The 126,330-nt window shown below is 50.5% G+C and overlaps 3 protein-coding genes across 6 annotated transcripts; 2 read left to right on the top strand and 1 right to left on the bottom strand.

The window, feature by feature from the left end:
• Positions 1-17,297: 17,297 nt before the first annotated feature.
• On the top strand, positions 17,298-72,848 carry CASTOR2 (cytosolic arginine sensor for mTORC1 subunit 2). The gene is made up of 9 exons (XM_061209301.1): positions 17,298-17,507; positions 53,724-53,794; positions 63,282-63,475; positions 64,169-64,301; positions 64,848-64,971; positions 65,700-65,810; positions 66,286-66,368; positions 70,525-70,619; positions 70,705-72,848. The coding sequence occupies exons 1-9, from the start codon at positions 17,395-17,397 to the stop codon at positions 70,768-70,770; spliced, it is 990 nt and encodes a 329-aa protein (XP_061065284.1). The 5' UTR covers positions 17,298-17,394; the 3' UTR covers positions 70,771-72,848.
• On the top strand, positions 36,493-36,867 carry LOC133103409 (small ribosomal subunit protein eS26-like). Its single transcript, XM_061208798.1, has one exon. It carries the CDS (start codon positions 36,505-36,507, stop codon positions 36,865-36,867), a length of 363 nt encoding a protein of 120 aa, XP_061064781.1. The 5' UTR covers positions 36,493-36,504.
• Positions 72,849-76,743: 3,895 nt separating the features above from the next.
• RCC1L (RCC1 like) lies at positions 76,744-118,517 on the bottom strand. Of its 4 annotated transcripts, none has more exons than XM_061209297.1 (11): positions 118,153-118,517; positions 107,481-107,610; positions 103,700-103,828; positions 102,784-102,850; positions 102,189-102,240; positions 100,395-100,479; positions 97,683-97,864; positions 94,714-94,801; positions 93,705-93,878; positions 91,305-91,390; positions 76,744-76,984 (listed from the first exon to the last, which is right to left on the bottom strand). In XM_061209297.1, the coding sequence occupies exons 1-11, from the start codon at positions 118,465-118,467 to the stop codon at positions 76,877-76,879; spliced, it is 1,416 nt and encodes a 471-aa protein (XP_061065280.1). In that variant the 5' UTR covers positions 118,468-118,517; the 3' UTR covers positions 76,744-76,876. The 4 variants fall into 4 exon arrangements, with proteins under 4 accessions (XP_061065280.1, XP_061065283.1, XP_061065281.1 ...); XM_061209298.1 differs by lacking the exon at positions 76,744-76,984 and adding an exon at positions 84,988-85,155; XM_061209299.1 differs by lacking the exon at positions 76,744-76,984 and adding an exon at positions 88,065-88,368.
• Between the last annotated feature and the right edge of the window lie 7,813 nt (positions 118,518-126,330).

Below are 126,330 nucleotides of genomic sequence, written 5' to 3' on the forward strand. Positions count from 1 at the left end.
TATGTGATCAAACAAAGGAGCTAGGAAAAGGACACCAGACCAAACAAAAAGAAAGTACAAAGATGGAAATAACAAAAATAGGTCAGACATAATGAGCTAGAAAACAAAGAAGAAATAGAAAGGAATTTTTTTAAAAACTTATAGCAGAAATTGCCCTTGCTCCCCACTTTCCATTCTTGTTTTCCTACGATGTAATAGACTCTTTAGGAGGCGCGTGGCAACCCAGTAACCTTTGCAGCCCGATACAAAACATGGAAGTGGGCAAAAGTACTGGGTCATATCTGTAAACTGAAGTAGTTTGCTCTCCCTTCCCCTTTTTCTCTTCCAGCTGGCTGGGATGCAGGCATGAAGGCAGGTCATGATGAAGAGGGCAGAGCAAAAAGATAGAAAGAGCCTGGGCCCTCAATGAACTCCATAAAAGCTGGGACTTTATGTGAGATAGTGTGTTAGTTTGCTTGGGCTGCCATACTAAAATATCACAGTCTGGGTGGCTTGAACAACAGAAATTTATTGTCTCACAGTTCTGGAGGCTAGAAGTCCAAGACGAAGGTGTTGGCAGGGTTGGTTTTTTCTGAGGGCTCTCTCCTTGGCTTATAGATGGCCCACTTCTCTCTATATCTTCACGTGGTCTTTTCTCTGGGCACACTTATGTCTGGTGTCTCTCTAGGTGTACAAATTTCCTCTTCTTATAAGGACATCAGTCAGATTGAATTAGGGCCCATCCATCCTAATGGTGCCTCATTTTAACTTAATTACCTCTTTAAAGGTGCTATCTCCAAATACAGTCACATTCAAAGGGCTTCAACATGTGAATTTGCAGGGAGCAAGAGGGTGGGGTACACAATTCAGCACGTAACAGGTAATAATGCATGACTTGCTTAAGTCATTAATCATTTCAGGTTTCTGTTGTAGCAGTCAAATTTATATCCTGTCCAAATACAAAACCAAAAGCTGGTTCTTTGGGGGGGAAAATGATCAAAGAAAGACACCACTAGTTAGCCTATGCAAGAAGAAGGAGGAGGAGGACGAGGCGGGAGGAGGAGGAGGAGGAAGAGGGTATAAATAAGCAAATCAAGTAATGAAAAGAAAGATACTCATTCGAACAGTAACTACACTAGTAAATACGTCTAATCCATCCAGAAGTTGACCTCCACTAACCCAAGCTCGAAAAAGTTTAGAGGCAAATTCGTTGAAAATTCTGAGGACCAGAAAATATATGCTTTTTATAAAAACATTTCAAAGGACAGAAAGAATGAAAGCTACCTACTTCATTTTATGAAGCCAGTATAACCTTGATGGCAAAACCAGACAAGGATAATTTTTTAAAAGGCAATTACAGATCCATTATACACTTATGAACATGTATTTCAAAATCTTAAATAAAATATCAGCAAATTAAATTTAGCAGCTAATTTAATTTAATTTCAGTGAAATATATATATAAAATAGTTGCTGGCCAGGTGGGATTTCTCTCATGAATAATAAGTAAATCTATTAATGTAATATGCCACACTATAGAATTAAAAGAAAAAAAGAGCATATGATCATCTCAATATCTGCAGGAAAACCATTTGATAAAATTCTGTACTAATTCATACTATTTAAAAGATTTTTAAAACGCAATCTAGAAATAGAATATAATGTCATAGATGTGATAAAAAGAAATTGTTCAAAACTCACTGCATATATTATATTTAAGGGTAAAATTTCAGAGGCAATTCAATTAGACTCAAAGCAATAAAGGATGTCCTTTGTCATTGCTTCCTTTTAGCACTACACTAAAGTACCCAGCCAATGAAATAAGGCGAGTAAAAGAAATAAAAAGGCATTAAGTGAAAAGGAAAAGTATATCTAGAGAAAGCATAATTGTCTACACAGTGAATCCAAAAGAATCTATTCACAAACTTGCAATCAGCAAGATTGCTATACATGAGATTGACATATAAACATCAATAACATTCCTATGTACCACAAATAAGCAGAATATATTACTTTTAATTCTGTTTATCATATCAAAAAAATTAAAAAATTAAAACTATGATGTGCTTAAAATAAATGGAGCAGAAAGGTGTGCAAGAACCTAACGGTCTAAATTACAAAACATTATTGAAAGACTCAAAAGAGTATCTGGTAAGTAAAGAAATATATACCACAGACATGGACAGAAAGATTCAATATCATAAAGGTACCAATTCTACCTAAATTTATGTATTAAATATTATAGAATTTCAAAAACATCCAAAACTCTCTTTGGGAACTTGGCAAGATGCTTCTAAAATTTATAGAGAAGAGCAAAGGGCCAAGAATAGCCCCAGACAGATTTATTAGATAGAAAGATTTATTACATAATTAAGATGGTGTTGTAAGGATAGACCAATAAAATAGAATAGAGAGCCCAAAAGCCTATATAAATCAGCGGGGAAAGGGTGGACTCTTCAATAAATGGTGTAGGGTTATGTATAAAAAATAAAACTAGATCTCTACATCATACAAAAAGATCAATTCCAAGTGAACTAAAGACATACATGTGAAAAGCAAAACTTTTTAAAGTTTACAGGAAAATATCTTTTGACCTTGAGGTAGAGAAGGACTTCTTAGAAAGGGCACAAAAAGCATGAACCGAAAAAAAAAAAGACTAATAAATTTACAAATTTCTATCTACAGAAGGTACTATTAAAATTTTTAAAAGACAATCTGCAGACTGAGAAAATATCTGCTACCCAACAGGGATTACAATCAGGAAGAGGTTGGCGGGGTGGGGGTGGGGGGGGGGGGGAAACGGGTACAAATCAAGAAGAAAAAGATGTACAACACAGTAGGGGAAGAAAAAAAAAAAAGACAAAGAATATGAAGAGGCAATTTGCAGAAGAAAAAACCCAAATGACCAACAAACATAAATCAACCTCACTAGTAATCAGGGAAATTGCAAAATAAAACAACAATGAGATACCATTTTACATTCATCAGCTAAGCAGAAGTTAAAGTCTGATAATACAATTTTTGATGGAGATATAGAAGAAAGAAATTCTCAAACGCTGTTGGTAGAGTCAGTTGTATAAGCCCTTGGAGAGCAAAGTGAAGATGCTCACGGTTTTTGTCTCTATTCAATTTACTCTTTTCAGTAAACATCCAAGAGAGAAATCTCAGCACCTGTACTCCAGAATACATTTACAGGAATGTTTATTGCAACACTGCTTAAAACAGAAGGAAAAAAACAGACACAAAGGGACTTCCCTGGTGGCGCAGTGGTTTAGAATCCACCTGCCAATGCAGGGGACACGGGTTCGATCCCTGTATTGGGAAGATGCCACATGCGGCAGAGCAACTAAGCCCGTGCGCCACAACTACTGAGCCTGCACTCTAGAGCCTGCAAGCCACAACTACTGAGCCGGTGTGCTGGAACTACTGAAGCCCCCGAGCCTAGAGCCTGTGCTCCACAACAAGAGAAGCCACCGCGATGAGAAGCCCGCGCACAGCAACAAAGAGTAGCCCCCACTCGCCGCAACTAGAGAAAGACCGCACGCGGCAACAAAGACCTAACGCAGCCAAAAATAAATAAATAAATTTATTTATTAAAAAAAAAAAAGAAATGTCCACCAGAAGAAGAACGAATAGACAAATTAAGGTATAATGTATAACAGAATGTGATGTAGCAGTTAAAATGAATGAACAAGAGCTACATGTATCATTATTGCATACATAGTGTCAACTTGTATAAATCATTAATGGTAAGCAAAAAAAAAAAAAGCAAGCTGAGGAAGGATATGTGCAGTAAGATACTACTTATATAAAATGCTTTTTGGTTCAATACTTTTAGTACAGTTTATTTGCATACAGTAAATTTTACTCTTCTTAGTGTACAGTTCTGTGAGTTGTGGTAAGTGTGTGGTCACTATCACAATCAAAATATAGAACAGTTCTATCACCTCCCAAAATTCCTTGGTGCCCCTTGGTAGGCACCAAATCCCTTACCCTACTCCCAACCCTTGTAATCATATAGTGTGTAGCCTTTTGAGTTTGGTTTCATCCACTTAGCATAACATGTGTGAGGTTCATCCATGTTATTGAGTGTATCAACAGTTTTTTATTGCTGAATCATATTCCATTGTATGGATGTATCAATTTATTCATCCATTCCCCAATTACAGTGCATTTGGGTTGTTTCCAGGAAGGAAAATTATGAATAAATCTGCTGTAAACATATGTGGGCTGGTTTTTGTGGGAACACAAGTTTTTATTTCTGCTCGGTAAACAACTAGGAGTGGGATTGCTGGGTCATATGGTGAGCGTATGTTTACTTTTATAAGAAACTGCCAAACCATTTTCCAAGTTTTCTGTACAATTTTGTATGAGTTCTAGTTGCTCTGCATCTTCACCAGCACTTGGTATTGTCGTTTGTTTCTTTGTTTCTTTATTTGTTTATTAAATCATTGTAAGAGGTCTCTACTAGTAACTCATTTTGGTTTTAATTTGCATTTCTCTAATAGCTCAAGATGCTCAATATCTTTTCATGTGTTCATCTGCCATCCACATATCTTCTTGTCTGCAGGGTTTGTTCAATTTTTTGGACCATTTTTAATTGGGTTATTTGTTTTCTTATTGAGTTTTCAGGATTCTTTATATTCTGGATACAAGTTCTTTATCACATGTGTTTTGTAAATATTTTCTCCCAGTCTGTAGCTTGTCTTTTCATTTTCATAAGAATGTCTTTTGAAAATCAGATGTTTTTAATTTTGATGAAATCTAATTTAGCATATTTTTCTTTTACAGCTCATGGATATAGAAGCTATAACTAAGAAAATTTTGTCTAACCTGAAGTCACAAAGATTTTCTCCTATGTTTCCTCCTGGGGAGTATTTTAATTTTAGGTTTTACTTTTAGGTCTATGATCCATTTTGAGTTAATTTTTGTACAAGTTGTGATAGGTAATCAAGATTCTTTTTTTTTTTTTTTTGCTTGCTTGCTTTTTTTTTTCCATATGGGTGTCCAGTTGTTCCAGCACCATTTGTTGAAATGATTATCCTTTCTCCATTGAATTGCCTTTGCACTTTTGTCAAAAATCAACTGGCCATATATGTGTGGGTCTGTTTCCAGTTTATAATGTTTCAAAACGTGAAAAACAGGATAAATTTTTTTCAAAATATTTCAGCCATTCTAGTGGATGTGTAGTTGTCACTGGTGAGGTTCCCCTGGACACAAAGATAGAGTTTAGCATGCAGGACATTTATTAAGAAGTGCTCTTGAGATCAACACCTGTGGTCAGGAAGGAAGCAGGTGCAAGAAGAGGGAGAAAGTGAGCCTCCACTGACCCCAGAGGGAGCACTAAAGAGGGAATGGCCTGAGTTGGCCAAAATGGCTGGTGGGGTCACATATCCATGGAAGGTGGTCTGAGAGAGGCACTTTTGCATTCAATCACAGTAGGGGTATGCTTGGGGTTGTCTGTTTGTTTTTTGTTTTGTTTTGTTCATTTGGCCACGCCACATGGCTTGTGGGATCTTAGTTCCCCAACCAGGGGTTGAACCCAGGCCCTTGGCAGTGAGAAGGCAGAGTCCTAACCACTGGACTGCCAGGGAATTCCCACTTGGGGTTTTAATTTGCATCTCCTGGCTGCTAATGAGGTTGAGTGCCTTTTCATATGCTTATTAGCCATTTAAACGTATATCTTTTTTGAGGGGAATCTGTGAGAGGACGATGAAGTGGCTTATGGCCTTAGTGAGACACAAGGGGACCCCTCTGGAGCACCAGCCTCTGCACATAACACAGAGAAGCAGCCCTCAGGCTAGTGGAAAGGCAGACAGACGTGGATCCAAATCTCAGTCTTCCACTTCCTACCTGTATTCCCTGGGAGAGTGATTCAATTTCACTGAGCCTCAGTTTCCCCCTCATAAAATAACTGAGATTGTGACTAGGGGCGGATAAGAAGGAAGTGAAGGAGATGTCCCGGCTTTAATCTAAACTCTGGTCCTCCAGGATTTAAGGATGTCCAGTCAATTCCGGAGGACCAGTGAAGTTGCCCCCACGGGTCAGTTTGTGAGAGGTACCCAAGAGCTTCCCAGGAAGAGGCTCAGCCTGAGGGAAGGGAAATGTAATTCCCAAGTGGATGGAGCCAGATCAGTCTTTCAGGTTGGCCCTGGGCTCAGTCCCACGGCTCCAGGTCTGAGTCCCAGGGAAGGAGAATACAAAAGAAAACTGGAGGAATTCTGTATGCATTGTCCATTGCAGTGAAACAAACCATGCCAAACTTAGCGGCTTCAAACAACAACAAACATTTATTCTACTCATGAATCCATAGTTTGGGCAAGGCTCAGTGGGGACAGCCCATCTCTGCTACAGTCGGCATTAGCTAGGGTGGCTACTTAAGGCTGGACCATTCACTTTTTAAGATGGCATACTCACACGGCTGGAAGGTGGGTGTAAGCCATAGGCAGGGAACCTCAGTTCCTCTCCGAGTGGGCCTCTCCATGCACTGTTTGGGCTTCGTCATAGCATGGTGGCTGGGTCCCCTGAGCAAGCATCCCAAGCAAACCAGTGGAAGCTACAACACTCTTTACGACCCATTGTGTCACTTCTGCCACAGTCACAAATCCATCCGTGTCCGAGGAGAGGGAGCGTCAGAGTCACATTGTAGGAAGACCATGTGGGATGGGAGACATCGTTGCTTCCATTTTTGGGAGAATACAATCTGTGGCAAGCCCCTTCCCTAAGATATCTGCACAATACTGAGAGCTGACATGGCACATGTTGTAGGTGTATGACCATGGAGAGCAAGCCTGGAGGGACAAGTGGGGAGAGGAAACTCCCTTTTAGGCTCAGAGGCCTGGGCTGTGGCAGAACCAACCTTCATCCTAAAGAGGTCCTCAGCCTTCTGAGGAGCCGGGGCCACAGCAAGGGGGAAGGAGACAGCAGAAAGCTTGAGAGCAGCCATCCCAGCTTGAAAGTCAATCATAGGAGGAGGAAAATGGCAATAAGAAGTGATGGAAGAATGTTAGTGGGCACTAGTGAGACCCCCCCTAGGGCTCCTGGAAACTTTGAAACGCAAAGAGGTCCCATTCGAGCAGAAAGGAAATAAGCCAGAGGAATACTTTTTATTACCATTTTTATCCCCAGACTGGAGAAAGGTAATAGAAGAGACAATGTATATCAAGCACCCATCATATAGTTAGCACAAGATAGGACCTCAGCCAATGCTCTTCTGAACTGTCTGATCTGTTCCCCACCCATAATGAGCCTTGATTATTCTATAGGGGAGGAGGGATAAGCTTAAGGTTCTCTTGGAGGGCCTACCACCCAGTGGGTCCTGTGGTTGATCACCAGCAGATAACACCTATGCAGCTGATCCTAAGGTCCCCAAACCCCTTGTCAGGAGTGGGATCTGGCACTGCAGCATCAAGTGTCCAGGCCCATCCAAAGAGCTAGGCAGCTCCCTTCAGGGCCAGGACCATGGGGACCAAAACAGAGTCAGGGCCAAGAGCTAAGCTGGACCAGGCAAAGGATTTCCCCAGAGAGGATGAACACTGATCTAGTTTCCCATGGCTGCTGTCACAAATGACCACCAATTTGGTGGCTTAAAACAACAGAAATTTATTCTCGCACAGATCTGGAAGGCAGAAATCCAAAATCTGTATTACTGGGCAGAAATCAAGGTGTCATCAAGGCTGTGCTCCCTCCAGAAGCTCCAGGGGAGAATCCTGGTGGCTGGATGCTGATGGTGGCCAGCATTCCTTGGCTTGCAGGCACATCACTCCAATCTCTGCCTCTGTGTTCATGTCACCTTCTCCTGTCTGTGTCGAATATCCCTCTGTCTCTCTCTTGTAAAGATGCTGTGATTACGTTGGACCCACCTGGATAATCCAGGGTAAACTCCCCATCTCAAAAGCCTTAACTTAATCACATCTGCAAAGACCCCTTTTCCATATAAGGTACCATTTACAGGTTCCAGGGATTAGCACTAGGATATCTTTAAGGGCCATTATCAGCCACCACAAGTACAGACACAGGGTGAGTTTGGATGATGATCAGGAGGGAGGCTAAGGTCAGAGCAGGAGGAGCAGGGTGAGAGCTATGTGTACAGAGTGAGGGGAGGAGGGGACGTTGACGGGAATCCATCTGGGCTCTGAGTCCCAGGGAAGGAGACAAGAGCCGGTCAGGAAGCCAGCCCGAGATGAGGCCAACAGTGCAAGTCCTGGCTGGTCCCCCCAGGCCAGAGCAGGAAACAGAGGACAAATGCCAGAATCCTACTGTAAGGGGAGCGTGAGGTTGAGCTGGGGAAGGCCACTGGGGCAGGCGGGGAAAGAAGGGTAAACCATTCATCTATAATGACCTCTGGGCAAATTAGAAAATACATCCCTTTCTCATAATGCTTTACTTGCATCCTTGGAAAAGTATCATAACATACTGATATTGTAAGAGCAATCAACTTTACTGCTTTGTAGGGAGAGTATTGTAATCAACACAAATCTAACAAGGCTCCTTAGACGTACCCAGGGCTTGCACCATCATGTATGTGAGAACTAGGGTGGGTGAGGTCGAGGGGCTCCCAGGTCCAAACGAGAGGCTGGAGAAGGCTTGGGCAAGGTCCAGCATGGGCTCTGACGCTGCCCATGGCTAAGTTTTTACAGCCATCCATCCATCATCTATTTGTCTGAGTGGGCGAGATCCACTGAAATGGTCAGGATGGGATGGGCAGATAAGCAGGAGGTGAAGGCCTTGAAGGCTGTTTTATTTGGTGCTGATGGTGTGATTCCAGGGCGGAGCCATGGATGTGAACGTTCCCCAGGACCAGCAGCAAGAACGACTTCCTCTGAGGTCTCAGGGCTCGACTTCACTACCCAATGACAACTGCCATTTATTGAGCATCTACCCAGTGCCAGACACTGCCTTCTTAGCCATATCCTCCCTAATCATTACCACAACCCTGCGGCGCCAGTGTTATCATCCATCCCCATTCTACAGATGATGAAACCGAGGCTTCAAGAGAGTAAGTGACTGGCTTGGGGACACACAGGAAGAAAACTGCAAGACTGAGATTTACCCTGGGCTGCCTGGGGCTCCATGCCACCTCCCAACAGGAGATGGGCAGCTCCAGGCTGAGAAGGCCATGACGACACACCAGGTGCACTGGGCCTCCTGAGCCTGGGTCCAGCCTTCTGTCTCCTCAGGCCTGACCAGCTCACTCTGTCTGGGAGTTGAACAGTAAATTAAAGGGCTTCATTATCTCATTTGAGGGTGGAATAAAATACTTTGGAAAGGCTGGTACATTAAGTGCAATCAAGTTCTGAAAGGTTCTCTGTCACTGGAAGGAACGTCCTCTGATAAATTGCTCTTTTCACCGAGATGTGGCTAATATCTCATGAGCAATCCCAGCAGTCTCCACTGCAGATGTTTCTGCATCTTCACAAAGGATATTAAAGAGACCAGATTCCTTCCCAAAAGAGCAAATCACCTTTGCAATGTGCAAAAAGATGTCCTGGGTACAGCTCTCTCTCCTGTGACCTACTGAGAAGGAACTCTGGGGCTACTTTGGATCTAGGGTCACTCGGGACCCTCAGGCCACCCCTACTTGCCAGTCACCACATGTGCATCCTGAGTCACTCCACAAGCCTTGAACGAACACCACCCCGGGGAAGGCCACACATCATCCCAGCCCTGCCCTCCCTGAACTTACAATCCAAATTAGGCTGTGTGTTAGTTCCACAGGACTCAGCTGTCATTTTCCCAACAACCTATGGTCAACGGCTCACCACTTTCCTGGGAAGCAGCCATCCAGAAACTTGCATTTTAGTGATCACGAAATTGACGCACAATTTACCCCAAATCATACCTTCAGAATCTCAGACCTTGATGCTCTCCAGAATCAGTTCCCAGGACATTATAGAGCTGCAGTGAGGCCTGCCTTAGGCACAGGTGAAATAACATCAGCAACGCTTCACACCCATCAGGCTCTTCCCATCGGTCAGGCCTGTACTCAGCACCTACACATACCACCCCAAGTCCTTAAAACAACCCAATTTACAGATGAGGAAACTGAGGTACTGGGGTGTGAATGGTAGGGGTGTGGAGGCCCCTCAGCCTCTATTTTCCAGCATGTCAACCTTTTGGTTCTTAGAAGCTATGCAGTCTGGTCCTCAGTCACAGATTATAACAAAAGGTGGGGGGGGGGGGAGAAGGAGGGAAGCAGGGAGTAAGGAAGAATGAAAGAAGGAAGAAAAGGAAAGGGAAGGGAAAGGAAAGGAGAAAGGAAGAAAGAGAAAGAAAGAAAGAAAGAGAGAGACAGAGGGAGGGAGGGAGGGGAGGAGGGAGGGAGGAAGGAAGAAAGAAAAAGAAAGAAAGGAAGGAAGGGAAAGAAAGGAGAAAATACTGCTGAAAGGGCACAGGCTAAGGAGTAGAAGGAGAGGAGGCAGGAGGAGGGTATGAAAGGAAATAATCCAAGACAGAGAGAGAGAGAAGACAGACTCTGGTGCCTCTTGTCCTGCCCTAGCCCTGCCCAAGGATGTCACAAGAAAGGGGATGGGGCTCCCAGTGTCATCACGGTGCCTGATGTTCACTCATTGACTCAACCAGTGGGCCTTCCTTTAGTAGCACTGTGTTCTCAGCCCTGGTGCAGGCCCTTGGGAGACCCAAGAAAAGCTGTGTCCTCAGGTCCTCTCCTCCTGACCTTCCCCCAGCTTCAGTCTCCCCATGTGTAAAATGAGCATATGAATCCCTACCTCTCCAGGGAATCAGATGCAATGAGGCACACGCAGGCACCGAGGAGAAGCCCTAGACACACCCATTTCCTTACTTTCTTCCTTCACTGCAGGGAACCACAAGCCAGGAAGGAGTAGAATAGAAACCACAGAGGGGGCCTGCCCTTGAGGCCAGACTGCCAAAGAGCTGCCCATTCACGCATTAATTCATTAATTCATTCAACAAATATTTACTGAGCATCTACTGAGTGCCAGGAGCAGCGCTGGAGGCTTTCCCACAGGCGTTCTTTCATTTAATTCCCACACATACATGCCCTATGAGAGAGGCACCATTATGCCCATTTTGCAGATGAGGAAACCAAAGCAAAGAAAGATGTAATTTGCACAGCACTGAATGGGATAGAGGCCAAATTCAGACTAGGCCTGGTTCTCTAGGATGCAGTGTTGGTGTGTTGGTTGGTTGGTTGGTTGGTTGATTGGTTTCCCATACCGCACACTCTCTCCCTTGGTGGGGCTGAGTGACGCCTGGTGTCTAAGTGTGGATTTGCAGCACAGAGCCGGGACCTGGTGTCTGGGGGCTCCTGGCAAGGCTGGGCAGGCCTGGGAGCACCAAGGAAGGAAGAGCCTCTGCCTGAGACCAGGATGATGGCTGATGGGGATTAAGCTGTGACAGTTTACAGTAATTCAGCCCACTGTACTTTGGGGACCAGTAATCCTTTCCTGTGGGAGTGCAGGCGAGCGTGTGGGAGGGGCCATCTCTAGCAAAGAATCTGAGAAATCGCTTCTTCCTGCAGTCCTGTGGAAAAGTGTGGGAAAGGGAGGTGGTTGGGGCCTGGGGTCCCTCAGAATAGGCCAACAGGGCGTCCATTTCATCGGGCTCCTCCTCTGCTCAGAACTTTCAGTGACTCCCCACGGCCCTCAGTGTTGTTTGTCAAACCCAGGGAAAGATATTTGAGGTCAGCTTACCTAGGAACTAGAGAAGGATCCAGAAAGAATCAGAGCCCCAGAAAAAGATGCCCCTTAGTTCTCCTGGCTGTCTCCTCCCTCTCTTCTTTTTCCATTCCTATGCCATCTGAGCAGCCCATGCTGGTAAAACCCATGCTAGGCCTTAGCCAGGCAGAGCGAGAAGTCCTGCCGGTTCTTGGGCATTGTTTTCTTAGGTCCAGAGACCCCAGACTTAAGAAGAAAGGGGCTGCTGGCATCTACATTCCCACACACCACCCCACCACAGCAGGGTGATTGAGGCCTGGAGAGCTGATGAAGACCAGAGACCCAGGCTCCTCAAAGCAGGACAGGGCCTAGGCCTCAGCATCTTTACCAAGTGCCCCTGTGATTCTGACACCAGCCACAGTTTAAGAACCACTGCTCTAGAGCAGGGCTGCCTAATAAAAATATAATGCAAGCTATACGTGACTTTGAATTTTAAAAAGTAAAGAAAAAATAGATGGAATTAATTTTAATAATATATTCTATTTAACCCAATATCCAAAATACTATCATTTCAACATGTAATCAATATAAGAAATTTTTAATGAGATATTTTACTTTTTTTTTTTTCATATCAAGTCTTTGAAAGCCAGAATATATTTGACATTTATGGCACATCTCCATTCAGATGCTTAATTCTCATCCACAACACTTGATCTGTATTTGGATTTCATAGATTTCCATAACCAAGTTGTTTCAAAGTAGTGTCACCAACTCATCCCTGTTTACCCAAGTCCTGGTTTTAAAACTCACAGTTCCACATCCTGAAAGCTCAGTCCCAGGAAAACCAGGACAGTTGGCAGTTCTTTCCAAACATACTTGAATGCTTTCCAATAACTGAATTGAGTATCAGTTTTTAATTTTAAATTAATTAAAATGAAGTAAAATTAAAGTTTCTGTTTCTCATGGCATTAGCTCCATTTCAAATGCTCAATAGCCTTGTTTGGCCAATGACTACCATATTGGAGAGGGTGGGTCTAGGAGCCAGGAAGCCTCCTTCCCTTCACATTAAGACCATCTATGGAGGATCTGAGCTTGGTTTTCTTAAGAGATCCATGGTCGCTGAAAGAGTTACAGGTGGTAGGGCCACAGCATAGAACAGCTACACTGGCAACACGAGGAGGATGGAATGGACATTAGGAGGCCACTGTAACAATCTAGGACGTGGGAACATGATGGTCAAGGTGAAGAGACAGGCTGGATTACAGAGGTGTGCAGTAAACAAAATCATTAAGACTTGGTGACTGATTAGATGCGGGAGCGGTGGAAGCAAGAGGTATCAATTATCCTGACCAGGATAATCCCCTGGTCAGCTCTCCCCTGTCCCCCACCCCCTCATCACCACCACAAACCAGGTTGATTCTAGAATATTCCAAGAAGCTATTGCTATTTAAATGCAGTGGTTTAGAACAACAATAATTATTTTATTAGTATCTCTCATGAGAGGCTGATTGGGCTCAGCTGGGTGGTTCTTGCTCAGGGTCTCTCATTTGTGTCAGGTGAAGGCTTCTTCCCAGGTCTGGTGGTGATGCTGGCTGTCAGCTGAAACCTCAGCTGGGGCTGCTGGCTGGAATACTGCTATGGGCCAAACTGTGCCCACCACTCCTCAAAATTCATATGTTGAAGCCCTAACCCCCACTACCTCAGAATATGATTGTATTTGGCAATAGGGTCTTTAAAGAGGTAATTAAGTTAAAATGAGGTCATTAGGGTGGGCTCTAATCATTATTACTGGTGTCCTCATAAGAGGAGGCGATTAGGACACAGATACACACACAGAGGGAAGACCACGTGAGGACACAGGGAGAAGGTGGCCATCTACAAGCCAAGGAGAGGGGTTTCAGAAGGAACCAACCCTGCCAACACCTGGATCTTGAACTTCTAGCCCCCGGAATTGTGAGACAATAAGTTTCTGTTGTTTAATTCCCCAGTCTGTGTTACTTTGTTACACAGCCCTAACAAACCAAAACAAATTTCCACTTGTGATCTGTCCATGTGGCCCATGCTTCCTCAGAGCATGACAGAGGCGTTCAGAGAGTGAATGCCCCAAGAGGACCAGATGGAAACAGGATCAGCGGCTATGACCGAGTTTCAGAAGTCACAGGTGTCATTTCCTCTGTGGTCACAGGCCTGCTCAGATTCAAGAGGAGGGAACATTGACCCACCTCCTAATGGGTTGATGATCAATGTCACGTTGCCAGGAGAGCATGCAGAATAAAAAATCTTGTTGCCACCATCTTGGAAATCACAACATGCCATATCAGGCTGGTAACTTTAGGGATTGGCGATGATGTCATCAACCAAGACAGAGACTACAGGAGGAAGAGGAAAAGGGCTGGGGTGCGTTAGATGATGAGGTAAGGTGTGAATAGGTTGGGCTGGTCAAGCCTGTGAACATTTAGGTGGATGTCACCAACGACTAGGAAGTTAAATATGTGAGTCAGGGCCTCCGGAACATGTTCTGAGCTAGAACTGTCAATTTGCGGGCCCTCAAAATATTAGAAGCCAGAGACTGAGTCCACCCACAGAGTGAGAGAAGATGAGGGTTGAGGGAATGTATCAGCTAGGTATTTCTGCATAACAAACCATTCCAAATCTTAGTGGCTAAAAACAACTACAGTTGACCCTTGAGCAAGGAGGGGATTAGGAATGATGACCCTCCTTGCAGTTGAAAATCTGCTTATAATTTATAGATGGCCCTCCATATACGTGGCTCCTCCATATCCATGGCTCCACAACCACAGATGCAACCAATCATGGATCTTGCAGCACTCCATTATCCACTATCAAAAAAAACGGTGTATAAGTGGACCCGAGGAGTTTAAACCCACGTTGTTCAAGGGTCAGCTGTATTTATTATTCTTCTATAGGTTGGTTGGGTAGTTCCTCTTCTGGTTTCACCTGGCTCATTCATGGGGCTGCATTCATCTGGACAGTGAGCTAGAAGGTCCAAGACTCACATGTCTGGTTGACGCCAGCTGTCGGCAGGGGACAGGGCTCAGCTGGAACAGCTGGAACACTTGGACCTCTCTTTCCATGTTAACTTTCACTTGGGCTTCTTTACAGCATAGTGGCCTCAGGGGAGCATCCAAGTGGGCAAGTCTCAATGCACAAGACTTACCAAGTACATGTGCTACCAAGGTAAGACTTCATTGGCCAAAGAAATTCACATGGCCAAACCCAAAGTCAGTGTGGGATGGCTTACCAGGCGGCATGATTCACTGGCAGCCATTGCTGTAAAAATACACTATAGGAAGGAACACCAGGTGGGCCTCTGCTCATTTTAGGGTTGGGTGGAGGAGAAACCAAAGAGGGAAAACCAGAAGAACCAGGATAGGACCAGAAGAGTACAATGCTAAGGAATCAAGAGAGGAGTGAAATCCATGAGAACATGCCACGCCAGTACTTGCATGGCCTTGAGAGTGAATGTCTCACCCTAGCCCCAGCCTGAAACCATCCTCTGGATTTGGCAACCTAGAGGTCAGTTTGCTCAACATCCCAACATTCATTTCAGGTGTCAGTGTCACAGAAATCTTAAGCACCAAATATAGCTCAGTGAAAGCAATTCTATAAATCCAACCAACATGGTCTAAATTTGCAAACTTTACAATAGTCTGGCTTGATTAACTAGAAGGCCAAGTGTTTTCAAATGTTTTTGACCAAGACGCACAAAAAGAAATACCTTTGCATAAAGATCCAGTGCATGCACGCACAGAGACGCACACACATGCCTGCGTGCCCACACGTACATGTGTGGCCAAAACGAAAGTTTCCTGGAACACAGAAAAGATAATAGTAACCTACCCATACTATGTGCAAAGCTCTGTGTAATTTTCTATTCAATATTATTTATTTTTTAATGCTAGTCATGCCCTGCTAAATTGATTTCACCACCCACTCATGGGTCATGGCTTGCAGATTAAAAACTACTGACTTAGGCCATCCAAAGCAGAAGTCAGAAAACTGACCAAATCCTGCCTTTAGCCTTGTTTGTTTGGTTTCACCTGTTGGTTTTTTGGTTTTGGGGTTTTGTTTTAATAAATTTTATGCCTTCAGGTTGGCCACCCTTCTCCTGTACCATTTCCAACTGTCTGATACCCAACTGCTTCACACATCTTCACACTTGCCTGGCCCCTGAATGCATTTCTTTTTGGGCCTTCTAGGCCTCTAGATGCTAAAGGAATAGATGTATGCATTTATGCATTCCATGAATACTGAATGCATGTCTCTCACCTGCCAGCCACATTTCAGGCACTGGGAATACAGCAGAGAACAGACAAAAACCACTGCCTTCATGGAGCTGAGATGCTAGAAGAGGGAGACAGACAAGCAAAACAAAAAAGAATATTCTTTATTAGATGGTGATAAATTATTTAGTGAAAGTAAACCGGGAAGGGGGTCAACACGCTTTCAGAGCCACCAGATTGCAGGCTTCAAGGCCCTTTGTGGAAATGAGGTAGCCTGATGTGTCCCTACCTCACAGAGGTGGGCTGAGAGAGGAATGTGAGAGGGCATGACCAGAATCTTCCTCCAAGAGAGTTCCCAGACGGGCCCAGCAGGTAAACCTGACCCATCACGTCCCCAAATTACTCTGCCAACGAGCAGAGCACCAGTAACTTTAACCTAGAAAATTTCAAAATTCCAGTCAGCCATTAAGGGGGAGCCGTTGCGGGACGTAGTCACGGGCACACCGGCCCGGGGGTGGGAAGCCCTTCGGGTGTATTTCGGACTTTTCCCTAATTCTCAGTCCCCATCACCCTCTCTCCCGCCGGATAAACGGCCACCTCATTAGCTCTGCACACATGACCCTCTCGACCGGACTCCTGGTGACTGCGCCTGCCTTATCTCTCGCCTCTCCTCCCTCACATTTTCCGCTCCAACAAAGCCAAACACAGCACCGTGGGGGCTTTCACGCTTCTGTGCCTTTGGACACGCTGTTCCTTCTGCCTGGAAGACTGCTGGCCTCCAACCCCGCGCGTCCCCTCCCCCTCCTCAGCGAGCTCCCGTTCATCCCTCAGAACCCAGCCTGGATGTCCCCTCCTCCAGGAAACCCCCCAAGGCCCCATCTCTGTCCCCTGCACCCCTCTCTGTTTTGCTTCTCTGCACTGTAATTACCGGTTTCTCCAAATCTCTCCCCTCCCAGACTCAGGTCTCCTCCAGCGCGCGAGTTCTGTGGGCGACTCGCTTTGCGCCCAAAAGCGCCTAGTCCCGAGCTCTGAGGGACAGAGCTTGCACTCAGGCTCAGGCTGGCTCGAAAGGCCCCCGTTTCTGCCCTCCGCCTCCCCGTGGGCCTGCGGGGACCCGCGCTCCAGCATTTTCCCCCAGCGCATCGGGCGGGCCCCTAGGGCGGCCGCCCAGCCCCTGACATCAGCGGCCGCCGGCGCCCGGGCCGCGCGACTACAAGTCCCGGCACGCCCCGCGGCGGCCGCGCATGCCCAGCGGGCCGGCGTTTGAGTGGCAAGTTGTTTGTTACAGCGAACACCAGCTGCTCTCCGCGCCGGGCGCCGCGCGCTGCTGCTCCGCCAGCGCTGCCGCCCTCGCCCGCCGCCCGCGGCCCCTCGCGGCTTGGCGGGCCTCCCCTTTGTCCGCCCCGGCCCGCCCGGCGCCGAGCTCCCGGTCACCGGGCCGGCTGCCCGCGGCGCTTGGTGCCGGCTGGGCGTGCAGGGGGCGGGGGCCGCGGCTCGCCCCCCGCGGATGAGCTGCCGCGGAGCGCGGGCGGACGATGGAACTCCACATACTGGAGCACCGGCTGCAAGTTGCCAGCGTCGCCAAGGAGAGTATCCCGCTCTTCACCTACGGCCTGATCAAACTTGCCTTCTTGTCCTCCAAGACCAGGTGAGCGCGCGGGGACGCGGCGCCGGCCGGGGAGAGACAAAGAGGCGCACCCGGGCGGTTGTCCTCGCCGCCGCGGCTCGGAAAACAACTTCGAGCCCCGGGGAGCGCCCCCGCCCCGCCCCCGCCGCATCGCTCGTCTTGTGTTTGACAAAGCCACCCAAAATGCCCTCCAACGGGGTCCTTCCCCCCCGACCCTCCCTACAAGATGCACCCCTGCCGCTGTCTCCCCCACCCTAGCCCCCTCCCATCCTCTCCCCGAGATCCAGAGGGCCGGGGAGGCAGCTGTGACGAATCCGCTAATGAATGAATGAACGAACGAATGAATGAATGAAAAACAGGTGTGGAGACGCGGCAGTGTAAAAAACAAACTAACGCCCCCCCATCCCCCAATCCCTCCGTTGGGCCGGCCCCCGTCGCCTGGGCGGGGGAAGGGATTCTGCTGAGCGCGGCTACCCAGAGCAGAAAATCATAAAATCATTAGTGGGTGTTTATCTCAAGGTGCCTACGAGGATTGCGGACGGCGCGGGCGGCTGGGGGAGGGCAGAGGAGGGGGCTGCGGGTGAGGGTCGCTGTGGTTCTTTCTCCTCTGGGTCCGGGAAGGTTTGGGGGGGGGGCGGGGGGGCGGTTGCCGAACCGTGGAAGAGGGAGGAGCAGGCGTGTTTATGGCTCTGCCTTGAGGCTGGGCTTGGATGCTGCAGGAGGAAAAATAGTTGAAGGCCTTGGGAGGTTGAAAAAAAAAAAAAACAAGTTGGATTTTTCCCACTGCCGGTCAGGGTCTGACTTTTGTGAGCCCCGGTGGGTGCTTGGATTAGGGTGGTGTTTTTTTAAGGAGCCCTAGCCCAGTGGAGTGTGAGTGCAAGCTAGCCGCTGTAACTTAAATTCCTTGTTTGTCCACCATTGTGACTGTTAAAAGGGATGAAGTTGTTGCTGGCTGGGTTTTCCGGGCGTTGAGGCGGAGGTAGTTCTCCTTCTCTGCAAAATGAATGAATAAATTACAGGTCAAGGTTAATGTTAAAATGCCGGGCCCCTAGGCTACCCCCCCACCCCGCTTGGGTGCTGAGTTCAGGGGAGCTCCCAGGATGTGGGGAAATAATTCAGTCCGAGCCTCTTATCTGCCTGTTAAAGTTCTTCCCTGGAAATCTCACTTCGATGTGTGTGTGTGAGCGGGCAGCTCAGTCCCGCCATTGTTTGCGAGATGGAATGAGAGCCAGTGGCATCTTGTTTACTTTCTTCTCTGGCTGCTTGCTGGGGTCTGGAGGGTTGGAATCCGCACCTTCTCTGGGCCCTGGCTCCTTTGATTGCAAAAGTAATTATTAAACAGGTCATTTGAAAACAAAAGCCAACAGCTCGGATTCTGAGCTTCCCCCTCGTCCTTGCCCCCCACCCCAGCCCCGTCTGGTTGTTGACACCCACCCATTCTGCATCTACCTGCCCTCTGCTCCCCACCCCCTAGCCTGTCTTGAGATTCCAAGGCTGGAGTTAAGAGAAAATGGCCTTGTTTTTCCAACCCTTGGCCGTCAGCCCCAGGCAGCCCCCTGGCTGATTTCTCGGCTACCATTCAAACCACCGGGATGATGACTCAGGCTGCTGCTGTGCAGGGCCTGGGTGCTGGGAGGAGGGGGCATTTGGGGGCTTCTTAGAAAGGCAGCAGAGGGCCACTCCCTCTGCCCCTTTCCCTTTACGGAGGGATTGGCTCTCTTCCGGCCCCCAGCCCAGGGTCCAGTTTGGAGGACTCATAGATAGGCCTGTCCTGGGGGTGAGCCCCTGCTGACCTGTCTGACCACAGAAACCGCACCCCTCAGTGGGTCCCGCTTCTCCCACTCTTGCAAGAGGCAGCTGGTCTGAGGCCCAGGTGACCAGTCCAGTCTCAAGATGACTCAGAGGTCAAAGGTCATCTCCATGTCTGCAGGGTCCGGCCCTAGAAGGTGCTGAGCACATTTGTCAAATGGCCAAAGGCCTGCCTCCCCAGCACTCTGGGCCAGGACACTGGCTTCAGGTTGTGACTAGCCCCCTCACTGCCTGTGTGACCATGGCAAGGTCCCTTTCCTTCTCTGGCTCTGACTTTGTCCATCTGTAATGAAGACAGCACCACTTGGCCCCCTAGGTTTCACAGAGCTGTTGTGTGTGTGTAGCATGGAATGATTGTGGGAATTGGCTTTTCTGCAAGTATAAGGGGTAGCGGGGTGTGGATATATTATTTAAGCAATATTCAATGATCAGTCATCTAGGTAGAACTTTTGGTCCTTTTTCTGATTCTTCCATCAGTACCTGCCCCCAAGTGGTGGCCCCATAGCCCTGTCATTTTTGTCACTGTGCCTTGTTTACAAGTTTTCAGTCACTCCCTGTATGGGTGAATCCTCGGCATAGCATTTGAGACCCTTTGGGATCTGAAGCCAGAATTCTCATCTTTAGTCACTCTCTGGCAAATACTGTGTGACCCACAATTTACTTCCCTTCACACCTCCCTGCTTTAGTTCTGTCTCTCTCTCTCTCCCTGGGACCTCCTCCTCCCACCCCCCAGCAGTAAATTCCTATTCAACCCTCAAGATCTAGTGCTATCACCCAAAACTTTCATGAACCCCTCTTCCCTCCACCCCCAGCAGACTTAGTCACTTCCTCCCTCTCATGTCTACCTGGGTGGAGGCTTGGGGAGGGATGTGGCATCAGTAGGTGCCCACTCCGTGTGCGGGTGCAGCTAGGTTCAAGAGATGCTGAGATACCCTGCCTCCTCCTCTTTGAAGCCCAGAGCCTGGTGGGAAAGGAAGAAGAGGCGATCACAATACAGCAGGGAAGGGAGTACCTAGGGGCTAGCAGAAGGATCTGGGGGACTGCCTGAGGGAGCCTGGGAGGCTTCCTGCAGGAGGTGGCACTGTATCTTAGGGCTTTAAAATAGGAATTAGCCAGATCCTGGTTCAGTATCCTGCATATGCCACGGTACAACTCTGTGAATTAGGTGGAATGAAGGAATCTGCAATGAAGGAATCTGAGGCTCAAATGTTAAGTGACTCATTCAAGGTCATGCTGTAAGTGGTAGAGCCCAGATTTGAATCAGCATCTTTCTGGCTCAAGCTTAGAGATTTGCTATTACAGGTTCAATGACACCCATATTCAACAGTTATGTCCAGCCCTTGTATTTGCAGCGTACTGTTCTAAAGCTTTAGGAGCACGGGATGGAACCTGTAGATCTTTCTGCATCCCTTCCGCCCTGCCTCTGTGGGCCTTATCTTCTGCCAGGAATGCGTGTCCCTCATCACTTCCCATCTAGACTTTCTACTTCCTCCTCTTAACCTTTCATCACTTCTCAACTTTTTTCCGTAACAGTATATCGTTTGCTTGTCTTATTCTCCCACCACCTAGATTATAAACCTTACTTTCAGGAAGCTTTTTGTGCATCTTTTTATCTTTTCCTTCTCCCCCCACCCCACTTCCAGTACCAGAGATAATAGAGCTACCACTGATTTTACCATCTGTTCCAAAGAGATGAAGACACTGGGTTTGGAAAAGTAAAGTGGCCTGCTCAAGGTCACACAGCTGGGAAGAAACAGGATTGGGATTTGAACCAGGTCCTTTCTCTGCTGTGCTTAGCACACTGCTTTGTAGGCACTTAGTAACTGCCTATCTGATGGATGTCTGACTCGTGCAGAGTGACCCAGATTCCAGCCAGAGTCTTTTCTGAGTGCCTTGGGGGCTGGACGAGGCTCGGCAGGCTGAATCACACCTGGAGAAACAAGGCCCAGTGCCCCTGCCCCAACTCTCGGGGTAGCATCTGAGTGTGGCTGGAATAGGGGGCAGAAGGCAGGCTGAGTGCACTTATTCTAGGCACAAAACTGGAGGCGGAGATCCTGGCTTAGCAAAATCAAGGCTACCACAGAGCTTTGCCCTGTGATAGCCTGAGGTTCTGTAGCCTGGCCAAGGGCCCGCCGCAGCCCACCCCACCATTCCAGTCTCATCTCACATGGCTCCCAGCCACAAAGATTATTTGCGTGCATACACACACGCTATAGTGTCTCTAGCCTCAGGCCTTTGTCTGTCTGCCTGGAATGTTGCTCTTTGCCCTACCCTCCTTGCCCACCTGCTCCTTCTTTTAGATTCCATTTTAGCCTCACCTCCTCCAGGAAGTCTTCCCTGAGAGCACAGCTGAGCTCAGATCCTTCCTCTGGTATGATGGGCTTAATCTCAAAAAGATGTAATGTGACCAACCATGGAATATCAGCAGGCTCCTTTGGGCTGCAAATAAGCTGGCCCAAACAATAAGAAGTATGAACTTTGCGCGATGAGGTCATGAATCCGGCTGTTTGAGGGTTGGTAACTTAAAGGCTTGATGATGTCATCAAGGGCCCGGTCTTTCTCTTTGGCTCTGTGGAATGGCTGAGGCAGCTCCAGGCATTATGGGCAGTCACAGGACGGGGTGGCAAGGACTCAGGGAAGCGAAAGGGCTGTTGCCTCCCGGGGTCTATGAGAAAACCTTTCTGGGAACACGCCCCCTCATACGCAGACTCTCATCTCATTGGTCAGAACTAGGCACATGAGCATGCCTCCACCAGTCACAGTTACAGGAAATGAGACTATCACGAACTAATCAGGATCCACCACTGCAGCTGGGGTCGGCTGCCTGGAAGCTTGTGGCCACTGGGAGGTGGGGCTCCTTGGGGACCCCAATTTGCTGTCTGCAACCCCGGAAGGGAAAACTGGGAATAATTAGTAAGTGTACAGTAAAAACAACAATGACAACAATAATAGCTGACACTTGTAAAGCATTTACTACATTCCAGGCACTGTTCCAAGCACCATGTATCTGTTAGTTCATTTAATCCTCACAGCAACCCTCTAAAGTTGGAGCTGGATTGTCCCCATTTTTCAGATGAGAAAACTGAGGACCTTGAGTGCCCAAGGACACACAGAAGTGGCAGGGCTGGGATTTGAACCCAGGAAATGTGGTCGCAGAACCTGTCCTGAGACCACTCAGCCAGGTCTAAAATCACACCGGTTTGGACACCCACTCCCCAGGGGCCACTAAGCAGAGGTGTCACTGAGAGTCCATGGCAATGAAGCGGGGGCAGGGGCAAGATCATTATCCTGAAATGCAAGTTCAGGTGACAGGAAGCTGCAGCACCCTTTTTTTGCCTGTGAAATGCTTGTATCCAGAAGGTCCATCTCATTTGATTGGCAAGAAAAAGCACTGAAGTGATATGCAGTAAGCACGTGCTCACAGAAACCCACTGTGCCCACTTGGGCCAGACCCGCAGTCTGAAGGTCTCGGGTAGAGGCATTTACAGGAGAAAAGCTCAAAGTTGCAAAAAAGTCCATTCAGAGTCCACTGTTTTCTTGAGTGCATGGGGCTGAAGCCACTGTTTGATTGCATTAGGGAAAGACAGGCTGGCAGGGGAGTTAGGGCCTGGGACCCGGCACCTGGGGTGGAATCCCAGCACCCCTACATCCTGGCGGTGTGACCTTGGGCAAGATGCTTGACCTCTCTGTGTGCTCAGTTTCTAAAACAGGGATAGTTGGATCATGTCCACTGCCTAGGTCGTTGTGAGGACTTAGAGAGACAAACCATGACAAGCACTTCAAATAGAGCCTGGTCCACTGTAAACCCCAGTAAGCATTAGCTGAGAGAGAATATGCCCTTTAAGCTGGTCAGTGACAGTCTGTGGAGGCAGAGTTTGAAAAGCCCAGGGTTAGGAGATTTTTTTAAGGCTTCTTATGCGCATACAGTCACATTCTGATTTAGGAAGTGGAGAGTCTGTCACTGCCCTCCAGGTACCTCGCCAAGGACGCCAGGCATTTAGGGCTCTGAAAGGGGCAGCCAAAATGCTGTAGCATCCCACAGCTGCGAGCAAGTAAGGCTTCCTAGAAGAGGTGGCACTGTGCGCTGAGTGTGGGTGGAATAGGGAGATGTCAGGAGGTAGAGGTGCTGGGGATGAAAGAAGACAGGCCGGGCAGGGAGCAGGAGGGGGTGGGCACAGATGGAGGAGGTGGGGAGAGCACAGGGTGAGCCCCAGAGCCAATTCCCACGCCCGCCTGGGGTATCCATGACCTGTTGCTGCCCCAGAGAAAGGGGCTGGCTCAGCCTCAGCTCCCAAGCACCAGGTATGGAAAGCACAGAGTTGTCCTTGGCCTGCCCCACATCCAACTGCTTAGCGAGGTCCGCCCCCCTCACCCGAGCCCCCTGCTTCTGCCGGCGCCAATCCTCCTCATCTCCCCCCTGAATTATCCAAACAGCTTTGCCACCAGTGCCGTCTGCCTCCAGGACAATGCAAATGGTTAGCACAGCCAGAGCCCTCTGGGCAGGAGGAACCACAGGAGCAAAGGCCTGGAGGCTGGAAAGAGAAAGGTGTATGCAGAGTGCAGGCTGGGACTTGTGGCCCGTGTGACCACAGCTTGGGGTTGGTGCAAACTGGTATGTGTTGTTCATGCAGAAACCCTGCAACATGCACCTGCTGTGTGCAGGGCCCAGTGGAAGACACAAAAGGAGCTTTGGTCCAGTGGGAAGAAAAGGTGTGTTCTCTGCCAAAGGCAGAGGGTGAGAGGCCCAAAGACCCAGAAGGAGGGGACCCCTGGTACTGCGGGGGCTGCGTGGAGGCCCTGTGGCCTCACCAGAGGTGGTGCTGGGGTAGATGTCATGGTTCACTCTGAATCTCTGACTGTATCTCTGCCTTGCTCAAAACCGTTCTCAGACTGCCCCCTGATCCTTATCTGACATTGTGAATATTCTTTGGTCTGACTTCTGTCCTCTCTGGCTTTGCCCCATCTCTCCACCACACATGCCCTAGTTTTAGAGTAACTGTGGTAGTTTTTAAAAACCCCAAATTCTTTGACACTGTTCCCTTCAAAAGCTAGACCTCCCTTGCCTTTAAGTGTGGGGTCTGGATTAGTGACTTTCTTCTAATGAGCAGAAGGGAACAGAAGCAGCACCGCGAGGGTTCTGGGGCTAGGGCTTAAAAAGATAGCTTCTGCCTGGCACTGCTTTGCTCTGTCTCTCTCTTGCTCTGTGGGAAGCCGGCTGCCATGTTGTAAGGACACTCAAGCATCCCTGTGGAGAGGCCCACCGTGGAGTGGAACTGAGGCCTCCCACCAACAGCCAGCCTGTGAGTGAGTCACCTTGACCACAGATCCTCCTGCCCCAGGCAAGCCTTCCAATGACCGCAGCCCCAGCTAGCACCTGGGCTGCAACCTCATAAGAAACCCTCAGTCAGAAGTGCCCAGGTGTGCCATGCCCACATTCCTAGCCCATAGGAGCTGTGAGAGATACACAAGTTTGTTGTTTCAAGCGACTAGGTTTTCTGGTAATTTGTTATGCAATGGATAACTGATACGGTGACTATGTAATTTATCATCCAAATGGGGACACTTCTGAGAATAACAGGGAGCACTAAAAATAATTACCCTGGACAACAGGGCAAACCAGAATGTGTGATCGCCCTAGCCAGCTTTCATCCAGCCAGATAGCTCTTGAAGCCACCCTGGGGCTGGGTAAGTGGCTTTCTGGGATCACCTGTGCCTCAGGGTATAGGGTGGGAGAGCTGGTCCCCCTCTGTCCTCACGCCAGGTGCATGTCCAGGCCTCCTCAGGACCAGTGCTCCACGGCACTAACTCATCTTCTGTTGCAACGGACTGAGCTTGCACTTGCTGGCAAATGTTTTTCTTATAACAGACCTCCGGTCTGAGGAACCAGCCCTGAATAAACCAGCCTAGTCCCACCAGTGCTGGAGCAGTCAGATTCTGGTTGTCCAAGACCCAGTGCTGCACCTTGGCACAAGCCGACAGGCCTACCAGCATCACCCCCAGCTGCCAGTTCCCCCAAACCTTTAGCCACTCAGTTTGTGGTGAGTGTGTTAAATTACACCTTCTAAGGGGAAGCTCACCTCTGGATGCCTTACACTCTTCCTTGCCTTAATTATAATATATTGGACACACTCTGACCTCTGAGATCTAGGCTTACAAGCTTGGGGTCTTATCTGCCCACCCATGTTCATGGCAGCATCATTCACAATAGCCAAAAGGTGGGAACAACCCAAGTGCCCACAGACAAACACACGGATAAGCAAAATGTGGTCTGTACATATAATAAAGTATCATCCAGCCTTAAAAAGGAAGGAAATTGTGACACATGCTACAACATGGATGAGCCTTGAGGACATTATGCTAAGTGAAATAAGCCAGTCACAGAAAGACAAATAGTGTTTGATTCCACTTACATGAGGTACCTAGAGAAGTCAATTCATAGAGACAGAAAGTCGAGTGGTGGTTGCCAGGGGCTGGTGAGGGGGGGTGAGTGGGGACTTGTTATTCAGTGAGTATAGAGTTTCAGTTTTGCAAGATGAAGAGTTCTGGAGATCAGTTACAAAACAATACGAATGCACTTACTACTGAAGAGTAAACTTTAAAATGATCAAGATGATAAGTTTGATAGCATGTATGTTTTACGGAAATTTGGGGGACAAAAGAAAAAGGTAGTAGCCTGGCGAGTGTGCAGAACCAAAGGGCAGTGTGGTGGGTGAGTGGATGGCAGTGAGCCAGGGCAGCGTGGGCAGCAGAGTCAGACCGAGGGAAAGAGCTGGCACCCAGTGAGACAGCGGCTTGGAGCACGTCACGCATTAACTCACTTAATCCTCACAATAACCCTTAGCACGTAGGTACATTTACTGGCCCCGTTTTGCAGATGGGGGAACTGAGACACTGACTTTGCTCAAGATCACAAAACCAACAAGTGAAGAGTAGGGTTTTTTTTTTAATAACAGCTTTATTGAGATATAATTCATGTACCATACAATTCACCCTCTTCAAGTGTACAACTCAGTAGCTTCTTGTGTATTCAGAGTTGTGCAGCCATCACCAGTGTCTAATTCCAAAACTCGTCCATCGTCACCCCAAAAGAAACCATAAGCAGACATTTCCTAGCCCCTGGCAGCACTAATCTACTTTCTATCTCTAGGGATTTGCCTGTTCTGGACATTTCCTATCAATGGAATCATACAATATGTGGTTCTTTGTGACTGGCTTCTTTCACGGAGCATCATGTTTTCAAGGTTCATCTGTGTTGTAGCCTGTGTGTCAATACGTCATTCCTTTTTATGATAGAATAGTATTCCATTGTATTGGATAGACCACATTTTGTTTATTCATCCATTGATGTATATTTGGATTGTTTCCACATTTTTGTTATCATAAAGATCACTGCTGTGAACATCTGTGTACAAGTGTTGGTGTGAATGTGTGTTTTCATCTCTCTTGGGTAGATCCCTAGGGATGGAAATGCTGGGTCACATGGTAACTCTGTGTTTAACATTTTGAGGACCTGCCAGGCTGTTTCCCACAGCGGCTGCACCATTTGACATACCTAAGGAGCAGGGATTTGAACCCAAGGCCTCTGGCTGCAGAGTCCATGTTCGTAAACCACCCCACTAGCTTACTATGGGTAGGAGCCTGGAGTCCCATACCGGTTGGATGACCGCAGTCTGGGCTACTGAACCTCTGGGAGACTCGGTGTCTTTGTGGGCGAACAGGATTATGGGGAAGGGATAGCCCAGGTTAAGCACCTGGCCACAGCAGGCTTTGCCCATGGTCCTCCTGGTACAGCGCTCACTGGAACTTGGTGTCACCTAAGCGGGTGCATCAGTGGAGGCAAGGAAGTGTGACATGTAGGTTCCTGTAGCTCTTGGGGTCCTTGAAGGGCCTGGGCAGCTGTCAGTGGAGAGGGGGCTCCCCAGCTGACCCAGCCTAGGCTGTGGCCGCCTGATCTGAGCCTAGGCTGCCGGGAGGTATATAGTTCTGGCAGGAAGGGAGTGGCGGGCAGTCAAGTCAGGCCTCCCTCCTCCTACACAGGCCTCGGACCCTGGGCAGTACAAGGTGCATACGTTCAAGGTAGGGTTAGTTTTCCCTCCAAGGTGGGCCTCCTGAACGCTCCCCTGGACTTTCCTCTCCACCCTCAAGGCCTCTCCACCAGGCCTACCTTCCTTGAGCCCCTCCCCACCCCACGGTCTACTCCCTTTCTTGAGCAGGAAAGGCAGTGGGTGGAAATTTGTTCTCAAGGTTCAATCTTTTTCCTTCAGAGTTCAAAAGTCACTGAGGCAGTGACTGATAGGATGGATTTAGAACAAACAAAGCTTTTAGCCTCAGCGATCTTTCTTGAGAGCCTACTACGTGTCAGCCTGCAGTAGGGTTTTCCATCCTTTTCCCTCACCAGGCTCCATAGGAAGGAGGGCTCCCAGCCGACGGTGGAGTCAGCGGCTCATAACTCACCCCAATTCACACAGCAGACACCTAGCAGACTGGGGTTCAGGCCTGTGCTAAGGCCCATTTCTCAGGGGGCGTACACACTTGTAAGAGTCAAGAAAACGTGTTTTTAATCCAACATCCACCACTTACCAGCTCTGTGACCTTGGACAAGTTGTTGAGAGCCTCAAAGGAGGCTCAGTTTCCCCATCTTTAAAATAGGCACCATGCTATCGGGCTCTTTGGGTTCCACTGAAGATTAAGTGGGAAATTTTACATCAAGGGCTTAGGCATCCAACCCACAGTGAGCTGATCATTCATATTGAATTCAACGGATATTTTTTGAGGACCGAAGTGCCCTGGGCTGGACTGCACCCCTTGGCGAAGGGGTAGCGGTGGCCTCTGTCCCCACGGTGCTGATGGTCTGTTCTGCTTTGGAATTGTTGGAAGGGCTGAGCCGGTGGTTGCAGGATGGAATGACTAATTCTGATTTTTATTTGACTAGGGGTGTTTTTTTTTTTAATTGAGTGAGCTGTGGGGACTGACAGACTGGCCCAGGGGGCCGGGGATGGGGAGGCTAGCAGCAGAAGAGGAGTCTGCAGGCACGTGGGCCCAAGAACCTTTGTGGTTAGGCCGGCGGCCTGCTGTAAGGGCAGCTTGTCAGAACCAAGAGCGCTGGTGTCCTTTCAAAGGCATGAGCTCTCCGCTCCCAGCAAGGTCCTGGGAGCCCTTCTCAGATAGTGGCGATCGCAAGACCCCTCAGTGCCCACCTGTACTGCCGGCCTTGCTTGGGCACCAGCTGTGTTGTTAAAACGCCCCGTAAAAAATCAAACCATTGGAAGGTTGCCCTGAGTTAATGCCCCGAGGAGCGCTTGTTCTCAAAAGCCAGGACCCCTGAGTCCCCCTGCAGAATGAAGGTTCTTGCATCACCCCCACCCCTACCCCGCGCACACACCTCTGTCCCATGAGGGCAGGTGTCCTCCGCAGACTCGTCCCTTCACCCACCAAGGGCAGGGACCGGCCAAGGGGGATCCCCGTGGGAGCAGTTAGGTGCTTGTGAGGTCTGGAAGCCTGTGCCTCCAGCCTCTGAGGGCTTGTCTGCCACCCCAGGGGGAATCAAGCCCATGGGACAGTGGCTTGGGAAGGCAGAGGCTGCACCGTGGAGATGGTTCATTCTTGCTCTCTGGGGTTTCCTTACACCTAGCGTGGATTCTTGACCCTTGAGGCTTCCTTCATCTCCACTAGTTCCCAAGTGTGTCTCGACACCCATTCTGTGCCACATGCTGGCCCTTTGAGGACTTGGACACCAACCCTGGACTCGTTGTAGACAGCACGGTGGGGAAGACAGCTCTCCAAGATCTTGATTACACTAATCTGGTGAGAGGAAAGTCCTCAAGGCTCGGGGGAGCTCGAGGTACAGGAGAGGAAGTACAGTTGAGTCCAGGTGGGTCGGGGAGGGCTTCCAGGAGAGGTAGCATTGAGCCAGGCTTGAAGCATTGAGGTAGAGAAGGGACTTCCAAGAAGGAGGCACAGCATGTGCAAAAGCACAGAGCCCTGGCCAGTGTGGCCCATGGTGAGCTGGAGCAGCGTGGGAGCTGGAGGGGATGGCCCTGTTATGAGGAGAGGGTGGGCTCTGTCCAGCCTCCTCGGTCAGGATCTGGTCACTGGTGTAATCCCAGGGCCGAAGAAGGCTCGTGGGAGAGGGGAGGGCAGGGCAGGTAAGGAAGAGGACAACTGGGGGGAAAGGCCCAGAGAAATGGCCCAGTGGAAAAGGAAATGAGAGAGAATGTGGTGTGGGAAGTCTAGGCTAGTAAAATGCCACTTCTGGGTGTATACCCGAAAGGATTGGAAGCAGGGTCTCAAATATTTGTACACCCATGTTCACAGCAGCGTTAGTCACAACAACAAAAACATGGAAGCAACCCAAGTATCCATTGACTGATGAACTGATAAGCAAAATGTGGTGTATGCGTACAGTAGAATACTGTTCAGCCTTAAAAAGGAAGGAAATTCTGACACCTGCTACAACATGGATGAACCTTGGGGACTGAGTGGTATAAGCCAGTCACAAAGGATAAATACTGTACAAATTCATAGAGACAGAAAGTAGAATGGTGACACACAGGGGCTGGTGACTGAGTGGTATAAGCCAGTCACAAAGGATAAATACTGTACAAATTCATAGAGACAGAAAGTAGAATGGTGACACACAGGGGCTGGTGATGGGGAGAATGGGGAGTTATCATTTAATAGAGACAGAGTTTCAGTTTTACAAGACAAAAAGAGTTATGGGGACGGATGGTGGTGATGGTTGCACAACAATGTAAATGTAGTTAATACCACTGAGCTGTATACCTTAAAATCATTAAGATGGTAAATTTTATGTGTATTTAATATAATAAAATGCATACTGAACAACAGACAACAAATCCAGGCTAGTGAGAATGAGAAGAAAGTTGAGAGGTGGAGGTGTTGCAGGGTGTGGGGGTGTGTGTGGAGAAGATTGTCAGTGAGAGAGCATGAGTCTTGATGGATCTGAGTTTGAACCCTCACTGTGCCACCTGTATTAGTCAGCTTGAGCTGCAATAACAAAATACCACAGCCTGGGTGGCTTAAACAACAGAAGTTTATTTCTCAGTTTTGGAAGTTGGGAATCCAAGATCAGGATGCCAATAGATTCACTTCCTGGTGAGAGCTCTCTTCTTGGCTTGCAGATGGCCGCCTTCTCCCTGTGCCCTCACATGGTCTTTTCTCGGTGCATGTGCATTGACAGAGAAAGCAAGCGAGATCTCTCTCTTCCTCTCTTAGGGCACTAACCCCATCACGGGGCCCCATCCTCATGACCTCATCCAAACCTAATCACCTCCCAGAGTCCCCACCTCCAAATACCATCCCATCGGGGGTTAGGCCTTCAACATATGAATTTGTGGAGGACACAGACATTCAGTCCATATGCCACATTTGGAGTCATTTCACTTCAGTAAGTCTCAGTTTTCATATCTGGAAAGTGCTGCTGAGCCCCTGGGGTCCTGTTGGAGCCTCATGTGCTCTTGTGCATCCAATGCCTGGCCTCTAGGAGTTGCTCATCAAGCCTTGGCTGTCATCGGCTAGGCTTCCCTGAGCATCTGCCATTCTCCATAACCCCTAGATGTCCCCAGATGGTCTGGGGCTCTGGGAGATGCTCTTTTCCCCCCTTGCAGGCTGTGTTTTGGGCCTCTCTGACTGGGTCTGGTGCTGTGGTCTCTAAGCAGGAGGGTGAGCACAGACCAGGTCTCAGGAAGGCTTAGGTGGGCTGTTTGTCTTCACGTTGAGGCTGGAGATCTTGGGATTCCTTCCCCATTCTTTGTTTACCCACCCCTGAAGGACCCAGGCTTACTGGGGGGGGGGGGGGGCCGGCGGTGACCAAGCAGCTTCTAGCTGGTGAGAATGCAGAGTGCCAGGGTCTGCTTTAAGATTACAGGTCACCTGGCTTCTTAGGTGGGTCAGGGTCAGGCCCCCTCCCAAATAGAGGGTTGCAGGTGGGCAAGAGAGGCTGTACCCCAGCCTGGGAGAGGCAGGGAGCCCCATCATCCTTTGATTCTCCTCCATTCTGGCATCAGGCTATGTCTGGGCTGTCGCCTGGGTCCTGGGCAGGAAGGAGGAGAGGATTGTGACTGCCAGGGTCACAGCACAAGTCAACAGTAGGGCTGGGGTTTGATCCCCGGGATAGTCTGGCCCCCAACGCCATGCCCCTGGCCACGACACCCTCCTTCCTGCACCCTCTCAGTGCCCCCCGCTGGCACCCCACTCTTACCTGGCTCCCCTGCCTTGGCAGTCCACCTTGGCCCTATCGCCTCCTTGCCTCTGTTTTTTTTTCCCTTTGTTTTTAATTTTTGGATAGATAGCAAATTCACAATTTATTAGAATTCCAAAGTTACACAAAGGTGCCCAGTAAAAGCTTCCTCCCACCCTTGTTCTTCAGCCAACCAATTCCCGCCCCCACAGACAAGGAGATCAGTGGGGATCTCGGTGATATTTCCTGTGTGTGCGTGTGTATATATATATGTGTGTGTGTGTGTGTGTGTGTGTGTGTATGCAAATACGCATATGTAGTATTTTCTCTCTCTTTTTTTTTTTTTTAACATAAATTGGTATTAAACCATGCGCAGTATTCCCATCCTGCACCGTGGTATTCTTCAGCTGAAGTTCGTCTTAGTGGTGATTCACATCCTTCATTTTAACTGTTGCACAGTTTCCCAAGGACGAGGTGATCATCATATCTTTAAACTTACTCCGCAGGTGGACCTTTGTTCCCAACCTTTTTTGTCATTATTTACAATTAATGCCATAACATGTAACTTGGGGCACAGTCCTTATTTTGCATGCGTGAGAATATGCCTGCAGGCAAATGCCTAGAAGCAGAACCAGGGGTCAGAGCACGTGTGTTGGAAAAGTCCTCACGTAGTGCCTGCGGAAAGGGGTTCCCGTTGACATCCCTGTCTTGGGTGTCCTGGGCCTGCTTCCCACCACCTCACCACCCAGTGTGTCATCAGACAGCCTGGTAGGTGAAGGACCCCTCTATGTCACCTTCCATTCTGGGGGTGCGTGTTTATGCACATACATGACAGCCCTGAGGCATTTGCTTGTCTTCTTGTTTGGGGCCCTCTCTCACCATTCATCTTATTTCCCCCAGCCAGCTCACAGGCCCCCAGTGGGCTGTGGCAGGTCTTAAGCCTTTCACCTCCAGAGCACCCAGCCTCTAGTCGGCCCACCATAGTTAAAGCCCTGATTTTATTTGCTCTCATATCAGAGTATTTGCGCACCTCTGTGGCCAGCTCCCCCGCTGTCCCCCTCCATGTGCAGGTGAAGACATCTGTCTGCCAGGCCCTGGGGCCCAGGTAGCCACACCCACACTCAAGCATCCCCAGTGTGCCCAGCCCTTGAAGCTGAGTCCACACCTCCAGGGGCTGCCCCCTCACAGGTCCAGAGCTCTCTCACCTCCACAAATGTTGGAAACTGGCCCAGGTCCCAGCACCCCCAGGCCTTTCCACCTTCCTGCCAGATTTAGCTGATGGGGAGGCTCCAGGCTCTGGGAGCAGCTGGGCCTGAGCAGTGCCCTCCCTGGGGCTTCACAGCTGTCCCAGAGGTAAAGTGTGCCAGACCCCATAAAGATACCCACCCGCCCCAGGGCAGTGGGTAGGCAGTTTCTGGCCCCTGTTGCCCTCAGAGAGCTCTGGAAGAGCCTTCTTGCGGCTGCCAAAGATGCAGCAAGAAGCTCACCCACCTCCTGTGCAGGTGGAGGATGCTGGCACCACAGAGGCCCAGGCCTACCCGCTTACCAGTCACACGTAGCATGTTCTGCCCACTTAACTCACGGCCTTTGGTGGAGTGTTAGCCTTTCCAGGCCTCAGTTTCTTCATCTGCAAAATGGGGTGATAACACTGACTTAGCCAGCTCATCAGAAATTCCTTTTAACATCGTTATGTTCTGATTACTTTAACGCCACTGTCTCCCTTACTTTCTCTCCCTCCACAACTTTGGCAAATTGGATGTGGCCCTGGGATATAGGCCACAGCCAAGTGAGAATTTTAATAAAAGTGAAATATTTGGCCCAGAGCCCATGGAAGGCCCTTGGGGCCTGGCCCTTCTCGTTGTGGGGCAGGGCCACTAGACTGTCATTGAGCTGCTCCAGGCGGCTCAGAGAGGTAATGACAGGTACAAACCCAGCAAAAGAAAACGCCGCATCCCCCAGGAGATGTTGGGTAGTAAGGAGCTGACAGTGGGTACCTGTGTTGATTTTCGGCCCATCCTGACTCTGGGAAGTTGGTGCCACCATCAGCCAGGAGTGCAGGACAACGCGACAGCCTGGGCTGGGGCTTCCTTTGCAGGCATGTCTCAGCCATAGCTGGACCCCCAGGCCAGGCGCACTTTGGAAGCAGCAGGGGCTGACGACCCCTGTCCAGTTAGTAAGCATAGCTCTGCTGCTGACTGAGCCTGCCCCAGCCTGGGACAGCTAGGGAGAGTAGACCAACCAGAGGGTTCTTTGCCCCAGGGCAGGCAGGTGCAGGGCTGGAGGCTGGCCACAAAGGGGTCCCTTCCAGCCCTCTCCTGCCCCAGCCTAAGGTCTGCGACGGCACCATTTGGGTGTAAGCACTGCCCTCCCTGGTGGAGAATGTTAGCACACTGAATAGCTAGTTCTCGGGCACTCTGGGCTGGACCCAGCCTGACATCTTTAGTTCAGCTCTTTTATTTCATGGATTTGGAACTGAGTCCATAAAGGAGAGGACTTGCCAAGGCACGTGGCGGTCACACTGATCCCCCCAGATGCAGACAGGCCCTGGGGAGCTAGGCTGCGGCTCAGCTCAGAGCCCCTTCCCTTCAGCTTGGGAACCATTCTGTACCTTTTCTCATGGGCTTATGTTCATTTCAGCCCTTTTCCCATCATCTCTGGTCATTTGTCCAGTTGTTTCACGGGTCTCTTCTCAGTAGCTGGCAGTGTCTTTAAGGGTATTGTGGACTGAATGTTTGTGTCCCCCCAAAACTCATATGCTAAAGCCCTAACCCCTAGTGAGAATGTATTTGGAGATGGGCCTTTAGGAAGTAATTAAAGTTAAAAGAGGTCATAACGGTGGGGCCCGGATCCAATAGGATTAGTGTGCTTAGGAGAAGAGGCACCAGAGAGCTCGCTTGCTTTCTCTCCACATGTGCACAGAAGGAAGGCCAGGCAAGGATGCAGCCTTCATCAAGCCAGGAGGGAGCCCTCTCCAGAAACACTGCCAGCACTCTGTTCTACTTCCGTCCTCCAGAACTGTGAGAAAATAAACTTCTGTTGTTTAAGGCCCCCAGTGCTTTGTTCTGGCAGCCCTGGCTGTTGTTGCCCTATGTGTCCCCCATGCCACCCTAGCCCTCCTGGACCGCTGAGATTGAGGACCAGTGGAAAGAGCCCCGACGAGACTGTCCCAAAGCCTCAGTGTGCCCATCTTGGTAACAGGAGGGTGAAGAGAGAGGCAGGTAGGTCAGGTACTCATGGGCACAATAGCAGTTTTCCTGCCCTTTCTCCCTGGCTCAAGGTTGAGCTCATTAAAAGAGCTAAGTGTCGGGAATTCCGTGGTGGTCCAGTGGTTAGGACTGTGCGCTATCACCAGGTTCGATCCCTGGTCTGGGAACTAAGATCCTGCAAGCCGTGCAGCGTAACCGAAAAGAAAAAACCAAAAACAAACAAACAAATGAGCTAAATGTCAGTGCTAAACATTTTACCCCCTGAGCTAAGTGAACAACCGGGGGGCTTTTCCTGGGGGAAAGTAGTGGTAAACTCGAGACCCCGCCTCACGCCAGCAGCTAGTCCTTCACTCTTGAGGACCTCAGTGAGGTTCCGGACATCATGGAGACAGAGATGGAATCCGTACCTGGAATGGTCCCAGGGCCTGTGGCTTGGGGGGTTAACCACAGCCGAATGACCTGGAGCTGCAGGCCACAGAGGCAACATGGGCATTGTTTCAGGTGGAGGCTGCTTGCTAATGAATGAGTGATGGGTAGAAAAGTTCTAGAACTGTACTGTCCAAGTCGGTAGCCTCTAGTTCACATTTAATTAATATGAACTCTAGCTAAGTTCATATTAATTAAAATCAAGTAAGATTTTTTTAAAAATTCAATTCTTTAGCCACACTAGCCTCATTTCATAGCACTCAGTAGCCACACGTGGCTGGTGGCTAACCCAACTGGACAACGCAGGTGCAGACCATTTTCATCATTCCAGGAAGCTCTCCTGGATAGCACTGTTCTAGGTTTGTTTGGACTCAGTAGAGAGAATGCCAGGTTCGTTTCAACGATGGCTGTCCTGACTTAGGGTTGGGCGGAGTGGGGTCATACCTGGCCGTATGTGCCACCCTTTGCAGGCAGATGCTGGGGGTACCCCCCTTGGGCTCCTAGACAAAGCAGTCGGGTATGCTGTAGTGTGATGTGGTTGGACCTAGGCTGGCCTGGCCAGCAGGAATTGGCTCCATCCGGGGATTTCAGGGCTCCTTTCTGACATCCCAGCTGCTCCCACACTTAGCTCTGCTTCAACTTTCTGCTCCAGCACCACCACCTCCAGGGTGCCCTCCCTGAGCCCCAGACCCCCAGACCCCCAGCACTCCCCTGCTTGCCCTTCTCTGCTTATTCCCTGCATCCACCCCGCTTATGTAAACACATCATCACGTATGCATCCCCAGCTAACGCAGCGCTGGGCCCGTGGAACTGCGGTGGACAGGGCAGCGGATTGGCAAAGCTGGAGCCACAATCCTTCCGACGTAGGCCCTGTGTTCTGACTCTGGGAGTGACAAGGCGCCAGCCCAAAGCACAGGGAGATGCAGGGCATGCCCAGGGTCACCCAGCTTGCTAGGAGTCGAGGCTGAACAGGCCCAGCTGGAGGTGCTGAAGCCCAGTTGGAGCAGGGAGCAGCTGAGATGCCCAGAGCCGGCAGATGGTCACAGGCCATCTTCTGCTTCACCTGGTTTACATTTCACTTAACCTACTCCTGACCCCACCTCAGAGGCAGCCCAGGGAGCTCTAAGGGGTCCCAGGGGCCGTTAGCTTGGGACCCCACCTCCTCACTCCAGGCACCGATCCCATGAGTGGTCACACACACAGACACCCCTTCATCCGGGAAATAGACTGCCCCTAAATCCCAAGACATTTGAGAACTTCAGGGGGTCTAGGAAGGGAAAAATGAGGAATCTGTAGGCCAGACATGTTTTCTTTGGCCCACCCGGTGTGTTTTTTGAAAAGTACACCAACATTTAGCTCTCACCTCCTCGCTTCCAAGATGACCAAGAAAAGAAGGAATAATGGTTATGCCAAAAAGGGCCGCGGCCTCGTGCAGCCTATTCGCTGCACCAACTGTGCCCGACGCATGCCCGAGGATGAGGCCATTAAGAAGTTCGTCATTCGGAACATCGTAGAGGCCGCAGCCATCAGGGACATTTCCAAAGCGAGGGTTTTCTATGCCTATGTGCTTCCCAAGCTGTATGTGAAACTGCATTACTGCGTGAGTTGTGCCATTCACCGCAAGGTAGTCAGGAGTCGTTCTCGGGAAGCCCGGAAGGACCAAACACCTCCACCCCGATTTAGACCTGCTGGTGCTGCCCCACGACCTCCGCCAAAGCCCATGGGAGGAGCTAAGTCCTGAAAGACTGAAGAATACTGTCCCCTGGAAAGAAAATAAAGTGGAAATTATACTTAAAAAAAAAAAGTACACCAACATTTAAATATTGAGGGAGATCACCAAAATCTGGATTTCCAGCTTTTCTGGAAAAATTGGAAGATCTTGCAACCCAGGGCCCACATGTAACAGTCCATCGGAGCTGAGTGGCAGCTGCCCCTCTTTGGTAGGAAAGGAGCCGCCCGCCCCACCCCAGGCAGCCTGAGTCCCTTCCATACTCTGGTGTCCCCCACCGCCCCACCTCCACTGAGACCAGGTACCAGGCCCATTTGTCATCATGCTGTTACTGGCCTGTTTCTTGGGTACAGAAAAATATGTCTCTACTATTCTGCCCCAAAAGTGCTAGGAAGAAAAAGAGGCTGAGAGGGCCATGGGCTTCTTGGTACAAGTGAAGAATGTTCCTGGGTATGGAATATGCAAAGCGTGTCTGACTTCTGGTTCTCTTCACCTGAGTATCTTGCACACGTTTGAGCTGTAACCCCCTGTTAAGGCATTTCCAAGCTCTTCCTTGATGTCCTCCTCCCATCCTCCGTCCACCCCCTTTGGTTTCTTGTCCCTGAAACCCCTGCAGAAATACATGTGCGTCTGTGTCCGACTCCTTATCTTGGGGGGCTCGGCTGATACTGCTGACTTGGTAAAGATGGTAGCAGCTGAGCAGACCTCCTCTTGGGGCTCCTGACCATCCTCCCAGGCTCCCAGCTGGAGGGACACAGGGGCCAAGGGTCTGATATGGCCAGGCTCACGGGCTTCGGTTTCTGGGTCCTGCATCCCCTGGGCGGCCCCCCGGTGGTCCACAGTGAATGGAGTATGAAGCCAGCTCCCCCCACCTAAGAGAAGATGGGACTCAAGCAGATACAGAGAGGCAGGTGCAGAGATAGAACAGCGAGATTGCCAGTGAGATGTGGGAACTGCTCTCCATGCAGCCAAAGCGAGCTGCTTAAGACATAGACCCTCAAACATTTCGAAGCCTTCTTTTTCCTTTTTTTTTTTTAATGGACCTCAGGTGCACAGAATGCAATTACTCATCATCCTTGTTCTGTGACATACTTATCGATCCTAGCTTTCAAGTTACATTTGTTTATTGTTTGAATTAGAATACCCCCCACTGCGACCATGACATGATGGTAACTGCTGTCCACCCACACTTATCTTTCCCTTGACTTTTACAAACAGTTTTGTCCTGTGTATACACCTGACAAGGGTATCTGGCTGTGTGTTTTCTGGGGCTTTTTTCCACTCAACGATGTATTACAAAGTATAGATGATATTCCCTGTTTCCCTGGCTATACACAATTGGACCACAGCGCCGTAGAATATTTCTCTTCCGCGAGTTAGGGGTCTTTCCTTCTGGGGTCTGCTGTGTATGCTGCTTCCCCTGCCTGGATCTCATCCTCTCCGAGCCCTTCCCAGACACCCCATCCAAAGGAAACCCTCACAGCTGCTCTGTTTTAAAACCCCTCCTTGGGGACTTCCCTGGCGGTCCAGTGGTTAAGACTCAGAGCTTCCAATGCAGGGGGCGCAGGTTCGATCCCTGGTTGGGGAACTAAGATCCCACATGCCTCGGGGCACGGCCAAAAAGTTTAAAAAAAAAATTTTTTTTTTAAATAAATAAATAAAACACTTCCTTGTTCCACAGCCCTTCCCGCAGTCAAACTACGGTAATGCTTTGTGTGCTTGTTTTTGCCTGGCCCCATGTCAGCGGGGTCCTTCCCCATCTCAGCAGATGCTTGACCGCTGTGCTATAGGACCCACCCCATGGAGAGGGTGGGACTCAGGCGCGCTTGGGTGGGCCGAGGTGTGCAAAGGAGTTCTTGGGGGCAAACTTGAGCTGCTTTTGTGGAATTACGGGAATTTGGGGCAGAGGAAGCCAGCCAGGAAATCTTTTTTTAATAAGGATGTTTATAGCAGCTTTATTCATAATAGCCAAAAACTGGAAACAACCAAATGTCATCAACAAGAGAAGGGATAAATTAAAATATATTATAATACATTATAAATATATATAAACATACATATATATTCAGCAATAAAAGTGGCTACAAAACGACATAAAGTAAAACAGATGAATCTCAGAAACAATACACTGAACAAAAGAAGCCAGACACAAAATAGTACACACCGTATGATTTCATGGCTATGAGGCACACAAACCAGCAAATAATCTGTGATGATAGAAACTGGAACAGGGGTTGCCTCTGGGTGGTCTTAGAGATCCACAGGCAAGGGACAGAAAGCTTTCTGCAGTAATGGGAATGTTCAATATCTTTTTTTTTTTTTAATTGGAGTATAGTTGATTTACAATGTTGTGTTAGTTTCAGGTGTATGGCAAAGTGAATCAGTTATACATATATCCACTCTTTTTTTTTTTTTAGATTCTTTTCTCATATAGGCCATTACGGAGTATTGAGTAGAGTTCCCTGTGCTATACAGCAGGTTCCTATTAGTTATCTATTTTATATATAGTAGGGTGTATGTCATTCCCAATCTCCCAGTTTTTCTCTCTTGATTGGGGTGGTGGCTAAATGGGAGTATACAATTGTCAAAACTCGTCTAACGGTACACCTAAAATCTGCACATTTCATTATGGTAAATTATGCCATAGTTCAGAAAAAGGCTTTGAGTAAAAAAAAAAAAATTACCTGCGAGAAACTATGCTCCAAGCCCAGGTTGACCTCATTAAAAACATTTCTCACCTAAAGCGATGAGTGCCATTGAGGAGCTGCTTGGTCCTGGCCCAGTGAGGGGGGGGGGTGTCACCAAGGGGACTTTTTTTTTTTTGGCAACGCCACGTGGCATGCGGGATCTTAGTTCCCTGATCAGGGATCGAACCTGTGCCCCCTGCAGTGGAAGCGTGGAGTCTTAATCACTGGACTGCCAGAGAAGTCCCAGAAGGGATGTTGTAGAGTCCTTTTCCCCATCCATCTTCAGGTCACCTCCTCACTGCCTCTGCCCCCTCAAACCTTTGTTGTGAGGACCCTAGAGGTACACCCTGGCATGTGAGCCACGTAGAAAGGCAAGAACTTGAGCCTTTGGCCTCCACCCAGCCTGCCCTCTGGGATTTTTCTTCTCTGGTAGTGAAGTAGCAGCCACGTGGGGCGTGCACAGATCTTACGCGTGTGGCTCCGTGAATTCCCACAGACTGACCACACCTGGGGAACCAGCTCCCAGGAAAAACCCATAGAAAATGTTCCCAGGATCCTGGAAGTCTCCCCACTACCCCCTTCTGGTCACCACTCCCCTCTCCTGCCCGCTCACCCGACTTCTGTCGCCTCTGTGTGATTCTGCCCATTTTCGAAGCATTGTTGGTGCCCAAACTGGGACAGTCCAGGCAAACCAATAGGTCGTTCCCGTCCATCACCTCCCTGCTGGCATTGCGGTGAACGGGTATTATTGGAACCAGCTTAAACCCACGGCCCTGGGTCCTGACATTCCGGGGAGCAGTGGCGCTTTTGATTTAGGAAGCAGTGTGCTCCACGGGGTGTAACAGGTGTTCTCAGTCTTGTCTCGGAGGGTCCAGAAGTGCCATCCCCACGGCGGCCTGGGGGAGTCTGCAGGCATAAAGATAGCAGAGCCGGGTGTGAGGCAGCCCCAGGAGCAGCAAGCAGGGGCTCCGTAAATGGACACTGCCTTGCAGCTAGGCCCCCGCCCAGGGTGGTCCGCCCAGGGTGGTCCCCCCAGAACTTGGTGGTGGATGTGCCATGCTCAAGCCCCTGGTTAGGCAGCTTGCCAGCGACCTCTCCCGGCCAGGAAGGCCCAGGCATCCGGCAAGGGAGGCTGGCCCCCTGCCACTCTGGTTTTCCAACTTCAGCTGTACACCCACCCTCAGCAGGCCCCCGGGTACTTTTCAGGGTTCACCAGGTGATTGCAATGTGTAGCCAAGGTTGAGAACCAGTGCTTTAAGCAAACAGCTGAGGTTTATGCAGCGTTTTAGCCCGTAAGCCCTGTTCCCACTGTGCTAAGACGTGATGGTCCTACTGGGCTCCTTTCCTGCCACTTTCCCAGCTGGAGCAAATATCCCTGCGTCTCTGAAGGGCAGAATTAAGACTAGCTGGGTATCGGTTATTAAAGAGGCCACATTGATAGAGCTTTCTAGAAATAAGCTACCCCAGGTTGGAATGCATTGCCACGCAAAGTAGTGAGCTCCCCCTCCCCAGGGGTATGCAAATAGAGGCTCGGTCTCGGGATTCCCTTTCCAAAGGAGGCAGCACACAGTGGCCTTCCCAGCCTGATTCTGTACCTCCCTGTGCTCCACCTTCCTGTCTGGGTGATTCCAGGAAGATCTGCACCCCCCTGCCCTCCCCCCCCCCACCTGCCCGGCCCATTGCAGTTTTAATGGGAAACTTGTGGTAAATGATTCCACCAATTAAACCAACCCTCTCAAATCTCTTCCCTCTGCTAATTTATCAGGTTCGTAAGTCTGAAATCTCAGCGTGGATCTGCTGGACGAGTTTACCTGGAAATGGCCCTCCTCCTCTCCCCCCTCTGTCTCCCCCTCCGTCTCCCGGTTTAAGGTCCGCAGGGCTCTGAGCAGCCCGGGCTCCTTGCCCAGGATGCCCAGGAGAGGCCCCTGTGAGGGCCTCGCTCTGCTGGGTTCGGAATCCGAGAGTAAACAGATCGAGTGTCAGCCAGGCTGCCCATAACAGGCAGCCACAGGCACTGAAAATGAGAATAATTCTCGGAGATGACTCAGCCTTCGGCCCCAGGGTCAGGGCAGCCCCAGGCCTTGGCTCTGCCCTGGTGGTCGGCTGTCGGCCACGCCCAAGGGGAACAGCAGTGGGTTTTTGTTTTTTTTTTTTTGCTCCGTTGGGTCTTCGTTGCTGCACACGGGCTTTCTCTAGTTGCGGCGAGTGGGGGCTACTCTTCATTGTGGTGCGTGGGCTTCTCATTGGGGTGGCCTCGTTGTGGAGCACGGGCTCTAGGCCCGTGGGCTCTAGAGCACAGGCTCAGTAGTTGTGGCACATGGGTTTAGTTGCTCCGTGGCATGTGGTATCTTCCCAGCCCAGGGCTCGAACCCGTGTCCCCTGCACTGGCAGGCAGATTCTCAACCACTGCGCCACCAGGGAAGTCCCAGCAGTGGGTTTTTAGAGTCGACTGGTGTGTGGTTCCGTTTTGTCCCATCAGGATGAGGGCATGCGCAGCAGCCTCGGTTGTCTGCTGGGTCACTGTCTTCAGTTTCCTTATCTGTGAAATGGGCATCAACACTTCCTGTCTTAGCGGATGGATGTGAGAAATGAGTCTGAGACCAGTCCAGCCGGCACAGGCAGAGAAGTACGAGTCTGAGGCTTGGGGAGAAAGCCTGGGCCACGGTGGCTGGGACCCTGGGAGGGAGAGAATTGGCAGGGAGGGTGTAATGTGAGAAGAGCACTGGGGAGGCTTGGAAGAGAAGACACTGCAGGAAGCAAAAGGAGAGTGTCCATATTGGAAGACCCTGTTGTGGTCGGTATGAGTGTCCAGGCTGAGGCCTTGGCCCACCATGTAAGGTCCAGCCAAAAGGTCCAAAGACAGGAGGGCATGAGGGAAGAGGCCATCAGCTTTGACCGGTGGAGGTCACCGGTGAGCTGAGGGTTGAGGCAGGCCAGCGGCAGTGGCTGGAGGGCTGGTGATGGTGGGGGAGGGAAGAAGGTGATGGGCACGAGGGAGCCTTTTTTTAGGATGGAGGAAACTTGAGCCTGTTTGTCACCAAGACAAGGAAGCCAAGTATGAGATTCCTGAGGGAGAGGGGCCAGTGGGAACAGAGGCTTAAAGATAGGTTGCCACAGTGGTACTGTTTTTCTGAGGCCAGAGAAAGGGGATGAGATGGATGGAAAGGCAGAGATGTTTTGAGAGGGCGGCCTAAGTCTTAGGAACTTGGAAGTAGAGGTTGGAGTGCAGAGCGTGGGCACGGGGAGACGAGGGAGAGGGAGGGTTGAGCTGCTCCCAAGAGGGGTGGAGGGACAAGATCCAGGCCCTGGGGGATTTCCAAGCTGGAGGTCGGTGCTGATGGGGGGCCATCTAAGGATGGGGTCGGCCAAGGGGGCCACCCAGGACACCCTGCCCCCGAGCCAGCAGCAGACGGTACAGAATTGAAGGGGCCACAGGAGATGAGAGAGGCGCAGAGTGACCTGGGAGCTGAGGCATCTCAGAGTTGCCAGGCAACAGGATGGCAACTCCATCCAGGCAGTACCTCAGCGTGGTTCCAAAGTCTTATAATGGCGAATCTTCTAGGGACTGTTGGTTCCCAATTAGTAGTGTCAGGGGCTTGGTGGGGCGGGGCTGTGGGGACGAGGACCACAGATTGCTTTAGGGTCGGGTCTTTTGATTATTGTTTTCAGCCTGCTGACCGAAACCTGTTTGCATCCTTGGAGGGTGTGTGTCTGTGTGTGTGTGTCTGTGTGTGTGTGTGTGTATGTGTGTGTGTGTGTGTCTGTGTGTGTATGTGTGTGTGTGTGTGTGTGTGTGTCCTCAGCTGCAGTATGAGGAACAGGGGAGGTTGAATAAGCTTCCAGTTCCAGAGAAAACCAGGGGAACATCAGGGCCATTATCCAAATTGAAAGGAAAGAAAGAAACCAGTGCTGTTGGATCAGCCATTGGTGCCTGGTGCTTTTATCTACAGAGGGATGTCGACCTCGAACCCTGGCCCCGTGATCGGTGGGGTTATCCTCCTCTTTATGAGAGAGGACACAGGCTCAGGGGCTGCGTAAGTGTCTAAGGCCACCAGGGCTTACCAAAGGGGAAAGGTGAGGGGGAGGGATAAATTAGGAGTGTGCGATTAACATATACACACATATATATAAAACCAACAAGGACCTGCTGTATAGCACAGAGAACGATACTCAATATCTTGTAATAACCTATAATGGAAGAGAATGTAAAAAAAAAAAAGAATATATACATATATAGATGTATAATTGAATCACTTTTTTGTACACCTGAAACTAACACAACGTTGTAAATCAACTATACTCCAATATAAAATTTAAATTTTTTTTAAAATTTTTAAATGAAAAAAATAAAAAGACCATCGGGGCTGGTGCTGTAACTGAGACCCAGAGCATTTGCCCTTTATACACAGCACCATCAGACTATTAGAGACTGGACTGTGGGGACCAAGTTGGGGATCGAATATACATCTCTTGAGCCCAAGTGAGCCCCCAAATCACTGACCAGCCAAGACCAAATAGAATGACCCAAATGGGAGTGAGTTGTAGCCCTGGGACCAGTCCTGCCCGTTCATCCTAGGACTCTTGCCTGATTCTGGCTCCTGGACCCTTCTCAGACCACCTCCTCTGGATAGCTCTTTAGCTGCAGCATTTCCTGCACCTTTTTACAGCCTAGCAGCCTACCCTGGCTTCTGTTCCGTGGGTGGGTCCCTTCTGCCAGACCCCAGTCCCAATCGCCTGCAGCCCCTCATCCTTGCACCAGTGACCTCAGCTCAGGTTCATAACCCTCACCCATCGTGTGTCTTTGCACGGCTCACCTTTATTCATTTAACTAACTAGCTAATGTTAATAGTGTAATCAGCACATGCAAAGCCAGAGCAAAAGTAGGATGGAGACAATACCCTCCATGTAACCAGAGGTCTCCCCCGCCCATCCCCAAACCCCAGGTAATGTGTTCTTTATTCCCTGGCTTCCTTTATATGTAGTAACATTGCAATTCCATGGAGTCTTGAAGGTGTTGGGTTTTGTTGTTGTTGTTGTTGTTTCATTATGGCTGCTTTTAACTGTAAAAATACCATGCTGGACATAACAGTTGGGGACTTATTTTTCCATCTACTATTATATTTCTGGGACTAGAGTTTTGCAAGTCCCTGTAGAGTGTTCATTTTGACTGTTGGGTAATATTCTTCTGTCATCATTTTCCTCCTCATCCAGTGATGGGAATCTGGGTTGCAGCCAGGTGTTTGTTACCAAGGACGGGCTGTTATCAATTCTCTCGTCTGTGTCTCCGGTTACCCACGTTTAAGACAGTGGATAGCTTCCAGGGGAAGAGCTGAGTCATAGGGAATATGCCACAGGCCACACCTGCGCCCGGGCTGCCCCCCACCTTAGAGACCACACAGCACAGTGGTCCCAAGGTCATAGCTGCCTTAACCTAACTGAGCATCCGTTTTCCCGTCTATGAAATGGCAGTCATTAATTACACTCCATGTTCATTCAGTTAACACAGATGATGCACAGACCCTCTGTCCTGTTCAAGGCATGGGGGATCTGGATGAGATAGACTCAGCTGTCTCCCAGGAGCAGGTATCTCACCAGCAGAGATAGACCAGGAAGGGAATCATCTCAGCACCTCAGTGGATGTGATCATTCGCTGGGGAGGGGATGGGCAGGTGAGGGTGAGCATGCACTGGGACAGGGGGCTTTGGCCTGCCTGGGGGACCTGGGCTGGGTTCGTCGGCTGCTGCGCGAGACTTGACTGTCCTGCTGGTAAGGGTTGGGGTGGAGGCCATGAGGAATGGGGAGATCCGAAGTCAGGCAGAGACCCAGAGCCCACTGCAAGACCAAGCACTGCCTGGAAAGGAATGCTGCCTCGGACATCCACTCGGTCCCCGGGCCAGCGCACTTCATCAAGTGGCCACACGTGCTTGGGCGGGGTCTTGAGCACTTCCATGTTTGTTCCACACCTCCTTAAATCCTAAATGACCCTGCAGGAGAGGTATCTTCAAACCTCTCTCACAGATAAGGAACCTGGCGTGATTTGAGGACCAGTAAGTTGTTCCAGCCTCATCTTGGATAGGTGGCAAAAACCAGGACGCCCACTTGGGCCTTTTTCCATCTCAGTCCCTCCCAAGGAAGAAAGGGAACCACCAGCCAGCGCCTCGTATATGCCCTACACTTGAGAATGTGTTCACGCAGCAAGAGGCTGCCCTTCCACAGACAGCAGGAACAGGGTGTTCCTACCCTGGCATGACCCTTTTGATGCCGCCCGTCTTCCTTCAGGATGACCGTCCTGAAGGAAGAGCCATCCTGAAGTTCTCTGTGGCTTGTGCTTGGGCCTTCGGAGCAGGGCCAGGGAGTGCCACAGTCCCTCACCAACACAGGTCTCCATGGAGGAAAGGACCAAAGCAGTGGGTCCGGGCCAGATTCAGAGGCGAGTACATTCTGCCAGTTCAAGGCACCCCTTCTGCCCACTGACCTCTCTCCTGGTGCCTCTGATGAGAACGTGCCACAGAAGGCAATGGTTCCCTGCCTTGGCCTTGTGTTTCTCAGTGACCTCACCAGCCCCAATTTGTTGACTATTATTTCCTGGCCATAAATGGAGGCACGCCCACCACCACCACCAGCCTGGTCCAAGTCACCATCAGCTCTCACCAGCCTCCTTGAAGACGACGACTAGCCTCCTCACTGGTCTCTCGGCCCCACCCGGTCCTTACAGTGGCCACGGGCATCATCCCTCCCCCATTACATCTGACGTCACCACCTGTCATTCCCCTCCCCCACCACGTGGCCACTCTGGCCTCGGTCACTCCCAGCATGTACCCACCGCAGGGCTTTGGGACAGCAACACGCCCGCTCTTCCAGCTTCTACACGTCTCACAGGGACCTTCCCTGCTCTTTTTTTTTTTTTTTTTTTATTGTGGACAAATGTACGTAACACAAAATATACCGTTTTAACCATTTTTTTTTTTTATTGTGGACAAATGTACATAACACAAAATATACCGTTTTAACCATTTTTAAGTGTGTATCTCAGTGGTATTAGATCCTCACATTCACATTGTTCTGCAGCCTTCACCACCATCACCATCCACTTCCAGAACTTTTCATCATCGCAAACTGAAATTCTGCACCCATTTAACAGTTGCTCCCCATTCCCCTACCCCCCAACCCCTGGCAACCACTCCCTGCTCTGCTTTAAATTGCAAATCCACTTTTTTTTTTTTTTTTTTTTAATTTATTTTTGGCTGCGTTGGGTCTTCATTGCTGTGCGCGGGCTTTCTCTAGTTGCGGTGAGCGGGGGCTACTCTTTGTTGCGGTGCGTGGGCTTCTCGTTGGAGCGGCTTCTCTTGTTGCGGAGCACGGGCTCTAGGCGTGGGGGCTTCAGTAGTTGTGGCTCGCGGGCTCTAGAGCGCAGGCTCAGTAGTTGTGGCGCACGGGCTTAGCTGCTCCGCGGCATGTGGGATCTTCCCGGACCAGGGCTCGAACCCATGTCCCCTGCATTGGCAGGCGGATTCTTAACCACTGCACCACCAGGGAAGCCCAAATCCACTTTTTTTATTGGCCCTGCAGCCACACCACCGTCTGACTCACTATTTTATTTATCCAGCCCTCATGGAAATTCTAACTGTCCAATTATTTAAGGTGTGTCTCCAGCACCTGAAGCAGTGCCTTTATACATTAAAGGCACTTAACAATTTGTGATGACTGAGTGATCTGGCCACTTTTGCCTGGGTCTCAGGGGCTTTATCCAGACCTTACCGATTCCTTTTGCCCTTCCCAGCCCCTTTTTACAGTCCCGTCTGTGCGTGCCACCGTAGAATTTGCAAACACTGTTGCCCATGCTGTACGATTCTCCTGGCCACCCAAGACATAAGCAGATTTTTTTCCATCTTAACAGAAAAAGACATTCTTCGGGATTGCCCTTCAAATCACAGAATGTGACGCAGGTTTTTTTTTCTAACTAAAACTTGAAATGGCAGCTTCCAGTTGTTAAAAGACAATAGAAATGAAATGTAAGTAGCACGAAAGACCTATTGAAGACCCAGGAGAAGACCCAGATGAAAAAGCCACGGCTGGTTAAGAGAAGAAAGCCTGACAACACACCCTCCGCCTGGTTGTCCTTGGGGAAGAAGAGCCCAGGAAGGCGGGAGGCCACCACGCCCGCCCCAAAGCGCGTCTGTCCCTCGCTGTATATTGTTCAAGGCTCCTGTGCGCTGCTGCAGGAACGCATCGGCGGGGCTGGCAGAGGCAGGGGCGGGTGGTCCCCAAAAGTGGGTCAGACCCTGGCCCCTCCATCTCCTCACTGTGACATGCTGCAGAGGAAGATGTGGCTGAACCTCCCTCATTGTAGACTGAACAGGCTGCACTCGGTGAGAAACACGCATGGGTTTCCAGGTGCTGAAATTCAAAATGGGCATTCAGAGGCCCTGCTGGAACAAAGGAATAACGGGTTGCAAATAGGTACCTGGAACATGCTGGAAGCCTGTTCTCAGTCCTGTTTGCAAGGCCTGTCAGGTGTGTGTGAAGGCTCTGCGCTCATTTCATAGCCCGGCTGACCAGGCTCTAATTGCAAAGGGCTGGACTTGTTCTGTGGCCAGGCAACAGGGGACCTCAGCAGGGTCTGGCTGACACAGGGCACATTGTGACCCCACAGAAAACAGGCCCAGTCCCAGATGGGGTCCGGCCCACAAAGCTAGCTCCCACCTCCCAGAGACCCCGGTCTTCTGCACAAAGAGACTCCACATAAAGCCAACTAATGCTGAGCCCTGACTATGTAAAGGGGTCTTTGTGGTGTCTGGGAAACAAGGAAGGGAGCGCAGGACAGCCTTGCAGGACCATCACCCAGCCAGCGGGTGAGTGGAGAAGGCGAGACGGATGCAGATAGGAGCTCCCACCCGATGGTGATGTGTTAGGCCACCTCCCTGGCTCCCCCGATCTGGACAGTCCCTGTACTCAGATGAGTCGAATGTCTGTGAAGATTCCTGAGGTCCCAGCGTGGCATGTCAGGGAGCTGAGACCAGGGAACAGGTTTGGTGCTCCCAGATTCACTGGGAGTTTCAGGCTGAGTCAGTGTCTTCCATCATAAACCATCATCTCTTCACTGGCTACCTGGTGGGAGCTGGGCTCCTGGGAAGATGAATGGAGACTCTTCAGCCAAAGCTTGTTGCTTGGCGTCAATGTGTAAGAACCAGTGTTTCAAGGAATCAGAGACTCAGCGCTCCACAGAACCTTGGAGGTGGCTTAATCCATCCTTTCCTTTGAGGCAGCATCACCACTGCAGCCCACCTGCCTGGGGCTCAGCCCTCAGACAGCTGACATCTCACCACCTCCCAAGCCAGCCTGTTGGTCTCTGTAGCCCATTTGGCTTTAGAGCTTTTCTTACTGGGAATGCAAGCCGGCCTCCCCGTGGTCCCCCACTTCAGCTGCCTCTGTCCTCCAAGAAGGAAAAATAGCCAACATATTGAGTGCTTACCATAGTCATGCCGGGCATTTATTCTTCAACAACAACCCTATGAAGGAGATATTAAATATTATCATCCTCATTGTACACATGAGAAAACCGAGGCACAGAGAGGTTAAGTAACTTGCCTAAGGTCACACAGCCATAAGCAGCAGCATTGCTTCCATCCCATGGTCCACAACAGCCACAGAGATTTAAAGATGGTGGCTGGAATCTTCCCCCAGGCTGAAGGGGGTTCAGTGTAAAGTCCCCTCGCTTCCTCTGGGCATGCTCCGTGTGGGCCGTGAGAATCTGAACAGACACAGACTTCCTGGTATGGCCTCCAGTACCATCCAGCACCCGTACTTTGTGCATAGAGCCCAAGGATGCATTGGCGCCCCCTGGACAGGGGACTTGGATGATTCTTTTTTTTTTTTAATTTATTTATTTATTTATTTAGGCTGAGGCTGCAGAGCACAGGCTCAGTAGTTGTGGCGCACAGGCTTAGTTGCTCCGCGGCATGTGGGATCCTCCCGGACCAGGGATCGAACCCATGTCGCCTGCATTGGCAGGCAGACTCTCAACCACTGTGCCACCAGGGAAGTCGGACTTGCATGACTCTTGGGGTATGTCCTGAGCCACAGTGAACCGGGGCTCTCCCCAGAGCTGCTGTTCCCCAGTCTCCCTACTTCATTGCCCAGGACTCTAGAGTTTTGTATCCTATCTATCTGATTGCTCCAGCAGGACCTGCTGATCAGCCATCACACACAGTTGCACAGGTTGTGCACTGCCCAACTCTAAGGGCACTCTTTACACAGACTGTGCAATGAATGAGCCCTCCCCACCAGAGTTGTGATGTACCACCTGCCCAGCTGCCTGGGCAGGAGATCTGTCTTGGGTTCTGATCAGAGCTAGTTGGGATTTTTGCCTGCCCTTGAAAAGCATTTTCCAAAGAGACTCAATGGTTCTGGGATTGTCTCTCCGTGCCTTGTCAGCCAGGCCCCTTGAGGTCCACCTTGCCATGGAGCTGACAGGGTTCCATGTGGCCTGTGCCCTCCCTGCCCGAGCCGGAGCTGGATGGAAACTAATCCTCCTTGAACCTGTCCCTCATGGCACAGAGGAATGAAGCAGCCCAGGGTTCACCACCCGCAGGTGCCAGATTGGGACTGGAACCCAGGTCTCTTGACCCCAGGATCTTGGTCCTCTTCCCGCTCTCCCAGGCTGCTTTCTCTAACCCTGTTGTTCATCCTGTTCCTAAGCACCATGCGGGCGTCTAGAGGGCAAACACTTCTCCTCCTCCCCGGCTTTCCTAACAGCACTCAGCAGCAGGCTGGGTAATTGCTGGGTTTTGGTCCTCTCTCCAGCTCCTTGTAGACAAAGTACAGAGAGCCCACAAACGCTGGGGCCCGGCATCTGGGGTGTGGATCTAGCCAGGGCTCATTAGAGAGCGTGGAGTTGGGACTGGAGACTTGAGCGCCTCCCAGAGAGGGGGCAAGTCAAGGCAGTGCCACACAAGGGCAAGCAGTGTTTGCTCTGATTGGGGCGTCTCTGGCTTTGGGGGTAGGTATGTGGCCACAGTTCACTCTTTTGCTCATCAGACTTTGAGTGTTGATTCTCTGTCCAGCCAGTGTCAGGTACAAGGTGTGTGTACAGAGAACCCACCGTCCCTGCCTGTGAGAGTTTGTGGTCCACTGGGGGAAACAAGTATTACTTGTAATAGAGTGTGGAAAGCACTCAGGACCATCATGTGCAGTTGTACAGGTTGTACACAGCCCAACTCCAAGGGCATCTTTCACATACACTGTGAGATAAATGAACTGTCCCTTCGAGGTGTGATGCACCACCAAGCCCAGCTGTCCACAGTGGCTTTAAGATCCAGACAGGACCACCCCTGTGGTAGGAAGTGAGAGAGAGGAGGTGGTGGGGCCAATCAGAAAAGGTTTCACCCCAAAGAAGACGCTTAAACTGGGTCTTGAAGGATGAGCAACACGTCTCCAGCCAAAGAAGAGGGAAGGGGGTGCCGGGCAATGGAAAAAGTATTTGTCCACCTTTGGGGGCATGAGTCAAGGAGGCAGTCAAGAGTGGGGGAGTGAGGCAAGGGGAGGCTTCTAGGCAAGCGCTCACGTGGAGGGGGTGATGGAGAGAGGGGAAAACAGATCTCAGAGCGACTTGGGAGGTAAGATGGGGTGAGCTCAGAGATGTGTAGGACTTGAGGGGTTAATATTAGGAGAGCAGGAGGCCTACTCCCGAGTGTGGGGACCAGAGCAGGTCCCTCTGATTGACTCGCCCTCCTGGAGGCCTGCCCACGCCAAGGTGCACATTCCGGGATAACAGCTGACACTCGGCCCCTGGAGACGGGTCACATCAACAGCATAATCATACCCCATCGGCAGCAGAGGCCGATGTTGCCTTCTGCCGGTGTTTATGCCCTCCAGGGTCATTTATATGGTCTATTTCTGGAGCATCCCTCACCACCGAGAGGGCACAGGGAGCAAGTACCACATCTGTTTGCCTTCTCAGGGCTCTCGGACTGGGTGGCCACTCCCCCCACCCAGGGAGTCCTTGCTTGTGGCAATCTGGTGATTGGCAGAGGGGGTGCTTCTGAGGCTCTTTCTTAGCACACAGGGGTCCCCAAGGAGGAGCTAGGCCAGACCAGTGGTTGCCATTCACTAAGTGATAATTTGCCATTGTCCCCCAGCAGTTATAGATTTCATTTGTCCGGGCAGTAGTTGCAAATTGGATATGGGACAGGCAGGGACAGAGATGTAATTTGAAAACCAAAGAGCTGGAGGGAAATTGAAGAGTGTGGTGCTGCTGGTTGAACAGAGTGTCGCGGTGGGGGTGGGTGGGGGGGGATGCGGGACGCCACCTCGTTTACAACTCTGGCGAAGCGTTTTCCTTGAAGTCGGGTTCACTGCGGTATAAGTCACATATACAGTAGAAGCCGCCCCTTTTAGGGTACAGTTCTTCGGGTTTTGACAAATGTATATCATCTTGTCACCACCACCGTCAAGAACCAAACACCTCCTTCACCCCAAAAGTTCCCCAGTGGCCCTCAAATGTCAGCCCCAACCCAGCCCCTGGCAACCAGGAATCTGTTCTCCATCCTTACAGCGTAGCCTCTTCCAGAATGTCATATAAATGGCATCACATAGTACGTCTCCTGTTGAGTCTGGCTTTAACTTAGCAAAGTGCTCGTGAGATTCGTCCACATTGTTGCAAGAATCAGTAATTCAGTCCTTTTCACTGCTGACCAGTATTCCCTGGTGTGGATGTGCCACAGTTTACCCAGTTCTTTGGGTTGTTTCCAGTTCGGGGTGATTACAGATAAAGGCTGTAAACATTTGCATACTGGCCTTTGTGGGGCCGTATGTTTTCATTTCCCTTGACTAAATACCCAGGAGCAGGGTTGCCAGTGGTCACGTATGTTTCACTCTATAGGAACCTGACAAACCATCTTCCAAACGGCTGGACCCTTTTGCAGTCCTACCAGTTCCAGCTGATCTCATTACTTGTGAAAATTTAAAGAATAAAGTGAAAAGGGTGCTGCGGGGCTTCTGTTGATAAGGCTTCAGTGTCGCAGGATGGCTGCCAGGAGAGGGGAACCAGGGGGAGAGAGATCCGCGGACATTCCGGCCACCCCCATCCCCGGCGACGCTGCATCCACTTCAGGATTCCTTTCCCATTTTAATCCTCGTCGAAGTGCTGTTCGGCCCTCGCCAGGCTTACTCTTTGGGCCTCCTTCTGTCACGGCTTCCTGTGATGGATGGGTTTTACACATCGGGCATGGAGCCCTAGCTGAGCCCCATACTTGAGATCAGCGACACCAGATAAATCAATGACCGTGGGCAGTTTCCTGCACACCGCTGCCTGTGCATGCCGTCTCTCCCTACAGCTGCGCCTGGGGTGTTCTGGGGGCCAGTCTAGCTGGATGGGGGACAGGGAGACGGGCGTTGAGGGGGTGGTAAGCCCCTCAGCTGGAGACAGCCTCAAAGCTCAGCCCAAGGGCTGTCTGGACACGGAGCCCAGCGTGTCTGCCAGGTGCCAAGAGCGTGCTCAGGGCTGAGGCCAGCAGGGATGAGATACAGGCGGACAGAGTGATCGCCAGACCCTCCCTGGCCTTGGGAAATTGATGGTCCCATATGTGGGAGGAAATGAGCAACTTACACCCCAGGCCAAGCAGTATTACCAAAGGCAGCATGTGGCAGTTCAGGGATCCGTGCCGCACAGTGGCACAGACAGCCACGCCCCTCTCTCCTGCAAGGGAGAGAAGTACCCTAAAGGCTGGGCTGTCAGTTGGGTGATGCGAATTAGGCCGTAAATGACAGTGGGAGCTCTCGAGTTGGTGAGGAGAGGGGCCAGGACCATGGGCGGGGGGCACGACACAGCGACAGAGGCCTCAAGGTCACAATGTGTGTGGGGAGCGGGGGGGCACGGAAAACACGGTTCATCTGCATGAGCCCTGCCAGAGCTGCCCTTGGGCCTGTGGGGGACCCTGGAGGCTGGCCGGCTTAGGGGTCCTCAAAGATCGGGGGGTGCAAAGGAAACCATCAGCGTCCCTAGGCCTCTCTGAGTCCTCCTGAGTCAAAACTGAGGCAGTGGAGGGAGAAATAAGTAGCCCCCCAGCAGCCTGGGGCAGAACTCTGGGTAAACCGGGTCACGGCGATGGGAGAGGGGGCGGGGGCTGCCACAGGGTCTGCTGGGACTTACAATACCCTGTGTCTGTCTGTCCGTCCACCCAGGTGCAAGTTCTTCAGTCTGACCGAGACCCCGGAGGATTACACCATCATTGTCGATGAGGAGGGCTTCCTGGGTAAGTGCTTCTCTCCCCAGGGGCTTGGCTGGACTGGGGCCGGCAGTCAGTGCCAGCTGCCCGCCCCCCCTTATTTCTGTCCCCACCTGCTGGTGGCAGAGCTCCCTCCTCTCCTGTGTTCTGGCTGATCCCCTCCCTTTCTGCTCTCGAGACTTTTTCCCAGGAAAGGCCCCAGAGCTGAAAGGGGGCAGGGCTTCCCCAGCCAGGAGCTAAAGCAACCAGGAAGGCAGGGTGCATGCTCCCTGGGACTCCTGCCGCGAGGGAGGCGCTTTCAAAACATCTTCAGTCCTTGTTCGAACAGGAACGTGCCCCAGTCACCATCCTTTTATGATTTCCCTTTATCTTCCTTCCATCTTTTAAATTGAGATAGAATTCACGTACCAGAGAGTGCATCATTTTAAAATGTACAGCAGTTCCGTGGTCTTTGATATTCCCAAGGTTGTGCAGCCGTCACCACTATCCGATTCCAGAACACTTCCGTAACCCCGGAAAGAAACTCTGTTCCCTCCTCCTCCACACCCTTTTAGTTTTATTATTGAAGTTCGTTATGTTTGTCCGGCTCTAAAGTAACAGTGAACGTTCATTGGTGGCGAGTGCTGACCGATACATATTACTTGATGAGAAGGTGTCGTGCTTGTCCTGTGATTATCAATGAGGAACTGAGAGTGGACGCGGGGAGTCGTGTGTCCAGACTCACCAGCAAAGGAGCTGGACCCCCCGAGAGCTGGTGGTCATTCGGAACTGCTAAGTTAGAGTCTTCCTAATATGTAGAGAGGGCAACAAATCCAACAGTTTTTAAAACCCTAGCCCTACCCACAAGACAACTACTGGTCACTTTTTCGTGGTTTTCTTTCCAACTTTTCTCAGGCGGTCTGTTTAATTTATAGAAATGTTTTCACGTAACATAACAACAAAATATGCTGTGATATCACAGCCTTTCAACAGCAGCCCTGGTTCCTTGCCCAGGCCCCTACGGTTGGAGTTGAAGTTGTTTTCATTGTCCTCCAATGAGAAATTTATAAACTCTGTCAGTGCGTAACATGTATTCTTATGCAGGTTGATTCCCAAAAGGGAGTCTGAGAAATGGCATTGTGGAGTCAGGAGTTGACTATTTTGTGGTTCTCGATGCGTATTGACCCTCTTTACTGGTGAGAAAGTGAAGCCCCAGGAAGCGACTTCCCAGCTACGCCCTGTTGTCCTCACATGCACGTGGTCTAGGGCACCAAGTCAGTATGGGGGGCTGGGCTCGGCGCCCCGCATCCCACGGGCCCCCCATGCCTCCAAGGGGGGGCGGCTGTGTGGCCAGAGCAGGAATGGGGCAGACCCCACTGGAGGCCCTGCCCCTTCGCCAAAGACACCTGTGTCGTCAGTCAGTCACTCACTCATTCATTCATTCATTCATCAGACATTTTCTTTTCTTTTTTTTTTAATATTTATTTATTCAGTTGTGCCAGGTCTTAGTCGCAGCAGGGGGGCTCCTTAGTTGCAGCAGGGGGGCTCCTCAGTTGCAGCAGGTGGGCTCCTCAGTTGTGGCTTGAGGGCTCCTTAGTTGTGGCATGCCAACTGTTAGTTGCCGCATGCATGTGGGATCTAGTGCCCTGACCATTGGGAGTGTGGGGTCTTAGCCACTGCGCCACCAGGGAAGTCCCCCATCAGACATTTCCTGAGCACAGGAACCACAGACTGGAATTTTGCCTTAGCCACAACTCACATGAAGAATATCTGCTCACGCAACCCAAGCACATGTTTATTTTCTCATGGGCATTCAGGCCTTTACGCAGAACTGCTGAGAATCAGGGCACCTCAGATGTAGAAGGAACACCCTCAGAGTGTCTATTCTCTGGGAAGGGATATTCTGTCTAATCTACCTCCCCAGACCAGTATCTCTGACTAACTCTCTACCTCTGAAGGCAGCAGGTAAGAAAACTCCTTGAGCAGGGAGAGCGGGAGGCTGCGGGACCTGGGGAGCCAGTTTTGCTGGTCCTGGAAGGCTGTGTTTGCAGGAATTGTCAGTAACCAGGGAGCCGTCCTTTGGCTGAGCTGAGTGTCGGGTTATTCTGAGCCAGCCCCGGGGTTGGGGCGGGGGGCAGTATTTACTGAGCACCTGCTACGTGCCGGCATCTTGCTGAGCCCTGAAGATGTAGCCGGAATGAGAGACCCCACCTCCGACCCTATGAGCCTCAGGGCCTGCCAGCTAATTACACCATTAATTGTGGAGCTGCCATTGCGGTGGGTGCTGTGCAAGGAGGGTGTGGATGCTGAGAGAGCGAGTCACAGAGGACGCCCCGCCGTGCAGGAGACCCCACGGGAGAGGCCCTCGAAATAGGAAGCAAGACCAGAGCTGAGTCTTGGACCTCCACACCCACCCCTCCGCCAGTCAACATAGATTAACACATTTTACCAGCCCTGCCGGTGCTTCTGTCTGCAGACACTGTGCTAAACACTGGAAACGACTCTTATGGTCCTCACTTTATAGATGAAGAAGCTGAAGCACAGACATATGATGTGTAGCCTGCCCAAGGCCTCACCACTGATGTCATTTATGCATGTTTCTATGGGCCAGACCCCGGACAGGGTAAGGCAGGGCAGACCAGGAGGTGTAAGGACCGAGCCTCAGCTCCTAAGGGACTTACAGACCCTGAGGTTCCCTGGAACCATAAACAATGGAGGCGAAGTCTCGATCTGCCTCTCCCTGAACCTTTCTGAGTGGCTGGAATGGAGCCGGTGACAGAGGGGTCATCGGCTTACTCTTTCGTGCAGGGTAGGTAGGACGTGGGGAAGCAGGTTTAAATTATTAGCCCAGGAGGGGCCCAGCCGCTCTGTGACTTCTGAGTCAGGGTCTCGCTTCCAGGCCATGACTCCTAGTCAGCACGTCAGGCTACTTGGATATCCATCGTTACCAGAGAAAAAACTGTGTACATATATTTAAGTAGTAAGTATCTCTCGCGCTTACACTATGGAGCTACAGGGGAAAACCATACAAAGTAAGACTCCTGTTCCCCCTCCGCCACTCTTACTGTTAACTGGAGTCCAGCAGAGACATATCACCTCCTGGGATCATTCCAGTGGCCTGAAGGGTAAGGAGTGGAGACCCATTTTACAAGTGAGGAAACCGCCATTTACGTGCCCAGAGTCACTGTGAGTGACAGAGGGGGATTTGAAGCAGGAAATGCTTTCAGGGTGGTTCCAGCCGAAATAAGGAGAAAGTGCTGCTGAGAAGTGGTGGTTCCCAGCAGACCAAGGTCAGGAGCAGCTGAGAAAAAGGGAGCAGGCCCAGGGCAGTCTGCTCTCAGAGGGCAGGATTTGGGGTGGGGTGGAAGCTGCAGTGAGAGGTAGCGATGCTGAGTTCTACCCTCTCACCTCGCTTCTGCGGGGGTTCTCTCAGGAGACTCCTCTTCAGAAAGGGAGTCTGGTCTTGTGGCTGCCCCGGTGGGACCAGGGAGGGATGCTGGCTGTGTCACACTGTATGAAGGATGGTGCCCCATCTCCCAGCTCTGCAAATGTTGCTTCTCACCCAAGGGCTTCCCTTGGCCACTGTTAACATCAGCCAGGGTGCATTGGTTATTGTTCGCCAACAGTTATCTCCAGTGTGAAGCTTTCATGGTTAGAAACCAGCAGCTGTCTGCAATGCACTTGTACGTAAGATGCTGGACCTTTCCTGGGAGGGAGGGGCGATTGTCAGTGACATTAACCAGACAACTCCTTGTTCGTTGTGGAATTTTAGAGGTTCTTGGCTCAAATGGATGCTGTGTGTCTGTATGGCCAACAGAAGGGAGGTGCGTGTGTGTATTTTGAGCTTTTACATATTTAATGAGCACTTACTTTGTGCAATGCTAGGTGTTATCAGGGACCCAAAATAATAGGAACAGCAGCACCTGCCCTGACCTCTGGGTAGTGGGCAGAATCCCAAGTTTGCCGTTAGAGGGGCCCAGTGCACATCGGGGGGCCCCCCACCCGTCACAGTCCCCTTATGTGTGTCAGTGTGGTCTGTAGCACACTTGGGGCTTGGTGCCATGATTGCTCGAAAGATGGAGGGAGGAGGATGTCGAGAAGTAACTCCTGGCCTCACCCAGGGCTGAGAGGGGAAGACCCAGGTTCTATCCAGCCTCTGCTACCTTCTGGGCAAGTTGCTCCCTGACCTGGGGCCTCCGTGGCCTCATCCCTGACACAGGATCACCTCCTTCCCTCCCTCCCAGTTCCGTACGGTGTGCGTGTGGCCGTATGACATGCATCAGGGAGTCACGTGCCACCTCCACTTTGCGTGTCCACCGGGGCAAACAGTGCAGGGCCCATCAGCACTCCCCGCATCTCCCGCCTAGCTCTGAGCTCCTAATTTACCAATTCAGTAATACCCCCAGCAGGGGTCCCCTCTCTGCACGAGGTCCAGGTCAGTGAAGGAGCTCGGATCCCAGTCGGGGCCAGTTCTTACTGCCCCCTGAAGCCGACCCACCCTCCCGGTGAGCACTGCTGGGGGATGATGCACACCTGCCTTTGGAGCGTCTCCCGCATTGTGTAAAATAACAGCCTGGAGCTGAGATTACATCTCCCAGGATGGGAGGAGGGGTGGGCCTTGAGGATGGAGTGCCTGCTGCAGGGAGGGCCGCTTCCCTGGAGAGTCCCCCGCATCATTCCCATGACACCCCAGCTCCCGCCCGCCCACCCCGCTCCCTCGGCCTCTCCAGGGCTGCCTCATGGCAAAGTCCTTCCCACGAGGTCTCCGCATTCTATACCCCCAGGTGTGGATATTTCACAGTGTTGACCTGTAGTGTATATGCTTCTTTTCATTCCACTCAGCATAATTTCCCAATATCAGATAGCCTTCAAAAGTGTGTTTTCCCGATACTCTTTATATTTTGACAGTTTTCAAACTTGCACAACCGTTGAGAGCCTACAGTTAACACCCCTGTTCCCTCCACCTGAAACTAGACTTGCCGGCTGGTCACCTTTGAGGACAACTGTTTTCACTTCTTGTCCATAAACGGTGCACACGTACATTTATTATTTAATGGACCACTTGAAACTAAGACCTCAGGACAGCTCACCCTGAATACCTGAGCCTGTATCAGCTAAGAATAAAAGCCCTCTCCTACTTACCACACCTACAGAATGAGACATTAATTGCATAATTAATACCTACCGTAAATTTTATATTCTGATTTCCTTCATGATTGGAAAATGTGTTTCATAGCTGGAAAACCTGTTTTTTAAACAGATGCATAGTATTCTGTCACAGATGAACTGTGGTTCGTCTACCCGGCCCTGGCGTTGACTTTTTGGTAGCTCCCAGGTCTTTGTCTTAAATCCTTTTGGGTTGAATGTTCATACCCATAACTCTTTCTTTGTCCCATGTGTAACTGCTCCTTTACAGTGAAACTGTACATTTTTAAACTCTTGATACATTTTCCCCCAACTTCTATCCAGAAACCAGCAAAACTCCCAGCAGCAGCATTATAACAGAAAGGCTCTGGCGCTTGGCAAGCCCTCGGACGCCAGACACTTAGCGAGGCGCTTGATGGGGATTATCCCATTTAATCCTCCAAGCATCTTCTGGAGTCTATCCTGATTTCATCAGCCCAACATTTGAAAACTAAGAAACCAAGAGGTGGTGATTTTGCTCAGAGTCGCACAGCCAGGATGCAACCCGCCCACCTGACCCCAGGACTCTTGACCCTGCTGCAGGCAGGGCGGGAGAAGCCTGACAAACTGTGCAGAGGACGTGACCACTTAGCACAGGGAACCGCAGGTCCTGCAGCCGGAAACGGGGGACTCCTGGGGCGGTGGGGTGGGCTCCCAGCAACAGAGCTGCCGACTTGCTTTCTGGGAGGTGGCAAGCGTCCTCAGCTCTGATAGGCTGTCTTTAGGGTCTTGGATGATGGGCAGTGACAGTTTTAATAATCCCTTTCAGTCTTGGGATGTGTCTACCTTTCCTCTAGGGAAGAGCATGCTGGCTCCCTCCTGGCAGCTCCTGGCGGCCCAGCCCCCAGCCCCGAAGCGGCACCTGGGGCACCCTGAGGCTTGGCCTGGGTGAGGATGGGACCAGGCAGGCCTTCCCTCTCCCCCAGAGTGTCAGGGCAGCATTTGGGGTCCCTGGGGCCAGAAGCAGCAGCACTATGGTCTCCAGCTGCTTTGCTGCTCTGACAGAGCTCACCCTTCTGGAAGCTTCAGAGAGGTGACCGCTGACCCAGGGCTGACCACCCTCTCAGTCCAGGCCTGCTGCTTGAAGCACCTCAGTGGTTCCATCCAGACTGAGAGCCGGGACCGGCAGGCAGACCCACCCCCGCTCACCGGCCGCCCATACTCTGAGCAGCATTTGGATTGAGCTGAAATCCTCTGGGCAGTGGCAGCCTGCAGGCTGCCCACCATCTCCCACCCTCCCACTTCTGCCCCCATTTCCAGTCGGCCTCAGGCCTGGGCTTCTCCGTGGGACCTGTCCAAACCCGCTGAGAGACTCCTCGGAGCAGAGTCTTGGTTACCCTAGCACCCCCTAAAAATGCACATACCCCGGCGCTTTGCGGACTTGGAGGGAATGGCCTTCCCCATTGTATCAGCAGCAGCTTCCCAGCGGCCTCCGCTGCAGAGGACGGAGCCAGGGTTAGAGTTTGTCACTGTCTGAGCCCAAAGCCTGTGTTCTTTGCCACCACCCTCACGTGCTCGCCGAGGACCCCACTGCTAAAGATCAGGCCCCACTGGATTATGGAACTCAGGCGGGGGACAGAGGGCAGGCCTGAGGCTGGGGCAGCAGAGGCTCCACCTGCCAGGTGAAGGCCTTACAGGGCCAGTGGAACCACGGTGTCAGAATTGGGACATTGGAACCTCAGCTGCCCGGACCCCCCCCCCAACTTTACAGTCCTGAAGCTAATCCCTGCAAGAGGGGTTTTCGCGACACCCCACCACAGGTTGGTGGCGGGGCGGGTCTGGACAGACGTGCCACAGTGCCAGAATGAGGTGCCCTCCCCATTTACTGCACCGTGACCTTGAGCCAGTCAGCTTCCCTCTCTGGGCCTCAGTTTCCTATTCTGTGAAATGGGGCAGGGACTGACTTCTGAGCCAGGTCTATAAGCAAATGGACAGCGTTCTGCACTGCTGGACTAAGAATTCAGAGAAGTTGGCAGTGTCTGGGGATGACACTGGCTCCCCCAGGGCCCTCTGCCTGATCCTGGGAAGTCAGGTATAGGAGTGTGGGATGATGTCGAAGGCCACCCTCCACCTGGGGTCTGGCAGTGTGACCAAGCCCTGACCACAGAGACTGAGCTGGTGGGGGGGACGGGGAGAGCAGAGAAGGTCGATGGGTGGGAACGGGGGCCTGGGCAGAGCAGAGGGGCAGGGACAGCCGCCTCGTCCCTCCTCATCCATTCTTTTGGAGCCTCTGTGTGCCAGGCGCTGAGAATAGCAGAAAACAAAGCCGACCGAGACAACCGCCCCAGGGCGCTGGCATGCTAGTGAGGCCAATTGTAGACTTGAACTAGCCGCTCACCCCACGCGGCCATGGGAATTTAAAGGAACCAAAATTAAATGCAACTTAAAATTGTATTTCTTCTGTAGCACTGACCACATTTCAAGTGCTCCGTAGCCACATGGGGTAAGTGGCTTTGGACAGCGTAGGTATAGACCATATCTATCATCCCAGAAAGCCCTCTGGGACAGTACTGGTTCCCAGCGTCACGAGGACTTTGGCTTTTACTCCAGAGAACGTGGAAAGCCACTGGGCAGTTTTGAGTTGTGAGGAGCTTGGAACAGGCAGGCAGAGGCAGGTTCACAAAAGCTGACATGGTCCTGATGTGTTAGCATGCGGTGATGGAGAGGACCCCTCCAGAATTTTCCTAAGAAGGCTTTTGGGGTTCTGCCCTAATGAAAAGTGAAATTTAAATTTTTTATTAAGTATATTTATTAATAGTTTATTTATTAGTATATTAAAATGGTGCTTCAGATGATGGACCATCAAGGCACCCTGGCCCTCGGTGGCTCCTGGGGCTGTCTTTGCTTAAGATGGCAGGGTTGGGGGCTCACAACACTGCCCCCAGGAAATCCCCTCCATGGCCAGTTCCAGACCCCTTAGAACTTCAGAATTGAACTGGGACGCTCAGTTCTAGGGAATGTGTTTCCTCTGGTGGTCCTGGAGCTGAGAAGTCTCTCTTCTGACACCCCAGATGACAGGTGGAGAGACTAGATGTGGAAGCCTGAGATCAGGCTTTCCTCCTGCTCCCCTTCCCAAACCCCTTCTCTTCTCTGGGAAGCAGCCTACCTCTCCAGCCAGCCTGGCAGAGGACTGGCCCCTCTCAGCCAGCAGGGCCAATGGGCTCCGTAGGCTGTGGTTGCCATGACGACCTTAGCTGGGCAGGTAGGAGCCTGGGTGAGGCTTCTGGAGCCATCTTGCTGAGGCCAGCACAGCACAGCCCAGCTTCCCTCGGGCAGCATCATGATCATCACAGCCCCCTTAACTCACCAGTGTCCGGGCCCCTCTTCTCATCGCCCCCCTTGTTGGGGACCTGGCCCTTCTTCCCATGTGGTGCCCAGCATAGAGCATAAGGGTCTGTTTATAAGTCAGATCTGGGTTTGAATCCTGGCTCTGTTATTCCCTGTCTAAGTGATCTTGGGTAAGTCACCAGCCCCTCAGAGCTCTGGTTTGTCACATGTATGGGGTGAAATAACAGTCCTGGTACGGGGTGGGTTTGAGCAGGCGACTCTGATGCGTGGAGAGTTCCGTGTGCAACCTGTGCTCCGTTCTGTGGCTGCCCGTCCGTGCAGCCGTGCACATGTGTGTACCATGTCCCGTGCACAGCCTCCCCTGGGTACTCTTTCTGCAGGACGGGGTGGAAGGGATGGTCTTTGTGAGCTAGTCAAGGAGACTGGGCGATCACTGCCGCTCCGAACCTCCCCCACCCTGCCCCTGCCGGTGCCCCCGCCCCCAGGATCCCCAGGCTCTCAGGAGGGACTTGGGTGACAGTCACTGCCCACTGGAAGGTGGCAACCTCAGGAGGCCTTCTGGAGCTGAATGTGCTTCCAGAGGAGCCTGAAGTACAGGTCTAATTGAAGCAGGGAGAAAAATCCCAGGCCCCCCACCCTGTCTTCTCCTGGCCTCCCCTCTACCCCCCAGCCCCTGGGAGGTTCCTGGGAACCCAGTTTGAAAACCATGGGACCTGGTCCACCGGTATAAGGTCGTGATGGCAGCACCTGGTACCCAGAAAGGTAGTGAGAACCAGAAATAACAAAATTGTTACTGCTGAGTACTCATCACTTCACAGCAGGGGAAACTGAGGCCCAGCACAGCTAACCCCCTTGTTCCCATGGTCCCTGCCCTGCTGAGCTGCCCGGCACATCCAGAGTCCTCTGAGAGCCTTCCCTGCTCGGTCCTCCCAGGATGGGACCTTTAAGGACGATCCCGTCCTCCTTTGACAGATGAGGGCGCTGAGGCCCACAGGGCGGGCTGGCCGAGGTCACACAGCTGGGGCCCATCAGTCATAAGCCGGCCTTCTGTGTCCCCCTCCAGAGCTGCCCTCCTCGGAACACCTGAGTGTGGCGGACGCCACCTGGCTGGCCCTCAACGTGGTGTCGGGTGGCGGCAGCTTCTCCAGCTCCCAGCCCATCGGTGTGACCAAGATCGCCAAGTCGGTCATCGCCCCACTGGCCGATCAGAACATCTCTGTGTTCATGCTGTCCACCTACCAGACGGACTTCATCCTGGTGAGCAAGCTGCAGCCCACGCCCAGGCAGCATGGGCACCCCCTCGGATGTGGTCTGCAAAGTTTGTGCCTCTCCCCGCCCATTTCGTGATCAGCTCAGAGAGAGGTCAAGGGTACCTTAGAGTCACCAGTCCAGTGTCAGCATGGCCCTGGCTGGGCTGTAGCCCCACCCACTGCCTGCCCTTTGTGTGGACCATGCTGGGTTTAAGCTGGAGGCCAGGAAGTGAGGGCTGGGGGCGTGTGTGGGTGGGATGCCCTCCTAGCTGGATGTCTGGCTCCCCCAATCCCATACCCCTCCCCTGGGGTGGCAAGTGTGTCTGGTCATGGAGCCAGCGGCAGTTCCTGGCTACCGTGTTATTCATGCTCTTCTCCCATAGGGCGTGGCCACCCTGGAGAGTGTGGGCCTGGGAGGGGCAGGGACAGGTGTGGGCACCACACACAAGAGGGAGTGGGGGAGTGGACCTGCACCTCCTGGCCCTCGGCGCGGTGTCTTCTCCCCTCTGCATCCTCCGTGCTGCCCCTGGGGAGGCATGTGCCCCTGGTCCCAGGCTCCCGTCCCCAACCAGGACAGCGGGAGGCAAGGACAGGGGAAGCTCGTTCTGGGGACAGAATCTCAGAGTGAAGGGGCTGGTGACCTCAGGCCCACTCCATCCAGGGACCATGGTACACTCACTCTTTGACTCCCCGTCCCCAGGTGCGTGAGCGGGACCTGCCCTTCGTTACCCACACCTTGTCATCAGAGTTCACCATCCTGCGGGTCGTCAATGGCGAGACAGTGGCAGCCGAGAACCTCGGCATCACCAACGGCTTCGTGAAGCCCAAGATGGGTGAGTTGGGGGAGGGGGAGGGTTGTGCAGAGACCTCAAGAAATTAACAGGTCCTGCCCCAGGGCAGCCCCATTCTCAGAGCATCAGTTGAGGGCCGGGCATAACACGGTACAACAGTCCTGATCAAACTCTGTTCCCAAGGTCTAGCCAGGGCAGTGGATGTGGATGCAGCCAGCAATGGCCAGAGGCCACTCCTGACCCAGTCCAGGCTATCAGGGCAGGCCTCCCAGAGGCAGTGACTCTCAAGCTGGAGCTTGGAGCACAAGTAGGAGCTAAGCCAGGTGGTGAAGGTTGGGAAGGGCATTCCAGGCAGGCAGCGTGGCATGTGCAAAGGCCCGGGGGCCTGGGGGTGGGCCTGGAGGATCAGGAGAGCTGTAGAGGGTGCTGGAGGCTGGAGAAGCGACAGGGGCCAGGTCTTGCAGGGCCTGCAGCCGGCCTTCCCAGAGCAGCTGCCGGCTGACCCCACCCCTCTTCCTGGGCCCTCTCCTGCCCCACGATGCTCCTCTCCTCCCGGCCTCAGCGCCCCTTGTCTTTGTGCTCTCACAGTCCAGAGGCCCGTCATCCACCCTCTGTCCAGCCCGAGCAACAGGTTCTGTGTCACCAGCCTGGACCCTGACACACTGCCCGCTGTTGCCACACTCCTCATGGACGTCATGTTCTACTCCAACGGGTAGGGCCTCCTCGGGTGTGAGGGGCTGCAGGGTGGCCAAGGGGAGACACGGCTCTGTCTAGTAGCCCCAGTCTGAGGGGGGAGGCACAGACCTGCCCTGAGAGCTCGTTTGAGAAGCGAGACATGGCTGTACCCCAGATCCCCATTCTAAGAGGGGAGAATGGCGTTCCTTGGGAACCCCAAAACTTGGTGAAGCCCTAGGCCCACATGTGGATATAATAAACACCCCACTGTCACCTGAGCTCCTAGGGCAAGCCCAGTCACTTGAAGAGCTGGGAGCTCAGGTTTTTTCATTTGGCGGACGACAGCTTTGCCTTTTTCCTCAGGGCAGATTGTAAGTTTGGGCCAACACCAAGTGGAGTGGGGCCAGGGGCCAGTGAGCTGACAGTGACCATAGACTGTGCCCTGAGATGTGGGCCATCGCAGGGACAGAGAAGCCACCCCCAGGAGGGGCAAGTGTAGCCTGTGCCGAGGGCGGGATGGGTCTCCGGAAACGTGAAGTGTGGTGTTCATCTCCGTGAATGCCGTGGAATCACCCACACCTCACAGATGCGGAGACCGATGAAGGCAGTGCCTCAGGGCCCCCCAGCAAGGCAGGATCAGAGCCACGACTTGGCCTGTGCTCTTCCCAACACCCCCAGACTGATGGGCGGGGCAGGGGGGCCTGGTGGGGCTTGGGGTGCAGCAGGGGCCCCACTCCACCCCTCACCAGCTGCCCCGGCCCACAGAGTGAAGGACCCCATGGCGGCCGGCGATGACTGTGGCCACATCCGCTTCTTCTCCTTCTCCCTCATCGAGGGCTACATCTCCCTGGTGATGGACGTGCAGACCCAGCAGAGGTGAGCCGGGCCCCGGCGTGGAGGTTTGTGATGGGCTGATCACCCACTTGGTCCTAGTAAGTCCCTACCCCAGCCCTTCACTGCAGGTGAGTGGCCCCGGCTTACAGATGACAGGCCACTCAGGGACAAAGGCCCCGGGTCATCCAGCGACATCCAGTGCTGTTTGCCCCTCACCCCCCGACCCCCGTCTGCAGCTGGGGAGGGGTACCCTGACCAGCCTGAGCAAAGGGGGCAGTTGTTCCAAAGCCCAGTCCCAGCTTTGCCTTCCTGCTCCCCCTACCCACCCCCAGACGAGAAAGGTGCAGAGGGAGTGCACTGAGGGCTTGGGAGAGTCCGTGGGGCCCCTGAGCTCAGGCCAGACACCCCCTTGCTCTGGCCCTACATCAGTGCCCAAGGACAGGGAATGCTCCAGGGAGGGCTGGCAGAGGGGGCACCGTTAATATCTGGGGATTAACATCGCTCGCTCCCTTTCAAGGTTTCCTAGTAATTTGTTGTTCACGAGCGCATCTGGAGAGCTCTGGAAGATGGTGCGGATTGGAGGACAGCCCCTAGGATTTGGTGAGCCCTGGGGGGCTGGGGCCGGCATTGCCGAGTGCCGTGCATCTGTACCCCTGGTGTAGGTACCCCGGGTCCCCACAGCCCGCGCGGTCCCTTGACCAGTGAGTGACAGGAGGCACTGGCCTCGGAGGATGGAAGAGCAGCTTCAGCCAAAGCACTCTTCTCCGTCCCCCGCCCACTGAAAAATTAAAACCTGCTTATTATTAGAATAGTGGGAACATGATAAAAATAGAAGAGGAAAAAAAATCTCTCCTTAGTCCCACTGTTGACAGGGAATGACTGTTGTCATTTTTAATGAGTTTTTTTTTTTTTTTAACACAATTGCCGAACAGCTCACAGTAAAACTCAGACATCCCAGCCCCTCACCCTTTTCCCTGTGTAACCACAGTGACCTGATCCCCCAGGAGAAAATTCACAGGAATCCCCCAAGACTCAGTCTAGCTTCAGTCTCCACAGTTGTCCAAACTGTCTTTGGTAGATGGTTTTTCCCATCAGCATATTCCAAGGGGCCACGGGTCTCAGACGCCTCGGTTAGAAGGGCCACATGGTACCGATTCTCCCGGCGCTGAGTGTAGGCTGCTGGCCCCATTGTGATGACGGCAGTGAGCTTTGTCTTGATGAGACGTGATTTCTTTGGGCTAGACTTGTCAGACCCAAGACCTTGAACCCAGAAGAGGCTCTTGGTAAATCACAGGACGTTTGTTTCAGGGAGCGCCCCTCAGCTGGCCCTGATGGGATCAGTAAACGCTGATTTCCCATAGACAGAGTGCAGAATGTTCCAGATAAAGCTCAGACTGCTCCAGGGGCCGCAGGTCGGAGAGGGAGCCAGGCTCTGCCGCCTGCCTGTGGCTTTCTCTGGACAAGGTCGCAGCTGGACAGCAACCGGCAGGGCTGGACAGCGCCCCCTAACTTTGCTCACATCAAGGCCTGAGCCAGAGCCATCCCGGGGGCAGGACAGTGGGCTGCTTTCCGCGGTGCTGGGCAATGTACACTGAAGGCTCCTGGTCCAACCCTGGGCTCCAGCCTGTCTCTCGGGGCCACCTTCTCCACAGACCCCAGCATTTCTCCCACCCACATTTGCTGCCCAGTTTGGGGCCATGGGGTTGTGGAGACCCAGTAGCCTAGAGGCAAGTTCACCAGTGAAGGAGGCTGAAGGAAACCAGGGTGACCTTGGGCAGGTTCCTTAACCTCTGAGCCTCAGTTTCCTAGTCTGTAAAACAAGGAGGATGGTAGATCCTGCTTCAGGGTGGTGCGAAGCCCTCCATGACGTGTCAGTTACACCGAGTGCTCAGCAAGCAGCAGTTGCTGTCGCTATCACGTGTAAGGACATGTAAGGCTTGGAGAGGGTTGAGGAAGGGAAGGCTTCCCGGAGGAGGTGGCTCCAGAGGTGACCGGTGGATGTTAACCCGGCTGATGGGGAGGAGAGGGCAGCACCAGCAGAGGTGGGTGTGACGCAGCGGTGCCTCTCCATGGTAGAAACAGTGGAAAAGGGCCTCACCAGGTCATCACAGGCAAAGGGGCAGGCGTCACCGGAGACTCAAATGAGAAGCAGGAAGTTGTGCATATCAGTTTATCTTTTCTTTTTTTTTTTTTTTTACTGAAGTATAGTTGATTTACAATGTTACATTAATTTCTGCTGTACAGCAAAGTGATTCAGTTATAAATACATATATATATATTCTTTTTCATATTCTTTTCCATTTTAGTTTATTACAGGATACTGAATATAGTTCCCTGTGCTCTACAGTAGGACCTTGTTGTTTATCCATTCTATATGTAATAGTTTGCATCTACCAACCCGAACCTCCCACTCCGTCCCTCCCCCATCCCCTCCCCCTTGGCAACCACAAGTCTGATCTCTATGTCTGAGAGTCTGTTTCTGTTTCGTAGATAGGTTCATTTGTGTCATATTTTAGATTCCACATGTAAGTGATATCATATGGTATTTGTCTTTCTTTTTCTGACTTACTTCACTTAGTATGATCATCTCTAGGTCCATCCATGTTGCTGCAAATGGCATTATTTCATTCTTTTTTATGGCTGAGTAGTATTCCATTGTATATATGTACCACATCTTCTTTATCCATTCATCTTTATCCATTCATTTTGACATTCATCAAACGTCAGTGGACATTTAGGTTGTTTCCATGTCTTGGCTATTGTGAATAGTGCTGCTGCGAACATTGTGGTGCATGTATCTTTTCGAATTCTAGTTTTGTCTGGGTATATGCCCAGGAGTGGGATTGCTGGATCATATGGCAAATGTATTTTTAGTTTTTTGAGGAACCTCCATAATGTTTTTCATTGTGGCTGCACCAACCATGTGGGAGGGTTCCCTTTTCTCCACACCCTCTCCAGCATTTGTTATTTGTAGATTTTTTAGTGGTGCCCATTCTGACCCGTGTGAGGTGGTACCTCATTGTAGTTTTATTTGCATTTCTCTAATAATTAGTGACGCATATCAGCTTATCTTTTTATCCCCAGCTTTGGTTCAAAGTTTACCAAAATACACTCAGTATAATAATATTACAGAAAAAAGAAAGTCAGGTTGAAGGGAGAATCGAGGTGGGAGAGTAGATGAAACTTGACTCGTCTTACCATCTGCAGTTGCCCTGGGCTGTTTTGAGCGGCCTCACAGGCGGGGCGACAGGGGACACAGTGTGTGAGAAGCAGTGCTGTGAATCAAGCAGGCAGCAGCTGGATCTACCTTCCCAGGATGCGGAGGGTTTTAGCGCCAGGCTAATAGCTATAAATAGCCCTGCAAGAAAAATAACTTGAGAATCTGAAAGATTCTAGACTGGCGAATTCCATATGTTTTAGACCACGGCTTGCAGGAAATATGTTTTCCATCACAGCCCAGCACACACATACGCAAACAACTCTACGGTTTCACAAAACTGCACTCGCTCTGGTGCTGAGCTGTTTGCCCTTTCCTTTTCCATTGTCATTTTATAAAACCCTGGTTACCAGCCTTCTAAATTGACGTCCCAAATGGGTCACCACCCACGGTTTGAAAGGCACCATTCTAGACCCTAATCTCCTACCCGCCCCCCACCCTTTTACAGAACTGAAAATGAATGTGTCTGTAGCTAAAGAATCTTAGGACACAACCGGTCACCACGTAGCAGCACAGACGGTCACCAGAAGTGCAAGCACGAGGCCTGTACAGCCACCAAAGGGGCCCATGGGTCCAGCCGGGAGCCCCGGGAGACCAAGCAGAAAGCAGGAGCTTGAGAGACCTGCAGGGTCACGTCTAGGTCCCAGGGTGGGCTGACAAGCAGGACCAGGGCCGGGGAGTGAAAGGACGCCGGGGAGGCTAGGGGTGGGGGAAGGGTGAAGCCCAGGTTGATGCCCAGGCTCTGGTCCCAGAATCCCATGGGGAGCTGGTGGCCAGATCTGGACTCTCCCACCCAATCGGGACAGCGCTGGGGAAATGCATCATCGCCAGAATCAGAACAGTAGCTTTGAGGGGTTGTGCTGATGGAGAGAAGAGTGGTCCTCAGATCCTGGAGGTCTTCCTGTAGGAGGAAGCTTTGCATGGTGCCTTCAAAGCGGGGAGGAGGGTGGAGGAGAGGGGAGAACCATCCCCAGGCAACCCCAAGGCCACCTTATTGGCTGAGGTTTGGAGGAGGCCAGAAAGCCACTGCTTTGGAGATCCAGAAGGAGAAGGAAATGACATTCGTCGTGATCAGATGCCTGACAGTGCCTTTAGGACAGGCAGGGACCTTTACCCAGTGGGGACTCCGATGAGGAAACTGAGGCTCAGAGAGAGGAAGTGACTTGGCCACGTCATCTGGCTAGAAAAGGGCGACAAAAAAGAGGGCCTGAACCCACGTCCTCTTATCGCCACTCTACCTCCAGCTCTGTTTAGGGAACTCGCAAGATGGCCAGGGAGATGAGTCCAAACTACGAGGCACGGGAAACAGGCAGAGGGTGGTCACAGTTAGACAGAAGTGGCTTCTGTGGACCCCTGAGGATGGAGAGCTCACTGCTGGCCAAAGAGATCGGAGAAGCCTGCTGGATGGAGGGGTGGGGAGTCTCTGGGAAGCTTACGGGTACAGGGCGGGCACTGCCAGCGGAGGGAGGGGAGAGGCCAAGGCTGTGCTGGGTGGCCGGGTGGGAGGAGGCTGAACGTGGTCCCCGCCTCTGTCCCCAGATGAGTGCGGCATCGTGGCCCAGATCTCCGAGCCCTTAGCTGCTGCTGACATCCCCGCCTACTACATCAGTACCTTCAAGTTCGACCACGCACTGGTGAGTGTCCGGCCCCGGCCCCGGCCCCCAGGCAGGGCAGGCCGGCTCCAGGGGCTCACGGGTGTCTGCTTCCCACCCCTCGCAGGTACCGGAAGAAAACATCAATGGCGTCATCAGCGCCCTGAAAGTCAGCCAAGCAGAGAAGCATTAGAAGGCCCTCTTCTGCTCCTCCCCGTCTGCCCCCCAGGCCTGGGCCCAGCCCCACCCTGAAGATTCTTCTCGCAGTATTTCTCAACAGACTGGAAAATCGGCCCCGGGGCCCCCAAGGAAGGGGTCCCTAGGACACGCCCCTGATGGCTGACCCCGCCAGGCCTGTGGCCCAAGCCAAGGCCTCCCCGTGCCCTCCTGCCTTCCTGGAGCCCCCAGACCCTCCAGAGAACCGCCCCCCCCCCCGCCTCCTTCCCCCACCCCTACCCCAGAAAATGATTTCTGAGGCCCAGGGAGCTTGTGAGCTGACCCACCTTCTCCTCCTGCCTCGCTCACAGCCGGGGGCAGATGCCAAAGGAAGCTGGCGCCTTCTATAGGACACTGGGAGTACCGATCCTCGGGTCGTCTTGGGGGGCTGGCTGAGCAGGGCTGAGTTCATGGGGCCCCGGAAGGCCCTTGTGAGGGTAGGGGTTCTGGCCCCTGTGGTCACTGGTCTCTGGTTCCATTGGCTCTGGGCTGGTTCCTGCAGAGTAGAGGCCAGTGGGCTGCCCTCTGGTCGTGTGCTGGTGAGGCTCCAAGGGAGCACGGGTGGGGCCCTGAGCTGGGGGGGGACCCCAGTCCCCCAGAACCTGGCCTGCCAGCCACAGGGCCTGCGCCCCGACTCCCAGCAAGACTGCCAAAGGGGCCTGTCCAGACCCTCCCCACCACAAGCGCTCAGTCCCGGGGGGAGGGGGGTTCCCAGGAGACCCACCAGCCTGGGGCACGAGCTCCTGTCCCCTCTGCTTTCCCTGGACCCTCCTGGGGCTGGCAGAGCCTCGGGTTCCCCTAAATGGGGGCAGCTCCAGCGTTCTGGGCCTGGGGTTTCTTAGGTCACCCCCACCTCCCCAGCAGTTAACTAGACCAGCACAGGGCTCCCCCGTTTTCCTGCCCCGCCCCCTCGCCCCACTTTTGGGGGAAAGTGGAAGGCCTCTGCCCCCAACTCACCTGCCCACCCACCCCTCGGTCCAGGGACCGTGGCGTTCACGAGTACTTGACCTGGGAGGCAGCTTATCTGAGCCTTAATAGAGAAAACCGTACCTTGTTTTAGTTTCTTATTTAATGTATTTGCACCCAGCCTGCAGTTGGCAGTAGTTTCAGGGGATGGCCCGCTGAGTCTGTCGGGGCTCAGAGTGTGACATCGCTTGGTTGGCATCCTGTGTGGCTCCAGGGACAAGCTTGAGAATCGGGAGCTGCTTCCAGGGGTCTCGGCCCTCCCTTTGGAGCAGAAAGCTGGGAGCAGAGGTCTGCTTGTACAGGGGTCCCCGGGGCATCCCCCCACGGAGCTGCCAAGGCAGAGTGGTTCTGAGCATCGGCGGGGGCTCGAGGGCCGCAGGGCAGTGGGCAGCCAGGTGGCAAGCCAGCCCCCTCGGAGAATGGGGTGACCCCCGTGCCTCCTCTCCAGCTGGGGGTGTTTTCCAAGCAAGCAGGACCTGCAGGGTCCTCGTCGGTGCCCAGGCAGCAGCTGACACGTGCTGTCCCTGAGAAGCTCGGAGGAGAAGGGACATTCTCTTGGGCTGGTGAAGCCCCACCCACCGCCATTCTCTGTGCCGCGTGGGACCCTCTGAGCCATGGAAAACCACCAGGTGGGGAAGCTGTCCGTCTGGATCCTTGCAGATGTTCGGGGCCCAAGTACTGATTCGGAACCCACGTGTTTTTTTTTTTAAGTTAATTCATTTTGCACAAAACACCAAAACATGTCAATTGTTTGCTGGTTCCAAAACGGGGGTGTCCACGTGGGCAGGGCAGCACTTCACGCCCCGAGTCCCCTTACTGTCCTTGGAAGGCCTTGATTTCTCCGTGGCACGCCCTCCAGACCCCTTCCTGTCTGTCCCCCCCCTCACCGTGTCACTCCCCCACCTCTCCTCCCTGCCGAGCAAATGTGTCGGCCCCTTGACCCCCAGAAACGTGTGCTCCCTAGACCCCCTAGGACGTATATTGTACACACATATAAATACCTGTGTTTTATGTTGATAGAGATATATACTGTAAATAGCATATATACTTGAGCAATATATATGTTAATATATACTGTGTGAGCGTGCACACGCGTGTGTGCGTGTGTGTGTGTGTGGGCGTGAGGGCTTCCGCCCCGCAGTGTCTGCCGTGCACACAGGCACGTTTTGAGCCACCATATATTTTTAATTCAAGTATATAGGCAATACGATTATTAGAGAAGCCGGCTGGCTGCCTCGGCCCTGACTTGAGAGAAAAACTAAACCAGCGGCCCACGAACTGAGCTCCGGGGCAGGTGTTGAGGGTCCCTACCCCCTCCTCCCCGAGTCTCCCTTGAAAGCTGGATTCGGCCCCTTCCTGTAGTCCCGTTGGCACGACCGAGGCCCCTAGACACCCTTATTTTATTTGGGGGACAGTGGCACAGAGGGAGGAGCAGCTGCAACAGGACAGCCCCCCCCCCCCCCCCGGTGCTCTCAGCCCGAAGACCTGAGCCAGCTGGACGGGCGCCCTCCGGCTTTCCGTCCAGGTCTGCTCCCACAGCCCCACCACCTGATTTCTGTCGCTTTAGAAGCCTCAGGTTCTTTCCCCAGGTCGCCTCCTGGGGACTGGCCCCATCCGACTGAGAAAGGGACGGATGGATGCCCTTGACGTTGTTTCCGGGAGGGGCTGATACAAGGACGCGGCTCTCTGGGCTACACAGGTGTGTATCCAGCTGGCAGGGCGGGAGCCAACACCCTGAAAACCTGCCCCCTCTATTTCCCACACCCCCATCCTCCCGCTGTGTGCAGAGGCCAGCGCATCCTCGGTGCCTGTGTGTGCCCGTGAGTCAGCGGTTGGGTCTCCAGCAATCTGGGGGAAGAGGGAGTGGTCTCCCCGGTGGCTGGCTGCCCCCAGCCATCTCTGGCTTTGCTGTGCGCAGGGGTCCCCAGACCCCCAGAGAGGCGGCCTGAAGAGGGTGCCCTGTCAGGCTGAGGCACTCTAGGCTCTGGCTTGGGGGTGAGCAGGTGGCCCAGGAGCTGCCACCTGGGCTCCAGGTGTGTCTTTTGAGTCTGTGCTGTTCCCTGGTAAGAAAAGCTCAAACCATCTAAATGCTACGCTCGCTCCTCACCCGCCCCATCCCTGCACACTGCAGAGCGGCACGAGGTTAAGGTGGGGAGAGCGAGGGAGACCAGGAGCCGTGATCACCCACTTCACCCCTGCCCCCAATTATAAAAATCTGCCTCTTTGGCTCAGCTCTCAACACGGGCGCCCCTGGTTCCTAAGAAACCCCATTCTCCCTCGGCCCTAGTCCTGACCCAGCAAAGAGTTGGACAGTGCCTGCTCTGCACCTCTTTCCTCCACAGGGGTTTCCAGAGCCCCCTGGGAGGCGGTGCCTACACCACTGACCTCAGCCCAGGGCACCCATCCAAGCAGGAGAGGCACATAAGACCTCCCTTCCCCAGGATTCCGGGGGTCCAGAACCCCCCCAAGCACCAGCATTCTCCCCCTCCCATCAACTCCGGGCCACAGGCCCCTGGTGGGAAGGGAGGGACTGGGTGACCCGGAGCTGGCCGCTGTGGCCTCCCCATGCGGGCAGCATGGCCTTGGTGACCAGTATGGTGTCCAGAAGATGCATGGTTGGTTGCGGCTTGTCCCCTCTGTGGTGACAGAGGATGCCACGGAGCTCAGGAGAGGAGGCTCGGGGGGGATAGGAAGGGCCAGGCCCCTACCCCCAAGCCAGCGGTACCATTTGCCTGATAATCAAAGATGAACCTGCCCACCCACCACCTGCCCCTTCTGGCCACACTTCCCAGCCACCCTGGGCCACCTTTCTGAGCCTCTGGATCTGGATGTGGGCACAAGCAGGGCCCTTCCCAGCCCCAGCTAAGAGAGGGGACCTTGGGGACCTTCCAGGTGGTAGCGCTACAGCCCTGTGCCAGGAATTTTTGATGCTCCTTCCTGAGTGAAAATTGTGGCAGGGGGGCGGGTAGGAAGGAAGCACCCCCAGTGTATCTGTGGCCAGTGTAAGCCATGGCTGGGGAGCAGCCAGCCGGGCACTGACGTTACGGCCGCCGAGAAGCGGAGTTGGTGGTTGGCTTGGCAGGCAGAGCTTGGGGGAGGACGACGGGGTCTCCCAGCGGTGAAAAGACAGGGGCTTGGGCTTTTCAGGTTTCTTGGGTACTGTGCCGAGGCAGGGGCTAGGCCTGGAGGGGGCAGTAGCCCTCTATTCAAGGAGGCCGCCTGGGAAGGGAGCCACCAAGATGGCACATGTTGGTCAACCAAGATGGCAGACGGTGGTCAGCCCAGCAGAGGGTGGGCTTGGGAAGAGTGGATGGGACTTGTGAGGGGAGTTGAGCCCTGGTATAGCTAGATACCTTTTCTCACATGCCAGCTCTTTTCCATTCTTTCATTTTCAAATTAGAGGCAGCAAAAGGACCCTTTTCCTGTAGACCGAGGGAGAGAGAAAGCTGCGGGCTGGGCTATGGCCTTTAGCTTTGAAACCCACGCCCTCCAGGGAAGCCTACTTTCTTGGGAGGGAAGGATGGGAGCTGTTGGCTGAGGCAGCCTGCTGTCCTTGGGGCTGAGGGCACCAGGAGTGGCCTGGAGTACAGGTAGAAGCCTGCGGCCTGGCCCGTGCTTTCGTGGGCAGCCTGGTGGGGAGGGAGCTTGTGGCTCTCGGTTCTCGGTGTGGGAGGCTGTGAACGCGGCAAGTGCTGGGCGTCAGAGCAGCGTTCTTGGCAGGACCACACGTGTGTGTATATGCACACGTGAGCCTGAGCGTGCGCTGTGTCACGCACCCTAGTGTGGACGCGAGCACACACGTGCAGAGCCCAGATCCGAGTGAAGGGACTGGCTCGTCCAGTATTTCGAGGCCTGGGTACGTTCTTACCCCAGGGCCACATGTAGAGTTGAAGGGGTGCGGGCAGCAGACCTCGAACGCAAGGCAGCCCCACCCCCCTTGACTTTGCTAAAACTGCTCTGCGGATGGACGGCCAGGGCAGAGGTGTCCCTGCAGGGGCTGTGCTCCGCCCTGCAGAGGCCCGGAGGTCCGTGCAGCCAAGGGCTAGACCTGCTGGGCGGACTCCTCGGCAGCAGCCAGTCCTGAGGACAGTATTTACAGGGAGGGGTTCTGGGGGCTGGTGCCCCTTCGCCTACTGGGGCTCGTCCATGAAGAGCATCCAACAAAGTTGGAAACCGGAGTGGAGGGCAGGGGCGGCGGGTGAAAAACAGGCCAAATTCAGGTCCCAAGGCAGAGGCCAAGCCCATTGCATTTTCCTCTCCACTGCTTCAGTTTACCTGTTCAGAAAATGGTCCAGGAAGAGCTGGGCAGGGTTGGCTCCAAAACTGGGGGTGGGGAGGAACTAACAGCAAACAAAACCCCAAGCCCTCCTCTTGCTCTTTGCCAAAATCATTTCCGTTATCCTGAGATGGGGGTGAGTGGATGTTGGCTGCACAGCAGGGCTCAGAGGGGCCTCTGCCCTGCCCAGGGTTTTGCCTTGGGGGTCTGGCCCTCCCCTGGCATGCCCCGGGTCACCAGCAGTAGCAGCGGCACTTGCATCTGTCCCAAGGTCTGGGCGAGGGGAGAACTGGGCAGCCCTGTACCCCAGGCCCTCACACTTTCTTTCTTTCTTGAAGAAACACAAAACCCTTGAGATTCATGTACTGTATGATGGAGAGAAAAAAAGTACCTAATGTTCCCCAAAAAAAGACAGTATATTTTGTACTTTGTAAAGTGTTCATTAAAATGGAAGAAAAAAAATGATGTTGGCTGACGGCTGTCTGATTTTGTGCTGATCCAGGGCTACGTCTCATCTCTCTCCCTTCTCCATACCGTGGGTGGGGGAACACAGGCCAGGAGCTGGGAGGAGCCAAAGCAAGAATCTGAGGGCGGAAACAGCCCTGAGAGCGAGAGGGGCTGTATTAGTTACCCAGTGCTGTATAACAAGTTGCCCCAAAATGTAAGGCTTGAAATGATGATTTGTGTGTCCTGGTTTTGGTGGGTTAGGAATTTGGGAGCAGTTTGAGCAGCTTGGGCTCAGAGTCTCTCACGAGGCTGCAGGCATCTGAAGCTCGGCTGGGGCTAGAGGGTCTATTTCCAAGGTGCTTAATCCACATGGCTGGCAAGGTGGGCCTGGCTGTCAGCAGGAAGCCTGTTCCTCTCCACGAGGGTCTCCGCTGCTTGAGTGTCCTTGTCGTATGGTGCCTCGCTTCCCCCAGAGCAAGGGATTCAAGGACCAAGGTAGGACCTAAAAAAAAAAAAGTTTTTCTTCTAGCTTCAGAATTCATGTACCATCATCTCCATCATATTCTATCGTCATGCAGCCCAGCTCTGATTTGACCCTGGAGGAGACCACACAAGGGTGTGAAAACAAAGAAGTCAAGGTAACCTTGGGGGCCACTTTGGAAACTGGCTGCTACACTCACCATTCCTCCCCAGATCTGTGGCAGAGGTGGGCCTGGGGGACCGGGGACCCCTGGAGCAGGATAGGACCTTGGGTGGCAGGGGAAGGATCAGGGGCTGGAACCCTGCTGTGAATGTCACACCCCCAGGAAAGGTGTCTTGGTGCTGGAAGCCCAGGAGCTGATGCCTCCAGATAAGACACCCTGGGGGCAGGAGGGAGGGCATGGTGCTCGGTGTCCCTCCCACAAGCGCTCTGGGGTTGAGCTCCTGCCCCCTTGGCAGGTGGATGCTGGGACTGCCCAGGCAAAAAAGAGGCCTGAGACCAGCAGGTCCTGGACCTTGGACGCCCTTCACCCTGCCCCTCTTTGATGTTTTCCATGCATGGCAGGTGTGAGCAGGGCAGGGCTCTGCCTACATTGGGCCCCACCATCCCCTCACCCCTGCCTCACAGGAGAAGCAGCCCTGGAGATGGAAGGGAGGGAAAATGGGAGCTAAAGCACTCACTCACCACCCCGAGTCCAAGAAAGCTCTGGCTGCTGTGAAGGCTTTTCTTTCTGGGGTTTGCAGACTAAACACCCCCTCAACCCTTCACATATCTTACTGGAGCCACAACGTGGGTGGGCACTCTTGATTGCCCAAAACAGTAGCAAAGGCCTCCTATTCCCACCACTCACTCATGTTCACTGTCTCTAGGGTGGTGCCAGACCTTGTGCCAGGGGCTGGAGACCCAGATGACGCTGCCATGGCCCCTGCGCCTGAGTTGCTCCAGGAGGTGTAAAGATGTGAAAACAGGCTCTCCCAGGGAGTGCAGCGCCAGGCTTCACCACAAGGGGATGCTGTGCCCTGGGGCCATGACCACTGTCCGGCAGTAGGAGGAACAAGAAGCCAGGATGTTAGGGTTGAGCTTGGTAAGGCAGCGGGACCCAAACAGAGGGAACAGCAAAGGCGCAGAGGGCCTAGAGGGGAGCGTAGCTGGAATGGAGAAGCAAGTTGGGGGAGGGCGGAAATGGACGGGGCTGGTAGAAGTGAGGCTGAAATGCAAGGTGAGTTCTCAGGCCAGCTGGGGGCCTCACACTCTGCTACAGACCATGGGGATCGACGGAGGACTTCATGCAGGAGACCAAACTTAGCATCTGAATGGTGAGTCTGGGTTATTGAATATGGCTGATAGAAGGAGGAAAGGGGGCAGCCAGGATCCTGGCCTCATTTCTCAGGAGAGATGACCCTGGCCAACTCAAGGGCCTTCTCAGTGCAGTCAGGAATGGCGGGGGGCATCACAGATGGAGAGGACTGGCTGGCGTCCCACCTTCCAAACCATGAATGTGCCCTTCCCCCAGCCAGGGCATAATTCCTCATGGGAGCAGCTTTGGCTGCATCTTGGCAGGGTTCTTACCCCAGCACGTTAGACTCCCCTGGAGAGTGGGGAGAGTTACCTGTGCCAGGACTCCACCCCAAAGAGTCTGATTCAACTCATCTTGGCTTCAGTATAGTTTTTAAAGCTCCCCAACCCGCTCTTAAAAAGTAATAAAAAGCGGACTTCCCTGGCAGTCTGGTGGTTAAAGACCCCATGCTTCCAATTCAGGGATGCAGGGGGTGAGCGTTCGATACCTGGTCACGGAACTAAGATCCCACATGCTGTGTGGTGTGGCAAAAAATAAATAAAAGTTTTTTAAAAAGTAATAAAAAGAATGCAGGGCCACAGAAGGAAAGAGCACACTCTGTAGTCACTTTGCCTCCCCTTGGTTTTCTTCAGCTGGTGGGGAAGCAGGGGCTCATGATGGTGAAAACTAGCTCTCCAAAGGGAGTGTGGAATGAGATCGTGGTGATGGTTGCACCACACAGATAATAGGCTAAAACCACTGAATTGTACACTTTAAAATGGTTTTATGGTATATGACTCACATCTCAATTTTTTTAAAAAATGAATGTGGTAGAGAAGGCAACAGGTGTGAATGCATAGCAGGAAGGACGGCCAAGAAAATGTGAGTTATTCTAACATCCCTTGACGGTTAAAGAAAGTTCCTATAAACACAGTGGAGGGTAGCATAAAGGAGTAGGAAGACCACAGAGGTCTTTACCTTGCAAAAGTTGGTCTTGGAGCATCTCGTTTGGGATGTTTTCCAGGAGCTGTCCACCTGAGCTGGACCAGCGGGAAGCTCTGGCAGCCATCAGCTGGACCGCAGCCCATCTCCCCACACTAATAAGCACCGGGCACTGAGAGGGTCCCGAGTAGAGAGAGCTGAGGAGAAGTGAGCAGAGACCCCCTAACAGGCCTGTAGGTAGCAGCCCAAGTTGTATTCCGGGAAATAGATCATCAGTGCCTAGGAACTCAGTATTACAGTGTGTTGTGGATTCCACAATACAGGTGTCAAAACTTAAAAATTTAAATGAAGGACCCAGCAATCCCAATCCGAGGTATCTACCCAAGAAAACTGAAAACATGTTCACCCAAAAACTTGTATGGGAATGTTCCCAAAAAATCAAACTCTGGGCTAATGTAAAACGTGTACATGAATGTTTTGGCATTATCCACAATAGCCCAAAAGTGGAACCAACCCAAATATCCATCAACTGATGAATGAATAAACAAAATGTATATCAAGAACAAAACCATCCCCAGATAATTCTGTTCCGCAGCCGAGGTTGAGAAGGCCAGGGTTAAGGGGTAGAATCTGCCTCAAGGAATCCCAAAGTCCCCATGGAGAACACCGCCCCCTTTGGCTGCTCTGTGAGGCAGTGGCCTCATCCTGCTTTCCTCCATTCTGAGGCCAGACTGATCAGGGGCAGTCAGCCCCAGTGTACCTGCTAGGATGACGCATCCTTCTTATTGCCGCATCCCAAGCACTGGCAGGTCATGGCATATGGACGGTGCTCCGGAGAATGTACCCAATCAGCCTCTAATGCTTCTTCAACATTCCCCCACTGGAATGAAGGTCAACTGCAGCTGTGGAACAGCTTACGGTCGGTTTTTGTCTCCAAGGGTAGACTCAAATGTGGCATTGTCTTTTTTCTTTTTTCCTAATTGAAGTATAGTTGATTTACAGTATTGTGTTAGTTTCAGGTGTACAGGGAAGTGATTAACTTGTATATGTTTTTTCAGATTATTTTCCATTATAGGTTATTGTAAGATACTGAGTATAGTTCCCTGTGTTATACAGTAAATCCTTGTTGCTTATCTATTTTATGTGTAGTAGTGTGTATCTGTTAATCCCATACTCCTAATTTATCCCTCCCTCCCCCCCTTTCCCCTTTGGTAACCATGAGTTTGTTCTCTGTCTGTGAGTCTGTTTCTGTTTTGTATATAGATTCATTTGTATTATTTTTTAGATTCCACATATAAGTGATATCATACAGCTTTTGTCTTTCTCTGACTTATTTCACTTAGCGTAATACCCTCCAAGTCCATCCATGTTGTTGCAATATTTCATTCTTTTTTATGGCTGAGTAATATTCCATTGTGTGTGTGTGTGTGTGTGTGTGTGTGTGTATACACACCACATGTTCTTAAACCAATCATCTGTTGACAGACACTTGGGTCGTTTTCACATCTGGGCTATTGTAAATAGTGCTGCTATGAACACTGGGGTGCATATATCTTTTCAAATTAGCGTTTTTGTTTTTTCTGGACATTTTCCCAGGAGTGGAGTGGAATTGCTGGATCATGTGGTAGTTCTACTTTTAGTTTTTTTTGTTTTTGTTTGGTTTTTTGGGGGGGTTTTTGGGCTGCATTGCGTCTTCATTGCTGCGCGTGGGCTTTCTCTAATTGCGGCAAGCTGGGGCTACTTTTCGTTGCGGTGCACAGGCTTCTCATTGCAGTGGCTTCTCTTGTTGCAGAGCATGGGCTTCTAGGCACACGAGCTTCAGTAGTTGTGGTGCATGGGCTCAGTAGTTGTGGCTCGCGGGCTCTAGAGCACAGGCTCAGTAGTTGTGGCACAAGGGCTCAGTTGCTCCACAGCATGTGGGATCTTCCTGGACCAGGACTCGAACCCGTGTCCCCTGCATTGGCAGGCGGATTCCTAACCATTGCGCCACCAGGGAAGTCCCTACTTTTAGTTTTTTAAGGAACCTCCATACTGTTCCCCATAGTGGCTGCACCAATTTACATTCCTACCAACAGTGTACGAGGATTTCCTTTTTTCCACATCCTCTCCAGCGTTAATTATTTGTAGATATTTTGATGCTGGCCATTTTGACCAGGATGAGATGATACCTTATTGTGGTTTTGATTGGCATTTCTTTAATAACTGGCGATGTTAAGCAGCTGTTCATGTGCCTGATGGCCATCTGTATGACTTCTTTGGAGAAACATCTATCTAGGTCTTCTCATTTTTTGATTGGGTTGTTTTGTTTTTTTTTTTTTTTTTAATTGAGTTGTATGAGCTGTCTGTATATTTTAGCTATTAACACCGTCAGTCGCATCGCTTGCAAATATCTTCTCCCATTCCGTAGGCTTTTTGTTTTGTTGATGGTTTCCTTTGCTGTGCAAAAGCTTTCAAGTCTGATGAGGTCTCGTTTGTCAAACAGGGCATTTTCTGATGGGCATGGCTTCATGTCCTCTACTCTCTGGTCTCCTGGCACTTGTGCTGCCACCAGGCTACCAGAGCGATGGCAAGACTAAGCTACTCTCCAGCCCCGTGGGCCATCCTCACCCCCACCAGCTACATCCCACCTGTTTGCCTCCCGGGCAAGACAGTGGACTCCTGGTTTGAGGAGGTGACCACGGTATCTGGATTTATCCTTCTAAATGTGACTGCTGAGCACGCACCTCAGTGTGGCCCCACATCTGAGAAAACACATCTTAGAAGGACTCCAAACGCTGTCTCAGCTCAAGCTTAATCTGGCCGGCTGTTGCTCCAGGTTAAATAGCGAGGTTCGTGTGGAAGAAAGGCCGGGATTTCTTGATCGGTGCAATGTGAGTCTCTGGGGGTGGCTGGTAATGCGTCCTGGGAGAGAGAAAGGCAGGTATGGGGCTTTCAGGGGAGGGGATAAGTTCCTGGGGGTCAGTCCTGGGCTGGCGGGCGCTGGGACAATGGCTCTCACAGGGCCGGGCCTGTGCTGGGTGCTGCCCCCAAGGTCTGTCCGTACGTCACACCACACGAGGCAGCTGATCAGTTCTGATAAAAAGGAATGGCCCCGTCGGGACAGTTTGAGTCACTCCTGCTGCTGGTCGGGAGGTGCCTGGGGCCGGGCGTCACACAGGAGAACAGTGTCGATCTTCACGGACGCAGCCCAAGCTTTCGCCCTGGGCCTGGTTAGCCGGGCGCTCAGCCAGGCCATCACCTGCTAGGCCCAGTCAGCAGCGTTTCAGCTGTGTGGTTCTCAGCATCCGACTGTCGCACAGAACACAGCAAGCGCCTGAGTGTTTGGGCACTTATTATGGGCAACCATCTATTCAAGGGACAAGCGTGGTCACGACAGGATTCTGAGTGTGTCGGGACTGACCTGACGAGAGTGGAGAGCCGCGTCTTCTATTAGCTGATCGAAGGTTTTGCTCACAGTGAGAGCCGTCCCTCCCCCAGAATCATTATGAAGTGGCAGCCTGCACGTCTGCCAGGGGCTCAGGGGACGGAAGGCGGAGACCCAAGTGCCTTGGAAGGGACTGTCCACTCACCAAAACGGTGGTGGAGTCCCTGTGCCTTCTCAGGGCTCTGCACTGGCCCCAACATCTGTGAATGGACGGAGTCTGAGTGTGAGAAGAGAGATCACGTCGGAGGCGGCCCGTGGTCGCTTCACCCAGGGTGTCATCCACACACTCGATAACGTGAGAGGAGCCCGGAGCCTGAAACACTGACCCTTCACAGGAACAAAATGAGAAATCACAGCAGCTGAGCCAATGGTGTAGAAGTCCTGTGTGTTAAATGCTGGGAGAGGCTGGCAACAACAGGACAAAAGCTGAGAAGGGACACGAGCACAGAGGACAGCCACGGGAAGGGCCTGGCAGATGCGCTCCAGCCAGGAACCCCTGTCGCCACAAAGGGCACAGACCCCACTGGGAGACGCTGGGTTTTTTGGGGTTTTTTTAGATTTTTTTTTTTTTTTATGTGGACCATTTTTAAAGTCTTCATTGACTTTGTTACAATGCTGCATGCGTTTTATGTTTTGGTTTTTTGGCCGTGAGGCATGCGGGATCTTAGCTCCCCGACCAGGGATCGAACCCGCACCCCCTGCACTGGAAGGCGAAGTCTCAACCTCTCAACCAGGAAAGTCCCGACACTGGGTTTTAAGACAAATCCAAAGACGTCCCTTAATATACCCTGGGGGCTGTGTCCAAGGTGGAAGTAGTTACTGGATCTGTGTCATGGTTGCCACTTGAGGGAAGGAGGGGAGGCTAAAAACCATTCCCACCTTCAACGGAGACCCTCCATCACCACCATCCCCTACGGTCCCCGAACATCACTGGGGGACCCCGGCCTGCCCTTCGGGGACATCACCCTCCTCAAATCAGCATGTGCTTCAAGGCGTGGATCTCCCCGAGGATGGATTACTGCCGTTCACCACTGGGGTGACATGGTCCTCGGCCCAACTAGAAGCTCCAGGAAGGAAAATGACAGATGGTTTTCAATTTCTGTTTCAAGTTTATGGAAAAACTTTGCTGTAATAAACATAAGAACTGGTCCCCCTACAGAGAAGTGGAGGTGGTACGAGGCCAGGTGAGGGGTCCCAGGGCCGCTGCCCCAGACACCGCCTGGCCGGTTCGCGCTGCCTCAGGTCGCAGCGAGGATGTCGGGTCGGTGACAGCTCTGCTTTAAACCGCCGCCCCCGGCACCACCTGTCCCTCTCCGGCTTTTCCTCCACAGCCCACGCAACCACCTAATGCACTTTGCATTTTGCTTGTCTGTTTTGCCTCCTCGAATGTAAGTGTCATGAGACCTGCTTACAGGGATTCTGTTTGCCACCACGTGACCCAGTGGCATCAACAGTACCTGACAAGTATGGGGTACAACAGTACGTGTTTGTTGAGTGAATGAATAAAAGATGGGGGATGTAGGCAAACCGTGAGTGAGAGCCTGCTTTGCGACATGACTGCCCAGTTGGTTTTATACTTCATCATTTTCTCCCAACTGCACTGCGGGAGCAGACTCTGGTCAGAAAACAGTTTTCAAGTGGGACTGTCTTCTAGAGTATTTTTCACTGGTTTCTAGTTGCCTCTTTACCAAAAGCCTTGTTTTTGAAAGCTAATCTCTAAATGATCAGGTTAAAATAAAAAGGCCTCTCCAGTTCTTAAAAACGAAAAAGCAGAAAATACTTTATTCCAAAAGAGATTTTTAAAAGACGTTTTTAAAGAAAAAGACAAGTTAACTACTAATGCAAATGTCTGTCACTGTTTCTGAATTTTCCTTCTCCGAGGCTAGTACTCCAGCCAAGCTTTCGCAGGATGTGTTCAGAGCCCTTGGCCCACAAGAATGTGGCCTTGCTCTTCCTCCCGAGGGGGCTTCTCAAGTCTTCTAAGCCAGGCAGTAAGAATGGTTACAAGGCTGCTGAGAGCGGTGGGCCCACAGGGTCCTGGGCTGGCGCCCACTGGCATTTCCAGGGAGAACCCCAGTGCAAGGGGTTTCGGCTGGTGTCCCAGCAGCAAGCAGAGACGGCTGAGCGGGCTAAGCTTTCCGAAGACCAGACGTGACACCAGAAGCCGTCGTGTGTTCCCCAGAAGGAGCCGAGATGAGCAGATATCCTCGCCCTGCCGGGGCCACACACCCCTGGGGCTCGGCCGGTAACGGCGGCATCTGTGCTGAGTGCAGCACGTCTCACCCTCGGCGGGGGGGGTACCCCGTCCCGGCACCTCCAGTCACACCGCTCCGGGCCGCAGGGGAGCGCGGCACACCACACGGAGGGCCCCGACCCTCTCGGGCCCCATCCAGAGCCCCAGCGGCCGCCTCTGCTGCGCAGTCCAGGTGGTCCTGAGGCCAAGGCCTGGCTCGAGCGGGTCGGGCAGGAGGTTCAGACGAAGGACCTGGCCAGAGTCACCATGTGATCCACGCCACACGCCACATCCACAGGCTCCCCAGGCATCGTCACCTGAACAAACAAGACCCAGCACACCGTGAGGAGGGATGGCCCGGCAGTGGCCGAACAAGGGCCTGGCAGTGGCCGAACAAGGGCCTGACCCTGGCTCTGCTCTGGGTAAGTGACCTAACCGCTCTGAGCCTCGGCTCCCTCACCTGGAAATGGGGTGCTTACGCCCACCCGGCAGGTCTGCTGGGAAGGGTAGATGCACCCACCGTGGGAAGGGCCATCCTGACTCCCCACCCAGACCAGGGCAACACTCCCCCGAGAGGCCGCTCTGGGCATGCACACAGACCCTGCATGCACCGTCCTGGGACGTGCACACCCCACAGAGGCCATTCCCCATGTGTGACTCCCCAGAGGTCAACCTGCGCTCAAGCCAGCTGTTCAGTGACCCTTCCCAGGGGTCACCAGACAGCTCCCTGGAGCAGCTCCAGAAACCCTCCTGCCCTGCCCTGCCCTCAGGGTCCACTGTGGGAAGGAGGCCTCCCAGCCCAGTGTCTTCACCCGCTCTACCCGTCAGCTCCAGACCCAGGCAGGCTGCTCCCAGGTCCTGTGCACCCCGGAGAAGGGGTGTTTACTGCGTCTCAGAAGGTGCCAGAGGCCTGGCTGGCAGCCCTGCCGACACTGCCACCCACACTGACACCACTTCGTCACAGGCAGGCCCAACCCTCCAGGTGACGTGCAGACAGCCTCGTGCGGGTGTGGAAGCTCCAGCCTGCTGGCCTTGAAGGTGACTCTCACTGTCCCACAGCTGGGCCGTGGAGACGGACCCCCCTCCCTCCAAACTCCATGGTGCCCACAACACAGGTGGGATCTCCAGGTGCACACAGCCACCCAGTTCTCCAGGAGAGGGGCACTTTGCTTTTTCCTATTGTTGTATTATTATTATAAATGTTATTATTATTACTTTGAATAGGTGATAGCCACGTGGCTACGATATAAAATGACATTCAGTAGAAAAGAAGAAAAGGTATTAAATACCTTTGGACGCCACCCTGTCATCATATGCCCTGCTCCCCACCTTCCCTCTGAACTGGAAACTACTTTTAACTGGTTTCTTGTCTTTCCAGAGATTCTAGACGCAGAAAGCCGGTGCGAGCCTAGTGTCCCCTTAGGGAGCAATTTCGAAGACGGCGCACCCGCACCTGCACCTGCACCTCCCCCTCAGCCCCTGCCAGGACGCTGACGCTGCTCTTCTGACCGGACCCGAATCCTGCCGTCCCTCCCCAGTGGCAGCGCGCAGCGGGGCAGCGTGACAGCTGGAGAGGGATCTGTAACAGCCTACGGAGTTTACTGAGCTTTGGAGGGAAAGGCCTCGTCCAGATGGCCTGCCCTAAAAGCCCAGAGGCAGCAACGTCAACCTTTCAGAGACAAGTCCATTAGGGTCTCCCGGCCGCGAGGCAAACGGATGCTAGTAACGAAGTCGTGCTACTCACCCGTCCCTAAACAAACGCCTTCAGCAAAACCTGTTACAGAAATCACTGAACAAACATGCAGCAGTGCCCTCAGCTCATCGCAAAGGCCCAGAGCTGCAAAAAGCGTTCCAGGCTGGCCATAGAAGCAGAAGAAAACATGCTGCCTGGGGTGACCAGGCCAGGTGAGCTCCTAGCAACCTCCCCGGGCCACGAGAGCACCTGTATTGACCTTCCCCAGGAAAGGGCCACGCTCCGCGCTGACCTGCGGCCGAGCTGTCACACTTAGGCGCCTCTGTCCTTGTTCCCCAAGGGCTGTGACCATCAGAACCCAAAGCAGAGGGAGCCACCTCGCCTCGGCTGACTCGCCGGGACGGCGGTCGTGGCTGACGCTGGCCCCAGGAGCCTCTGTGGGGAGCAGCAGGTGGTTCCCGAGGCCCCCCCCTCCCGGCCAACTGCCTCTCAGTGCAGCCTCGGAACTGAGTCCGAGAGAAGGCTGCCCTCAGCCACGTTTTATTTGTGGCCTCATCAGGGTTAAAAGGAGTTTCTATTCTAAACCAATTTACACTCACATTGTTGCAAAGGCAAACAGTTCCAGAAAACGAACCATATTTGGCCTAAGTGACTCTGAAAAGTTTCAGCAGAATAAGTGTAGGAACAGCTCTCTGCACAAGGACAAGTTCCCCAGACACACACCCCCCCCCCCAGGTGAAGGACAGGACGGCAGAGGAGGAGCGCTGGACCAGCAGTGATCCGGCCACCGGACTTGCCGTGTCCCCACTCGGCTGCACCCGAGATGCCCTGCCCGGTGCCCAGAAGCCCGGCTGCACCCGAGATGCCCTGCCCGGCGCCCAGAAGCCAGGCCACACCCCGGACGGGAGCCGCTCAGCCTGCGAGGAGGCCCAGCCCCTGCGGCGCGCCCTCCCCTGGGGCGTCAGAACTGCCGGGGCCTGTGGCTCCTGAAGCAGCCAGGTAAGAAAGAGGCCCAGGAAGCAGAGGGTTCCCAGCTTGTGCTCCAACCCAAGCCCCACCAGAGAGGCGCACGGCGAGGGGGAAGCATAGTCTGCGCTCAGAGCACCGAGTTCACGTCGCAGCCTACCCACTGCGCAGCTGAGAGACTGGGCCAGCGGCTTCGAATCCTGAAGTCAGTGTGCACGGGTGCAGGCTGGGGGGCAGCCCAACCTTCACAGGCTGTTCTGAGGATAAGAGAGACGGTGCAAAGCACTGGCCCCCGGGACAGCTCCGGGCCCCCGAGAACGGCGGTCATGTGTGATGGAAAGTGAGGGCATGGCCTGGGTGGGGGTGGGGCCACTCGAAAGCTCTCCCCAGTGTCCTGTTCCCAGGCCCGCAGGGCTGCCATCGGGCAGAGGGTCCCCACCTCCGCCTCACCCTCCCTCCACCGCGGGGACTCCAGGGGAGCCCAGCTCAGGCCCTCGCAGAGGAGGGGGACCATGGTGACGTCTTAAAGTCAGAAATTCTGAGTCTCATTCTTGGTTCCGCCTTTTTTAAAAAATAAATTTATTTATTTTTGGCTGCGTCGGGTCTTCGTTGCTGCGCACGGGCTTTCTCTAGTTGTGGTGAGCGGGGGCTACTCTTCCTTGCGGTGCGCAGGCTTCTTTTGTTGCAGAGCACGGGTTCTAGGAGCGCGGGTTTCAGTAGTTGTGGCACGTGAGCTCAGTAGTTGTGGCTCGCGGGCTCTAGAGCGCAGGCTCAGTAGTTGTGGCGCACGGGCTCAGCAGTTGTGGTGCACGGGCTTAGTAGCTTTGCAGCATGTGGGATCTTCCCGGACCAGGGCTCAAACCCGTGTCCCCTGCATGGGCAGGCAGATTCTTAACCACTGAGCCACCGGGGAAGTGCTCCGCTTCTTACTAGGTGTGTGACCTTAAAGAAATCACTGAACCTCTCTGAGCTCTGAGCATCAATGTGGAGGAGGAAAACATCCTGGACAGCTTCCGGAAGGAGAGGTTTCAATCAGGTGACTCAGATGTCACTTCCTAGGCCTACAAATCATCAGAAAAGCCCAGGCTCTGTGAGTAAGTCTAAGAATAACTAATTAATACCACTGTAGGAGCTACAAATATGGCTTTACTCTCTTTTTTTCTTTCTTGGAATACTTTTTAAATGATGTAACATTTCCCCTACTTAAGATTAATAAGAAAATAGTGTTTAAGGAATAAAAATCACCTGCAGTTTTTTTTTTAAGTGAGACAACAGAACAGACTGGAGAAAGGTCCAACTCCCCGACAAGAGACTAACCTTTAAGGAATCCAACCTAGTTGATCGAAAACCTGGTTCCTGTCACCACCACTCTCCCAGAGCCCCAGCCTCGCATCTTGGAGCCGGCATGGACCTCAGCGCCATCCTCCCGACCAAAAGGTGACACGGGGGCGAAAGAGCTCCACAGACACACAAGAGGAGACAATGGTGTGGGGCATGAAAGCAGCCGTCACGGGAACAGACCAGGGTGCCCTTTCCCTGATGGCATGGAGGCCGGGAACGACACTTCAGAGGGACGTTCAGCGCAGGGGTCTGGCTTGACCAACGGGGCATCCGCCCCCAGGCCTGCCACCCCACCACAGAGGCCAAGCCTGGCCCGGCCACTTGGACAACGAAAACGCTCTCAAACCTGATTTCACAGCTGATCTTCGCTCTAATTGGGAGGAAATGAAGGCAGGTGGGGAGCCCCTAGTCACAACGGTCATTCATTCAAAACCCACCTGCTTGGCCGTTTCCCCAGCTGCCCCTCAGAAGGAAGTCCCTTGTGGGGGTGGGGGGTGGGGGGTGTTAAAGAGAGGGCTGCTAGAGGCCCCCAAGAGAACGAGCAGGATTCTAACTGCTCCGTATTCCCTGAGCTGCCAGCCGCGGTCCACCCACCGCCATGCCTTTCCTCACCCGGGCTGGGGTCCCCAGGGGACAAGCGGGTCAGCACCAGCCAGGCTGGGAACAACTCTGGGCCACGGTCATTTTTTTTCCAACAAGTTTAAAGTCTCCCTTTTGACATGTTCTCTTAGAGAAAGCACCGGAGTCAGGGCCTGCCGAGCTCAGGGGAGCCAGGAGAGCCAGCAGCCAAGGGGAGGGCTGAGAGAAAGAGCCCCTAAAATACCAAAGTAAGTGCCTCGAAACATTTTCTGTGAGTTTTTGACCGATAAATCCTTTCTTTCTTTTCTTTCCTTCTTTCTTTCCTTTCCTTTCTTTTCTTTCCTTCTTTCCTTCTTTCTTCTCTCTCTCTCTCTCTCTCCCTCTCTCTCTCTCTCTCCCTCCCTCCCTCCCTCCCTCCTTCCCTCCTTCCTTCCTTCCTTTATGGCTGTGTTGGGTCTTCGTTGCTGCGCGTGGGCTTTCTCTAGTTGCAGCAGGCGGGGGTTACTCTTCCTTGCGCTATGAGGCTTCTCATTGCGGTGGCTTCCCTCATTGCGGAGCATGGGCTCTAGGTGCGCGGGCTCAGTAGTTGTGGCACGCAGGCTCAGTAGTTGTGGTTCACGGGCTCTAGAGCGCAGGCTCCGTAGTTGTGGCGCACGGGCTTAGTTGCTCCGCGGCATGCGGGATCTTCCCAGACCAGGTCTCGAACCTGTGTCCCCTGCACTGGCAGGCAGATTCTCAACCACTGCGCCACCAGGGAAGTCCCCCTTATTTTTTTTTTTAATTACACATTTCTTTTGCATTTTTACATGTGTTTTTTTAAAAATGCTTCACACAACCTCAAAACACGTTAAAACCTAACCTTCGGGCTTCCCTGGTGGCACAGTGGTTGAGAATCTGCCTGCCAGTGCAGGGGACACGGGTTCGAGCCCTGGTCTGGGAAGATCCCACATGCCGCGGAGCAACTAGGCCCGTGAGCCACAACTACTGAGCCTGCTCGTCTGGAGCCTGTGCTCCGCAACAAGAGAGGCCGCGATAGTGAGAGGCCCGCGCACCACGATGAAGAGTGGCCCCCGCTTGCCGCAACTACAGAAAGCCCTTGCACAGAAACGAAGACCCAACACAGCCAAAAATAAATAAATTTAAAAAAAAAACAAAAAACCTAACCTTCAAAGAAAACACTTAGGCACGTACACACACGCGAACACACGCAAGTGCACACACACAGGCGAGCATGCACACAAGCGCCTACTCCTCTACACAGAGACTATCTCTGGAAGGGAACGATGAAACCAGAACCAGTGGCTGCCTCTGGGACAAGAGATGGGAGACTTATTTTTCATAATACATTTTGTACCACATCCATATGTTCTGTATTCAAAAAAATAAATAGCCTTTTTTTTTTTTTGAAGAACTTAAAGAACTGACTTAGTAAATGACACTAAGATAAACTACAACTTAAGAAGGAACCCTCTTCCCCTTTAATTTTGAAATGAGCCTTTTTGTGTAATTGCATCCTCCCCTCAGAAGAGCCTTCATGTTTCACTCTGAGGGCTGTGGTAAGGCACTCTGAACATTAAACATCCCGCTTTCTTTTAAATTCGCTGTAAAACATTCCTCTCCACGGGCCTCTGTAAACAGCTCCCGGCACGTCCACTTCTTCATCTCAACCCTCTCCCTCTCGGAGCCCCGAGGCACCCGGCCTGCAGCTCGCTCCTCCCTGAGGCACCCGTGTGCCCAAGGCCAGCCTCCGAGGAGGCTTCCTACAGGCACCACAGGGCTGGAAGCCCGGGCCCCGGTGCTGGCCGGGCTGCTGCGTCAGGTGAGTCCGCCGTGCGGGCATGCCGCCCTCACACCCACCGCCCTCACGCCCGCCCGGCCCAGCCTTACCCTCCACGGGAAGTACTGGTCTTCCAGGCGACCGATTCCCAGGCACCCTCGGACGTTCTTGCCCCACACAAAGAGCTCTCCTCTGTCTGCAAATAAAGAAAAACGGCTTGGTTGGGGCTTGAGGCCAAAGGCAAGTCTCCAAGAGGAGGAAGGGTCATGAGAATAGGCTTTCTAGAACCAGGTACAAAAAGATCAAAGTTAAACTTCAGTTTCTCCCAGGCATTAATGCTTTCTTCTAAAGGGACACGTATACAGTACCATCCCCATACCAAAAACACGTCCCAGCCCAGATTCATGCTGGGTCCCTCTCATGGGAGATGAACACATGCCTGGAGGTGGGCCCAGGGGCTCCTGCACACGGCCTGCTCTATGCGGCCCTTACACACACACCCTCACCGCCCAGTTATGTCCAACCGAACCCTGCCCTCCACAACTCCTGAAACCTCAGCATCCTCAAATCCTGGTCACGCCCTGACAATTTGTCATTTCTTGTCTGGGTCTCCACATCTCAGGAGCATTTGGTCAAGTGACACACAGTGACTGGGCGCCTCTCTGGGCCGAGTCCACATCTGTGCGCTAGGAGCTGGGACAGCCTGGGGACTGACACGCACGTTCCCGTCCTCGCGGGGCTGGAGCTAGTTGAAGAGCGAAAATTAAACAAATGATTAAACCAACAAATGCATGTTTTCAAATTGTGAACAGTGCCATGAAGGAAAAGGAGAGGCAGGGTGCTGTAGGGGCAGGCCAGGAGACTGAATCCAGACTGGGGCTCTGGGAACACCAGCTCCAGGATGGACCCTCAGACCGGGCAGGGCCCTCAGTGCAGACTTCCGTCCACACCAGCCTGGGGCATCCTCGGCACAGAGGCCCCATTTACCAGCCCCCTCTGGCAGAAGGCTCTGGTCATGGGAAGAAGGGAAGACATGGAGGAGCCGGGACTGAAATAACCGGCTGATTAAATACGGGACCCAATTCAGTCTGGCCCCCAACACGTTAGCAGACCTCAGGGCAAACCAGAGGAACCCAGGCTCTGAGGATCCCTCTACTGAGGAACAGTCACTGGCACTTGGAGGGTGGCTGTTGGGTCTTGGGGGAAACCTAGGTAGGATTTCATTTCAGTGTGACCCCAAATGGCCTCATGGCACGACAGCAGACAAAGCAATCCACCCTAGTCAAAGGCTTCGTACGGGTTTCCAAGTACATGACTTTGCACATAGTTTAAGCCTTAAACACTGGGGAAATAGGTTACTGTTACCTCCAGAGTTCGCCCACACTGACTCTATCTGCTACATCAAGATAGCTTTAAAACGCCAGTGTGACACAGACGCATTTGCAGATGAAGGTGGCTGACCCTGCGAGAGGGGCGTGAGGGGTCCTCCACCCCGGTCACCACTGCTGCCACCCAGTGCCTCAGCGCACAGACAACACTCCACGCACCACCACAGCGGCCCACGCTGCAGCCGCCACTGCTCAAGCCCCGAACCCTGAAACGCAGACAGTGACTGAACGGTAGTGAGGACTCCGGAACAGACGGTGCTCGTCTGGAGCAGTCCTCACGTTAGCACGAGGCCAGGGAACACAGACGAGGACGACCCAAACCGACTGTCCCGGCCCAGATGTTTCTAAAGGAAACAACAGCTTGCCGTGAGACAAAACGGTCTTTAAATTGCAAGGAAAAAGTGAATTTACTTGAGAATCACAAAATGAAATTTAGTTCCGTCTTACTATTCAAGTCAACTCACGAGGAGCAAATTGAACCGACAGCCGCGGTGGTGGGATGAGAGCTGTAATCGAGACGCGCAGACACGTGGGAGGTCTGCAGAGTAACTTTGTGTGTCATGGCTTGGTAATTGGGCAACCCTCTGAGAAAACCTCCATTTCAGCCCCCCTTCGATCACTCCCCCCAGCACTGTGGAGAAACCGGGCACATCTACCCGCTCAAAACCACAGGACAGTCTTAGAAATGTGCCTCTTGCCGCCCCACGCTCCTGGCTCGGATGAGGGTCGGGCTTGGCCAGGGACCGGGATGAAGCCCCCCACGTTCACTTTCTGCTCACCCACCGCGGACGTACCAAACCTCCGCGGGTCTCCCCCAGCAGCCTGGCCCACTCGAGGGTCCCCTCTCCCACCACCGACTGCGTCCGCTTGAGAAAAGTCACTGCAACGCCAGCCTAACCACAAACCAAATGAACTGAAAACAAACCTCCCGGGTGAAAAGAAGACACACATTAGACCACCTCAAGCCAAACAACTTCTGGATTGGCTGCTCTCTTTAAATATCCACACAAGGGCGCCACTCCGCTGGATGGATGGAAACTGAGAGCGGCCCAGGGTTTGGGGCTGAACCTGAGAGGGTGAAGCTCGGTAAGGCCTTGGGGCCACACGGGCTTGGTCACTTACTGGTGAGGGCGGCGAAGTGGTTGAGTCCACAGCGAATGCGGGAAACCTGGACTCCTGGGTTGAACTCCGTCAAGCCAAAGAGAGTGGGTGGAATCATTTCTGGAAGGGCAGTTTCCATGAGGTTTGGTCCTTTCCCAAGAATTCCATAGCCCCAGACGAAAACATGTCCTTCTCCTGGATTACAGTAAAAACAACGGTCAGGAAGTCAAACCAAGTGCAGCCCTCCCTCGCTAGAAATTCGAACCACACCACCAAGATGCATTATATCCACATGGACTTTTTTTTTTTCCCCTCTTCTTGCTTGGCAAGAACATGTTGACATTTAAAATAATGTTTCTTTTCTCCTCTTTCAAATTCTTGCTTGTGGAGTACGTCTAGCCAGCTAACCAATCTCACAATACAAATGTCCTACATCTTGAATGTGCTGGACGGAGCCACTCCATAAATCAGCCACAAACCCCACGTGAACACAGGAGAGCCTTAGAAGGGCAGCTTTTCCTAACAGCTCTACGTGTCACACGGATCAGAAGACCAAGCCAAGTACACACACCACTTCTGGCTAGATTCTAAAATTCGTAATGATCTTCAGGTCATAAAAAGTTTACTACTCATCAGTGATGCCAGACGTTTAATCCCAGAGGCTTGGCTCCCAGTACCTGAACCCTAAGGCTCTTCTCCTGTGTGCCCGTGGCTCTTGGTACGGCCTCTCTGGAGAAGGCAGGCCTGGGGGCTTTGGCCCAGGCTTAGGGAGGGAGCAGTAGTGCATCCTCCACTCCAGAGGTTTGGATAGTTACTCAGCTCTACGCTGGCTGTTCGTCAACCTATAAATCATGGCTGTTATCCTTCTGTCAAGAATGTCACCCTCACCCTCTATTAACTGAACTAACTAGATCTTCCCACAACCGTGCTCCCCGCGCTGAAAACCACAGCCTGAATCCAGTGGACACCAACCCTTCCTCACCCAACCCACCCACAGCTTCCCAACCAACTGCCTGCAAGAGGGTCTCACCGTTTAATACAGCACAGCCTGTCCCCCCACTCGCAGCCTGCTTCACCCGCCCGACTCCTGAGAAGGGCAAGCACCGGGGGACGTTCACCTGAATCAAAGGAAGGGTCCACACTGTTAGGAAGACAAACCAGCGAGAACTTGGAAATACTGTTTCATGTACAGAGTAGATAAGCCCCAGTTCATTCATTCCCTCCCCATATATCTCCTGAACATCGTACACATGCTAAGCTTCTAACTGGGTGCTGGGAAGATGACAGGCAGCAGGAGAAGCAGTCCCGCTCTCAGACTGTAGTCCAATGGGGGAGGCAGATGTCAGCCAAAACTAACACAGGATGAACCTGTGCTGAATGCAATGAAGGAGAGCACAGGGGTCCCTGGCATGAGTGTCAGGGAACCTGATCTGGTGTGCGGGGAGGAGCAATCAGGAGTAAGCGGGCCACGGGAGAAGAGAAGGAAATCCCAAGGCAGCGAGATGGACGTGCAAAGGGAGCAAGGTGAGTGTGGCACGTTCAGGAGCTTAAACAAGGTCAGAGTGGCTGAAGCAGGGGGACAAGGGGGAGTATTTGTAAGATGCCGGTGGGGAGAAGGGAAAGCAGATCACGCAGGGTGCTGTTGATCACGGTAAGGATTTGGTCTCTACCCTAAGCACAACAGGGAGGCAGTAAGGGTTCCAAGTGGGAGAGGGATGTGATTTCTAGAGGGGAATGTGAGTGGATGTGGGTAACAAGGGAGAAGGGCCAGGATGTCGGGATGAGCACGAATTCACTCCGGGATGTATGAACTTGCAATGCCTAGAGACGGCCAAGTGGCACTTCTGCTCAGAGTGACAGATGGGAGGGTCAGGGGTTGGGAGAACGAAGTGTGGCCAACTTAGCTGTCCAACAGGATTTGGTCTTGGCACCCCTACTGAGGAATAACTTTGCAAGACAGATTTTAAGTGCTTCCGTGACAGCCATGAATCTTTTCAGAGTCACTTGCAAATGGAGACAGCTGGAGGGTAACAATCCCTAAGATGACTCCAAAGGAATAAAGGGGCTTACTGATCCGAGATGACGCGAGGCTGCTGGCCTGGCCTGGCGTCTGCTGCCTGGCTCTCACAGCTTCTCTACCCAACTGGGCTCCGGCACAGGGCCCTCGGCAAAGGCTGAGAAACGCTCCAGCCAAGAGCCATTGGAAACGCACCACTGTTGTCACTGACAGGATAAGGCTTGGACCACGTGAAGATCATGGATGCAGTGGGCTGCTTCCAAAACAAATGACCCGTCTGTGCTAGTCACACCATGGATAATCTGCGCCCTTGTGTGTGGGAGTTAGGCCTAGTGACTTGCTTCTAAAGAACAGAATTCCAGCACACGTGAGCGGAAGGCACTGTCAAGATGAACTTATAAAGCACTGGCTTCCGTCTCACTGACATGCTCTCTCGCCCTCTCATTGGCTCACTCGGCTGAAGCCACGCTGTGAGCCGCCACTTGGAGAAGCCTGCATGGCAAGGAGCCCAGGAAGGCTTGGACGACCACTGTGAGCTGGCGAGGACCTGGGGCCCCAGGGCCAACAGTCCACGAGGACCTACACCCTGCTGCCAACCACCAGAACGGGCCCGGAGGCAGGGCCTTCCCAAGGTGAACCCCAAGGTGACACCAGCCTTTGAGAGACTCAGAGCCAGAGACCCAGCTAAGCCACCCCTAGGTTCCTGACCCACAGAAACGGTGAGACAATAAATGTGTGTTGTTTTAAGCCGCTCCGTGTTGGGGTCCTTTGTCATGCAGCACAGATAATGATGACATGACCCTGGATCTGCCCTCACAGGAAGGCCGTGGGAGACACTGATCTCAGGCCTTGCTATCCGGAAGCCCAGTCTCTCTTCTAAACATTTTATTTGCTGTTTATCTTATGGAAACAATGAATCATCTCAATGACCACGTTTTCGTCTCTGTTTTGGCTACTAGAGAGCTCACAGCCAAATCTGCAGCCACTTCTAGCTACTGTGTCAGACCACAGAGAATGAATTTTTTCATCCAATTAGCTATCTTTATCCGTTTGTGCATATCTCTTTATCTATTTAATATATATTTAAAACCCTTCTGTATGTTGTCAGAAGTTTGATGATATTAAGTCCTTATCACTTAGAGATACATGCTGATTTATGGATATGATGTCTAGGATTTGCTTCAAAATAATGCAGGACAGAGAAGCAGATGGAATTACAGATGCAACGAGATTGGCCATTAGGTGTATGGGGCTTTTTGGAGAGCAGGGTGGGGAGGGTGAATGAAAATGTTCTGGAACTAGTGGGGACAGTTGCACAACCTTGAGAATATACTAAAAACCACTAAGTCACACAATTTAAAACAGTAAATTACCTGTTTTTTTGAACGGGCCATTAGTTGGTAATTGTTGAACATGGATGATGGATACAGAGATTAATTATGCAGTGAGGTCTACTTTTTGCTTACATTTGGAATTTTCCTTAATAAAACGTTTAAAACCCTACTGTACTGTACTGACGGTGTAACAGGGAGAGGCCACCAGCAGGACGACCAATGCCCTACTGCATGATTAGGCGCTGCACAGGTGTCTTCATCAAGGTGCACACCTCAGATCTGTATATTTGGGGGTACACACACTAGACGGCAACAAGAGGCCGACTGTGACATCACAGGACCTTATGTAAACAGCCTCACATCCCTTTCAGAACAAGACAGGGCACACAGTCATACCTAAACTACTGCTCTAAACCAGGACTATCTCATCGAAGTATTGATAATTATGGCTTTTGCATGTAAGCTTTCTTTCCAGGCTCCAATGAGATCACCAAGAACTCGGCCCCTTGAAGAGGCAGCCGTAGCACAGGTGAGGCCTACACGGCACCCTACACATCACCCCTTCGTGAAGGATCTCTTCTAAACATCCTTAACACTCTACTTCCAAACCCCCAGCCCCGGGCTGCAGAGGACCTTGTGGGGTCGTACCTGTGTGGAGTCCGTGACCGAGGCCAGCTGCAGGTACTCGGAGTTCCCCCACCCGAAGAGGCTGCCATCGACCGACACAGCCAGGCAGCAGTCCCCGTAGGTGGCCACCTGGACCACGTTCACTCCGGCAAGGTCTCCAGCCAGCTTGGTGGGCGCGCTGGTGATATCGTAGTGACCCAGACCTGGAACAATGGAAAACTGTGTTACTTACTTTTAATTGTTTATTCTTTTAACAAACACTTGCATTGACCTACTATGTGTCAAACACAGTTTTAAGCACTTTGCAAACATCAACTCAAAATCCTAATCTGTTACTCTACATGCTGTACAACTTCCTTCTCCATGTTCTCTCAGAAGAGGGAAAAACATCATAGTAATTGTTTACTTTTAAAACCCTTGATGGGACTTCCCTGGTGTTCCAGTGGTTAAGACTCTGCGCTCCCAATGCAGGGGGCCGGGGTTCGATCCCTGGTCAGGGAACTAAGATCCCACATGCCACAACTAAAAGATCCCGCGTGCAGCAACGAAGATCCCTCGTGCCGCAACTAAGACCCGGCACAGCCAAAATAAATAAATAAATAGAATTTCAATAAATAAACAGACAAATAAATAAATAAAACCCTTGATATTTTCTAAGTCTGATTCAAGTTAGATACCTTTTCAGGATGAAACACCAACACACAATGAACCTAACAGACCTTGTATACTACATACAGGCACACCTCGTTCTATTGCACTTCACAGATACTGCATTTTTTACAAATTGAAGGTTTGTGGCAACCCTGTATTGTCAAATGATGGTTGGCACTTGGGGGGCAGTATTTTTAATTAAGATACGTACATTTGTTAGACATAATGCTATTGCACACTTAATAGACTACAGTGTAGTGTAAACATAACTTCCATATGCACTGGGAAACCAAAGTTACAACAAGCAATTCCTAATGCACTGCTGGGCTTGCTAGAACATAAAAGAAATCCCTAAGAGCCCATCCCACCTCAGCCCCCCACCCCACACCATCCCCCAACTACAACAAATCAAAACTGGCAAACTGGTGTGGTACACAGTGACCAGAGGAAAAGACGGGGCTTGCCGGGAGGACAAATGTCACCATCAGCACTGCAATGGAGAGTAACCCCTGGGCAGCAGACCAAGGTAGAACCCTGCACCACAGACGCGTGCTTGCACCAGGCTTTCTCAAAGGGGCCCAAAGCAGTGTCAGACTGGCAGCACCCCTCGGCAACAGGCAAAAACCCTGTTATTATGTACTCCATATATAATAAAAAAGATTTTTAAAAAGTAATTCAAAATGTTGAAGGGTTATGAAAGAAATAGGATGCTGAGATAGAAACTGCTTTAGACAGAATGGTCGGGGGAGCCTTCATTGAAGAGACAACCTGAAGCTGAGGCCTACAGGATGAAAAGGAGAGCATAAAAGAGCATTCTAGGCTACGGGAACAGCATGTGCAAAGGCACGGTGGCAGCACAGAGGAGGACAGCCTACAGAACGGGCTGCAGGGGGCTCGTGGGGCTGGACTCAGAGCCTGGCAAGCAAGGGCAGTGAGGCCATGTGACAGTGGAGCTTCTGGAATGGCACCAGGAAACTGTTAACCACAGTTATCTCCAGCGAGTGGGACTTTCACTTTTCACCATATTCCTTGGTCTATGCTGTCAAAATGTATCAACAATTTCATTCTTTTCATAAAAAGCTGATTTTTAAAAGTTACCCACACCAAGATTTTAAAAAATAAAAAGCAGCTTCCACTTTATAGATTAAAAAATGCACATTTTAAAAACTGGCATTGTAATTAAATTAGGACACTTAAATTGACAATACTACTAGAGAGGTTATGATTAAATTGATACTTCTATACATTGCTGATGGCAATATAAACTAGTAAAACTTTTGGGAAGCAATTTAACAACACATTCTGAAAATAAAAATATTCGAATCCTTTGACCCACTCCTGGGAATTTATCTAGGGCAACAATGCAAATGAAAGAAAAAGCTAGATGTCTATACATGACAAATGTCATATCTCCAATGGCTACTGCACCCCCCCCAAAAAGTATGCCTCCTGACAACAGGGTAATGAATAATCACCTGATAAAATGATTAATTCACCTTATGGTACATTAGTTTGATGCTGTACCATACAAATATTAAAAACTGCAACTGAAAATTATACCAACATGGAAAAATGTTTCGTGTAAATTTAATGATAAAACAAGCATAAAAAAAATCACACCTCTGCTATGATTACAATAAAAGATGTTCACATATGAGCAAGGACTTGGGAGAAAACATGAGTCAAGGAACAAAGATGATGTGATGAGGTAGCAGGATTATAGAGGATTTACACAAGATTTAAATCTTAGATTTAAGGTCCTCCCTTCAGACAAATATCAAACACAGAAAAATAAAATATACAAGGATGATAAAGCTTATCCCTCATTCCTCCCTCCCTTAATCACATTCTTCTCAAATGAGTTAAAATCGAGCTCCCTTTAGGTGGCATTTGTCTCTTAAAAGACTCAGACTTGTTGCGGGACTCTCCAATCCTCTATCCAATCCGGGGAGCCAGGGGTGAGGGGGATGGGAGGGGACACAACAGAACAGCGTTCCCAGGAAGTGACAGGAGAGGGAAGAGTCGGATGAAGGCAGCTGCACCATCCCACAGGGAGGGGGGCGGGGGTAGAAGGGACGCTACCTGTTTGCCCATCCGCGCCCCATCCACAAGAATACACTTCTCCTTTATCCGTCAGGAACAGACTGTGGTCCTGACCGCAGGCGACCTATCACACAAACAGAGGTGAGGTTGGTGAGAAGGAATCCTTGGAAGCCGGTGTCCTGGTCCAAGTGCCCAAAGCCAGGCACCACTCCCCACCGCTCCTGAGTGCCAAGGGGGCTGGGCCGGTAGGCTGTCCTGCTCTGCTCCACATCTGACTCTTTCTCATTCCAGCGCAGCCCAGCTTGTGTCTCCTACTCCCCTGAAACTGCTCTTGCTAAAAAAAAGAACAGTGCCAGGTGTCCTAAGGAGCGAAGCCGAGAGCTCCTCCACCCGATGCCACCTGAGGAACCGCTCCCTCCTCCATAAGCCTCTCCCCACCCCCAACAGTGTCCCATCTTTGTCACTAGCTCAGTCTCCACTTCGGACCCTTCAGGGCTGGAATCCTCCGCTGAGGTCTGCCCTCTGCCCTCCTAGCTCTGCACGCTTCCTGGGAGATGGCACCCACCCCCACGGCTTCTGCTGCCACCGCCACGCGGTCATCTCCAGTCTCAACCACTCTGAGTCCCAGACCTACTGTGCTAACTGCCTAATGAAAAGCACCATTTAGCAAACATTCCTTACGCCAGGCACTGCGCTAAGTCAAAGACCAAGGCCACCCAGTAAGAAACCGAATCTCAGAGAAGTTTGGTAACTTGCCCCAAGTCACCCAGTTAACATGTGGACAAGCAGGGACTTGAACTCGCATCAAGGTGGCTCTGAAGCCTGGGCAAGATGCACACTGCACTCCACTGCCACCCTGAAAACAAATCCCCTCTCCACCTCCCCCTCACCTCCCCTGCTCCGGGACTCTGCCATCCGGGCCAAGGACATCAGCGTCACCAATCTGCCTGTGGAGTCACACTTGGCTCCTTCTAGCTCCCTCCCTGCCCATCGGATCAAGCCTCGAATCTGGTCAATTCTCCTTATGTCTCCTCACCTGTCCCTTCTCCCCACAGCGTCCCACCTGGACTTCACCTCCTCCCTCAACTTTATTCCATGGCCAAAGTTATCTTCTTAAACAGATTGTGACTTGGCTGTCACTCACCCTGCTTAGAACCTTTGGCAGCCCCTGACCACCAAGAGGACGAAGTCTAAACTCCTTAATGAGGTGTACAAGACTCCGCATCGTCCCCTCTCAACCCGTCTTCCAGCCGGTTGCACCCCGCCCCCCCGCAGGCAGGCACACCACACTCCAGCCACACTGCATGCTCTCGGCACCGTCAAGCCTTCAGGCTGCTCCTTCTGCCGTAAAACCTTTCCTACCACCCACCCCGGTCCAGCTGGTCAGCTCCTCGGCTACCTCCTCCGTGACGCTGTCTCTCCTCCCACTCCACGCCTGGTAGACGTAACTGTTCTCCTTCTGGTGCTTTCGGTAGACACTCATTTACATATTCAAGCATTTAAGTATCTACCATATGCCAGGCACTGTACCCAAGCATGGGTACAAGATAAAGCAGCCTGGAACACACACAGCCCTCATATACTCTGAGACAGCTAGTTTTTATAACCTGCCTCTCCCACTAGAGTGTTACCCGCCCTCCCCAATTTTTACTAAACTTTGTATCCCCACAAGCTAGCGTAAATCCTGGCCTATAGTAGGCAGGCAATATTTACTAAAATAATTTATTAATTCAGAAAATCCCCCTAACAATTTGCCATCACCTCACCCAACTTTCACCCTTTCAAAATCACCCCCCGGGGCGGGACCAGTGGTTCTCAGCCCACGTCTCTTACCTGGACCACCTGTCCATCGAAGTCCTGCATCCTATGGACTTTGTGACTTTCGCTACAGCCAGGAGCAATTTGGGGAGAACCAAAATATATGGTCATGATAAGCACTGTGCGATTCTGGCCCCTCCCATCACCCCAACTAGCAGCCTCCCCACACACATAGCAATGTTAGGGAAACTCTCAAGGTCAAATATAAGGAAGAGGTAGGTCTGGGCATGAAAGTAAAATGAAACAAAATCCTTTGGTGATTTTAATATGCTGCAGATTTCTGACTGGTGTTTAGACCTACCAGCATAATGTGAGGAACCAGAGGGAAATTTTTTTAAAGACTAGAGGAATTTTTAAGTTAATCAATTTGGTGAAAATAACAAACAAAATCAAAGAAGTTCCACGCATCACAGTCAACACTCACACGCCCTCCCTCCCACCTGCACCGGAAAGATACTCTCCACAGCCTTCCAGTGAGTTCTCACTGCTCCTCTCCAGCATGAGGAACCTCGAGTTTTACTGCTCTGTGGGTCTATCACATCGTAATCACTCAGGGGGTGTTTAATGCTTGACACAATTTGGGGAAGGGGTAGTCCTTTCGGGAACTCACCTGTAAACTTCATTTTCAACCACTTCTCTTCCACACTGCCCGTAAGAATTGTTCCCCATGCTGAAGACTAAAGGATAACACCGCCAGTTAAATGCTCTGCAGGTTCATGGAGTCCTCAAATGTCAGGACTGGAGGGGGTCTCAAAAGCAGTCCTAGCCCGACCACTCACCCTAGCTGCCCCTTGGCTTCCTTCTCCAACATTCCCAGCCTCTGCAGGCACCCCCCGCAGGTGTGCTGGGGTCCAGACTGCCCACGAAGGCCTGGGCCACTGTTGCCGTGCCTTCCGTCTCCCCGCCCGGGCCCTGGTTGCACTTCTCAGGAATTCCACAGTGTGAGGCGAGCACACTCCGTGAAAGGCCTCAGCAGCCCCCATTCCCTGTACTTGTCACTGGGCTGCCCTCAATGCCAAGCCCCCTCTTTAAAGAGTTCCTAACACCACCTTCGCCTTTTCCTACAAAGCACACTTAGCCAAAAAAAATGAAATTTGAAAACGTTAGTCAAGTTGACCTTCCCCTGGAAACAACCGCTCTTCTGGAGAGCGCCGGGGTGAGCCAGGAGCCTGGACCGTGGAAGCCCCCCACCTGGAAGCAGTGTCAGCAAACAGGCTGCTTTCAGTACAAGGGAAAAAGCCGTCCACACACATGGTCGGCTTGGTGGCTCCACGGCTAAGGAGCAGGGGGCCAAAGTAAGGCTGCTTGCTGTGCGCCATCACACTTATAAATACCTGAGGTTTTCCAAGAACCACAGAGGGCAGAGAACACGGAAGAGTTAGCAAGGGCTGCCCAACACAGCTCTCCTGAAACCATCCTACTGACTTGCCTGGGAAATGCCAACAGCTTCACTAACTAGATGTGGCTCAACTGAACAAGCCACTTCAGGCCCCACAGCAGGAAAGCGGTCCCCACTCTCCCATCACCTCCTTCGCTGTCTGTCAGAATGAGAGAGTGGGCTCTGCCGCAGGAGACTTGCAGCACCTGCGTCTCCTGAGGTCTGTCCAGTGGCAGTGGGACGGGCGAGGGCTCCAAAACATACTCATATCCCCTCGCTGAAACAAAAGGACAAGATGCACATACATTACACTGCCTGAGAGAGTACATTAGTGGCAGAGCTAAGACGAGAACTCCAGCCCCACTCCCAGCCCTTGGCCTCCATCACATGTTGGGTTATTGAAAAGCATACTTATTAAAGAAATCTCTTCCCACGTCATTTAACACCTTCTGCATTTTTTTTTCACATCCCCTGCAGTGGACGGACGGAGTCGCAACCACTGGACCACCAGGAAAGTGCCACCTTCTGGATTTTTAAGGAAAGGAAAAGTATTTTCTTCCTGCAATACCCACTAGAATTTCTAGTAAAGTGAAGAACAGCATATACGGTATGATACCACTTAGATTAAAAGGAAGTAAAAAGAATACATAGATGCATGTGCTTGCATATACATAAAATCTCTCTAGAAGGATATTCTGGAAACTGTTGACACAGGTTGTCTTCAGGGAGAAAAACTGTGTGGCTGGGAGGACAGAGGTGGAAAGCAGACTTTTCTCCATATATTCAACTGCGTCTTTAGGATTCTGAGGTATGCAAGTATGTTATCTATTCAAAAAAGAAAATTTTAATATTTAAATAAGCAAGAAAGGGAGAAAGTGTTTTAGAAGGCACTCTAAAGAAGAACATTATTGCTCTTCATAATCCTACTGGAGAAGCCAGAATGGTCTATATAGGGAATTCCTATGGTAGGTTTTAAACGATGAGCTTCGGAATATTTATAATGGAGGCTGGAGTTAACGAGAAGAACTGCAAACACACTGGCTCTCAACCCACTCCCCACTAACGACCCCTCTCTTTTCTCCTATGAACCTCCTGTTTAAAAACATTTTGTCCTGGGGACTTCCCTGGCGTTCCAGTGGTTAAGACTCCGTGCTTCCACTGCAGGGGGCGCAGGTTCGACCCCTGGTTGGGGAACAAAGATTCCTCATGCCACATGGCGCAGCCAAAAAATTTAAAAATTAAAAAAATGAAAATGAAAACATTTTGTCTACCAAATATATGGCCTTATTATTATGCTTGCCTGTTAGTATTTTTAGTGACTGATACAATTTTCAAACAGAGCTTTTGATCAGCATGGAATAACAAATTTATCACAATAAGATGATGTAATTCTAAGCAAAATCAAAGACGCTGGACAATGCTGTTAGCGTATACAGACTTATTAGCTGCAAAAATACAGTACTTTAAAATACTAAAACCTTACATCTCCTATTACTATCTTCACTGACCCCCTAAGGGCCTGGGAAGCAGTAAATACATAAATTTAAAGGGAATCTGAAGTGTTACAGCTCCTTTTTAAAATAAATAAATAAATAAATAAATAAATAAATAAATAAATGGAATCTGGCTCCACATCCAACTACCAATTGACAAGAAATACAGAGGACAGAGGATCATGTTAAACAGCACCACAGGGATGCATTCAGCAAACTCCAGACTGGAAACTTCTACAGGATAATCAACATGATTTCTTCAATAAATAAATATCAAGCAGAAGAAGACTGACACAAACTCAAAAGTCTTTTAAAAGTCTTATCAACCAATTGCAATGTCCAGACCTTATCTGGACCTTGATTCGAATAAATTTTTCAAAATAAAATAAAAACCTAATGACATTCATGAGACAACTAGCAATTTAAACACTGGAGGGGAGTTCCCTGGTAGTCTAGTGGTTAGGATTTGGCACTTTCACTGCTGTAGCCCAGGTTCAATCCCTGGTTGGGTAACTGAGATCCTGCAAGCCGCGCAGCACAGCCAAAAAAAGAAAAAAGTTAAAAATAAAATAAACACTGGATATCTGATATTAAAAGATTATATTGGGACTTCCCTGGTGGCACAGTGGTTAAGAATCAGCCTGCCAATGCAGGGGACACGGGTTCAAGCCCTGGTCCAGGAAGATCCCACACGCTGCAGAGCAACTAAGCCCGTGCGCCACAACTACTGAGCCCGCGCGCCTAGGGCCTGTGCTCCGCAACAAGAGAAGCCACCACAATGAGAAGCCCTCGCACCGCAACGAAGAGTACCCCCCGCTCTCGCCACAACTAGAGAAAGCCCGTGCGCAGCAACAAAGACCCAACACAGCCAAAAATAAATAAATAAATAAATAAATTTATATAAAAAAAGAAAAAAATGGTCCACATCAAAAAAATCTTTAAAAAAAAATAAAAAGATTATTTTGTTATTTTTAAGTGTGATAATGATGTCGTGTTTATTTTTTTTAATAGTCCTTAATTTTTTTAGATATGTACTGAAATATTTAAGAAAAAATCAATAATGTTAAGATTTGCTTCAAATTTGTTGAGGGGGACAGTGGGGGAAATGAATAAAACATGACTGGCATGAGTTGATGATTGCTGGAGCTGATGGCAGTACCTGGGATGCCTTATACTCTTCTGCCCATTTCTGTATATAATAAAAGGTATAAAAAAATGTAATGTGGCGTCTTACACAGCGAACAAAGACTTCAATGCTAATTTATAAATCAATACTGATACAAAATTAAGTGAAAAAAGGCAGAAAACAAAACATATGCTGTAATCAATTATATTTTTTAACATATTTGCATATGAATGGGGAACAGGAAAAACTGGGGGGGAAAAAGTCTTGTCCAGTATATTTCTAGGTAATTTTCCCTTTAGTTTTAAAAATGTTTCTTATCGTACTTATATTGATGGCTAGCATCTACTTTTTAAAATGTCATTATAAATCATTTCTAACATTTTTACAATTCAAGTTTCAAATATTTGGAATCAAACCTCCATCTTAAGGATTTCACTGAATTTTTTCCCTAGACCATATTCTAAGCACTGTAGAATATTTCAAGTGATCTCCAAGCTAGGAAAGAAAGGTCATCTCTTTGGGGCCAAAAAAGAACACCTTTACTGGGACTTCCCTGGTGGTGCAGTGGTTAAGACTCCACGCTCCCAATGCAGGGGCTCAGGTTCGATCCCTGGTCAGGGAACTAGATCTCACATGCATGCCGCAACTAAAAGAGTTCACATGCCACAAGTAAGGAGCCCTCAAGCCGCAACTAAGACCCGGCACAACCAAATAAATAAATAAGTAAAGTTAAAAAAAAGAGAACACCTTTACTTACCAGCAAATGCCCCTCTGCCTAAAGGTTCAATGTTATTACCAAACAAGCTAAAAAATAATCCCATCTAGATGGTTTCAAACAACATCCCTTTAAAGACTCCATCTATTCTGTTGTTATGGTTTGGTTTATGAAATCATACTCTTAAAAATCAAAGGGTGGGGCTTCCCTGGTGGCACAGTGGTTAAGAATCCGCCTGCCAATGCAGGGGACATGGGTTCAAGCCCTGGTCCAGGAAGATCCCACATGCCGCGGAGCAACTAAGCCCATGCACCACAGCTACTGAGCCTGCGCTCCAGAGCCCGCAAGCCACAACTCCTGAAGCCCGGGTGCCTAGAGCCCGTGCTCTGCAACATGAGAAGCCACCGCAATGAGAAGCCCGCGCAACACAACGAAGAGTAGCCCCCACTCACCGCAACTAGAGAAAGCCCGCGCGCAGCAACAAAGACCCAACGCAGCCAAAAATAAATAAATAAGATAAATACATTAAAAAAAAAAAAAAGGGTGCTTTTTCAGACCAATCACAGCAGAGAGAAACCAAGGTGAGAACGCTCACTTTTATCTTTCCGGCTCCTGTGAAATCCAAGCTGAGAATCTTTGTTGAGCCCCATACCCCAAACTTTCGTAACATCCTTGGTTTTAGAGGACAGCAATGTGAATCCATAGCCACAGGCAGCAGATGAAATCTGAAAAAAAAATTCCCATAAAGCATTGACTGATTTGTGACATCAAGTTTTCCCAGCAATAAATGACAGGTTGTTTATCCATTCCAAGAACACACACTATTACTATAGCAACTAACATTTATTGGACGTTTACTATGTGTTAAGGGCTTGATATGTACTATCTCGTTTAATCTTCACAATCACCCAATGGTCTAAGTATCAAATCATCCCCATTCACCAAGACACAGTCTCACAGAGTAGTTAAGTTGAAGACTATCTTATTTTGAATCTTGGCAAGACCGCAGGGTTTACAACTGGTAGACCCTTACCAGCTGTGTGACCTGAGATACACTGCTTAACTTCTGTGTCTGTTTCCTTCTATTTAAAACAGAGATAACAACAGTGTCTCTCTTATTGGGTAGCTGTGAGGACTAAATGAGTTAACATAGTTAAAACCCTTAAAGTAGGGACTTCCCTAGTGGTCCAATGGCTAAGACTCAGTGTTCCCAATGCAGAGGGCCCGGGTTCGAGACCTGGTCAGAGAACTAGATCCCACATGCCGCAACGAAGATCCCACATGCTGCAGTGAAGATCCCGCGTGCCGCAACTGAGACCCAGTGCAGCCAAATAGATAAATAAATATTTTTTTAAAAAAACCTTAAATAGTACCTGACTTAATGTAAGAGCTATATAAAGTATTTATTATTATTGGTGGTGGTAGTAGTAGTATTTGGTAGTTAAGGAAATCAAGGCTCCTAGAAGATTAAGTAGCCTGCCTAATACAGTCTCACAGCTAGTAAGTGGAAGCTGTCTGATTGCAGAGTGCATGTTCTTAACCCTTATGCTACACTGTTATACTCTCAAACCACCACTGCCATGAAGAAGAATTAGTATTACAGCTACCGTGAATATAACACATTGACAGGGCCAGTGTGTTTGCTGGGTGTTTTACCCACACTGTTATCAATCCCCACATTCACTGATCAGATGAGGAAACTGAGGCTTCAGTGGGGCTGGAAGCAAACCAAAGGCAGCCTGGTTTTAGAGTCAACCCCCTTTCCATAATACCCAGAGTGGCCTGAGGCAGTCCTGGTTTACACCTGATGTCCCAAGGTTCACTCTCAAGCAAATGATGACAAATTACATGGTCACCCTGATGATCCCCCACTATCTCTTGGTTGTTTACAGTTTACCAAAGGCCTATGTAGTCAGTCTCAGAGACTACATGTAAATCTAACCTAATCCTGATGAAAATGCCAGCTTTCCACTGATAATGAACAAACGTGAGGTTTTTCTTTTTTTTTTAACTCCAGCATTTCTTGAAGGAAGCGAGCTAAATACTTCTTTTAAACTTGATGACTTGTTTAATCAAGTCATCCAAATGTTATATATCTCTCCTTCTGCCTTGTGACATTTTCCCTCGTAACATTCACATGGAAGGTACATAAATGTACACTTGTATTAGGAAAAAAACAAACAAAAAAAAACCCTCAGTTCTCCGGCCTTCTTGAATGGCTCCACCTCCATAGAAATGACCCACTGGGGAGGGAGGAGCCAGCCCCTGACCAAACAGCAGGAAACATAAAAAAGTGAGTCCAAAACTGATGCCCAGCACACTACGATTATTCTCATCTGTTTACTCAACATTCAACAAATATTTGGGAAGCACCTACTGTATTATTAAATCTGCTAATATGTGAAAAGGCTTTGAACAATACCTGACACAGAGTCAGCATTAAGCAATGTTTTTTATAATATGCCACAAGGGGACTTTCCAACTATGGTGGTGTGAAAAGGTTAGCGAATCTCTCCCCAAACAACAAGTATAAAACTGGAGAAAACTGCAAAAAAACAAACCCACAACCATTTCAGGGCTCCAGAAGTCAATCAAAGGCAAATAAATCAAGAAGTTACTCATGAAGTGCTGCTAGAACTACAGGCAAGAGTATCAGGGGTTTGTAGACCTCTTGTCCTGGGCTGCTCCATCTACCCCAGCTCAGTCAGCACAGAAGTTAGAAAAGGGCAGAGCTGGCCATGAAAACCATCAGCTTTGTTGCCAGAAAGGACAAACTTAATTTGGGGTAGAGGGTGAAAAGTCATGTGCCACAGCAAACTCAGCAGGAAACAAACAAGGAAGATCCACAATTCAGCGAGCCTGAGGTTGCAATCCTGACTAGGGTAAGAGGAGAGGCAGACCAGCCAGAAATTTAATGGGAAGATCCTAGAAATGAGAGAGCCATGGAAGGCTCTCCACACAAGCATGGCTGACTGAGAAACTGCACAAAGGAGCTCCCAGCGGAAAGAAAAGCTGAGGCAGACTTGAGATCAGGCTGAACTTTCAATGTGGTTCCCAAACCACACACAGAATCAAAGGTGAAGGAGAGAAATTTTATAAGCTCAAGGTGTCTGAGCACAGCCTCTGCCCAAATCACTGGCTGACCATAAAGGTATGCAGATAAGGGGCAACCCTGAAGAAGCCTGGCTAAAAAAAAAAAAAAAAGGCAGTGCGGGGAGGGGAAGGGAGCTAGGACAGGGAACAAAACAAAAACCCCAAGCAAAGACACCGGTGTCAGTGGCCACGCAGAGCAGGGGAGACTGACTTCCTAAATTACAGAAAAGTTACCCCACCTCCAAAAAAACAAAAACAAAGAACTCAAGGAAGATAATATCAGAATCCAAAGTAGTTATATCCAAGAGCCCAGTTTTCAGTAAACAAGTACAAGACATGCAAAGAAACAAGAAAGTGTGACCTATACTGAGGGAGGAAAGCAGCCAAGAGAAACTAAGTGGACCAAGATGTTGGATTTGTGAACTACTGTTTGAACTATCATTCAAAGAATATTTTAAAACCATATTTAAAGAACTAAAGAAAAATATGACAACAATGACCCAACAAATATGGAATCTGAATACAGAAATAAAAACATTAAAAGCCTAAATGGAAATTCTAGGGTTGTAAAGTATAATAACCAAATTTTAAAATTCATTATATAGGCTCAACAGCAGATTTGAGATGGCAGAAGAAAGAATCAGTTAAGTTGAAAAAAATATCAATAGAAATTATTCATTCTGAAGAACAGGAAAAAAAAGAAACATTGGAAAAAAAAAGAACAGTGCCTCAGAGACCTGAAACATAACATCAAGTATATCAGCACCTACATAACAGGAGTCCCAGAAGGGCAAGAGAGAAAAAAAGAGGCAGAAAAAAATACTCAAGTAATGGCAGAAAACTTACCAAATTTTATTCAAAAACCCATAAGTCTAACAGATTAAACTTGCTCAACAAATCACAGTTAAACTTTTGAAATACAAAGAGAAAATTTTGAAAGCATCAAAAGAAATTGGATTCATCAGTACAAGGGAACAACAATAAGATTAACAGTTAACTTCTCATTAGAAACAATGGAGACCAGAGTAGAAGGACACACTCAAAGTGCTGAAGGACAAAAACTGTCAATCAAGAATTCTATATCCAGCAAAACTATCGTTTAAAAAAAATATGCAGATGAAATAAAGACACTCCCAAAGACCGAGAGAATTCACTGTTAGCAGACCTGCTTTAAGAAGTACTAAGAGGGCTTCCCTGGTGGTGCAGTGGTTAAGAATCCACCTGCCAATGCAGGGGACACAGGTTTGAGCCCTGGTCTGGGAAGATCCCACATGCCGCGGAGCAACTAAGCCCGTGCGCCACAACTACTGAGCCTGCACTCTAGAGCACTAAGAGAAGCCACCTCAATGAGAAGCCCGCGCACTGCAGCGAAGAGTAGCCCCCGCTCTCCGCAACTAGAGAAAGCCCCCACACAGCAACGAAGACCCAATGCAGCCAAGAATAAATAAATAAAATAAATAAATTAAAAAAAACAAAACAAAACAGAAGTACTAAGAAATTCTTCTGGCTAAAAGGAAATGACAGCAGATGGTAACTAAAAGTCACAAGAAATGAAGAACATCAGTGGAAATAATTATAAAGATAAATATAAAACACTGCATAAACAAATTTTCTCTCTTTTCCCCTCTTAAATGATTTAAAAGAAAACTGCATATAATAATAATTATAAAATTGTATTGTTGGGCTTAAAACGTATAAAGATGTAATATATATCACAATAACCACACAAAGGAGAGAAGAGGAAATGGGGCTATGTTGCAACAAAGTTGCTATAGTCTTTCAGAATTAGGCCACTATTAACCTAAAATAGATTATGATAAATTATATATTATAATCCCAAGACCAACCACTAAAAAAACAAAAACTCAAAAAGCATGTTAAAACACCTGACAAAGGAATTTAAAGGGCCCAACAGAAAAATACCTATTTAACACAAAAGAAGGCAGCAAAGGAAAAACCGACAAACAAAAAAGACATACAGAAACAAACAGCGAAATGGCAGATGCAATCCAACCATGTTAGTAATTACATTAAAATGACATGGTCCTTCCCTGGTGGCGCAGTGGTTAAGAATCCGCCTGCCAATGCAGGGGACACGGGTTCGAGCCCTGGTCCGGGAAGATCCCACATGCCGCAGAGCAACTAAGCCCGTGCGCCACAACTACTGAAGCCCATGCGCCTAGAGACCGTGCTCCGCAACAAGAGAAGCCACCGCAATGAGAAGCCTGCACACTGCAACGAAAAGTAGCCCCCGCTCACTGCAACTAGAGAAAGCCCGCAAGCAGCAACAAAGACCCAACACAAACAAAAATAAAAAATAAATTAATTAATTTTTTAAAAAAAGGACATGGATTGACAATCAAAAAATAGGCAGAAGCCCTAAACAGACATTTCTCCAAAGAAGACATACAGATGGCCAATGCGCACATGAAAAGATGCTCATCATCGCTAATTATTAGAGAAATGCTCATCGCTAATTATTAGAGAAATGCAAATTTAAACTATTGATACCATGAGGGCACACTGGTCAGAATAGCTATCGTTAAAGAGTCTACAAATAATAAATGTTGGAGAGGGTGTGGAGAAAAGGGAACCCTCTTATACTGTTGGTGGGAATGTAAATTGGTGCAGCCATTATGGAAAAGAGTATGAAGGTTCCTCAAAAAAAACTAAAAATAGAGTTGCCATATGATCCAGCAATCCCACTCCTGGGCATGTACCCAGACAAAACTATAATTTGAAAAGATACATGCACCCCTATGTTCACAGCAGCACTATTCACAATAGCCAAGACATGGAAACGACCTAAATGTCCATCGACAGATGAATGGATAAAGAAGATGTGGTAAATACACACAATGGAATATTCTCAGCCATAAAAAAAGAGTGAAATAATGCCATTTGCAGCAACATGGATGGACCCTGAGATTATCATACTAAGCAAAGTAGGTCAGAAGGAGAAAGACAAATACCATATGATATCACTTATATACGAACTCTAAAATATGACACAAATGAACTTATCTAAGAAAAACAAACAGACTCACAGACATAGAGAACCGATTTGTCGTTGCCAGTTGGGGGGTTGGGGAGGGAAGGAATGGGAATTTAGGATTAGTAAATGCAAACTAGTATATACAGGATGAATAAACAACAAGGTCCTACTGTATAGCACAAGGAACTATATTCAATATCCTGTGATAAACCATAACCGAAAAAAATATGAAAAAGAATATAGGGGCTTCCCTGGTGGCACAGTGGTTAAGATTCTGCCTGCCCATGCAGGGGACATGGGTTCGAGCCCTGGTCCAGGAAGATCCCACATGCCACGGAGCAACTAAGCCCGTGCGCCTCAACTACTGAGCCTGCGCTCTGTAGCCCGCAAGCCACAACTACTGAAGCCTGCGGGCCTAGAGCCCATGCTCCACAACAAGAGAAGCCACCGCAGTGAGAAGTCCGCACACCGGGACGAAGAGCAGCCCCTGCTTGACACTAGAGAAAGCCTGCACGCAGCAACAAAGACAAACAACACAGCCAAAAATAAACAAAATAAATAAATTTATTTTTTAAAAAAAGGATATATATGTATAACTGAGCCACTTTGTGCTGTACAGCAGTAATTAACACAACATTGTAAATCTATACTTCAATTAAAAAAAAAAAAAGGACATGGATTTAGGGACATCAGTGAAAATGGTGGAGCAATAAGAACACTGGCAAACATTCTCAGAAACAATTCTTTCAGAACTCTGGAAATTAACCAAGGACTTAAAGCAATCTGGGGAATGTTTACTTAAGAAAAGCAGCTGAATCTCAGAACAGCAAGCTTTGCAGCATTTTAACTTGACCTATTCCCATCCACCTATTCTCAGCTCCTGAAAACCAACAGCTCACAATTATAGTGAAAACCAGCAGTCTGGAAGCCATTGGATGAGGCAAAATGGGATTGGAGAAATTTCAAAGCCCCATTCCCAGGGAATTCTCATTTGATCTATCTAGTGGTTGCCTGTAAGACCCCAAGCACAAGGCTCTATTTATCTGATCTGACCCAGATATCATCCAGGGTAAACAGCCTTTCCCCCAGGGATGTTTGTTGAAAACTGTCAGAGACCAATGATGAACACTGCAGCTGCCTGGATACTGGTGGATAACAGCTGGAGCAAACAACAGGTTAACCAAGAAGCTATCAACCAACTTGACCTTGACATCTATAGAACACTCCACCCAAACAAAAACAGAATACACATACTTTTCAAACACACATGGAACATTCTCCAGGAGAGACCATATGCTAGGCTATAAAACAAAGTCACAATACATTTAAAAGGACTGAAATTAAAGTATGTTCTGTAACCACAACAGAATTGAATTGGATATCAATGAATAAAGAAATTAGGGAAAACACAAATATTTGGAAATTAAACACTTCCAAATAACTCATGGGTCAAAGAAGTAATCACATAGGAAATCGAAAAATAAGGTGAATAAAGATCAAAACACAACATAACAGAATTTATGGGCTGCAGCTAAACAGTGTTTAAAGAAAAAATTATAGCTATAACCACCTACAGGGGGCTTCCCTGGTGGTGCAGTGGTTGAGAGTCTGCCTGCTAATGCAGGGGACACGGGTTCGGGCCCTGGTCTGGGAGGATCCCACATGCCGCGGAGCAACTGGGCCCGTGAGCCACAACTGCTGAGCCTGCGCGTCTGGAGCCTGTGCTCCGCGGCAGGAGAGGCCGCGATGGTGAGAGGCCCGCGCACCGCGATGAGGAGTGGCCCCCGCTTGCCACAGCTGGAGAAGGCCCTCGCACAGAAACGAAGACCCAACACAGCCAAAGATAAATAAATAAATAAATAAATAAATTGTTTAAAAATACCCTATTAAAAAAAACAAAAAAAACACCTACATTACAAAAGAAGACAGACCTCAACAACAGCCTAACCTTCCAGCAAAAGAAACTAGAAAAGAAAAGCAAACTAAACCCAAAACAAGCACAGGAATAAAATTATAAAAATTCAACTGGAAATCAATGAAACAGAAAACAGGAAAACAATACCAAAAAATGAATTAAACTAAATGCTAGTTCTTTCAAAAGATTAACAAAGCTGACAAATCTTTAGCTAGACTGACCAAGGTAAAAAGAGAGAAAATATGAATTACCAAAATCAGCAATGAAAGAGGGGACATCACCAACCTGCCAACCCTACAGAAATTTAGATTACAAGCGAATACTATCAACAACTTTATGCCAACAAATTAGATAACTGGCACAAAACGGACAAATTCTCAGAGAGACACAAAGTACCAAAGCTGACTCAAGAAGAAATAAAAAATTTAATATACCTGTAACAAGTTTTTAAATATTGAATTAGTAATAAAAAAAACTCTTCCTATAAAGAAAAGCCCAGGTCCAGATGACTTACTTCACTGGTGAACTCTACCAAACATTATAACAAAAAATAATACCAATTCTTTACAAACCTTTCCAGAAACTCATTTTATGAGGCCAGTAATACCCTGATACCATAACCAGACAAGGAGGACATCACAAGAAAAAAACAACAAAAAGTCCTTATCAAAATATTAGCAACCAAATCCAGCAATGTACAAAAGGGATTATTCACCACAATCGAGTGGAATTTATCCTAGGAATGCAAGGCTGGTTTAATATCCAAAGATCAGTTAACGTAATATATCCAATTAATAGAATAAAAGACAAAAAATACATGATCACCGAAACAGACATAGAAAAAGTGTTTGACAAAAATCTAATCCCTAGTCATGATTTTTTTAAAAAAGAAAAAGAAAAGAAAAACTGTGAACAAAGCAGGACAAAAAGGGAACTTCCTCAACTTGACAAAAGGTATCTACTAAAAACTTATAGCTAATATCATAATTAAAGATGAAAGACTGAATACTATCTCCCTAATATCAGGAACAAGGCAAGGATGTCACTTCAATTCACTGCTACACTGAAGGTTCTATCCAATGCAGTCAGGCAAGAAAAAGAAATCAAAAGTTTCAAATTGGAAATGAAGATGTAAAACTGTCTTTATTCACATACAACCAGACAATATGATCCTGTATGTATAAAACCCTAAGGAATACACGAAAATCTATATAACTAAGAAGCAAGTTCAGTAAAGTCACAAAATATTAGGTCAATATACAAAAACCAATTGTATTACTGTGTAAAAGCAATTAACACTCCAAAAATGAACTTAAGAATACAATTCTATTCAAAAGAACATCAAAAAGAAAAAAACACTTAGGAATAAATTTAACAAAAGACGTGCAAGACTCGGATACTAAAAACTACAAAAACATAGTTAAAAGAAATTAAAGACCCAAGTAAATGGGGAGACATTTCATGTTTATAGATTGAAAGACTCAAAATTACTTAGATGGCATTTGTGCCCAAATTGATCTACAGATTCAGTGTAGTCACTACCAAAATCCCAGCAGGTAGTTTTGCAGAAATTGACAAGCTAATACTAAAATTTGTATGGAAAAGCAAAAGACCCAGAAGAGCCGAAACTTAACATCTCCCAATTTAAAAACCAATTATAAAGCTACAGTAATCAAGAGAGTATAATTTTAGCATAAGAATAAACATATAGATCAATGGAACAGAACTGAGAGTTCAGAAACAAAGCCTTACATGGACATATGTACACTACCAGGTGTGAAATAGATAGCTAGTGGGAGGCGGCCGCATAGCACAGGGAGATCAGCTCAGTGCTTTGTGGCCACCTGGAGGGGTGGGATGGGTGGGTGGGAGGGAGGGAGACGCAGGAGGGAAGAGATATGGGAACATATGTATATGTATAACTGATTCACTTTGTTGTGGAGCGGAAACTCACACACCATTGTGGAGCAATTGTACTCCAATAAAGATGTTTAAAAAAAAGAAAAAAAGAAATCGTTCTGCATAAAAAAAAAAAAAGAAAGAAAGCCTTACATTTACCATCAACCGATTTTCACAAAGGTGCCAAGACTATTCAATAAAGGACAGTGTTTTCAACTAGTGATAGGACAATTGGATAGCCACATCCAAAAAGCCCCTTACCCCACACCATACACAAAAATCAATTCAAATGACTGTCTCATAGACATAAATATAAGAACTCAAACTATGAAGTTCCCAGACAAAAACGGAGGAAAATTATCTTTGTGATCTTGGGTTAGGCAAAGATTTCTTAGATATACCAAAAGCACAATTCACAGCAGAAAAACTGATCAACTGAACTTCATTAAAATCAAAAACTTTTCCTCTCCAAAGGACACTATTAAAAAAATAAAAACAAAATCCATGGACTGGCAGAGAACATTTGCACATATCATATATGTGATAAAGTACCTATATCCAGAATACATAAATAACTCTCACAACTTTAAGAAGTCAAACCCAACTTTTCATTCCTCTGGAGCTTAAATTCCCTGGCTCTCTCGATCTCCCCTTTTAGGGCAAAAGATCATTTGTTATCCTTGACAGAGAAGTCAGAAACCAAACTGGTCAAATCTGCTGCTTTTTCACCACCCACCAAGAACCTATCCTAAACACCCATTTTCGCTTTTCTGAATGTTAGCTGCCGAGATAAGCCGCCCTCCGGTAGCTGTTCTTTGCTGCATCTTTTCAAATGTGAGTCAACTCAGGGGACTCCTGTGCAACCATTCCAGTGTGTTTAGACCTTTCATCCTTCCTCTCATTCCTGTTACTGCTCCAGTTAACATTTCCTTTTCGAATTGTTCACCGACTCCAGCCGGCCCACGCTTTCTCTGACCTTTCGAAGTGGGCTTTCCTAACAGCAGAACTTCTGGGGTCTGATTGGCCAGGCGGCGAATCCCAAAGTACGAACACCTGCCAGCTGGGGGGCCGTGGGCCTGTCTCATAACCTCTCCGAGCCTCGCTTTCCTCCCCCGTAACTGTGTCAACAACCCCGACTCCCGAATGACGCGAGCCGGGCGCAACACCTGGCACGTTTCGGCCACTCGGTTCATGCTGGCAGAACCCTAACGCACTCCCCTCCGGCAGCCCGCTCGAGGGTCGTGCTCTCTGAAGTTTGGCCACCCAGCGTCGCCAACCTCTCCGAGAGGGCCGAGTGCCTCGGGAGGCGCGGCCGAGACCGGAGGGCAGCACGGAGGGAGGAAGGGAGGGAGCCGAAGTCCTCACCTTTTGGTCTAGCTCCAGGCGGTAGGGCACGGCCTGGATCCTGCGGCGCGGCCGCGAGCCGGCGCGGGGCTGGGGCCCGGAGCCGGGCAGCACGAAGGTGGGCACGCCCAGCGCCCCGGAGAAGCTGAAGCCCCACACGAAAATGCGGTCGGCGCGGGTCGCGCGCTCGCCCACGTACTGGAACACGGGCGCGCCCGCCTCGGCCTCTGCCGTCTCGCGCCGGCTCCGCGAGCGCCCGGCCGCCGTCCAGTGTCCGCGCCACGGCCCCGGCCCGCTCAGCCGGCGCCCCAGCCGAGTCCCGGCCGCCAGCGCCATCCTCCGCTACACGCCTCTGCCGTTCCTGGGCGCCGCCATATTGGCGACCTTTGACCTGCCCCGGCGGAAGAGCCTGCGGCCACGTTTACTATTGGCTGAAAGCAAAGGCCATGAGGGCAGCCAATGGCTCAGGGAGGCTGGAGGGCTGGGCTGGACTGGGCGGAGCTTGGTATCGCCCGTTCCTGAGTGACTCGACGTAGAGGACCCGTCCCGGCCCTACCGACTTAGTGCGCGACCTTTCTCCGAGCTCCGGCAGCCGGCCTGAACTCACTCGCCTTCCCGTAGAGCGCGCGTTTGCTGAGCACCTTCCCGGCTCTGGTGGGCGCTCTCATTTTGCAAAGGCCCTTTGCTTTTTGGTAATAAGCAGGAGTAAAATTTAAGAGGTTGCCCACTTTGCGCGACTCCAGCGTAGTGCTCTCCCCTATCCTCTGTCCCTCGACATTTTTCACCTGGCCCTGTTGACTCTGTTCCCGCGCCCACGCCGCTCAGTCGGCGCTCCAGCGACAGCGAGCTCCCTGCTGTCTTCGACAGTGCATCCTCCTCCCAGCATCACCTCGCCCTCAGCCCATCACGCCACTTAAGGCAGGTGGCTCTACTTGTAATTTCTGAATCCCAGGGATGTTTCAGGCCTTCCTCTGCACACAGCGCCTTGAATGCCCTTCCCACTGCCCTCTTCTCCCTGCAGGTGTCTAGCAAACTCCTACTCGCCTTCTAACATCCAGCTGGAGCACCTCCTTTGAAGTTCCACGAAGGCAAGAACTTCATTCAGATTGTCCTCACCAGTTTTGTACTAGAGCTTAGCATGCAGCCAGGAACAAGGCATGCCCTCGTGAATGACTTGGGAGTCTGGGGACCTGGGTTCCTGTCCTGGCTCTGCTACTGACTTGTCCCGTGATGTTGGGAAGTTGTCTCCCTCCTCTGGATCTCACCTCTAAAATGAGGAGGTATTAAAAAAAATCAATACATGAAAGGAATTTTTGAACTTCATGGCCTGTTGGATCTCTTGCAGCCCATTATGATCTATGACAGTCATTCCCGAATATTAGTCCCAAATGCTGAGGGCAAACTGTCTCTTTTTCCCTCCTCTTGCTTCCTTTTCTCTCCTCTTTATGTGCTCGATACCTGTATCAACTTTAATAATGTAATAGCCAGTATTTTGCCAGCAAAAGTGAGGTTATTTAGGAATAAGAAGAGAAACTGCAAATTGAGAAGTACAAACTATGACAGACCACAGGCAAATCCGGAGAACAACGAAAGGGAACTTGCTTTTATATGGAAAAGTGGGTAATTGGGAGGGGCTGTGATAACCAAAGAGTCCACTGGAGGAAGCTGGGAGTCCAAAGTATAGTGGCTTCTCATTGGTTGGGTAGAGGCATCTTCCTGTCCCAGATGTGGGCATTTGTCTCTTCCTGTTAGGAGTAATTGAAGACGCATGGTGCGCTCCCCCTACAGTCCTGTCCTGACTCCAATTTTAGCCGAGGTTCTTTAATTCCGCAAGGCCTCCGTGGGATTAGATAGGCAAGGATTTTATTAGGGAAAATATCTCTGTTAAGAGAAAAAGGGGAAGGGAGGTGCTCAGAAAGCTGGGAGAGCCGTCAGGCCACGATACAAGTCTGACTCTAAATGAGGGAGAAGGACTTCCCTGGTGGCGCAATGGTTAAGAATCTGCCTGCCAATGCAGAAGACACGGGTTCGATCCCCAGCCCAGGAAGATCCCACATGCCGCAGAGCAACTAAGCCCCTGTGCCACAACTACTGAGCCTGCGCTCTAGAGCCCGCGAGCCACAACTACTGAGCCCACGCATGTAGAGCCCGTGCTCTGCAACAAGAGAAGCCACCACAATGAGACCCCTGCGCACCGCAATGAAGAGTAGCCCCTGCTCGCCACAACTAGAGAAAGCCTGTGCGCAGCAACGAAGACCCAATGCAGCCAAAAATAAATAAATAGATAAATTTATAAATAAATAAATGAGGGAGAGGAAGAGGGAAGCCTGGGTAAAAGTGTCCTATGGCTGCTGTACAGTCTAAGGAAGACTTGGTAAGGTCACTGGGGAGTGCTGGAGCCCAAGATGACCATCAGAGGAATCCATGCCTCCCAGGATCTGGTCTGCCCAAGTGTCTATTCCTGCCTCATTCAGTCACTGGGAGCAGTGCAAGGGAAGCATGACCTCACTGCAAACAGAGGAGAGATTTCACAGCTTTGGTTAATTACATTCACTGTAGGTAGAGGCCTCTGAGGAGCAGTCTCACAGCTACCACGTCGTATCAGGCAGTTTTCCCCCATCACCCTCTATGAAACAGCCCCACAGAAGGGTAAAACATCAGCCACATCTCACCACAGAACGGTAAAAACATGTTTCACAGAATGACTACAAAGCACATTCCAGGACAACAAAGTAATCTGAACTGGTCTTGATAGTACAATAAAACTGGATTCCTTCCAGGTGTGGAATTAATTCAAGAAACTCAGCTAAAATTGGAATCGGGACAGGCCTGTAGGGGGAGCGCTGGTGCCCCACCATGCATCTTCAATGACTCCAAACTGGAGGAGACAACTGCCTACATCTGGGACCGGAAAGTGCCGCTACTTTAGCAGCCCAACCAGTGATGACAACCACCAGCAGCCAGCTCCTGCAGCAGGCGGTGGCCAGCAGCCCAGAGCGGACAACAGCTTCCTCCAGCAGCCCCCTCGGGCACTGTCATAGCCAAGTGCCTCCTATGAAGCACCTCCCCATGGAAGACCTTCCTTGGCCCCCAAGAGAGTGGATTTCTGTAAAGTTCCAGAGTGCACATTTCCTGTGACCTTTGCTAGCAGGAAAGGTAGCTACCTCTCAGTGAGACCCCTACCATTCAGTGAGCCATGGGTGAGCCTTTCCCAACGAGGTCTGGGTCTCAGCTCTGGGGGGTGGCCTCTTTCTGGGGTGGCCTGGCTCAGCCCTAGTGGCGGGGGCTCCTCCCTCTGTCTACCATTCCTGTATTCTTTAGAGTTCTCTTTACTTCATACCAGCCAAGCCCTTGTTATCATTAATAATTCTTCATGTTAAACCTTCTCTGTTCAAATCACAGGGTGGTTTCTGTCTCCTCACTGGACTTTGAGACACCAACTAACAAGCCACTAATTTCACTAAACCCATTTCTAACACTCATTAAGCTAATCAGCAACCCCTCCAGTGTTGATGGAAAGAGAGCTGCCTGGAGGCTCCTGGGAGCTGCCTCTGGTGCGTGGCTACTCCGATTAAATGCTAACTGACCACACCGGGAGTGTGTCTGGGAACCCCCTCCCCCGCCGCCCTCCCACACACGGAGGGGAGGGTGGTTAGAGCTGAGTGAGGCGGCGGACAGAGGTAGGAGACAAGGTTGGAAGGATGGAGGAAGAAGGGCAGCAGATCACCTTTGGCCTTTGGGCCATGGTAAAGTTTGGGGCTTTTACCTGAATTTGTGACTCTACAGATATGTATGGGAGCAGGTGCACCCAGGGTCCTCAGTCACTCCTCTCGTCCTTAGTCTGACGTCTCTGACATGGGAGGACGAGCAGTTCCACGCAAGCTCTGACTCTCTTCAAGCTTCTTGTCCCACGTGCACGCCAGGCATTTTAAAATTTCTACCAAAAACTCCACAGATGCCTCAGACACAGAAAGGAGCTCACAGGGCCCATACACGCATGCAATCTGGAAGAGAGGAGGAAATTAACATCCTAGAGGCAAACGTCAACCAATGGGCTTAGGAGCCGAGGGATAAATGCCACCACTGAGGTCCATTCGGGGAGGCCCTCTGTGCACTTCTCAGGATCCTGGCAGAATTAGGACCCCATTGGCCACAGCGGCAGCCTCAATGGTGACCCCTACATCTGCTTTTCCTGCACGACTCTTGCCACTCCCTCTCTCCTCTTCCCTACGATCACCTGCCAAGTAAGCCACCAGGGAACAAGTCTTTATGTAAGGCTCTGTTTGGGGAAGAACACAAGCTAAAACAATTGGCACCTGAAGTGGGGTGGTGATAACCCCTGGCTTGCTGTAGCATCATGATTACTAAGGCTCTTTTTACTTGGGGTGAAGGGATGAGGTGCAGGTAGACTCAGAGCATTTGGTTAAGCTGTATCTCTATGATACGAATAGTATGGGGGTAATAGTAATATAAGTTTGTGGAGTTGGTTGGCTTTGTTAACTGTGTAGGAAGCCTTGAAGAAAGAATGACAGGTTTAGATCAGCCAGCTATTCACTTGGGGCACGCTGAGAAAACCAACAGGCCTCCTGTTGTTGCTGTTTAAAAAGATGATGCTGTTTAAAAAGACTTTCATCTCCTGCAGCCAAAAAGGAGCCAGGGGCCTGGGATTTCAGGGTGACAGAGCTGCAGAGGAGGCCGGATGGACAGCCTTGGCAGGTCTCCTAGGCTGAAGTCAAACCCCGATAGCAAAGGGGTGGGAACTTGAGACTGGGATGGGGCACTGGGACCGTGCACCTGAGAATATTACAACACAGACGCCGCCCCCAATCTAATTTCCAGTCCAGCAGAAACGGCCCCCTCTCCCTTGATATAGGGGAGCAGCCTCCCCTCGCCTAGATACCACGCTAAGACTCCAGCTGAGTAGATGCCTCACGAGATGACGCTTATCCTCCTCAAGGTGCAACCCACTTCACCTCATTGCTGCCAGACCGATATTCAGTCAGGTCTCAGCAGAACCTGAGTGAGGAAGAGCAGTCCCTATTGTAAGAGGAAACGGCTTACTCACTGATAGAATTGCAGTACTGGGCTCAGCAGGACTAGGGGAATATGTGTGGGTGCACGTGCACCTTTAGGGTGCTGGACCAGAAGCGCAGAATAAAAGAATGGATGGAGAGAGTTTGTTGACACCGGGCCAGCTCCTTCAGGATTTAACATCCTGGCAAGGAGCCAATTCTAATGCTGCTGGGATGGCTCTGTGAAGCTTACATGTGACAACAGTATCAATAAATGAGGTGGAGATGCTGGAACTCCCTGGAAAAGAGTCAAAAGGCTCGGGGAGGTGGGAATGTTAAAGCGGATTAATCCACCCTGGGAGGGTCCAGAGGACTCTTCCGTCACTAAGGCAATAAGAGATGTACTGGTGAGGAAGCTCTAGCATCTTTGAGACGCTCGGAGTGCCTAGGCTAGGGTGACAGTAGCAGATGGCGCTCTAAAACTAGACTCCCAAAGACGATGGTAGGTTCCAGAACAGCAGAGCCAGGCGGCTGGACTGTGCCATCAGAAGCAAGGTGGGTGGACTTGGTAGAACAAGAGGCAAGGGCGGAATGGCAACGGTAGTGTCTGGCACCGGTGATCTGTGGCGTGGCTATCTGACCACGGTATTCCGAGGGATAAGATGGAAGGGCAGGCAGCTAGGGTGCTTTCCTGCCTTGTATAACTGGAAAAAAATCTGATGGGCAGAAGGCTGACATTGGTTAGTACAATGAAAATCAATCTCTCACCCGGTTTTAGGATCTAACCCAGTTCTCAGACCAGAGTCCAGCAATGATAGAGGCGGCTGGGTCCACTTGAGGAAGGACCCTGCAGAGCCACTACAGTAGCGTCAATAAATATTCTCTTTACCATTTCCCAAAGGCACCTGTGGTTACTTACCAGAGTTACCATCCACTGGAGAAACGAGAATCAGATCTCCCAAGAGCTGGATAGAGGGTCTGAGTTGACACGGACACCATAGGACCTGAAACACCAACAAGGCCCCAGTTAGAGTGAGGGCACATGGAGCCCGGTACAAGTATGTCCCACAGGGGGTCAAATGTGTCCACACACCCACCCTGTGGCTATTTCCCTGGTTCCCAGTTACACAGTTGGGACAGACATTCTTAGCAGCTCACATTGGTTCCCTCACCCTGTCTTGACCCAGGAAGTATTAAAGGAGAAGACATACTGCATCCCAGGTGGAATTGCAGACCTGAGCACCAACTTCTAAGACGTGCAGGACTCAGAAGTGGTGGTTCCATCATGTCTCCATTTAGTTCACATGTTTGACTCCTGCAAACACCAGTTGGGTTATGGCAGACAACTGTAAACTACTATAAACTTAGCTAAGTGCTTAGTCCAGTCATAGCTGCTGAGTCAGGGGTAGTATTTTACTGGTACAGATCAATATGGTTTCTGAACTTCCCAGGGGATACTGATCTGGTGAATGGGTTCTTTTCAATCCCAATGGTAAAGAGGATCAAAGGCAGTTTGCCTCTATATGGAAAGGACAATACTACTCATTAACTCTCCCTGCTCTCACTCCTGATACCTCCAAAATTAAGGTTCTGTGTACAAGACTTTGTCTTCAGCTCTGCTTTTACTGATAAAGCTGAGACATATACCGATAAAGGAGAATCATGTAAATATTATTTTATGAGGGTTCTCCAGAGAAACAGAACCAATAGGAAAATAGGAAACTCCTTATCTGCCATCTGCAAGCTGGAGACTCAGAAAAGCTGCTGGTGTAGTTCCGGTCAGAGCCAAAGGCCCGAGAACCAGAGCAACAGTGGCGTTAAGTCCCAGTTCGAGGGCAGGGCAAGACGGATGTCTCGGGTCAAACAGGCAGAGAGAAAGAGAGAGAAAGAGAGAGAGAACATTCAATCTTCCTCTGCCTTTTTGTCCTATTGGGGCCCTCAATGGGCTGGATGAGGCCCACGGACATTGGGAAGGGCCATCTTCTGTACGCAGGCCACCAATACAAATGCTCATCTCTTTTAGAAACACCATCACAGGCACACTCAGAAATGATGTTTAACCACCTCTGATTATTAATATAGTTATAATATACTTATATATGTATGAAATGCATATAAATTTTCAACTGTTCTTTCATAAGCAGGACTGTCCTGTTATCTAGTGTATGGCCTCTCCGATTTTTTGGTTTTAAATATCTGTTCTTTTACAAAACTGGCAATGCTGGTATTTAGTAGGCTTTTTAAAAATCTTTACTTGCCAGAATTAAAAAATTGATAACCCTATATGGGTTTCTTGAATTTCCAGAACATTTTTCTTTTAAGGGATATCTGAAAGAACCATTGGTTTGAGATTTAGGAACAAAAGGGCACAGTAAGAAACTCTGCAAATGTGAACCACAGCCACTGGGTGGCGATGCTTGCCCATCAATTTTGTGGCTCACACTAATGGAGAAACAGGATAGAACAGCCTAAAAGCCGGGTTTGGCGAAAGTAGACCTGGATTTACAGTCACAACTGGGCTTTTATATTTTACTATCAAAGCCTGGTTGGTTTTATATACTGGCTGTATGCTGGCAAGTACTTACATTTTTGTCCAAATTGCTATTCAGAAAAGATGGTTCTACAGCAAAATACCAGCTACCCCAAAGTATTAAAATGTCTGTGAACTGTTAGCCAAACTAAATCTTCCCCCGACCCATAAGGACATTTTCCTGTAGACGTTCTAATTTCTTTGTTACTTGGGGTAGCTGATATGATAGTCCTTAGTTTAGGAAAGAGTGAACTTAATTATTAGTCTTATATACTTTAATTTTTATTATTAACTTTTAATTATACAATTAACCTATGACTTTTACCTTTGTAGAAAAATTAATAAAACACTATACATGGCTAAGGCTAAAGGCTCCTTTAACCACAGCACCACATATACCTGGTACCATGGAAAACCATTATTTTATTTTTGTTAGGTGTGTTTTTAAAAATTGGGATAATATGTATTTCATTCTGCAACTTCATCTTTTCACTCAAAACTATATTGGAGATACTTTTTTTTTAAATAAATTTATTTTATTTATTTATTTTTGCTGCATTGGGTCTTCGTTGCTGTGAGTGGGCTTTCTTTTTAGTTGCAGCCAGTGGGGGCTACTCTTCGTTGCGGTGCACAGGCTTCTCATTGCAGTGGCTTCTC

The sequence above is a fragment of the Eubalaena glacialis genome, chromosome 13 (genome assembly GCF_028564815.1).
Source record: "Eubalaena glacialis isolate mEubGla1 chromosome 13, mEubGla1.1.hap2.+ XY, whole genome shotgun sequence".
Classification (NCBI taxonomy): domain Eukaryota; kingdom Metazoa; phylum Chordata; class Mammalia; order Artiodactyla; family Balaenidae; genus Eubalaena; species Eubalaena glacialis.

What these genes read in the sequence shown, in the direction of transcription:
- LOC133103409 (XM_061208798.1), top strand. Translation starts at nt 36,505, where the DNA reads ATGACCAAGAAAAGAAGGAATAATGGTTATGCCAAAAAGGGCCGCGGC.
- RCC1L (XM_061209300.1), bottom strand. Translation starts at nt 118,467, where the DNA reads ATGGCGCTGGCGGCCGGGACTCGGCTGGGGCGCCGGCTGAGCGGGCCG. An exon ending in TCGATGGACAGGTGGTCCAG is followed by an intron (nt 100,480 to 102,188) that starts GTAAGAGACGTG and finishes TTTGTGTGATAG; the next exon opens with GTCGCCTGCGGTCAGGACCA. An exon ending in CGGTCACGGACTCCACACAG is followed by an intron (nt 94,802 to 97,682) that starts GTACGACCCCAC and finishes CCTTTGATTCAG; the next exon opens with GTGAACGTCCCCCGGTGCTT.
- CASTOR2 (XM_061209301.1), top strand. Translation starts at nt 17,395, where the DNA reads ATGGAACTCCACATACTGGAGCACCGGCTGCAAGTTGCCAGCGTCGCC. An exon ending in CTTCGTGAAGCCCAAGATGG is followed by an intron (nt 64,302 to 64,847) that starts GTGAGTTGGGGG and finishes GTGCTCTCACAG; the next exon opens with TCCAGAGGCCCGTCATCCAC. An exon ending in GACGTGCAGACCCAGCAGAG is followed by an intron (nt 65,811 to 66,285) that starts GTGAGCCGGGCC and finishes CTCCCTTTCAAG; the next exon opens with GTTTCCTAGTAATTTGTTGT.